The sequence below is a fragment of the Triturus cristatus genome, chromosome 8 (genome assembly GCF_964204655.1).
Source record: "Triturus cristatus chromosome 8, aTriCri1.1, whole genome shotgun sequence".
Classification (NCBI taxonomy): Eukaryota; Metazoa; Chordata; class Amphibia; order Caudata; family Salamandridae; genus Triturus; species Triturus cristatus.
The window spans coordinates 4,950,197-5,094,375 of record NC_140591.1 but is presented as its reverse complement, the minus strand read 5'-3'; the positions used below and the strand labels follow the sequence as shown (position 1 = coordinate 5,094,375).

The 144,179-nt window shown below is 48.5% G+C and overlaps 1 protein-coding gene across 1 annotated transcript; it reads right to left on the bottom strand.

Moving 5' to 3' along the window:
• Positions 1 to 38,920: 38,920 nt before the first annotated feature.
• Positions 38,921 to 101,266, bottom strand: TENT5C (terminal nucleotidyltransferase 5C). The gene is made up of 2 exons (XM_085620702.1): positions 101,149 to 101,266; positions 38,921 to 43,595 (listed from the first exon to the last, which is right to left on the bottom strand). Exon 2 carries the CDS (start codon positions 43,574 to 43,576, stop codon positions 42,407 to 42,409), a length of 1,170 nt encoding a protein of 389 aa, XP_085476828.1. The 5' UTR covers positions 43,577 to 43,595; positions 101,149 to 101,266; the 3' UTR covers positions 38,921 to 42,406.
• Between the last annotated feature and the right edge of the window lie 42,913 nt (positions 101,267 to 144,179).

The window sequence follows — 144,179 nt, the reverse complement described above, 5'->3', positions numbered from 1 at the left end:
TGCACACCAAAGGGCCCTGAAAGCCTGGGAAACGTTTTCAGCTCAATAGCACAGCAAGTGAACAGAATGGAGCTGAAAATTAACTCCCTTACTGCTGATTTCCTATACTTACAACAAGATCTTCTCAACAGGACCAAACCTCCGTGCTCCCTCTCCCCGGGTAGATTTCCTCCCACCCCACTCAATACCGCTCCCTTGGCCACACAGTGCACCCCTCCAGTCCGTCAGCAAGTCAGGCACTTCGACCCAACCGGGATCGCCAACCCTTTGATACCGAAACCTTATGAGATCAACGACCCTTACCTCGCTTTGAGCCAGAAGTCAGCCCCTTTCCCCATCCCTGTTATTAATCGGCACTAACAGAATCCCTAAAAACGTCCACTCACCTAGACCTCCTGCTCATTACTCCTCTAACCACCTTACCTCTCCCCCCCCCCCCCCCCCGCCCCATCAGAGGCTCCCCATCCTCTCTTGCATGCTCCTCAACTGCAGATCAGCAGTACAACACGCCACAGACATTGCTGAAGCTCTACTTGCTGAAGAAATTGACATCGCTTTCCTCACTGAATCCTGGCTCAATGTCCACTCCACCCCCATTCTTGACATTCTCACCCCTCCAGGGTACATCATCAGACAAGACTGACCGATCAAAACAGGGGGGACGACTAGCCATCATCCACAAGGCAGGAATACAGATTACCAAACTTAAAACCTGCAGAATACTTATCGTTTGAATACCTAGGTGTCGAACACACTGCCAAGGGCACCACACCCATCAAATTCTACACCATCTACCATCCCCCTGGAGAGCGTACCCTTTTCCCCGAAGAACTAACAGACCTAATATGGAGGTTCTCCATGACAGACACTAAAGACGTGTTCCTGGGTGACCTCAATATCCACTGGAATGACCCAGAAGACTCCACTGCCCAGAACCTATCCAACCTACTTGAAATATATAACCTCAAACAACTCTGCAACAAACCAACTCACATCAAAGGTGCAACACTGGATGCGATCATTACCAACAATGATCTGGTCTCTCAGAGCGATTTCTCCCATTGACTGGTCCGACCACCACCTCATTCTGTTCAAGATTGATGCACTTGTCTTCCACCAACCTATTCGTGATGACAAACCCTAACACTGGACCAGAAATATCAAAGCATTCCCTTTATCCGAACTTGAATCCAGGATTCATGCCCATCTTCAACTCCAACCCTCATCATCGACGGCCGATGACCTCACTACACACTTTAACTCAAAAATGACAGAGGTTCTAGACCAAGTAGCTCCCTTCAAACTCAAACAATTGAGACAAACCAAATCTAAACCTGGTTTAACGTGGATCCGAATGAGGAAAGGCGTCAACTCAGACAAACGGAAAGGTCTTGGAGACTAAACCCCTCGACCTTACACCTAGCGCAACTTAGATTTGCTCGGCAAGCATACAAAAAACACATTTTCAGTGAAAAGGCGTCTTTCTTCCGCAGCCAACTAGATCTGGCGAAAAACAGACCGAGAGAACTTGTCAACATTGTCAAAAGCCAAACTAACTGCACTCCTTCTCAAGAAATCAAAGCCACCAATGAGCGTTGTGAAGAAATTGCCACCTTCCTCACTAATAAAGTCTTGAAAATTGATCAATCCTTCATCCAAACCTCTAACCCTCCTTCCCTCTTAACCTGCCACCCCACTATAACCACCCCTGATCATTCAGAAAGAGTTCTTAACAAGGACAATCAGGTCTGCCTCCAGCTAAAAAAACCATGCGCATTGGTCCGACTTTGAGCTAATGTCAGAAAATTAGGTTTTTAGTATAATTTCTAACCTAAAACCTTCCTCCCACACTATGGACCCCATCCCATCCACAATCATAAAAGAACTTAACACCATTTCCCCTTTCTGGACAAAAATCATCAACGCCTCTCACCTCAGGCTGTGTCCCAGACTCCCTTCAACTTGGACAAATCACACCCATTCTCAAAAAAAACAGGGGCCAACCCTAATGATCTCAACAACCTCAGACCTATCTCCAACCTCCCATTCCTTGCAAATCCATTGGAGAAATGCGTTCGCCACCAACTCAAACACATTGATGAGTTCAACCTCCGACACCTTTCAATCAGGATTCAGGAAAGGCTGTATCACAGAAACAGCTATTCTCAATGTCGGACGATATTCAAAAGGCTTTAGATGAAGGTGATGCCTGCCTACTCATTCTTATTGACCTATCTGCGGCATTCGACGCAGTAAATCATCCAGCGCATCTGGAGACCTTGTCGAAGCGCTCCGGCATCAATGGCACAGTACTAAAATGGTTCACCTCCTTCCTTCAACACCACTCGCAACAAATTAAAATCAACTCCCGTCTCTCAAAGCCAACAAAAGTCACACTTGGGGTCCCACAAGGCTCGATAATCTTTTCATGGAGCCCCTCACAATCATCTTGAAAAAAGCTGGAGAGAATTACCACCTTCACGCTGATGACACCCAAAGCTATTTCAAAATCAAGTCTCCCAGTGACATCCAACACCTCAATGCCACTCTAACCGAGATCCAAACTTGGTTCAACGCTAACCACTTAAAGCTCAACCCAGATAAAACAGAACTAATCCTATTATCTCCAAAAAGCAACCATCGTCCAATCCAAGAGTGGCTCAAGAATCTGGTCGGCCTAATCTGCCCCATCGTCCCATCCGATTCTATACAAACTCGATGCCCAGACTTTAAGGCACGTAGCGGCCTGGCTTTTTGATACTGTATTGATCCCAATGGAGCAAGGAGGCTTTAGGTTGAAGCATTGCACAATGGACCACCTGCTTCACGCTGTGAGCAGCTGCAAGGGAGTCAATGGAGTCGGTAGGTGGCGGCTGCTGCCACCGCTTCATTGACTTCCGAAAGCCTTTCAACAGGGTGTAGAGATGCACTTTGGTGCAAACTACAGCAGTGGAGGATCTCTGGGGCATTGTTGGGCTTGGTGATGGAGCTCCATAGTGGTACCTGGGTTCAGATTGATCTTGATGGACCTGGAAGCCTGACTAGGAGAACACCGGTTAAGAAAGGCTTGCGGCAGTGGGTGCGTTTCAGCACCCCTGCCGTTTAGTCGGTTCCTTTCAGACACTGTGTGCAACACAGTTTTCCACCAAAAGTTGGCGGGAGGCAAATTAGTTGCCTCCTGCACATAGAGGACCTGTTGGTGATGGCTCTTACAACCAGGGGGCTGCAACAGGAGTTAAATACTCTTAATGCTTATGGCCTAGAAAATAAATTGATAAATGTCGATAAGACAAAAACAATGAGGGGGAAGGAAATGTGCATGGTTCCTAGGTTATGTGAGAGTAGAAGTATTGGGGGCTTACCCTTTCAAATGATTTAAGGTGGGACAAGCAAATGGCTAGAGGCTGCCCTGTCTGCAGGAGTGAATGGGGTGAAAAGGTTTGACCGTAAATTTGGTAGTCAAACCTTTGAGCCTTTAAGCAGTTATATAGGGTAAGTTAACCTCACAGGCCCTATATGGAGCAGAGGTGATGGCTTTATACAGGAGTCTCGCATGGGAAGGTCTAGAAAGTAATTCCCTAAAACTGCTTCTTGATCTCCCTAAAATTGCTACAATCCAAGCTGTAAGGAGGAGTGGAGAACTGCGGCCTGGAGTGTGCTGGCCGATGCCAGAGCCCTGCACTTATGTCTCTTAACCCCTTGTGCGCTCATGACGGAACCACGCCGTCATGAGCCACGGGCGGCATGTGCTCATGACTGCGTGCTTCCATCATGCTGCAGCCGTTGGCAGCCGCTCCTCCCATGCGGCTCTAATTCCCCGCCTGTGCGGGCGAAATAGAGAGTGGGCGGAGTCGTGACGGAACCACGCCGTCATGAGCACAGCTCGCCCGTGACTCATGACGGCGTGGTTCCGTCATGAGCATGGCGGCGCCGCGCTCACCCCTCACCCCCCCCAGCGCTGCGGCGGAATTTGCACCGCAGCGAAGGGGTTAAAGATGGAAGACCCAGCAATAAATTGTCAGAGCAACTAACCAGAGATAAGGTCACCTTTCACTAGTAGTAGGAACCCGGGGACCGTGTCAAAGTGATTGAACGTCCAAGAGACATGCATGGAAGGAGAGGAAGTGGTTTTGGTTAACCAGATAAAGAGTATACTTAGGCAATGCACCACAAAGTAGCCGGAGAGAGGATTTCTTCTACTTTAAAACTAACAGTTCAGTTTGTAATTTCCTAGCATCACAGGGGAGCATGATTCAATAATCATTAAACAAGCCGACAAAGGCGGAGCAACTGTCATACAGTCAATTGTTGATTATGATGGGGAATGTAAACGACAACTGAATAACAACCGTTACTATGCCCCCATCGCCACTGATCCCACCCCTCGCCTCTCCAACACCATCTCCATGTTAGTCAACGAGGCTTTAACAAATGGATGGATTAACAAAAAAGAGGCAGATTTTCTGATTGCCACAGAGCCAAGGACACCTTATTTTTACACTCTACCTAAGATACACAAAGGCACGACACCGGTCCCTGGACGCCCTATAGTGTCGGGGATTGGCTCGATTCTGGAACCACTTTCCAAATTCGTAGACCATTTCCTACAGCCTTTAGTGAGAGATATCCCGTCCTTCATCAGGGATACTACTGATGTCCTAAGAATCATAGACTCTATAGAAGATTCATCCGGTATCGACCTCCTCATCACACTTGACGTTGAGGCGTTATATACTAACATCCCTCAAGGAGATACATTGACAGTTGTTGAAACAGCGTTGAACGCATTAGAGTGGAATTCACCTACACCAGTCACATTCATCATGGAGTGTGCGTCCCTAGCCCTAACTGAGAACTTCTTTGAGTATAATGGGCAACTATACCATCAATGCCAAGGCACATCGATGGGCAGCACCTTTGCGCCGAGCCTAGCCTGCCTCTATATGGCTACATTTGAGCAAGAAGTCATCAACACTGCACACAACCCGTTCCAACAACACCTTATTTTTTGGAAAAGGTTTATTGATGATATTTTGATTTTTTGGCATGGTCCAATCGACACTTGCAATAGATTTGTTCAGTGGATTAATCAACAAAATCCATTTCTGAAATTCTCTCACACCATTTCAGACACACACATCGCCTTCCTCGATCTAAACATCAGACTATCAGGCGAACAACTGTCTACTAGCCTCTATAAAAAATCCACAGATCGGAATAGCCTTCTCCTGTACCAGAGCCATCACCCCAAAGCGCTTAAAGATAACCTTCCCGTGGGACAATTCCTACGTATCAGGCGCAATTGTACCTCCACGAATGACTACAAACTAGAAGCCTCCTCTTTAGCTCACAACCTTAAGACTAGAGGCTACCCACAGAAGGTAATAACAAACTCAATGAAGAGAGCCTTAAATTGTCCAAGGGAGGCACTTTTAGAAGTACATCATAAACAACCTGAGGACATCATTACGTGTGTAACTTCGTTTACACCCAATTCCACGTCCACTAAAAAGATCATCCTGAAACACTGGGGTATTTTAAACACTGGCGACCTGCAGATACCCACACCCAGGTTTGCCTATACTAGAACCAGTAACCTGAGAGACATTCTGATTCAAACAAGACCAAGGAAGCACACTACCCCATCACAAACCACCTTGTGGGGCCTCCCACCGGTCAAAGGACATTTTCCCTGCGGCACGTGTACAGTGTGTAGATTCACAACAGCCACTAAAGAAATTACGTTAAGACCTAATTTCAAATGGAACATACTAAAACATACGAACTGTAACACTAAACAGTGTATTTATCTGATTACTTGCCCATGTGAGTTACAGTACATAGGGATGACCATGCGTCCTGTGAAAACTCGCATAACTGAACACAGGAGCAACATACGTTGCCAAAGGACAACGACAAAACTGTACAGACATTTCATGGAGACACAACACACTTCTGACTCACTACATTGGGTCATATTGGAATCCCATGCCCAGATATCCAAATCATCTCTATTCAGACTTGAACAAAGATGGGTATATAGACTTTCCAGTCATATTGATGGCCTCAATGATGAGATACCTTGGAGCACTGTTTCGTAACTGGGAAATGTACACTCTTCCTGCCTGGACCCAGTCCAGTGTGAACTCTGGCCCACTAGCCAAGTGATAACCTCATATCATGAGCGACCACCGTCATGATCGATATACAACTGTCATGATTCTAATATAGTACAATTTGAGTTTCACTTCTGACGCCATTCGGGAGTGATGCATTTATCGGTGGCAACTCCATAGTGCTTGATTATCACCGTTGAGACGTACCTTCCCGTATATGTGCACTCCCACCACATACATTACTCTGGTCTCTTGTCCTCTTAGCTGCTGAGCCAGTCGCGTTATATAACACTAGACGCATGGCCACGCCATCATCGAGAGACACCATTAGTTCAAGAAACTACGTCATGTAGTCACTTAGTTAAAACTACGCATCACTATACCTATGAATAGACTTTTGCTCTTTTAATTAACACGTCACACCTAGTGGGCAGCATACTTTATGTTTTACGCCTCACAACCCGTTATCGAGGCACTTCCATTGGCCCATAAATACGTCACCGGGTTACCTAGCAACGACAACGCTCCCGTTTACCTGGGACCAATCATTTTATTGCATTTCCCCTTACGCGTACCGTCATGACGCGTCACTCACGCGATGACGTACCCGGAACTGATGCATATCTCCTCACACTCCCCGTCGGAACCTACCACCCCGGTTCCTGGCGGTTTGGGTAGGTCACTTTTCCTGAACGTGCATACACGTCGGTGAGTACAGAATTTATTTCCTACATTGTTTAGCCGTGCTCTTTGTATGAGTCACTTCTGACCTATGTCTACCGGAACCTTCCGGTCTACCCCTACGGACCCGTTGTACCGCGGCCAGTGCCACTTTACTTGACTTTGGATTCAATCTTGATGTATCAGTCCGGGGCCTGGTTACTGAGGCCCGGCCTGGTTGCCTTTTTTAATTTAAACTTCTCAATTGGTGGCTCTCTTCTGTTTAATACAGATGTTGTGTTTTTCATTATTTTCACATTTTTTATGTTTATTCCTTCCAAAACTTAGACACTAATATAATGGTGTTCTGGCAACTTCTTGTCCCCTCCTTTAGGACCCAACTGGGTTCCTTTTAACCGCCAGCACCGTTGCTAACATGAGTAGCAACTTTTGTAGGTGAGTCCCGTTCTCCTTCCATAGTTATTTCTTTCAACCCTTGGATATTAATTTATCCCCCCTACCTCGCACTCCCGAATGGCGTTCGAAACACCACCAGACATTGATACTGCGTGTTGCACGACAGAGCACGGTGATCACTCTAGACACTATATCAATAGCGTTGTACAGTGTGAATATCCTATTTTATTTGTTATAAAAATTTCTTTTTTCTCCTAACAGGAAGAAACCCTAAGTAGTGGTATGTAGTAATCACCTTACCACAATTTTGTAGACAGCAGTATTTTGATCCTGAAGAATTGCCCTGATCCTCCTGACTCCAGCGGCAAGAAACATGTCGATCACATAGAGTAGAGCTCTTGCCTAGATACCTTAATCCTAGCTATTAGCCACTCTACACATTTTTATTAGGGTAGTTGACCTTTGGAATAAAATTTAAATAGGACCAACTGACCCTTTTTAAATTCCACTTTTCTGCTACATCTTCTTTCACTAGGCCCCTCACCCCCAAGCACCCTCGGCAGGAACAAAAGATCCCCGACAAAGAGCCCCGATTTCGGGAGCCCGTCAAGGATTGCAGCGCCGACTTGACGAGGGGCAGTGCTCATATGATGAAGCATGACACCTAGCTTGCTGGGTGTGTGAGAGCACTAGTTCAAATTAAAGAATTTTCCCTGCTTTCATCTGGTTGATCCTCTTAGTATTGACCACTTGTGATATTCACCTACCTGCTCTTCTCCGTCACTGTACATGAGGAACTTTGTACCCTTCTTTTGTAACTAGTCGCATGGGGTATGTACACTGGACCTCTCTAAATAACACCCCTAGTCCCTACCTTTGATACAAGATTGTGCACGGGTCTTCCCGTGGGGCTTCGATAAAGGATACCAGCGGTCTAGCAATTTCTAGCCAGACTGGACCATACCGGGGTCAACTATAGACTCCTGCTATCCCCCTCCCCAACCCCCCTCTCCCCTATGGATAACCAAGGACTCAGCTTCGGGGACGAAGTAGTGTCTGACATACTGGAAAGAACACCCTCACTTCTAGGCCACGATGGTAATGCTGCATCAGGTTCTCAGTCAGATGACTGGACCTCACTAACACAATTAAAAAGGGAGTGGTTGAAGATCACACTCCATGGCGCCCTTATGACGGAATACTTACGTGCCAACATCGCCCCTGCAGGGCTGATTGTGAATAATTTTCCAAGATTATTCTTGGACGATGCCACCTTTAAAAAGGAATGGTCGCTCATCGCATGGAAATGCACCAGAGACCTGCTGGTCCTTATCATTAATACAGCGAAACGCCTAGCAGATGCTCTCCTCATTAGGATACAGATTGCGGAAGGCGCTTTGAAATCCACCATTCAGATCACAGCTTACAAGAACAAACTTGCTGAGATCAACGCTGAGATTACCGATAACAAGGAATATCTCATGAAACAAAAGATCACGAAACTGCAAAGAGATATCGATAAATTCGATAAAGAAAAGGTATATCCCTATTTAAAGGCTGACTACACATCGGTTAAGAACAGTTACTCTTCTGATGAAAGTTCCGACAGAAGAAGTTCTGCCGACAGTAATTCTAGCACGGGGAGTTGGGGTAGTTTTAGCGGTCGCCGCAACCCACGTGCAAATTATAACTACAATGCACCAACCTTTCACGGTCCTCCCATGTTTCAAGGACCGCCTCAGCCACCCCCCTATTGGCAATACCAACCATTTCCCCAGGGACCTCCTCAGTTCTTCAACAACGGTCCTCCGCCTACTTTTTTAGACAGAGGTTGGGGCAGAGGAAGAGGTCGAAACAGAAGGAACGCACGGAAACAGGTTCATTGGCAAGACCAACCCCCCACGGGGATGGACACGAGGAGCAAAACAGTGAACAAAAGAAATTAGTTGTAAATTTATCATCACGTGTCCTCACGGACCCTGAAATATCAATATTACAAAAAGGACTAGGTTTCGTACCCACACCTAAAGTGGATAAATTCAGGGATGTCTGCGAGGTCCAGAAACTTTTTCGCAAGATAAGACTACGGTCTTACTTTATGAATGAACCACCTACACCTATGGATGGTTCCGGACTCAGCAAACCATCTACCTTCACTCCTCATAACGGGATGACCCCGGTTGAGGTTCTAACCTTTGAGAAGGCAGTTCTTAAAGATTTGGCAGCATTACCGTCCCCTAGACCGTTTTACAATCTGTCTAAATCTGAAACAGAAACAGCTAATGCTCTCGCGAGAGATGATTCAATAATCATTAAACAAGCCGACAAAGGCGGAGCAACTGTCATACAGTCAATTGTTGATTATGATGGGGAATGTAAACGACAACTGAATAACAACCGTTACTATGCCCCCATCGCCACTGATCCCACCCCTCGCCTCTCCAACACCATCTCCATGTTAGTCAACGAGGCTTTAACAAATGGATGGATTAACAAAAAAGAGGCAGATTTTCTGATTGCCACAGAGCCAAGGACACCTTATTTTTACACTCTACCTAAGATACACAAAGGCACGACACCGGTCCCTGGACGCCCTATAGTGTCGGGGATTGGCTCGATTCTGGAACCACTTTCCAAATTCGTAGACCATTTCCTACAGCCTTTAGTGAGAGATATCCCGTCCTTCATCAGGGATACTACTGATGTCCTAAGAATCATAGACTCTATAGAAGATTCATCCGGTATCGACCTCCTCATCACACTTGACGTTGAGGCGTTATATACTAACATCCCTCAAGGAGATACATTGACAGTTGTTGAAACAGCGTTGAACGCATTAGAGTGGAATTCACCTACACCAGTCACATTCATCATGGAGTGTGCGTCCCTAGCCCTAACTGAGAACTTCTTTGAGTATAATGGGCAACTATACCATCAATGCCAAGGCACATCGATGGGCAGCACCTTTGCGCCGAGCCTAGCCTGCCTCTATATGGCTACATTTGAGCAAGAAGTCATCAACACTGCACACAACCCGTTCCAACAACACCTTATTTTTTGGAAAAGGTTTATTGATGATATTTTGATTTTTTGGCATGGTCCAATCGACACTTGCAATAGATTTGTTCAGTGGATTAATCAACAAAATCCATTTCTGAAATTCTCTCACACCATTTCAGACACACACATCGCCTTCCTCGATCTAAACATCAGACTATCAGGCGAACAACTGTCTACTGGCCTCTATAAAAAATCCACAGATCGGAATAGCCTTCTCCTGTACCAGAGCCATCACCCCAAAGCGCTTAAAGATAACCTTCCCGTGGGACAATTCCTACGTATCAGGCGCAATTGTACCTCCACGAATGACTACAAACTAGAAGCCTCCTCTTTAGCTCACAACCTTAAGACTAGAGGCTACCCACAGAAGGTAATAACAAACTCAATGAAGAGAGCCTTAAATTGTCCAAGGGAGGCACTTTTAGAAGTACATCATAAACAACCTGAGGACATCATTACGTGTGTAACTTCGTTTACACCCAATTCCACGTCCACTAAAAAGATCATCCTGAAACACTGGGGTATTTTAAACACTGGCGACCTGCAGATACCCACACCCAGGTTTGCCTATACTAGAACCAGTAACCTGAGAGACATTCTGATTCAAACAAGACCAAGGAAGCACACTACCCCATCACAAACCACCTTGTGGGGCCTCCCACCGGTCAAAGGACATTTTCCCTGCGGCACGTGTACAGTGTGTAGATTCACAACAGCCACTAAAGAAATTACGTTAAGACCTAATTTCAAATGGAACATACTAAAACATACGAACTGTAACACTAAACAGTGTATTTATCTGATTACTTGCCCATGTGAGTTACAGTACATAGGGATGACCATGCGTCCTGTGAAAACTCGCATAACTGAACACAGGAGCAACATACGTTGCCAAAGGACAACGACAAAACTGTACAGACATTTCATGGAGACACAACACACTTCTGACTCACTACATTGGGTCATATTGGAATCCCATGCCCAGATATCCAAATCATCTCTATTCAGACTTGAACAAAGATGGGTATATAGACTTTCCAGTCATATTGATGGCCTCAATGATGAGATACCTTGGAGCACTGTTTCGTAACTGGGAAATGTACACTCTTCCTGCCTGGACCCAGTCCAGTGTGAACTCTGGCCCACTAGCCAAGTGATAACCTCATATCATGAGCGACCACCGTCATGATCGATATACAACTGTCATGATTCTAATATAGTACAATTTGAGTTTCACTTCTGACGCCATTCGGGAGTGATGCATTTATCGGTGGCAACTCCATAGTGCTTGATTATCACCGTTGAGACGTACCTTCCCGTATATGTGCACTCCCACCACATACATTACTCTGGTCTCTTGTCCTCTTAGCTGCTGAGCCAGTCGCGTTATATAACACTAGACGCATGGCCACGCCATCATCGAGAGACACCATTAGTTCAAGAAACTACGTCATGTAGTCACTTAGTTAAAACTACGCATCACTATACCTATGAATAGACTTTTGCTCTTTTAATTAACACGTCACACCTAGTGGGCAGCATACTTTATGTTTTACGCCTCACAACCCGTTATCGAGGCACTTCCATTGGCCCATAAATACGTCACCGGGTTACCTAGCAACGACAACGCTCCCGTTTACCTGGGACCAATCATTTTATTGCATTTCCCCTTACGCGTACCGTCATGACGCGTCACTCACGCGATGACGTACCCGGAACTGATGCATATCTCCTCACACTCCCCGTCGGAACCTACCACCCCGGTTCCTGGCGGTTTGGGTAGGTCACTTTTCCTGAACGTGCATACACGTCGGTGAGTACAGAATTTATTTCCTACATTGTTTAGCCGTGCTCTTTGTATGAGTCACTTCTGACCTATGTCTACCGGAACCTTCCGGTCTACCCCTACGGACCCGTTGTACCGCGGCCAGTGCCACTTTACTTGACTTTGGATTCAATCTTGATGTATCAGTCCGGGGCCTGGTTACTGAGGCCCGGCCTGGTTGCCTTTTTTAATTTAAACTTCTCAATTGGTGGCTCTCTTCTGTTTAATACAGATGTTGTGTTTTTCATTATTTTCACATTTTTTATGTTTATTCCTTCCAAAACTTAGACACTAATATAATGGTGTTCTGGCAACTTCTTGTCCCCTCCTTTAGGACCCAACTGGGTTCCTTTTAACCGCCAGCACCGTTGCTAACATGAGTAGCAACTTTTGTAGGTGAGTCCCGTTCTCCTTCCATAGTTATTTCTTTCAACCCTTGGATATTAATTTATCCCCCCTACCTCGCACTCCCGAATGGCGTTCGAAACACCACCAGACATTGATACTGCGTGTTGCACGACAGAGCACGGTGATCACTCTAGACACTATATCAATAGCGTTGTACAGTGTGAATATCCTATTTTATTTGTTATAAAAATTTCTTTTTTCTCCTAACAGGAAGAAACCCTAAGTAGTGGTATGTAGTAATCACCTTACCACAATTTTGTAGACAGCAGTATTTTGATCCTGAAGAATTGCCCTGATCCTCCTGACTCCAGCGGCAAGAAACATGTCGATCACATAGAGTAGAGCTCTTGCCTAGATACCTTAATCCTAGCTATTAGCCACTCTACACATTTTTATTAGGGTAGTTGACCTTTGGAATAAAACTTAAATAGGACCAACTGACCCTTTTTAAATTCCACTTTTCTGCTACATCTTCTTTCACTAGGCCCCTCACCCCCAAGCACCCTCGGCAGGAACAAAAGATCCCCGACAAAGAGCCCCGATTTCGGGAGCCCGTCAAGGATTGCAGCGCCGACTTGACGAGGGGCAGTGCTCATATGATGAAGCATGACACCTAGCTTGCTGGGTGAGAGCACTAGTTCAAATTAAAGAATTTTCCCTGCTTTCATCTGGTTGATCCTCTTAGTATTGACCACTTGTGATATTCACCTACCTGCTCTTCTCCGTCACTGTACATGAGGAACTTTGTACCCTTCTTTTGTAACTAGTCGCATGGGGTATGTACACTGGACCTCTCTAAATAACAACACCCCTAGTCCCTACCTTTGATACAAGCATGGATTTACTCCCATTTTTTTTTAATATCCCGTATAAGCGCTTGCAGGATGAAGTTCTGCACTTGAGGGTGGTATTTGCCCCTTTATGGCACATTAAGGGATTAAAAACAGCAGTTGCCAAGAACAGTGACCTCGTAAAAGAGGTAGGAAATATTCAGCGAGTCACTTATTGTTGGACTGTGCACATTTCTTTTAAGGAGACAAGGAAAATGGTACTTCGACCTGGGTTTTAAAAATACAGCATTCTAACTAGGGAAAGGGGACTAGAGCAGATTCATGGTCTTAGATTCCCCACAGGGGAGCATGAATCGCTCAGAAGCTATTCTCCGAGCCCTACCCTGTTCAACCTTTGTTCTCATCCTGTCCCCTCTTTCCTCCTCCCCCTCCCCCCCCCAGCTAAAGTTATCAGGCAGTTTGGCTTCTCAGTTCTCTCCTACGCAAAATGATAACCAGTGCACGGTGTCTATCTCAAATACTGTGGTACTGTAAATTTCGGAACCATGTTGGTAGCATGGTCCTACCCTGCCGATTTTGGTATCAGCGAACCGCAAATGACTAATGCGGTATGTATGAGTGTTTTCGTCATGTTTCACCGATGAATTCACCGCGTACACGATACTACATGCCGAACACTCGGGTTCCATTTTAAAAGGGTAACCATTTTGTGGTTGCCCTCACATAGGCTGCGCATTGAGGCCATGCCTAGGCCTAAAGGACACGCAATCTTTCCTGGACTTCTGTGTGACCTATGCAAACTGACTCCGCTGCCCGGGGTCAGTCCTGCCCGGCCGGCTCCTTTTACTGCGGCCTTATGGGATTAGCATCAGGGCCCAACACATCATAAAGTCGTGTATCCCACGCGACTCCTGACTAATCCCTTTCACACCTGACTCTTTTTCCTACTTTATGGCTTGTTTTACGAGTAGGAGGTGTCCGTTTTATTGGGGTCTGCTGATATCTGATGAGGGTTCTGAGCCTCGCTGGGTAAATAATTATGTGCCGACCGAGCTGAAATGTGGGATTATCATCATGACTGTGCTCTTTCTTTGAAGCGAAAATATGTGAACGACCACTTGTAAAATAGGGGCGGTGTTGCCCAGGGCATAATCTGTATATAAGAAAAGACTGGTTTTTGGTTAGAGGCAGTCTCCTGAGAACATACATCGTGTTGTACTTCTCGGATACCTGTGATTGGTCTGCAGCCAATAAATACGATCTTTGACTTCACCTAGAAGACTGTGTTTCTGTGGTCTGAAACAGGAAGAACTCGAAGTCTTCGGGTGTGTCCCCTGGCACCGCTGGGTTGGTTCTGAAAAACCCAGTACTTCAGTTGGCGCCCAACTCGGGGCGATTTCAGCGGTATCGGTCCAAGCCAGAGGTTCGTGAGGAGCTTCGTGTGAAAATTCTGGAGGAAGGCTGCCACCTCATCGAGCCCTGCATGTCGACGTGGTCCGAAAGTCTTTACTGCGAGGTTCTCCGCGTCCCGACGGCTACAAAGGACTGCTGCCCTGACTATCGCCCTGTTTTGGACCCTTGATGATTTGGTAGAGCGAAACGAATTAACGAGTCTTCTGGTGACGTCAGATACCTCAGTTAAGTAAAAGTGGAGCGTCTCCCAGTCCTTAGTTTGGTTTGGTATCCCTTCGGGATCGCTTTGATTTGGAACTTGCAAGTGCCAAAGCCGAAGGACTTGTGTATTCACGAGACTATCGTATTCAATAATCCTTTGAAGTTTGAAACTAGACTAGTGAGCGAAGATGCCTGGTTCTAGTATATTTGGAAATTTGTTTTGTTTGGGTTGTAATAGGGACTCCCGATTAGAGGATTCGTGTCCGGTTCCTCCAATTGGAACTCCAACGTATGAGCTTTATGTGAAACATGGCGTGGGCCCCATTGCGTATAATGAAGTATGGATCCGATACACCAGGGAGGATGGTGTTTTAAAATGGCCCCAAAATGGTAGTTTCGACACAGAAATCCTGGATAACCTAGAAGTTAAATTATTTAAAAAGAAAAGCCCGGCCGGCGATGTTTGATTCTTTCCGCCTATGGCGAAAGGAAGCCTTTCCGCCTATGGCGAAAGGAAGCCAAACAGAAAGAAATTAAACTAGCGAAGAAAAATAAAAGAGACAAAGGTATGTCGATAATGCAAGCAGCCTTACAGTTTAAAGATAATGAAGAACAAATGAATGAGCAGCTGCACAGGCAACGTAAACTAGTCATTGATAAATGCTACCCAGCTTTGCCGCCCCTTCAGCAAGATGCGTCAAAAGAAAAGGAGAAAGATCCCCTATGTCACATTTGCTGAGTTCACCACCCCCGTATGTGCAGAGTGCTACAGCACCTCCGCAACCTTTAAATGTACAGCCTCTAGTTAATTTGCCACAAGCCTTCCCGCAGCCGCCAGCTCCCCCTCAGCCGGCTCCTATGCCTACGACTCAGCCCTCTCAAGGGCCGCCGGTTTCGCTGCCCATCTCTCCTGCACTCCCTGCGACTTTACCTAGTACATCAGCTGCCTCCCTCGGTGCTCTTCCCGATACGACCCCTGTACCTGTATCTGCACCCGTTTTTCTTCCCTCTGTCTTTCCCCCTGTTCTTGCCTCAACTTCTCCTTCTACACAACAACGAATAGCTAGTGCGGTCACTAGTTTTAGGTCACCTCTCTTCGGGTCCTCTAGTACGACCCCTGGTTCACAACGTACGCAGTTGCGTAGTCAGCTGCCAGGTTCTGAAGAGAAAGAAGTATTAGACCGCATGGCACATAAATGGGTTGTTTTTCCTTCAAGATATGATGTGGAATCTGTTGTAAATGTTTTTCATCAATGGGAAGCACCAAAACAGAGATTCGTTTGAGAAAATGTGTGAATTCCTCTGTGAGGAATTGGAAGATCATGGTCTAGATTCAAGGCCGCAGGAGTTGTGTCATGTACGGTTCGATTTTGAGAAAGGCACGATTGTGGGACGCAATGTTGATAGAGCAGTTGCGACATTGTTGTCCTTCAGGAATGGGGATTGTCATCAGTCGTCGTTCGAACAGGAGTTCCCTGTAGGGAAAAAGGTAAAAGCGCGCCAATATCCGAAGCGTGAGGTTCCTCCAGTTTGGAGACCTGGTGATGCAAATGCTAACCCACCTGTTCTGCCACATTTTCAGCGTGTTTGGGTACACGTGCCATGGAAGCGAGGTGAAGTGATAACGCTTAAGCAGACATTGCCTGACCCCCGTAAAAACCCTGCAGGATATTATAAGGAGTTATCACAAACCGCAGAATCGTGTGTCATGAATTTAGCAGACATTGATGTGTTGTTCCGCAGCCTTTGTGGGGATTGATTCGTAATACAAATCATGCTGCAGAACTAGGGGGCACATGGGCTAATATCATTGCTACAGGCACTAGACAAGTTGGCGGTGCGAAACCTGAGCCCTTAATAGCAGAGCTCCCTGGTAGAATTATTACCTACATGAAGACTTTAATGCCGGCGATGCGTGTGAATTGGGATAAATTATCCGCATGCAAACAAAAGAAAGACGAAACAGTGTCTGATTTCTTCACCAGGTTTGAAGAAACATTTATCGACCACAGTGGTCAAGACATGAGTACGGAAGGTGGTCAACGGTTATTTGTTGATAAATTTGTGCATAATTTGCTCCCCGAGTTGTGTAAGAAATTAAAAGATTCAGAGAGTTCTTGGGCTATTTCTTCATCAGCGCAAATACTGGCTACTGCACAGTATTACGAAAACAGGGATAAAGATGAGAAGGATAGAGCAGACAAGAAAACAAAAGAATTAAAGACGGAGGTTCTTTTACAGCAGGCTTACCCGCCACGTGGAGATCAGAATAACTATAAGCAAGGTCAGAGTAACTATCAACAACCCCAACAGTTTCAGAGTAACTCGCAAAGGTTCGGGTATTCCCAACCGCGTGTTCCTGTGGGTCCCAATCAGTGTTCGTATTGCAAACAAGAAGGTCATTTTAAGTATAGTTGTCCTATATTGTTGCAGCGCACGAATAAAGCTTATGGCGCGAGAGGTAGAGGTGGTCAGCAAGCTCCTAGGGGTAGAGGGCGTGGGAATGTTCCCCAGAACACGCGTCCTCTTCCACCTCAAAATACGATGAACAGTTTTGATCAGCAGGCCAATGTAACTGGTGGGACAGCTCAGTACTATAATAACGACTATTATGCAGAAGATGGAAATGCGGAAGGTAATGATTACTAGGACAGCCGTAGACAAAGAGAGGGAGTTGTTTCAGTGCTAGTGGATCAGAGTGGACCGTATGTTAAGGTGACTACAGCGGGTGTGTCAGAGCCTTTTCTGTTGGATACTGGTGCTGCAAAGAGTTCAATTATGCACTCAAAATTCCCTGGCGCGCCTTTGTCTGGCGAAATGAATGTTTCAGTAGGTTTTTCTGGCGCCCCGGTTAGGAACCCGATCTCTAGTCCTATGCCCCTTTCTGTTGGACCTTGTGAGCTGAAAGCACCCCTTATCCTAACGACAGGATGTGGTGAAAACCTGTTAGGATTGGATTTCTTAAAGAGATTACATGCGACATTATATTGTTCCCCCTCGGGAGTACAACTTACACTGGGTAGGGAAGTGACTTCTCCAATGTATTTGTCGAAAAATAAACTGCCAGCTGAATTGTCGTCTCTTCCGGATGTCCTTTGGGCTACTGGTCCTAACGATGTGGGTCTCTTGGAAATACCGCCATATGTGGTCACTCTGAAAGCCAATGTTAAATTGCCACACATTCCCCAGTACAAGATCTCTAATGAAGGTGAGAAAGCGTTGTTAGCGATCATCTATGACTTGATTGAAAAGGATGTAATCGAAGAGACAAGAGGCAACGTTTGCAATAGTCCGGTTCTGCCTGTTTTAAAACGTACTGACCCTTCTCAGCCACCTGTTTACAGATTTGTGATCGATCTTAGAGAGGTCAATAAGATAGTTGTGCCACAGTTTCCAGTTGTCCCCGATATAACTGCCTTGTTAACTATGATCCCAGCTTCCGCTGCCTGGTTCTCAGTGATTGATTTAAAGAATGCTTTCTTTAGCATTCCGATTGCAGAGGAAAGCAGGGATATTTTTGGTTTTAGTTTAGGAGGTCGCAGCTTCCGCTTTAAACGCGCTCCGCAGGGCTACTGTGAAAGTCCATAAATATACAGTCAGGCTTTAAAGGCGCAGCTTGATACAATTGTCTTACCTAGTGGTGCTACCCTTATTCAGTATGTTGACGATTTACTAATCGCCGCGGATATGGAGGACATTTGTAAAGAAGCTACATTGTCATTGATGCGTCATTTGTTTGCCTTTCATCACAAAGTGTCTCTCTCAAAACTACAATATTGTCGACAAGAAGTAACCTACTTAGGTCATCTCTTGTCGAAAGAGGGAAGGAAACTGACCCCAGAAAGAATTCAGGCCATTGCACAATTGAGCGTGCCAAGAACACAGAGAAGTGCGTGCTTTCTTGGGTATTACTTCCTACTGTAGGCAGTGGATCCAGAGTTTTTCTTCGCTGGCAAAACCTTTGATAGCATTAACATGCAAAGATACACCGAATCCCGTCCCATGGTCTGAAGAGTGCCAGGAAAGTTTTTCAGAATTGCGTAATGCATTATGTTCAGCTCCTGTGTTGGGTACCCCCGACTACAGTAAACCTTTTACATTGTATGTTCACGAGAAAGAAGGTTGTGCGTTGTCGCTGCTGACACAGTCTTTTGAAGACAGACAGCGTCCATGCGTGTATTTTTCGTCAACTTTGGATCCAGTAGCTAAGGCATTGCCAAGTTGCTTGAGAGCCACAGCGGCAGCAGCTGTGTCTATTCAACAGTCTGCTGGGTTAGTAATGAATAACACGTTGATTGTAATGGTTCCGCATGCAGTGGACACGTTGTTGAACAGGACCAAGACACAGCACTTAACTAGTGCTCGATTGTCAGGTTATGAATTAACACTGTTAGCGAGTCATGTGCACATAAAAAGGTGCAACACGTTGAATCCAGCTACATTATTACCGATTCCAGCAGACACAGATGAGATTGAACAGCATGATTGTCTGTTCAGAACAGAAGAAGAAACAAAAGGGAGAGTGGATCTTAAAGATACTCCCCTGGTTGAGTGCGATGGTACTTTATGGGTGGATGGTTCGTGCTTCAAGCTTCCGAATGGTGATACGACTGCTGCATATGCTGTCACGACTTTGCACACGATTGTTGAAACTGCACGTATACCACATAATTCGGCTCAAGCAGCAGAAATAATTGCACTTACAAGAGCATGCGTGTTGTCTAAAGGAATGAAAGTGAACATATATACCGACAGTCAGTATGCCTTTGGCGTGGCCGATAGTTTTGGGCGCTTGTGGAAAGAAAGTGGGTTCCTGACTTCGCATGGAACTAAGATTCAGAATGGTCAGTTGGTGAATGATCTCCTTGAATCACTGACCTTACCGTTACAAGTCGCGATTGTGAAATGCAGTGCACACAAGAAGATTGTTGATGATATTGGTCGTGGTAATGAGTTTGCTGACGAAATCGCGAAAGAAACAGCAAAAGATGTGACGAATCGAATGTATGTTGCAGGCCCTGCAAGATGGGTTGGTGATGTTGGAATGTGTGAAGACACGATAATGAGCGTGAAGTCCCTTCAAGCTGAAGCCACAGAGAAAGAATTGAGCATGTGGAGAGAAAGTAAGGGAAAATTGGATGAAAATGGTTGTTGGATTGATTTGTCAGAGCACCGGCGATGGTTGTTACCTGATGCATATGTGCTTCCAGTGGTCACGATGGCACATGGAATGGCGCATATCAGTGTGAAAGGGATTTGTAAGTTGTTGGCTCCAGTATGACAGAATGCTGGAATTCCCAAGTGTGCAGAGAATGTGGTCAAAAATTGCATGGTATGTTTGAAATACAATCCTGGTAGGGGAACCCCAACTCCAGCTGGTCATTTTGCGCCTCCAACGTATCCGTTTGAGGTTTTGCAACTAGATTTCATCCACATGGAAAGGTGCAATAATTTGAAATATGTACTTGTTGTTGTCTGCGCTTTTTCAAGGTGGATAGAAGCATATCCCCTAAAAGACAATACTGCCTTATCGACAGCTAAAGCGCTTGTCAAGGAATTTTTCCCTAGGTTTGGAATGCCAAGAATGGTATGGAGTGATAATGGGAGTGAATTTGTGGGACGAGTGATGAAGAATGTATGTGAGGGACTGGGTATAAGGTAGAAATTCCACGCTGCAAATCACCCCCAATCAGCTGGACTAGTAGAATGCTATAATGGCACATTGAAGCTCAAATTAGCCAAGATCCAAGCGAGTTCTGGTCTTAAATGGCCTGACGCTCTGCCCTTAGCACTCCTATCAACAAGAATGACTGTGCATTCACGAGTGGGACTTAGCCCCTACGAAATCGTGTTTGGCCGACCGACAAAATTCAGTGAGATCGAACATCCAGTACTGCTTGATTATTTGTATGAATGGACGGCTAAATTGCGTGTTTTACACCAACAGGTGCATGATACCCTGCCTCAGGTTTCTGAAGCTCCGGGATACCCCATCAATCCTGGATCATGGGTGCTGGTCAAGAATTTTCAGCGGACGACAAATGAGCACCGATGGACCGGCCCCCATCTCGTCCTTCTCTCGACGAGATCAGCTGTTCGAGTGAAGGGGAAAAAGAACTGGATACACGGCATCCACTGCAAGAGGGTCCCTTTGCCTTACGACCATTGGGTCCAGGAAGGGATCGCTGACTCAGACTGAGAATGTGCCCCGTTTTCTGCCGTTTAGTGATGCACGAGTAAAAGGAACGCTTTCTGAGAAGGAAAGCGACGACATCTTGCAAGAAACTGTGCCACCGTCAATTCAATTGGACACTACAGAGCCTGAACTCTTGTTTCAAGACCAAACAGTACCTAGAAGAAGTCGGTACAATCTGAGGCCGAGAACTATGGACAAATACAATTTTTTTTTTTTTTCTCTTTGATAATTTTTGAGTAGTGCAACTCTCTTCCATCTGAGAAACTCTTATTTTTGCTTTTTCGAACCGCCATCCGGGTTCAGCTGTAGGGTCGCGGTGCCAAGACTTTGGGGTACAAGCCAGAGACGTTAGGTCAACGGTCTGGTTGGTCTAGGGCGTTCCCTGGACTGACAGGTGTACTCCTTAGCAGAAGACACTCATCCGCCGCGGACAGCACGATTAGAGGATGGAGTTTTTCCAGATGAAGAGACCCGCTGAGGAAATCAATTTTAAGAACAGAATATGTAAAGTAATGAATAGCAAACGTTTTGTAATATTGTCTGTTTGTCCTATTTAGCATGATGATGTTTTCTGTAGGTTATGTATTATTATCTTTTCAAGTACCGTTTACACACACTACACAGCCCATACCTCCTCTTACTGTTTCCTCACACTCTTTCCACCCTCTGCCTGAACACGAACAAGCTAGACGTGCTGAGTTCGTAAACAATTTGTTTATTCAACTCCTGCACCAGCACCAACTAGTTATGAATACGACAAATTGCTGGGTGTGTGGTTTGATGCCACATACCATTAATAAGGGTATCCCATATCTAGTGCTGCCGTTTAGCTAGAATGGGTCATCATGGGCATTCCAGACTATGTTTCTTTTTGCACTTGAGACCTATTCCCCACGACCACCGCGTTCCATTAGACCTAGCACGAACAATAAGGCCTTGATGAAAGGAGTTGCTGATATGAGCAGAGATATCGATGCATATTCATCTATTCCCAAGGATGAGTTGCGAGCTTATGTGGGTTGGAACGCGACGGGGTATAGCATTAGTCTGGGCGAGAAACAGCATAAAAGTTCATCCCCGATTTGGGTCGTACCCCACATAGGTCGGTTCTGTTTACAAGGTAATGGTCAGAATCCAAGAGCTCAATTAGGGAAGAGTGACTGTGCTGAAACGTACACTTTCCCATCACAGTTTTCCCCTGCGTTTTTGGCTGCCAAGGGTACATACTTTGTAATGATCGAGCATATACATGGTTGCCCCCTGATTTCTCGGGCACGTGTTGTTGCAAATTTGCTACCGCCGACATTTACTGCCGCCTCTGATTATCACAAGACCAGAGTTGTGAGAGGCGTTGTTAGTAAGGAGGATACTGCCGGTCAGGAAGCGGGAGACTTTTTCCTGGGTTTCCTGCCGTTTTGGGGACCAATGGTCAATAGTAGGAACCTGAGACAACTGACTCGTGTAGTTGAAACCACTGTTAATGTAACGGCTGGTGCCCTTGGTAACTTGACAGCTGAGCTCCAAGCAGATCGCCTCATGACGTTGCAGAACCGTATGGTTCTAGACGTCATACTTTCAGACCGTGGTGGGGTATGCAAGGTTGTCCAATCAAGCTGTTGTATTTTCATACCAGATAGCGCTCCGACAGTCTATCAAGCCATCTCCAAACTGCATAAGATTTCCGAATCCATTCATGTGGATAAAGGAGACTGGTCGATGACGGGGTGGTTCTGGGGACTGATATCAGCTTGGGGATGGAAGATTCTAATAGTCACTGGGACAATCTTAGCCATTCTTTTCCTGTTCTGTCTATGTATACAGTGTGCTCCTGTAATGTGTAGCCTCTGTGTTACATCATGTGTAAGGAAACCTGTATCAAGGGTAGAACTAAGCAATAGGATGATGCTACAGCAGCATCTTCATGACCTTATGAATCTAGACCTGGACTCAGATTAGTACGAGTATAGTTATTGCCTATGTAAGGGCAAAAGGAGGGTCTGTGGTACTGTAAATTTCAGAACCATGTTGGTAGCATGGTCCTACCCTGTCAATTTTGGTATCAGTGAACCGCAAATGACTAATGCGGTATGTATGAGTGTTTTCGTCATGTTTCACCGATGAATTCACCGCGTACACGATACTACATGTCGAACCCTCGGGTTCCATTTTAAAAGGGTAACCATTTTGTGGATGCCCTCACATAGGCTGCGCATTGAGGCCATGCCTAGGCCTAAAGGACACGCAATCTTTCCTTGACTTGTGTGACCTATGCAAACTGACTCCGCTGCCCGGGGTCAGTCCTGCCCAGCCGGTTCCTTTTACTGCGGCCTTATGGGATTAGCATCAGGGCCCAACACAAAGTCGTGTATCCCACGCGACTCCTGACTAATCCCTTTCACACCTGACTTTTTCCTACTTTATGGCTTGTTTTACGAGTAGGAGGTGTCCGTTTTATTGGGGTCTGCTGATATCAGATGAGGGTTCTGAGCCTCGCTGGGTAAATAATTATGTGCCGACCAAGCTGAAATGTGGTATCATCATGACTGTGCTCTTTCTTTGAAGCAAAAATATGTGAACGACCACTTGTAAAATAGGGGCGATGTTGCCCAGGGCATAATATTCTGTATATAAGAAAAGACTGGTTTTTGGTTAGAGGCAGTCTCCTGAGAACATACATCGTGTTGTACTTCTCAGATACCTGCGATTGATCTGCAGCTAATAAATACGATGTTTGACTTCACCTAGAAGACTCTGTGTTTCTGTGGTCTGAAACAGGAAGTACTCGAAGTCTTCGGGTGTGTCCCCTGGCACCGCTGGGTTGGTTCTGAAAAACCCAGTACTTCAATACTGTGGATGAGAGATCAATTCAACTGCTGTAAGACCCGGGTGAACCAATGTATGTCGTCTAACTGCCTGAAGTTGACCAGCAGAAAGACGGTGGTCCTCCTGCTGGGTACGGACACCTCTTATTGGTCACCTAGTTGGTGGCCTGCTAGTCTGGGAGATCTTCCAGTCCCACTTAAGGTGAAGAACCCTGGTCTCATATTTGATGATAATCTGACCTTTATCACCAGATCAATAAACTCTAATCTTCTTCATCTTAAAGATAATCAGGAAACGTTGTGCTTTTATGCCGCCGAATAGTTTGAAAACACTTGTGACCGCTTTAGCCCTGGCCAGACTGGACTACGGTAATTCCCTTTCTGCGGGCATTCAAATGCAGCACTTAAGCTGCAGCGTCTCCAAAATGCAGCAGCCAGAGCGCTGCAGGATATTCCTAAATTCCAACCAGTTTCCAACAGACTGAAAGCCCCGCACTGGTTCCTAGTGGGACAAAGGAACCAACTTAAATCCTAGTGCGTCGCATTCAGGGCGTTGCAGGGCGTCGGTCCCCAAGACCTGAAGCAACACCGGACTTGGTACGTACCCTCCAGAACCTTAAGATTGTCGGAGCAAACAGTTGTTCAAAATCACTTGGTTCCATCTTCCCGATCATGTAGGCCAGTAGGGGTGTGTTTATAATTAGTAAGGAGATGCCAAGTAAAGGGGAGAATGGCCCAATAGTAAGGCTATGATAAGCTATCATGCCCTTTAGACTCCTGATTGGGGTAAAATGCATGGTTTGATTGGTCAAACGTATATTGCATTGAAAATGCGATAGAGGCAGCACAAATTGTTCCTCCATTTGTAAAATTCGTAATATTGTTGGCGAAACATTTTAAATACAAGTGAGGTAGATTTTATTGGGTCTGGATAGAGAACCATTTTCATGTTTATTTAGCTGCAACTGTATAATTTATGAAGTAAGCGTGCCTGAATAATGCAACCATGCATTGTTCTAGGGTATTCAAATTGTCAATTTTAGGAATTTGAAATGTGTAATATTGCTATAATTTTTGGGAAAGTATTTTTGAATTATTTAATCAGTCTCTTTTCTAAAGATGGTTTTGAACAAACAACGGCATAACCAACCAGTCTCACCTTGGGGGCCTTATAAGTGTTTCGCCATGCAGCACATGATCCTGGGGGCTGCGCCGCCAGGGATTGAAGAGCTGTACAATTACCACACACTGGGCCATGCAGCACATGATCCTGGGGGCTGCGCCGCCAGGGATTGAAGAGCTGTACAATTACCACACTGGGCCATGCAGCACATGATCCTGGGGGCTGCGCCGCCAGGGATTGAAGAGCTGTACAATTACCACACACTGGGCCATGCAGCACATGATCCTGGGGGCTGCGCCGCCAGGGACTGAAGAGCTGTACAATTACCACACTGGGCCATGCAGCACATGATCCTGGGGGCTGCGCCGCCAGGGATTGAAGAGCTGTACAATTACCACACACTGGGCCATGCAGCACATGATCCTGGGGGCTGTGCCGCCAGGGACTGAAGAGCTGTACAATTACCACACTGGGCCATGCAGCACATGATCCTGGGGGCTGCGCCGCCAGGGATTGAAGAGCTGTACAATTACCACACACTGGGCCATGCAGCACATGATCCTGGGGGCTGCGCCGCCAGGGATCGAAGAGCTGTACAATTACCACACACTGGGCCATGCAGCACATGATCCCGGGGGCTGCGCCGCCAGGGATTGAAGAGCTGTACAATTACCACACACTGGGGCATGCAGCACATGATCCCAGGGGCCGCGCCACCAGGGATTGAAGAGCTGTACAATTACCACACACTGGGGCATGCAGCACATTATCCCGGGGGCTGCGCCGCCAGGGATTGAAGAGCTGTACAATTACCACACACTGGGCCATGCAGCACATTAACCTGGGGGCTGCGCCGCCAGGGATTGAAGAGCTATGCAATTACCACACACTGTGGCATGCAGCACATTATCCTGGGGGCTGCGCCGCCAGGTATTGAAGAGCTGTACAATTACCACACACTGGGCCATGCAGCACATTATCCCGGAGGCTGCGCCGCCAGGGATTGAAGAGCTGTAAAATTACCACACACTGGGCCATGCAGCACATTATCCTGGGGGCTGCGCCGCCAGGGATTGAAGAGCTGTACAATTACCACACACTGGGCCATGCAGCACATTATCCCGGAGGCTGCGCCGCCAGGGATTGAAGAACTGTACAATTACCACACACTGGGGCATGCAGCACATTATCCTGGGGGCTGCGCCGCCAGGGATTGAAGAGCTACGCAATTACCACACACTGGGGCATGCGGTCTGATCCAGGAATACAAGCTCACCTTAGGAAACATTTATGGACACATTCCAAGGCTTTTAAACGCACAGAGATTTGCCTCAATGAAAGTTAACAGCACTAGAACATTCTGTGTGACTGCATCACTAGAGCCCATTTTAAAAGCAATGGAGTCCTGTCCAATGGTGGAGACATCACATCCCTCCTCCTGCAGGATCCTGACACTAGATGGGTCATTGTAAGTCTCCAGATCAGGGAACATATTATTCATATAGGTGGCCATTACGGCTCTATAGGAGGACTGCGGTGGAGGAAAAAGTAAGAAATTAAGTAATGTACTAACTCCACTGCCAGGGCAGGAGTCAAAGGAGGACATTTTAAGAAGAGCTAGACACTTCTCATAAAAAAAAAATATATATATATATATATAAATTATAAAAAAATGAAATAAAAAGACAAACCCCCAGCGTCCGCACAGAAAACACGGCCCTCGAAAAGATCAACACCGCATGAAGATTTTATTTTTTTAGTTTCCCACCGATGTGAGAAGGAAAATCATGGATTATTCCCACCCCATTGTCTGATCAGGTCTCTGTGACTGAAATTAAAATAAAGACAAATGTAGGGGGGGGGGGGGGGGGAACATTCAAGGTGAACATGGGAGGAGGGGGCACATTAACCTGGATTCAAAAGGCTCAGACCCTGCAGCCTATTTCAGATATGGAAGTTCAGGAAACCATTAAAAACACCCCAGCGAAGAGCTTGTGGTAGCCATGAATACATAGATTCTATTGCTAGTCCACGCCGCAAACAACAAAACTGCTGGTATTTAATGCAATTCTAGAGGGATGCCAGACTTGCTCAACTTCATCCGTAGCAGTTAGTTTTTTTAAAGGGGAAGAAGTCAGATAATGCGGGATCAGATCGGCCAATTAGTTTACTGAATAACGACCAAATTCTTTACCAAAACAATGCGGCTGCCCTGGCGCCCGCAGGGTGCCCACTAGGCACCAGCCCACCCCCCTTCTGCTAGGGGACCCCTCAGGGATGAGTCCCCCCACTCTCCAACCAGTGGCTGTGGCGCGCATGTCGCGTCATGTCCGGGGCGTGAGGAACAGGGGGGGGGGGGGGGGGGGGGTATATAGGCCTCCCCCTCCCTCGGACCTTCCTCTTTTCACCCAGTATTCCACAATGCCTCACTTTGCACTGAAATTAGTGGACCACGGGCAGGTGACCTGTCTGGCTGTTGCGAAGTTGATTAGTGGGTTGGTCCCATTTGCTACTGCGCTCGCTATTCATAGAAGCGAGACATTTGATGAATGTTCAACACGTTAGGTGACGGTCCCACCAAGTCAGAAGGGAAGCATCCTCAATACGCTAAGCAGGGAAGCCAGAATTTCGGCTTACGCTATCTTATACAACAAGCATTGTTTAAGCCAAGGGTACTGGCATGTAGTGAGGTACGGTGGTTGTGGCATATACCCGGAGGCAATGACCGGAGTTGCTAAATAACAGCCTGCCTTGCCACCTCTTAGCAGCCCTATGATGGGAAAGTATAATTTTACACTTACTCAAGTAATTTCAGCGCATAGTGAGGCATTGAGGAATACTGGGACTGCATTGCGCAATTGGCTACGAGGGCCTTCATGGGGATGGAGGGGGGGGGGGGGAACACCTGCAGGCACCATACAGAATCAGGTACCATGTACACTGGGTGGGCAGTCCCCTGCAGCCAAGGGCTGGTAGCTCCAGTAAGACATTCACCCACATGCCAACCAGGGCAGCAGGCGGGTGGTGGTAGTTGTCAGCTAACAAGTGTGCTGTGGCGGGGAAAGGTTTGGTAAACTCTGTGTTAGTGCCAAGTGGCAACAGGGTATTTCCGACCTTTAGGCGTCCCAAAATTCAGGAAAGGGCAGGTATTTGCACTCACCTTTCCCCCTGGGTTCCACAGACTTGTCTGCCTCCCCACCTCCCCCCCCTGGGTTTTCCTTCTACAGGCTAGTACCAGACGACAGAAGGGACATCTCTTGGGATTGGGGTCCCTATCACATTGATAGCCGAGCGCTGGGGTAGATGCACCATGTGGGGTAGGGTCACCACTGGGGTTGTCCCCAGGTTCTGAGGTCATAGTGGGTGGGAGCATTAAGTCTTCCGCCCTGGGATAGCATCCAGCATCTCCTCAATCCAAGTAAGGGCAGTTAGGATAGATAAGGATCAGCGAGTGGGTACATACACTGGCTAGCAGCGTCAGCGTGCCCCAGGGGCATGCGCGCTTTACTAATACAAAAGCTGAAACCAGAAGGGTGCCAAGTGCCTAACAAGTAAAGATGTTTAAGAGGTGTGTCTCTGGCGTTACAGCTGGGTGGAGCCAGTCCCACTTTGAGGTACGCCCAGGGGGATAATGGGGTGCTCCTTTAGATCCCCTTGACCTAGGCAGGGGGTGGCATCTACCGCATCTAAGGTTAGGCACCAGATTACAGACAGTGCGCCCTGTATCGAGGCAGCAGAGTCTAAGCAGGTATGCCTAGGGGACTTCCCAAAGAGCTGAGCGGTCGAAATTCCTATTAAAAACAGGGGGATCAGGGCTGCGCTGGGGTGCAGCTGTGCACAATGTTCATACGCTATTATGAACATCCATGTGCACATTCATTTAGCAAGTAAAGGGACGGTGCCAAGGTCAAGTATAACCCTTCCCGTCCTAATAGCCTAGCTGGCTAGCAGGGGTAGGAACGGTCTCCCAATGTGAGAGTGCTGTCCCAGACATCAGAGACAGGTGTCCAGTCACATGGTGCCAGTAGGGCAGCATCCAGTTGATCAGCAGATGGGTGGGGCATCGTGAGTCACGGTGTCTGAAACGGTCCCGCTCGGTTTGGGACTCAGCTGAGTCATGTGATGCAGTGGAACTTGGCGGGGATTAGTGCTTGGCACAGGGAGTTTGTTTCTTGGGACTCTGGCTGTTCCAAGCGAATGTCCAGGGCATTGGGGATATAGATGGGGCATAGATAACCAGTAGGGATGTTCCTTCATCTAGATTTGCTGGAGGCTCTAGACAGAAGATCTAGCGGGCAAGCCTATAGCTATTTAGGTGGGGGGCTCTGGCGGCGACGGTAGCCGCCTCCAGAGCTGTGGCAGAGTTACAGGGCGATCTGGAAGCAAACTGTACTGAAGGGTACCTCTGCGCGGCACCATAGGGGGTGCCAGAGCCCCATGGGAGGTTCCTGAAAAACCGTGTCGGCGCCCCGTCAGTCCTTCGGGCGGTTGTAGGCCTGAACAACTGGGGGCTTGCCTTGCTACGCTACGCCCTGAAAGGGGTGTGAATAATAAGGGACCGTGATCCGGAAAGAGGATCACTGAAGGGGCAGCACAGATGGGGTTCGCCCCATTTCTGCTTGGCTCATCAGCCAGGCGGCCCAGTTGTTGCCTGCCCTTGGATCGCCCGAAAGATAACCCACCATATTACATAACGGTGTATGTATTAAACCGGCAGCAGTTTCTTACCCAAACAAAAAACGGTCGGTTTTATTTATGTGTAATAACAGGCATGCTACTCCGGGGGGGGGGGGGGGCTTGACTGTTGCCTCCTGCTGGCGCTATGGCGGCTCGAGGAGCCCCACAGGCGCAGGAGCTCGTGAAGGGGGACCAGGGGGGGCTTTGAGCCAGGGAGGCCCCTCGCCAACACGGACTCAACTCAGACTATTGACTATTGTTCAAACAACAAAAGCAGCAGCAGTTAGGATTTACGTGGAAAAAATGTAGATTTAGTTCATGGAGATATTTTGTTGCCACTTTATTTAAATGTAAGTGTCCTCCAGGCTTTGCTGCTATAGAAGCGATGACAAAGCCAAGGCTAGAGTTGTAATCAATGCGCACCGCCAGGAGAGGCGGCATCACAGGGGCACTCGCCCAGGGCGCCAGCGCCTGGTTGTATTTGCATCAGTCATCCAGCTGCTAGCCTTGCAGGACACTCGCCCAGGGGGCCAGCGCCTGGTTGTATTTGCATCAGTCATGGCACCGCTAGCCTTGCAGGACATTCGCCCAGGGGGCCAGCGCCTGGTTGTATTTGCATCAATCATCCAGCCGCTAGCCTTGCAGGACACTCGCCCAGGGGGCCAGCGCCTGGTTGTATTTGCATCAGTCATGGAGCCGCTAGCCTTGCGGGACACTCGCCTAGGGGGGACCAGCGCCTGGTTGTATTTGCATCAGTCATCTAGCCGCTAGCCTTGCAGGACACTCGCCCAGGGGGCCAGCGCCTGGTTGTATTTGCATCAGTCATGGAACCGCTAGCCTTGCAGGACACTCGCCCAGGGGGCCAGCGCCTGGTTGTATTTGCATCAGTCATCCAGCCGCTAGCCTTGCGGGACACTCGCCCAGGGGGCCAGCGCTTGGTTGTTTTTGCATCAGTCATGGAGCCGCTAGCCTTGCGGGTAAACCCGAATCCGATCATGAAGGCCCCAGTCACAGGGCACCGAAGCTCAAAGTTTGCGGATTACAATGCTGCAAGTGGCGGCAGACTCAAAGATGAAGCAAACTCGACACAATGACAACTCCGGCCTCGGAGGGGCGGGGGCGCTGCAGGAGCAATCAGAAAAAGTCTGACACTTTACTGTTTCATTGTTCTAATCCGACTTTACTCCGTAACTTGAAGGCAGGCTTCTAAAATGACCCCAGGCTTCTAAAATGACCCCAATCCGTTACCTGGGATTTTTCACATTTCACTTTATTGTGGACCGACATTACACAAAGTTAACAACATCTTAAATTGTCAATCTGTACCCCTCTTATTGGGAGAGCCGCTCTGATGAGGGACACTCCGCTATTCTATTGTCTTAACGTTCCTCAGACACTTTTTGGAAATAGAACAAATGTTTGACAAAATCATACGGGGGAGGTACTATTTCTCTGGTTTCCCCCCCCCCCCACTAAATTAGAAACCTTGCAGGGTTCAGAAGAGGGCGGGGCTGAATTAGCACAGATTAAAAACACTTTCAAGTGGCATCGGGGACTGGTGGGGATGGGTCGCCACGTCACAAGACTGGGGAGATCATCTGTCTCCAGCCAATGCTATTGGGGAACATCATCCAATTTGTTCTGTATTAGGATCCCCAGACTCCCCTAAAGCAATAGATGCAACATTCTGCAGATCATGTTTTACAGACTCCCGCAAAGAACAAGAGATCAAGTCACTTCTTTACATCCGGATATTAAGATACGACAGTGCGAGGCTCTAGGACTCCGGCCGGGCTCCAGACCATGAGGAGTTCAAATAAAAGCTCAATAGAGGGACTCTGAACACCTGGAACCAATTCAAGAGGAGTAACTAAAACAACCCCCCCCCCCCCTCTTTGCTGTCCTTCCAGCTATGTACCTTAGTAAGACCGCTACAACCCCAAAACGGATCCCTCCCCGTGGCAGGCAGGAATTATGGGAGGGAATGTTGGGAATTGGCATCGAATCCTTCAGCGACAACTTCACCATCAGATCGTCCCCATCATCCTGCTAAAAATACACAGGAGTCCATGGGGTGTTGGCAAGAAGCTTCTATGGAAAGCATACAATGAATGGTCCCAAAAGGCCATACAAGGGGCCAAATACACGTATGGCGTTCTTTTGTAACCAGCAGCTAGATTTCTCCCCCCCCCCCCCAATGAAGCCACAAAGGTCCAGTGGTATCAGAACCATGCTTTAGATGTCGGCATTCAGTAGGAGACTGGTCCCGCGTCTGCTTCACTTGTCCAGTTTTGACAGACCATTGGAATCAGATTTCAGTGGGTTAATAGGAAACTGTCACAACGGAGTACTCCCAGATCCACCGGCAGCCCTAATTGGAATCATTAACACAAATTTTAACAACTCAGCAAGAGGAGTTTGATTTCCAAGTGGTTCTACCTTTTTTCAATTTTGTAGAATAAGATTGCCACTAAAGCAATAATCAATCAAAAAATTCTTTATTCGAATATTACATCATGAAAGAAACACTATGACGGTTTTAAAAAAGCTATAAAGCATAAAAGAATTGCAAAAAAAAAACCTCAGAATCTTAAAATCCTAAAAGAGCATTGCATAACTGGGTCCAGCCCGTTAAGGCTCTACAAAAATAAATAAAAAAATTAAATCACAGCAATCTTTCCTTCCATCAAAAAAAAGAAACTGGGTCAATTAAATGTCACAAATTAGGGATGCTAGAGAAGTTGCCTTCTTCACAATTGACCTGCGTATAGCCCAAGACCAGCTCAAAAATGTAGCCATAGCAATGACTAGATCCTCGAGAGTTTGTACTAAAGATACAAAATGCTTTCTTATATGATCTGGTTCCTAAATTAGAGCAAAATCGGCTTCGGCCATGTGGACCTGGGGCGGGCAAAGGCAAGGCATGCAAACAGGACATGGGTGATTGTCTCAATCTGAGTAGGACATGTGGGGCAAAACTTATCGTAGCCATCCTTCCATCTATTTCTAAAAGAAATAGATGGGAGGGTCCCCACTCTAAATTGATGGAATAGTTTACGGTCTTCAGGTCTAGAAATGAAATTCCAGTATGGCTCAAAGCTACTTATGGTCCATAAAGAGACCAGATAAGGAGCTGCTGCTTACCCCTGATCTAATTATTCCAAGCCTAGATTCCCAATATAGGGATTTGAAGTCCTGTTTGTTAGGGAATTGATTGCCCCTGGGATCTGTCCAAAGGTGGGCCAATCTCATAACATGTAACCCACCTTTAATATATTGAAGCCAGGCTATTCTCCTAGACTTATCTTGGTCTTTAATGTACCAAACTGCATTTGCATATGAAAGTAGTTCTGGGGTAGTCCACAATCTTCTCCAATAAGAAAGGGGTCTAAAACCGGCTTCATCATCAAACGCCCTACAACCCAACTCTAACAGAAGAGGTTTAATGGGTGTGGACTGAGGAAGACCAGTCAATGATCGCAGAAACTTATTTTGGGCTAGTACTAGTTGCGAAAGATTATCGTAGCCCCATAACTCTGCCCCGTAAATGGAGGCTCTTATTTTCCCCATTATACAATGCAATAGCAGGTCCCACCGGTTTCGTATGTGAGGCTTTATGTTCTTTCAATAGAGCGCCAGCTAATTGATTATGTTTTAGGGCAAATAAATCAATTTGTGGCTTCCAAGTCAGCCAGCGATCCATGGTGATCCCCAGATATGTAAACGTATCCGTTTGTTCCAGCGGAATAGTGTTCATTGACAGTTTACTCTTAATTATTTTGCTTTTGTGCATCACCATGTATCAACATTAAAGGCCAAATCATGGTCATTACAGAAATCCAAACCTCTATCGAGGGCCGTCTGCAGACCAGATTGTGTCAGACAGTATAAGCGTGTCGTCTGCAAACATGAGGAGTGGGACCCTATAACCATCCAGTAAGGGTGCATCAGTTGGATAGTTAGCAAAGTAAGAGGTGACCCGGTTGATGAACAAAGAAAACAATGTCGGGGCTAAAACACACCCCTGCCTTACGCCCCTGTTGACAGGAAATTTATCTGTGAGCTCACCCTGTTGTCCCCATCTAACTTGAGCATAGTTAGAGGTATGAAGTTTTACAATAAGCCATAAAAGCGCCAGCGGCATACCAATCTCCCCAAGTGAATCCCACAGCTTACGAGGGACCAGGTCAAACGCAGATCTAAGATCTATAAAAGCCGCAAACAGGGTTCCCCCGCTAGGATGACCGTTTTCCAATAAATCATAGAAAATCTAAAGACCTGGTCAATTGTACTAACGTGGGATCAAAACCCTGCTTGAAAAGTAGATAGAACCAGAGATTCGTCAATCCATTCATTGACCCTAGATAGAACAATCCTGGCCACAATTTTTTTGAACGATCCTGGCCACAATTTTTTTGAAGTGAATCGATTAAACTGATGGGTCTATAATTGGATGGACAAAAGCAGTCTCCCTTTTTAAAAACTGGTACAATTTCTGCACCTAACCAAGAAGTGGGCAAAGGAGCACCCCGTGCCAGGGCATTTATCAAGAAAAGAATATAAATGGCCCAGTTTGTCAGATTTAAAAAGATCCGTGGGGACAGTCCGGACCTGGCGCCCGACCTGCCGGCACTGCTTCGATGGCATTCTCAATCTCTATCAGACCGAAGGTTAAAACCTCTGATTCTACGGATTTTGTAACCACAAACACTGGAATTGAAGAGCAAGTGAACTGCTTGGTAGAGAGACCCACAGATCTGGGGGAACATTATTAAATGGGGTAGGCTGAAACACCCCGCTTCCCCATTTTATTAAATACCAACATTTCAACCAGTTCTCTTCTGAGGCTTTAGTTAATTCCTCCCATCTTTCCTTATCAAAACTCTTTAGCCTTAAATAATACTCTTTTATACGATGCCCTGGCTAGTTTAATGGCCTGGGTATCGTTAGTTTTAATTGCAAGAGAGCGATTTGAAAGCTACAGAGCAGTCTTTGTCATTTAGCTGATTTGGGTCGGATGGGATGATTTACCTTCCCTTTAAAGGTGAGCAATGATTTAAGTTGATCAAAGAGTGCCTCATGCTCTACCTCTAAACATTGAGGGGGTCTTCTAAGAAATTGTAAGCTGAAAGAGTCCGGAGCGAGTCCTCTAGGGTCTTACGAAGCTGGCTTTTAATACTTCCGTTATCAATTACTTTAGCCCACTTTAATCGACGGCAGTCATTTGACAACTCAATATCTCCGGCCCGCAGGTCACTATGAGGGCCCATACTCACCATAGGTGTAGTTACAAGCCTCAAAGAGGATCATGGTCGCTTTCTGGTCTAATAATCACGGCCATGTCCAGCACAGTAGACCAGAGGTCCAAGGAGACAAGGATGTAGTCAATCCTGCTACCACTCTTCCCGTTAAAAGTATTACTGCCTGATTGAGTTCTCCCGTTCACGGCTCTCAAGCCCCACCCCAAAGAAAAACTTTAGTTGAAGGGCAGCCTCAGTCCACCTTTTAATGGGAACCAAGGATAGAGAGGAACACCCCAATTACTATCCTCCTCTATACTAAGTTTGCCATCTTCCAACCCCAGGGGCTCAAATGTGCAGTTAAAATCTCCCATAATAATCAGCGATTAAAACTTGCCAACCCATTAATGAAATTGTCCAAATTCTGGATGGGTGAAGATCTACCCCCTGGTTGACCTCTCAAATTAATGTTAATCAGATTAAATGCTAACACACTATCCTAATTAATTTTTAGAACCAGAATGTCATTATTCAAGGAAATTTCCTTGATATGAAGCGAAGAGTGCTGCCTAACCCAGATTAAAAGGCCCCCACTAGGTCGTCCTTTCCCTATAGTGGTGGCCACTTTCCCATAGGTCAGATAGCCCGGTCGGTGGATAATTGATAGTGACCACGTTTCTTGTAACACAAGAAAATCGTGGGTATCTACCAACATCGACCAGTCATTCGAAGGGAGTTTGGAAGACAGACCAGCGACGTTCCAAGACAGCATAGATAGGTTCCCACTAAGAATTCTTGGTGGGGGCCTGTAATATCACTGTAGAGGGGGGCGATTGAGTTCTTAATATAAGGGTACCTTGATTAGGTGATGGATCATCTGGGGGCGATAGCTGTAAATTAAGAGCAGTATTGGGCTCCTCGATAAAATCCAAAGTGGGCAAATCACGTTGTAGTTGTCAATCGCAGGCCTCTAGATCCGAAAGGGGGGGGGCAAACATATTGTGTACTGGGGCCTCCCAAATACTAGGAGCTGATCTTAAGTTTGCTCTCTGTGAGCCGAGTCCCACGGTGAGTTTCTGGCCAGGGGAGAGATGAGGGTCAACCCTATAGAAAAACCCAAGCAGCAGAACCACTATTAAGTTGTCCCTTAGCCGTACGAACCCGCCCAGAACGTCCGAAATCACTTTGGGAGACTGTGTTGTCAAAATTGACTATTACACAGTCACCCTTCATTTCCTTTTTTAGGGGTCCAACCCACATGGTTCTTCTGACCATTATCTTATGATTGAAGATATTTTCATCCCAAAATCCTACTCCCTTTAATTTGGTATTGAGCCAGTGTCTAGTTTTGCTAAACAGTTGCTCAGTGGTTTCGGGATTCCTACTTTGACAATGGGGGACATTAGACAGAACAACCAGGGGTGCTGCAGCGGGAGGGAGATGAAGGGGTACATTGTTCAGCCGAGGGCCTTGGGGTCTTCTGACACCATCCTTAAAGACTTGTTGGGAAGATTCAACTCTTGTTTGTGAAGGTCTATTTACCCCACTTCTACAATTATGAGAATAGTCATTACTACTGTTAGCTACAAGTGGCTTAGACTCCTTACAAGGGCATGAAGGAGTTGGTGCCAATTCGCCCGATGTATCGGACAGGGCAGCTGAAATTCCTGTGGGCAAGGAAGGCCTATGGTTCGAATTAGGTGATCGTTATATCCTTCTCCATATTACCTAGGTCCCTAGTTGATAGCATATGGGTATCTGTTATGGGCTGAATTGGAGGATTACAATCATGCCCAATGGTGGTGTGATTGGGTGGCAGTCCCAGTATAAGCTGTGTAGTATCTCTGGCACAAGCCTCCCTATTCCCAGTATTACTGGTCAAGGGGAGCTGCGATAGCTTTCTCTATTAAGCTTAATTTTTATGTAATTGGGGACAATAAAGTAGAGATAAGATTTTCAAGTCTGGACCACAGGTCTTCACTACCACGCGTGCCAAGATTGCTAAGAGAGGGAGCATTAGAGTCAGGAAGTATAGAAGTGTCCTGTCTATTGCCAATAATAGAGCTCGCATCTTTAGTTAGAATGTTAAGCCTCGGAGTTTTAGCGAGAGAGGGTCTGAGAGCCAGCACCCCTCTTTCTTTTAACATTAGGATCGGGGAGAACATTAGAGAGCTTGGATTTACTGGCAGAAGCGGCTCTAGCTAAAGCTCCTCTTAGTATTACGAGTCACAGGATGCTCGTGGATAGAGGGAGTAGAAATAATATCTGATGGCATACTTGGGTTTGAGATGGGACCCAAAAGGGGGAGGCCTCGGTTTGTGTAGGAGCTAGCGGGGCATGGGGTGGGGAGCGAGCAACGGCCAAAGGACCAAGGGAGGATCGTTTATTCGACAAAGGATCTAGCGAAAGTCGTCTCTCCATGTTAGCTATCTCTTTTTCCAACACTGAGGTCGCTCTGACAATAAGTTGATCAAGGGTGCCCGCAACCCCGCCCCCTGAAAACAGCAATCTTAGTAGCCCTCCTGTTCATTTCAGCAAACCAAGCCCCCATAGAGTAGCAAATCAGACGAACAAAAGAATAAGTTACAACCAGGTCGTGGTTACCAAATAGGAGAGTCCGCCAACAGTGGCACCAAACAGCGTTGGAGGGGTGGCCCAGCCCAACCTCAAACGGGCACGGGCGGTCCCGCACAGCGGAAGGCGTGTATTCTTTTTACTATTGCAGCGTGGCGCTCCTCGCGCTGAGGCCTCTGGGAGAGGTAGTTTATTACAGCAAGCCGTTCACCCCACGGCGCGATTAAAAGATGGCAGGACAGATTGCAGCTCGGCGTGGCAGATCAGCAGGTGAGGCAAGGCGACCAAAGAACCAGGGCAGCCGTTCCCCTCACGGGGAAAGTAACAGAAAGTTCCACGCAATAAACACAGATGAGCCAAGTCAAAAAAGAAAAACTTCAGGGATGGAGCGACGCACAAGTTTGCCAAGATTGGGGGGGGGGGGGGGGGGGGGGGGGGGAGAATAGACACTACAAGAATATGAGACAATGGGGACAGTAGGAAGATCCAAGGAGATAAGTGAGACATACCTTACCAAGGTTATGTGGACGAAAGATGGCGAGCTATAGTAAAGCAAGAGGTTCCATAGCAAAGATGGGTGGCAGGAGCCGGGACCGGAGTCTCGTACCCGGATGCAATATAGAGTTTACAAAGAAGAAGAAAGTTGCCCCTTTGTGTTTTGGGGTATTTGAGGAAATCAGGGACATTAAGAACAGGACTATTAAGTACACAATATGGCTTATCACTGTTTCAAATAGCCTCACACGGGTCACATCCTGGGGTCAGTTGACTGCTGAGCTCGAGCACCCCAACACTACCTCAATGAGCAACCTCTGACTGCTCGCACCTCTCTCTTCCCACCCCCCCCCCCAAAGAGTCAAGTGCAGGAAGGGTTGGTCTTGTGTTCTAAAAACTGGCCCAAACCACCACGGTGGAGGTCAGCAGTCCCGCCTGCCCTATGGCAGGTCTGAAGGTGGCCCCAAGACCCAATAACATAGGACAGCCACTGTATCCAGCTCAAGTCTGGCAGATATTTGCACTTTTATTGTGGTCTCAGAAAACACTGGCTCCAGATGGCAGGGGTAGTTATGCAAAGTATCCACAGGGCAGTTACTCAGAGCTTGTGGCCTGTGTAACTAGGCGTTACTAGAAGCAGAATCGCATGAACACAACACCCCTAGACTGGTTTATTAGGAGTCTTACACATGCCAGGTAAAGCCACTCACTGGATTGATACTGCAGGTCTTTTCAAAACTGAGTGTGGCCCAGGAGACAGCAGGGACAGGCCAGGGCTGCTGGTGACGAGCCATGCTGCAGGAGCTGCAACCCTGCGCCCTCCAAAGCCACACGCATGCATGTGCCTCCTGGAGGCGAAACAGGACTGCTGTACACACTTCAATAACTAACTCGGGACAAAGTTCTGTAAAAACACATTTTTATTAAATCTTGAAAGAAAAATGAACGTCAGCTTCTGCAAAAATAATTCCACAATTCAGCATTACTGGGTCATGAGGCAATATTAAATCAGATTAACGAGAAAACAAAAAGTCATCCTTTCCTTGCTCTGGCACTACAGCTGCCAATAAATCGAAGGTCACAGTAGAACATCGCGTGTGAAAGCATAGGTGGTTCTGACCAGACGGGCCAAGGCGGCCTCCAGGACACAGCACTGCCCATCGCAGAACACCATCAGTACAGTCCTGTACCTGTCACTTCAACCAGGAAGGGAAGTAGTGGTTTGCAGTGCTTGGTCCTACAGCATGCGGTTAGTAGATTAAATCAAACATCACTTAAACAGCAGCAAGCAAAGCCTCCACAGGGCGGCAAAGGTTGAGTAGCAACCAAAGGAAGGGTCAGCTCAGTTGACGCACAGACTAGGTTCATTCCCAAAGTGAGGCGCCCAACTCAATCTAGGATCAGGGAAACCAAGAGCACTCAGTGTAGGTTCAAAAGATGCGTGGTTTATTGGGAGTGCCTAAAAGGTAGCCACACACTGCATTGGGAATGTTTGGGGTAAGACCAGTTGAGCAAAGATCACCCCAACTCTGAGGGTGTTAGGGAGGGAGCCGGCTAGCAAGAAGAAAGGGGGGCCGGTACCACAGTAGATGGCCATTGGTCTTCAACATCCCACTGACAGCGCCGCTGACCTATAACCTGCTGTCCAGGGAAAAGCAGTCACATGTTAACAGCCATGGACAAGAGATGGCTCTCATGCATGACGGACTCCAAAGCAGCACTGAGCAGTTAAACCACAGATAAGAAAAACTGAAGCTCGATGGATTCAGTCCCAGAAGACAAGCGCTCCCTCACCTTAGGATTTGAAGATCACTCGAACACCTGAACCTTCCATGCTAGAGCTTGGGTAAGAAAACCACAAGCACAGGAGACATCACTGCAAGGACACCATTCCACAAAAGCACTTCCACTCCCCAAAGAGGAGGGCGCTACCCAATCTAGAGTAGATATCTGGACGCGATTGAACAAATAGGGACCCTTCAGAAGGAGAGCAGGACAAACAAATATATAAATAAAAACTGTCCAGCCACTGAAATGTGGAGCAAGGACACCAGGCCCCTCTGCTCCTAGACAAGGACTGCACAGAGATGTGTGAAAGGATCACCGTCTGGCCTCAACGACCCCAGAAACATGAACCACCAATCTGTAAGGCAGCAATAAAGGACTTTAATCTACAGCAAACAGACAAGGCCTCGTCTCAGTAGAAGAGCAAAAACACCAACTGCACAGCAGAATCAAGGACTGGAAAACTACACTACAAAAAACACCGACCGGAAGCAGCGTCCAAAACTGCTTCAATTAAGTGAAGTTACAGTAAATGTCCATCAGAGAAGCCAAGTGGAGGACAATCCATGAACCCATCCTCCGAGGAAGTGGCTTCTCCACAGGACACGAAAGGGAAGCACAGGAGCAAGACTACAACCTTAGTCCAGAGCTATCCTCATGGACTAGAAGAGTCGTCCCCTGGGACGCTTGACCATAAGGACACAGGGCTGAACCCCTCGAAGGGAACCTGGAGGCTTTCCTGTAGCACAGTGTGTGCAGAGTGCACATCCGACAGAAAAACGAGGACTTCAGGACTAGGGGAGCAAAATGCCTCGGGACACATCCCAAGTCAAAGCCAAACCACAGGTGTCTAAGGGAAGCCACAAACAGCAGTAATGTGCAGATTCAAGCAGAGAAGTGAGCAGGCCATCGACTGTCCTCTGAGAGGGCGCTCGAGATAGCAAACCAGACTGCCCCTAGTCAGATACATGTAAAGCAATCCAATAAGCGAGCCGGCATGGTCAGTACCCGGAAGGCAGTTAAAACTGAGGTGCACCAGTTAAACAAGCATCCCTCTAGGAGGTTAAGAGTGTGGAACAGATTCAATATTCATGATCTGGAGAAATCACCAACGAGAAACAGCCATTCTCTCTCCACCAGACTTGTGCCCTCTGCACCCAGGACCACACGCAATCACCCAACATCCAGCCCTTGCCAAGACCCTGCAGAAAACAAACACCTCCTCTACCTATTGAGCAGTCGGCTCCAGCGGGCAGGGGCAGGAGCCCCAACCATCAAGTACCTGGTGCTACCTAGGCAACTAGGAGAGCATTCACAGAGGGTCATTCGACAGCTCGATTCACCCAAGATGACCTCTTCGTTATAGGATTGGATACCCTGCAAACCACAGGTTGGGAGTCAGTCAAACCTCTTAAGTGGGTGTACTTTCCAGTGTTCAGCTCATATAGAGAAAGTCTCAAAGGCGCCAAGAGTGGCCAATCCACAGCTCAGATGATTAAATTCAACCCTGACCATACATAATCTGAAAGTTTTTCAAGCAAATAAAACTACAAATGCACCTGAAGACCTGTAAATGCACCTCCACACTACAAGGTTCACACAGGAGTAAAGTGCAGTATGTACCTCTCCGGCACACATGGGGTCACATCTATGCAGCAGACTCCATTAGGGCTAGCGGTTCCTCAGGAGAAGTCAAGTGGCACTCCGACACCTTGTTCACAGCATAGTACATGCCCAGTATTTACTTTAAGTGATTAGTTCAATTTTCTCCGAAATTAGGTAAGAAAAATAAAATATATAACTTTCAAAAAATCTCACTTGTTCACCTCTAGTGAACTTTTAGTAAACCAAACTGTTTTTACATTTTTTGTTTTCATTATTTTTTTTGTTTTTGTTCTTCGCTGCGCCCCTTTATCACACTAGGTTTAAACAGTGCTGTCCATTCCTAATCCACAGTAGTTGTTAGCCGGTGAAGGGCTCAGTGAACCCTTCACTCGCTGCATCAAGCACCCAGGTACCATTGCAGCCGTACTACAACGCTCTAGCGCAAATGCATGCCAAAAAGACGTTGGGCATTTTGTGGAACGGGAACACGCAGGAACTTAGTTATACCTTCTTTTCACTCAGACTGATGCTCAGTCAGCCCATAGGCATAAAGTGACCCCAACTGTACGCCAATGCCAACTCCCAGTGAAAATGTCCCGGGTTCAAAGTTTGTAGGGCAGAGGACATGCCATTGTATGGGGGAAGCCTCCAGGGTTGGCGGTCAGCCGTGCTCTGGTTCATGCTTGTTCCCAGAGGCCAGTGTGCCAGGGGTGGCATCCTTCTAGTGATAAGTGCCTGCACACATCACCCAAAACTCCAATCCATGTGCTCGTGAGATCACCACAAATGTGCACACTACTAGCCCCAGGAATATTACCTACAATTACACCGTGAACCACTGCAAGGGGAGGGGGGAGGGGGGGGGGGGTGTATTGTGGTCAGTCCTGCCGCTTGGTTTAAGACGGCCGGCCACAGAAGCAGACTCGAGCAGCAAGTCCAGTCCGCATCTCTTTCAGAAGCCCCCTTTACTGGGGGGCTTTAGAGAGCCACTGTCATGGCTAACTACAGGGCAGCCAGGTGGGATAGGTCTGGCTGGAAGACGAGTTGGCAATGTAGTAGTTGCTGAAGTTGGCATCACTAACATAAGGCGCTGGCTGGTAGTAGCATGTGACATTCGTGGCATTGGGGATGATGTTCTGCTCAGCTAGTACACGCAAAGCAAGCAGGGAGATGAGGTTGAGCGTCTGCCTCCGCTCGTGTCCCATAAGGCACACCGTGCTCTCGTTCACAACCCGACGCAAGATCATGAGGTAGTCGTACTTGCTCTTCTCCTCACCTATGAAGTGGTTCTGCAGGTAGGACTCCAGCTTGCGCTGCTGTTCCAAGATGTCTGAGAAGTCTATAAAGAACCTGGAACACATGTAGCGCTCCAGCATCTTGATTTTATCCTTGTCTGCTGGCTTAAAGTCCCTGACCAGAAGGTTGCTGTATTTCATGAGCCCTCCTCCCCGAATGGCCTCTGGATTTTTGGTGGCAATGAGTTTGTTCTGGAGGTGATCGAGTGCAGCTGCGAAGTCACCGTAAACACTTTCACCGATCACAGTAGGGTGGAAGTGTTCAGTCATAGGGTTTTCGGAGCAGCTATAGTATAAAAGCAGAGAATCCAGGAGGATCTGAAACGAGTCCACACTAAACTCAAACTGCCGTCGTATGGAGTCCACAAACTTCAGCTCAATGTTCCTGCCATCTTTGTTGGACAGAGAGATCAAACTCCAGCGGTCAGTCTCAGTACAGACCTTCACAAGCTTTTGGACGTAGGCCTCTTTCAGAGTCATGGGGCTGATCTTCTCCTTGTTCACACCCTCTGGCAAAAAGTTCAGAAGAGACCCCAAAACGACATCTCGGACCAGCTGGAACTCTGCCTCGGTGGGGAGCTCCACCTTGAAGATGAGATCCAAGTCCTTGTAGCCCAAGCCGTTGTCCTTCACCAAGACGTGGCTGGCTGCAGAGCCGTTGAGCCGCACGTCACGCACTTTAAGGCCCTTCTCCTCGAGTCGGCTACGTACCATCTGTACAATGTCTTTGAGGGGGATCTCCAGGGTTGGAAAGTTGCCTCTCCCATGGACGGGGACCATCTCTGTAAGGAAGTCATTCAAACGGCTGACTTGTTCCCAGCTGAGAACACTGCTGGACTTGGAGTCATCGCTACTGCCGCCTTGATCTGCCATCTTGCTGCTCAGTAGTGCCCTGTAGAGTGAAAAAGAGACACCATTAGACCATGGTAAGCCACAGTAGTCCAGTTAGCATCAAGTGTAGTAAGCACTACTATGAGGGTCACGTGACCAGCCACAAAGTCTTTATACCTGGGAAAATAGTCAAGATTTGGAAGACCCCTGAAGCTTGCATTACACAAAAATCTGGACCTTTTGGACAAGGCAATTTTTCAATGCTAGCGACTCAATGTGGCAGGAAGTGTCATGTGGCGAGAGATTGTGAGAACCAGTCTTTACTCCAAGCGACAAAACACAGGCAAGCCACAACTCCCTCTAATAGCAATTCTAAATGAATGCCATTTCACACTTCTGCAAAATACACTGCACCCTCTGCTACACCGCAATCTTAGCTTGAATTAAAGGGGCATAATTTATAGAGCCAATAGGGGGCCAGAGAAGAACATGCACTAAAAGGACAGATGATGCTGCCGCCGACACTCAGAAGCAGGACAGATGCTGCCGCTGCCGACACTCAGAAGCAGGACAGATGCTGCTGCTGCCGACACACAGAAGCAGGACAGATGCTGCTGCTGCCGACACACAGAAGCAGGACAGATGCTGCTGCTGCCGACACACAGAAGCAGGACAGATGCTGCTGCTGCCGACACACAGAAGCAGGACAGATGCTGCTGATGCCGCCACAGAAGCAGGACAGATGCTGCTGATGCCGCCACAGAAGCAGGACAGATGCTGCTGATGCCGCCACAGAAGCAGGACAGATGCTGCTGCTGCCGACACACAGAAGCAGGACAGATGCTGCTGCTGCCGACACACAGAAGCAGGACAGATGCTGCTGCTGCCGACACACAGAAGCAGGACAGATGCTGCTGCTGCCGACACAAGCAGGACAGATGCTGCTGCTGCCGACACACAGAAGCAGGACAGCTGCTGCTGCCACAGAAGCAGGACAGATGCTGCTGCCGCCACAGAAGCAGGACAGATGCTGCTGCTGCCGACACACAGAAGCAGGACAGATGCTGCTGCTGCCGACACACAGAAGCAGGACAGATGCTGCTGCTGCCGACACACAGAAGCAGGACAGATGCTGCTGCTGCCGACACACAGAAGCAGGACAGATGCTGCTGCTGCCGACACACAGAAGCAGGACAGATGCTGCTGCTGCCGCCACAGAAGCAGGACAGATGCTGCTGCTGCCGACACTCAGAAGCAGGACAGATGCTGCTGCTGCCGACACACAGAAGCAGGACAGATGCTGCTGCTGCCGACACACAGAAGCAGGACAGATGCTGCTGCTGCCGACACACAGAAGCAGGACAGCTGCTGCTGCCGCCGCCACAGAAGCAGGACAGATGCTGCTGCCGCCACAGAAGCAGGACAGATGCTGCTGCTGCCGACACACAGAAGCAGGACAGATGCTGCTGCTGCCGACACAGAAGCAGGACAGATGCTGCTGCTGCCGACACACAGAAGCAGGACAGATGCTGCTGCTGCCGCCACAGAAGCAGGACAGATGCTGCTGCTGCCGCCACTCAGAAGCAGGACAGATGCTGCTGCTGCCGACACACAGAAGCAGGACAGATGCTGCCGACACTCAGAAGCAGGACAGATGCTGCTGCTGCCGACACACAGAAGCAGGACAGATGCTGCTGCTGCCGCCACAGAAGCAGGACAGATGCTGCTGCTGCCGCCACAGAAGCAGGACAGATGCTGCTGCTGCCGACACACAGAAGCAGGACAGATGCTGCTGCTGCCGACACACAGAAGCAGGACAGATGCTGCTGCTGCCGACACACAGAAGCAGGACAGATGCTGCTGCTGCCGACACACAGAAGCAGGACAGATGCTGCTGCTGCCGACACACAGAAGCAGGACAGATGCTGCTGCTGCCGACACACAGAAGCAGGACAGATGCTGCTGCTGCCGACACTCAGAAGCAGGACAGATGCTGCTGCTGCCGACACTCAGAAGCAGGACAGATGCTGCTGCTGCCGACACACAGAAGCAGGACAGATGCTGCTGCTGCCGACACACAGAAGCAGGACAGATGCTGCTGCTGCCGACACACAGAAGCAGGACAGATGCTGCTGCTGCCGACACACAGAAGCAGGACAGATGCTGCTGCTGCCGACACACAGAAGCAGGACAGATGCTGCTGCTGCCGACACACAGAAGCAGGACAGATGCTGCTGCTGCCGACACACAGAAGCAGGACAGATGCTGCTGCTGCCGACACACAGAAGCAGGACAGATGCTGCTGCTGCCGACACACAGAAGCAGGACAGATGCTGCTGCTGCCACAGAAGCAGGACAGATGCTGCTGCTGCCGCCACTCAGAAGCAGGACAGATGCTGCTGCTGCCGACACTCAGAAGCAGGACAGATGCTGCTGCTGCCGACACTCAGAAGCAGGACAGATGCTGCTGCTGCGGACACTCAGAAGCAGGACAGATGCTGCTGCGGACACTCAGAAGCAGGACAGATGCTGCTGCGGACACTCAGTTGCCATAACTCGGAGCTGCTTCTGTAACACTGAAAACCCACAGGGCGCTCATGAACGGAATCTTTACTGCTTTGAGGTTTGTGTTTAAGGTTTCCAGAGCTCAAAACACCCAGCCCCCCCCCCCCCCCCCCAAACCCCATACCCGTGAACTCCAGGGTCATCATTTAAACCTTCGTTAACCCCTTCGCTGCCTTGCCGTTTTCAACGTGGTGCCAGGGCTCAAGTTGGTTTGTTCTAACTGTATTTACAAGCCGCTAGTTCTCGGGACAAAGAACCTCTGTCCCTGGTCCTCTGAGGCCCCAAGGTGACACGGATCGAAACGAAGAGGAGAGGCCACTGGAGCCGGGCGCGCACTCGTGAGCCCCAATAGTGGGGAGAGGAGCCCCGCGAGGCACCAGGACTCACTGGGACAGATCAATGGAGGGGAAAGAGTCCAGAGCAGGGTCCTGCTGGCTGAGCATCGAGTGCAGCTCACCTGAGACTCGCGACACCGGAGCCCAGAGCCCGGCACTGGCGCTTCCATGTCTGGTTCACAGTCAAATATTTAAACTAAATCTAAAACTCCTGTCACTGTGGGCACCCCATGCGGGGACGGTTGGGTAGAAAACTACCCCAGTAATGCAGACCAAGGAGAAGTTAAATAATAAAAATATAAGGTTTCAGAGAAAGGGGTGAGGCACATTAACAAGCGAAAGTCAGAGCCAGTTGGTAGAGCGTATTTTAGAAGAAAAAAAAATAAATAAAAAAAGTGGACCTGGCCAACAGGGTCGTTGGCGCGATAAATTAAACCCAGAGATGACCAACATTTTCCAAACCTTAAATACAGAACACTAAGATTCCCATGTAATTAAGAATCAACCACATATGTAGGGTGCAGTATTACTCATAAAAAAAACATCTACACAGGAGAAAGAAAAATCTGTTTAAGTGCCAAGGTTAGCTTTGGTTATAACATCTCAATGTGAAACTTCAAAAAATCCACACAAAAAAGTGAAAGTGCTGATATGCTGGAATTTAAACTGAAAAAGCTCTCAATTCCAAAGTTAAGGTGAGAACAACCCTTAACTTGTTCAGCCATGAAGCCGTACACACCAAATGCATTTCAACCACCCATATTGAAATAAATGTAGTGACCGACGTCTTCATCTCAAACTATATTGAATCTCATCTAAGATTAACACCCAATCAGACCATCCGGGATGCGTTCGATTACATTGGCTTGGAGGGGGTCGTTGGTGTAAGTATGGGGTATCAATCCTTCCTTCGGATTGAGTTATGGTTTCACATCTGTTGGAGGTTTAAATTGTAAGCGACTGCACTTGAACAGCTTTTTTTAAGCTACACTGAGGGGTTTAAACCAAAGACAACCACAACTTCCCTTTTAACTTGGTTTTTCTTCTGGAATGTTTGACCATGGCAGGTCCCAGAGTTCCCAGCGTCTAACCCTCGCCGGTGGCCAGGCCCTGCTGTCAGCCACCATTGGCTGCAGGGTCGGCCTTCAGCTGATCCTGGACACAAGTTTACAAGCGGCCTGGGGAGCGACCACCTGGTTCCTGCAAGCACTGGCACCCCGCTCCCCCAGACAGAGTCCACTCCTGGCAAAGCAGGGATCTGCGTCCTATTGCTGAACGCAAGAACATTACATCGGACACTGCTCAGCACACGGCGGCTCCTGAGGTAGAGTCTGGCTGCTCTTTCTGCAGCGCTGCACTGCTGGGAATCCTGCACTGCGAGAAGCTTATGTAGCCCCAAAGGGGTAGGTCTTCCCTCTGCTGAAGTCCTGAAAACCACCAGATGGGACTGAGAAGTCCAAGCCAAAAACGGGGGGACATCTGCTGGACGAGGTGAAGGGTGGGGGCTTAAAGTATATACAAGAGGTATTGAATGCTCGACTGAATAAAAATGAAAGTAGCCGTCCGATTGATCACCTAAGGTGCAATAAACAAAAAACTCCCTCTACAGGCTTTAAAAAGCAAAGCAGTTTCCTGAACGCCATTTGCACGTTGCCATAAATGCAAGAGGGTGGCCAGAGAATTAAAGTCCTGGATTCAGAAAAGGCCCATGACAGCAGCCACCAACCACCACCATCCACAGGTGCTGGCTGCGTGGCTCACAAGAGCACAATGCACTGCCCAGGTCAGCGCAGCGGCTGCCACTAGGCCCAAGAAGGAAGCAACAACATGGGAACGTCTGCAGCTAGGCAAAAAACATGAATGTGCAAAGACTCCAAGTCTCGTGCAATCAGGTGGTGCACAGAACCCAACCTGGGGAGTAGATGCCAAGCAGCAGGAGAAGGCCCCGCAAGCGAGGCATCCCCAACCAATCCATCGGGGAGCAGAGAGGACATCGGGGAGCAGAGAGGACATCGGGGAGCAGAGAGGACATCGGGGAGCAGAGGGAGTTGAAACACCAACAGCACCACAGGGCGGAGACAAACCTGCAGCGCTTGCGACATTAGAAACTACGCCCGAGCCCTAGATTCCGGGAAAACAAAAATTATACGTAATGGCTCAAAAAAAAAAAAAAGGTTATAACACAAATTCGCCAGAGGAAGAGCCAGAGTTGTTGCTCTTCTGCACACAACTAGTCTGTTTGGTGCTGGTTGAAAGGGGGGTGCGAATACAAGGCCTGTCGAGAGGCCAAAACGTGCACCAGCCCTGCGCATGCGGGCACGGGCCCTGCAGGGGGCTGCCTGAAGGTTCACATGACCAGTTTAGGATGATGAAAAACCCAAAAGTCAAGTGATTTTGGCAACACGAGTGTTTAACCACTTAACTCGCCCGCTAGTTTAGTCCACTATCTGTAAGGTGCCCCCCCCCCCCCAATTCACCGACTATGACCTCGTTACATCTCTCATAAGCCAAGTCCGTTCTATACACATTACTCAAACCTTTACATCATTAACACAATTACTGGATAGTAGTTGGCCTACAGTCACAGCTCAGATCTGGTGTCTTGAGGTTAGCTGCATAGAATGCAGACGTAGGCCCTGAGGACAGGGTTAAGCATGGTGAGAGTTACACAGCGCCTGGATACTAGTTGCAAAGACTCCGTATGTAGGCGAAGTTTCTTTATTAGGTTTAAGTATGGCAGGACGAGTCGGCACATCCGACTCAGGGAAACCCAACTCCAGCTGCCAACGGACTCCATATTCTATTCCCACTGCAACCCAAAGGTTCTGCAGTAGAAACCAACACTGGTGCAGCCCGAAATCTACACTAAGCCAGGTAAAAAATGTTCACCCCTGGTGTGGGTTGCAGACACGTTTCAAAGTAGGGATTGCATTAGGAGATGGGCAGTTGAAAAATCCTCAGGAAAGTGAAATCTACTCACATTAGATTGACCCGTGCGTGTCAGGGGACTTGCCTCTGCTAAATAGGTTGGACAGATTGAACGGAAACCGGAGGGTTAGAAGGCATGGACATGCATTTACAGAACTTTGAAAGTGAGCGAGGCATTGCACCGTGGGGTAGACCCCCCTCGAGATGGTGCAACCCACTACTGTGATCACCCCCACTAAAGCGCACAGAGGCATTCTGTGAAGGGGCTCTAAAAAGAGGGTGACATCCACGAACTGTGGTGGAGTTGAGGGATAGATGCAAAAAGAACAGTTGATGGATAGAGTGCAGAACAATGTCGTACATTCACCCCAGTACAGAGATCTGGGACTAAATCCATAGTTTTTTTTCTCACCATGCCATTCCAGTTTGAACCCAGCCATATGCAAATCAGTCTTGACCCTGCGCCCAATGGGAACAGTCCAGCCCGAACTGCCAGGCCAGGTCCTCCCTGGACTGGAAACGAGCATCCTAGGACCGGTTTTGGGGTTTCACCCCTCTTCAGCCAGGATAGCTTGATTCCAGTGGCATGGAGATTGGAGGGCACGCGGGACCCACGTCTGAGCTGTGTGTACATGTGGCTATGTATGTGTGCTGGATTCCAGTGGCCTGGAGAGCATGGGACTCACGTCTGAGCATACCCGTCCCACTCGGGAGAGGCCAAATGTAGGGTGACCAGGCGTCCGTTTAGCCAGGACAGTCCCAGTTTTTAACCAACTGCTCCAGCAAATTTAAAGAAATGTAGCTCATGTCCCGGTTTTTAAAGAGGGTCGGCTGAAGACGGTGGAAGGTGTCTATCAAAAGCAGGGATAGTTCGCAGTTGTTTCAAGAAAGCAATTTAATTAACATGCAAGCTGCTGGGTTTAAAAATGGCTTTATGCATGTTCTTACTGCCTGTTCTGTAATGCTCTGCTGAGGAGCGCTCACCGCTCCAAGTAGTATTGTAGTCCTATTTTTGTTAATGTCCCGGTTTTGGCTTTAATATTCCGGTCACCCTAGCATGTGTCGCTAGAGGTCATTTCCATCGTTTCTCGATGGGGCACAGCTGCGGCTCCTACATTACTCGCACCCATGGCACGGGCAGTCAATGGGCCACGGCATTTAACTCCAGGAGTGAAGTAAGAGAAGTTCATAAGTAGCACATGATGGGGAAACAAGTAACACGTAAAGTAAACTGATCACCAGTTCAGACATTACTTCTCATCACCCAACTGGGTCACTCAGCTCTCGGGTGCATTTCACGTTTAATGCGCAGGTTCTTTGCATCATACGGGACCCAGGTATACGAGACCGAAGTGATAATTCACAGGGTTTTCAACGGATGTTCGAAGAAGGGCCTTCGGGAAGTAAGCGCACTGAAAAGGACAGTGTGCACGGACAGTGTGCACAGAGGAGGTCAGTGTGGAGAACACGAGGGGCTGTACTACAGACAAGATCACAGCGGAGCGAGAACCCTGGTAAGGTCGGGCACTACTGTCCAGAAGGAGACTCCAGGCCACCACAAGGGCCGGGGGGCAGGAGACTCCCCAGCTCTGGGCACATCCGGGCCGTTTGAGACAAAGGGGTGCCCCTGTGCCAACTCACCCCCGCTTCACTGAAAGAAACTTCTCCCCGCTGATGGACTGACCCTCACTCTCATGCACCGCATCGCTACAGTCCCTCGGTGGCCTCCAATCAGAGCCCGTTTTAGAAGTGGCATCGCAGTTTCATCTCAGTGCGGAGCCATGACGCGATGCTCTGTTTAATGCCAACAATTAGAGGGTGATGCGAGGTGCCAGCTCCCGCCATAGTGGGAAGTTAGAGTTTGGGGTTGCGCCTCGTGACCGCCCGACGCCACTCAGGCGCTATTTGAAAGGGGAGCTTGTGTCCCTCCCCGCACTACACTTCATGCTTTAGTGGAGTCCCTTTAAAGGCCCCATTAGTTTTGTGGGAACGAGTCCTCCCGAGTGGAGTTCAGCGGACACATCTCATGTATCGGGGAGCCCAGAGCCCCCCCCCCCGCCCTCTCGGCAGATCCCCACCCCGGGGCTTGAAACAAAGCGCCTCACTCTTGCTGGGATGCCCCCATACCGACCTACCGCCCCCCTCGGCTGAGGGCAACGAGGGCTGAAAAAAACTCACCGGGTACGTCCTAGGAACGACTGTCGGACCTCCCCCCCTTCCGACCTTAAACAGGTGGGGGTGGAAGAGGGGGCCCCACTCACTGGTTCAGCACACATTACGAGTGGGTGGACTCCACGTCAAAGCAGACCAGGTCCATTGTATCCTGGGGGTGGGATGCAGAAAACAGAAGGAAGTTCGGTCTCTGCTGAGATCCAAGTACCCCGGACCATCCTTGGTCAGCAAGGGGCCAGAGAGATCTACCAGTGCAGACGCGGCCACTGTGGAAGGCCTGTTGGGGCCCAGCTCGGACGACCTGGTGAAATCGGTGACCACCTATGAAGGAGGAGGAGGGTAGCAGGCGGCTGAGGGCTGAGTCTCTTAAAGCTTCAGAGAAGATTTTACCCAGAGGCCAGGGAGGTTGGTGAGACTGGACCAGAGGAACCACCTCCTTCCCTTACAAAGTGCGAGGAGGCAGAGTCACTAAAGACCACGCGTCATCCTCAGGGTTCAACACTTGCTAGCCAACCGGCAAAGCAACCCCAGCTGTGGGGGGGGGTGGAACAGGAAAAACACTGGGGTTGCAAGTTGAAATTTCACCACACTCCAAGTCCATTCTTGGATATCATAAGCGTACAGGGAATCCATAGAGTACATGGGCTGAACAACCGCTAATACGATGGCTTTGCTCTACCCAGGGATGTTTGGTACCAAACATTTCCTCTTAATAAATCCACACCGATGCCAGTGTGATTGAATAATAAAGTGTACACAAAGGGCACCCAAGAGGGCTCCCTGAAAATCTAAGCACTAGTGTGGTCTAACTAGTCTTAGCCAGTCTGCCACCACCAGACATGTTCCTGTCCTCATGGGGTGAGAGCCAGGGCTCGGAGGCAGAGAACTAAGCCATCTCTGGGCAGAGGTGCTTCACACCTCCAGGACGGAAAACAAAGGCAATGCCACCTTTGAAATGCAACCCAGGCATCTCCAGAGTGGAAGATGCCGCCCCCCCCCCCGTTCTGCTCCACATCCGTCAGGACAGATAGGAAAATTAGTCATTAGGAGGTGGGTACACATTCAGCCAGCACCACCCCTAAGGTGGGACAGGGGATGAGGACCCCACTTCTCAGTTTCCATCATCTTGTTTGATGGGGAATTAGCCAAAGGATCAGGGTTTTGCCCATTATCCTAAAGGGAAGTGTCAGAGGGTGTAGGCACCTTAAAGGTAGGTAGCCCATTGGCTACTACCAGCCTCCTCCAATACTCCTGTATTTAGGTGGCACCCCTGGACTTTACATTTGACAGACTTAAGACAATGGACAAAGAAGAGTTGCCGACTCGAGAACAGTACCTGCGACAGAAAATTTGCGTGAAACACACCCTACTGCCTCACGGACTCAATCATGGTATGCTGTCTCGTCCTGCTGCTGTGAGGCCTTCAGGAACCCTGGAAAGCCTCCAGCCCTAAACCAATTGCCAAAGAACTCCCTTGGAGTAGAGGACGTACACTCCTGAAGTCAGGAGGCATTGAAATCCGAGAGTCTGGCTTACCAACTTGCTGCTTGCCGGCAGCTCAGACGCAGCACCCAAGCAAGAGGTACACCAGCTCTAGAGGGTCAGATCAGTTTCCCTCCCCCACACCCCACCATGTGAGAGGACACCAGGACCTACCAGAGCTGTGCTGTAGCAATTCCTGAGGTACTGGACCACTTGCACCAGACACCAAGATGAAGAGCCCAATCCAGACTTCAACTGCCTGGAAGCAAGCACCCATCGACAACCCTGAAACCCACTTCATGAAAGGTCCAGCGGTTTGGAAAAAGTCCATGCAAGCTGCCTGCCCCAGACCTTAGCGCACCATCTACGAGCAGCCTCGATGGGACGCTCCAGATGATCCGCTGGTATAACATTGGACCATGGCCTGCTACCCTAAACTCTGAAATTGAGCCCCTAGAGCAGACCGTACGATTACCTGCATTTTGGCTCTGTGCCTAATTGTGCACAACTGACTTATTTTCCTAACTTTGAAAATTCAACTGAAAAGTATTTACTTGTGAACAAAGCAGTTGGTGTGTATAATATATACAATACACACCAACTGCTTACCTGTGAACGAAGTAGTGTGTGTATATATAAAAGTGTTTTTTGCAAATTGGTCTCGTGTTTAGAGTGTCTCATTTAATGCCTCCAAGTACAACAAATGCTTAGCACTGCCCTCCGATCAGCCGAACTGTTCGCCCACACTACCACAGATCGAGTTAGTCTTATTTACTTTTGCTGTTTACCAATTTGGGACCCACTGGACTCTGCAGTGTACTTAGTTTTAGTGCACTAAAGAGAGCACCAGTTTCCTACACAATAATATTGTAGAGACAGTAAAAATGGAGGCTCTATACCTTCTCCAGGACTTTCTGGGAGAGCCAGATTCAACGGCATCTAGAGGTTAAAGACACCTCCTCAAGCCCCAGCTTTGCCGCGCAGACATTTACTACACTTGGCAATGACTGGTTATGAATTCAAAGTCCTTCCCTTCGAGCTGTCACCAGCACTGTGGGGTTTCACCAAGCTCCTGGGACCGGTGTAAGCCCTTAGTACGAGCTAAAGCTGATCTACTTTAAGGATCTGACCATCTTGCTGCAGAACCCATCACCAACCCTTCACCTCACTTGGACAAGACCAGCTTCAGGACCTGGGCGTGGGCATAAACAAAGGAAAATGTTTTGACTGTCAGGGCATCAAATTCCCAGGCGTCCAGGGAGACCCAAGGAAGGTACAACTGTGGATGCCGCCTTGGAAGGTGAACGCTTGAGATACAGACCAGGATTCACAGGGGAGAGGATGTAGCCTTACGGCTAGAGCGCTCGACCTCGCAGCTGGGAACTGGGTTAGAGTCTCAGCAACGACGCTCAACATCCTGTGATTCTGGGCAATCACTTAATCTCCCCGTGCCTAGCAAAAATGAATGTGTCCTCATGCAACAAAACTGGTGCTCATGTAAAGCGCTCCGATACCCGATGTCTCGGGTCTAGTTCGCACTATATAAAAAAAATGGACAGACCACAGAACTGGCAGAATTGCCATTTTCAAAAAATATTACAAGTGTAAAAAAACCACAAAACTTCTGATCAGATTGTGAAGTGTTGCTATTTATACTTTTCTTCACACCTGAACGTACATCTTCTGGGGTTCGGATCCATCACCCCCCCTGGGTATCCCAGTAAATGGGGCACTGCCCTCCATGACATAGACTCCCCATATTGTGTGCACTGCCAACTTCCCTACTTCGAGATATAATCTCCCTCTTGAGGATTAGAACAGGCAGACTTCGGCTCTTAGCGAAGAGCGAGGGATCCTCAACTTAGCACTTTCCGGACCCGATTTTTTTCTAATATAAAGGACCGGATAGACCCCTCCCACCCCCTTGAGCCCTGCTGGTCCAACCACTCTGCTGTTTAACATTAGGGCCTCTTCCCTACAGCACTGCCTGCTCTGAAATCTAGTCAGGAACTGGTCCAAACCTAACATCTCAGCACTAAATGAGCAACTTCTTAGCACGAAGCCCAATCTTTTACGACAGCCCGATTTAGACCAAACCTCTATACACCACTGGCTCAGTGTATCGAGCTCATCCTACCACCAAACACAGGTAGAACTTCTCCTCCGGCTCTTTGGCTCACTGATCTACTCAGATTAGAAAGGAAGCGATGAAACATTAGAAAGACACTGGAGGAAACTATGATGAGGTCAAGTCTGCCGCTGCCTGCGTCCCACGCAGGGGGACATCAACAGGGCAGCTCTCTAGTGGCCACCCGGAGGCCTTCGCCCCCCCCCCACCCTCCCCCTTGTTCCTCCTCTCTCGAGAGGCCGCGCCTGGGGAGGGGAGGCCCCAATGGGCATTGCTGGGGGAGGCGTGCTGCAGGGCTGGGCGGGGCCGACCCTATTTAAGCGGCTCGCCCCCGTAGATCGCCCTCTGCTTCCTGCGCACACTCGGTCGCTCAGGAGGGTCAATAGGTCCATGCAGAAATTCATGGAGCGCAGGGGCATGGGTTTCATCAGACATGGATTGATCCAAGAGAAGGTGGAGGGGTTCTATGAGGCTGATGGGGTACACCTGTCCAGGGTAGGGATGGACATGTTCTTGCTGGATGTGCAAGAGGCGCTTGCACGGGCAGGGCATCAGTAACAGCAAAGGAGGGAAGGGGGGGGGGGCGCTCTGGCAGCGACGGGAGCCTCCCCAGAGCTGTGGCCGAGTTACAGGGCGATCTGGAGGCAGAAGGGTACAGTAAGTGTACCTCTGCGACAGTCGGTACAGTAAGGGTGCCTGAGCCAAGGTCCGGGAAGACCGCGACGGCGCCCCGTTAGTCCTTCGGCCGGTTGGGGGGCCTGACCAACCGGGGGTGTGCCATAACACGCTCCGCCCCCGTTAAAAGGGGCGGGAGTATTAGACAGATCACGTGATCCAAAGGAGGATCTGAAAAGAATGTGCCGCACTGCCGGGCATCGACCCACCGTGCGTGCTGGCTCGCAAGGCGGGCGGAGCAGCGAGGGGCTGCTTGCCCTGGATCGGCCGTAAGATAACCCACTCTATCGTCATACTTATGTTGTATGAAATAAACCTGCAGCAGTTCTTCACCCATAACGAATGTGTCAGTGTAATCTTTGGGTGACGTCTGTGCATATGTGTTGAGTGGAGCGGATGACTGTGTGGTCACTATGAGTATGGGAGGCATTCAAGATCTCCTGCTCCACAAATCGGCTTGCGCGCAGCATTACAGAAAGAGTTAATACCCTACAATGTCAGAAGACATTAAGATAGTGAAAGAAATGAGCTTGATACGACTAACATGCCTTCGCCCCCTCTTTCACAAAGCCAGTGCAGTGAGTGAACTAGTGTTTTTTAAACACAAAGTGGACAAGATTCACCAACTGGCTGCAGAATCTGTGCACACAGATTCCAAGTCAAACATGGACACCTCCAATGGGTCCAACGAGGAATACTCACCTGCCAAACAAGTCAGAGCGTGGCACTAAAGTCAGCGCATGCTCTGCTATGGATCTCGCATCTTTCCTGACCGCCTTATATTCTATTGAGCATGGTTCTCCATTGGACCCTCTTCCCCAGCTATTGGATGCTCCCGTCTAACTGATTCTAGAGCTCCTTAATGCATCTTTGAGGGATGGATCGATCCTCAGGAGGTGGAAGCACGCTTTGGTTATTCCTCCTCTTCCGAAAATAAAGCCAATTTGGATGCCTATTGCTGGTTCAATTTTCACCCCATCTTCCTACTTCCAGTCTCTTCCAACATTTTGGAAAAGCAAGTTCATGCCAAACTCTGCATTCATGGAGACCCACTTGCTTCTTCATCCCTCGCAGTGTCTTCAGGGCTGCGCACAGGACTGAGTCAGCCCTTCTCAGCTTAACAGGTCTCAGACAGCATCTGGACTCGGGGGGCACTGCTGCACTCAACCAGCTTGGCTGGAGCACAGCTTTTGACACAGTGTCTCATACTATCCTGACTGGAAGACTAGAATCTTAAGGCCTCGTGATGGGTGGTCTTTCCTGAAGGACCATACTTTTCGGGTAATGGGAGATTGAAGCTTCTAGCCCAGACTTCTGGGGTCCCACAGGGTTCTATTCGGACTTCTGGGGTCCCACAGGGTTCTATTCGGAGTCCCTTGCTTTTTAACATCTACCCATTAGCAGACAGAATTGTGGGCTTACCCTTGAAAAAGGATTGGCTGGAATCCTTCGGGCATCTGCCCTCCCCGTCTACCAAGGCAAAAAAATATGGGTTTTATAAATGATAAACTTTCATTAAAGCCACAGGTGACTGAAGTCACTGCCACCCGCTTCAGTCCTCAAACGACTGAATTTTTTTTTGGCTAATTGCCTTAGCAGCTCAAAGGATTCTTATTCAGGCTCTGGTCATCCATATTGTATTATGGCAACGTGCTGGTCCTGGGCGCAGATAAGACTCCAATACACCGCTTGCAGATTGTTCAAAACGTGCTGCTAGACTGCTCGATGACCTAAATATGCTTCAGTCTCATCTGCTACAGGAACTGCATGGGCTCAAGTTCACTAAACGCACTCAATTGTGGAATTCTCTGCCAGACGACCTTAGAAATCACATTTTTGCAAAAGGCAAGTAATGAATTGTAGAGACATGGCTATTCTAAAGCCTTGTCCTGGGACACCACATCTACCTCTCATCTGTTGGGAATCGCTCGGGGTAGAGTTGCGCATTACAGATTTCCAAATAAAGACAAATCGAAGAAGGGGTGGAGGTCTACCTTGACCAGGCAGATCAGGTCATGGAGGTCAATAGCCATGTGTTCTCTTGGCAGTGTTCATTCAGGTGATCTTGTCAAGCCTATCACCATACAGTGCTCTCCAAAGATTGAGAATGTAACCTCTTCAGAAGGGCATCCGATGCGTGGCAGATGCCAAGGCTAGACGGTCTTGGCAGCTCAAATGAAATTATAGAACGGCAGAGCCATATCTGGCAATCTACAAGAGGTGGTTATTAGAGTCAGATGCCAGCAGGTGGGGCTAGGGTGTGATGTGAGCTGAACTTTACTGGGTGGTGGTCCAGGACTGAACTCAACATCCACAAATATTTCTTGGGGATCCTAGCTGGCTCCTTCACCATCATGAGTCTCTCCTGCAGCAGACAAACGGCGGCATCCTCTAGCACATGGAACGATGAAACCCCGAATTTTGCTGGAAAGCCAATTTCTGGAACTTTTCCGCAATAGAGATTTGTGGCAAAGCCCATTCCAGGCCAATTGAATATAGTGGCCAATTGGAACTAGACATCCAAGTGATTGGAAGTTGCATCTATGAGTATTTGAGACAATCCAGCTTTAGGCCACCCTTACATTGTGGATCTGTTTGCAACATGCTTGGATGCACAACTTTAGTTTTAGGCTGGCGTCTATCTTCTGGCGCAAGACAATGCCTTCCTCCACGACTGGTCACAGGGGCTGAACACTACACCAGCCCCCTGCCTCCCGCCACCAAGCCCCCAATCCGCATTTGTGATTATTCCAAATGTACTCACTTATACTCTGCTTCTTGCCTCACCCAACTAAGCACGACCTAGCAAGCGCAGCCAAGGTTCCCAGTTCTGGACACAAGCTACTTTAATGATCGTTGGTGATCTAGGATCTCAGATCCGGGAGAAAAATTAAACCAGTTGGTTAAGCGCACTCGTGGCCAGGTCGGTTTCAGGGAATGCTGGAATTTGCAGGCCTTTTGCAGCAAGCAAACCTATATAGCCAACATATCCAGGCCTCAGGCATAGAGGGGCGCATGGATCACTGGGCAGTCCTCACCCCGTCTCAAAACAAAAGCAGCTTTAACATTGTTCAAGCCGCCAGTGCCTTGTTCAGTCAGCAACTCTACACGGAAGCCTTGCAGAGAGGTGTTGTAACCTAGCCCCCCAAAAACAGAGGGTGGGAGATCCATTCAATGAAAGGAGTGGTGCAGTGGACTAGCTGTTTAGCCAAGGGCAATAGCAGAGCAAAGACAGCCCATGCCGTGAGGTGGGAACAGTGCTAGGATCCACCAAGGCACCCCGGGACACATTTGTCTAGGGGCTGCCAAGGAATCCCAGGGCACATTGGTCTAGCACAGGGACCAGAGTGTGTCAAACAGCAGCACAGGTACCTGCAGTAGAAGGTGTGGTAGCAGGTTCATGGCCACCAGCATGACAGTCACATTGAGGTAGAGACCACAAAAGTGACCAAGGCAGTCAAGGGGTGCCCCCAAGCATAGCAGCCCCCAAGCTAATGGGGCACAGCTGGATCCAGAGGTGTAGACCGGATCAAAACCCCACATTATCAAAGCCAATTGGTCTAGTCAGCACAGCTTTATTTCCCAAATTTCCCCTGTGCTGCTGTACAACTGGTAAAAAAACAAAAAAAAAAAACGACATTCCTTTACATATTTTGTAGGGTGGGTGTGTTAAAAAGCACATTTCAAATCAGCGAGCATGAAAGGAAACCAATCCAATGAAAAATACCCAAGTTAAACCAATCGACTGTGCCTACTGTCTGCAAAAATACTTCTCAATCACCCCCATTTGTGTAAATGCCGCTCTAGTGTTGGCTGGGCACCAGAGCCCCTCCCCGCCACCCCCCCCTCCCATGGGGGCAGAGACTGGTGAGTCCCCCCTCTTCCCTCCTGGGCGTTGTGATAGGAGTCAGTTCTGGGGGGCATCGTGGCTCAAGGGGAGGCCATATAGCCCTCCCCTGCCATGAGGTCACCCTCTTAGCCAAGCTCACCGAATCGCTCGCCTCATCCGAGGGATTGCCCGTCCGTCGCGCTGCAGTCCGTCTGGTTGCTTTGAAGTCCAAACAGCGAGTGCCGCTCGCTGTCTCTCCGGCCCTGTCCCCGGGCAGTACCAGGTCGTATGGGGCCCATTGGTTCAAGCAATGTTCGTGTGAGGGGGCGGCCGATCCGAGCAACGGGCTGGGGGGGGGGGGGGTTTAGATCTGCCCTGCTCTTGGCCAGGGGGTTGCCCTGCCCTAGGCCTGGCCGCCCTTGCCTGCGTGGGGGGTTGAGTAGGAGGTGCGTGGGGCCTTTAGGGGAGAAGCCGCAAGCCGGTGATCCAGCATGGGGGCACAGGCGCGCCTGAGTGCAGGCATTGGGGCAACTTGGGCAGTGTGCGGGCATTGAGGAGTTATAGGCTTTTAGGCACAGTGCATTTGAACAGTGCTCTCACGTCCTGTGCTTTTCTCCCATGTGGCGCGGTTCGAGGCAGGGGGGGCAGTCATGGAGGAAGGCCTTGGATGGATGTCTGGCCCCTGGGTACTAGCACCAGCCAGCAGGGAGGTGCTTCTGTTCAGAGCGACGCCAAATGGCGGGCGCTCTGGGCTGAGTGCCGGAAAGGGACACGTTTTCTTGTGAGGATGGGGTCCGCGGGCATTGCAGCCGATGATTGTGCTGGTAGACAGGGTGCGGGCCTCAGGGTTGCGAACGCAACTTGGGATTCCGGGCAAATCGGTCAAGCCCCCCCGCTGCTAGATGGAAAACAGCCAGAGCTCGGGTCGATGCGCTCAGACATTGGTCCAGTCGATTTCGACGCAGAGGCTGTGGCTTAGCGGCTAGGGCAGCCTACCCTAGAGACTGCGGTTCCAGCCTGCATGGAGGCTCAAATAGGCTGTGATCATTTAATCACCTTGTGCCTAAAGATGAATGTTTTACGCCATGTGGGGGGGGGGGGGGGGGGGGGCTGAAGATCAGTTGTGATAGGGGCGAATTAACCCATGTGGGAGGGGGGGGGCGGAAGATCAGTTGGGATAGGGGTGAACTAAACAGAGCTCAGGTTGATGGGCTCCGAGACTTTCTGGTAGAGTTCGTGCCATACAGAATTCAAAAGCGAAGGATCAGGGAGTTGACCTCATTGCTAGCTGACACTGTGGGACCTGGGGTCTCCAGGCCCTATGGGGCGGTAACGTGACATGAGCGGTCGGGCCACCAGAGGACTGCGTAAAGCAACCATACAACACGCACCTCACATGCGACGAGAAACATACAATAAGTGACGCCACACTGTAGGAGTTATGTAAATACTCAAGTTTATCCAAGTAGATCACGTTAGATGCAGTTCATGAGGTAGCAGTACATTTCATAAGCTGATAATACAATAGCTAGCGATGTACATATCAGTCAGGAGCGATAAAGGCTGTTCATACCACATATGCAATTCATGAAATAACAGTACTGCCTGGGGCACAACTACCACTCACGTAGCTGTACACGCGCGTTGGGAGCGCTTAACCGGTGACGACCTCAGAACAGGGCACCTAGCATGGAGAGCTACTCGTAATCTCTGGCACATAGCCCTGTAATAGGGAATATAAATAACAGAGCGCTACTCGTAATCAATAGCGTTCAACCCTTCAACCTGGCATATGAATCACAGAGCGCTATTCGGAATCAATCGCACGTAAGACTTTAAAGCAGGGCCTGTAAAAACAAAGCGCCACTCGTAATCAATGACTCAGTACTTTGGAGCGGAGCGTATAACACAAGGCGCCACTCGTACTCAATGACTCTCAGTACTTTGGGACGGAGCATATAACATAAAGCGCCACTTGCAATCAATGCCTCAGTACTTTGGAGCGGAGCATCCAGCGGGGAGCGCCACGGGACTGGAGGAGCAAGTCTCTGGGCTCTGGTGCAGTTAGTCGGGCACCGCGCTTCAGTACCGTTCGAGGGGTCACACGGAAAGGATCCCTCAGCAGGGTCTCTTCCGTCGCGAAGTCAGGGGGGGGAAAATCCCACGGAGAGGAAACCCGGCTAAGGGTGTGGTTCCCAACGCGCAGGGGGCGCACCGGGGGTGATCTCAGCCTCCGGGCTTACCTCGATCTCGGCGTCAGCAGGAGTCCGCTCCCACGATGATGGGGGAACTCGGCCCCGGCCTCACACACCTCCTCCCGCAGCTGCGACGGGGCCCCGGGCTTCTCGGCAGGCCTCGTGACACAGCAGGGCACCTCCAGGCCGAGCGCGCTGGCTTCGTCATCACCGGGGGGGGCTCAAATTAAGGATGTGGTTCTGTGCTCAGCGGAGCACGCTGCCGGGGGTCCCAGACCAGGGCAGGGAGCGCATGGGTCACAGCGCCAATACCTGGTCGATCCCCGTTGGTTCTCCAGTCAGCTTTGCATCTGGGGTCAGTCTGGACACGCAGTCTCAGTATTCTGTCTTGGTTCTCAGCTGTTAGATGAAGTCTTATTGGCGCAGATGTATCTGGCGCCCTTAAGGGGTTCTGTTACAGGGGGTTGGGAATGGAGAGGGCGACTAGATCCTTCCTAGTCAGGCTGGGCAGAGAGTCTCTGGGTCCTCCTACTGCTGGGCAAGATCAGTGGGTTTCACAGGGTCCCCTCACTCACTTAAGAGGCAGCACCTAGATCCTGTCACTCTCAGAGGCACAAGTCCCTGGCTAGGCCCTACCACCTACACTCCTGGTGGATTCTGCTTCACCCCAATGGCCAACTCACCACAAAAGTTTCCCTCCCTCTCTTAAGTAGCCCTAGGTCAGGTGACCTCTAGCCAAGGCTGCAAAAGAAAAACCACACCTCCCTTCTAGAAGCTTCCAGCACATTCCAGGAGCTTCCCCACTCTACCTATGGGACAAAAAGGCGGGCTGGTGTCACAACATTGTTGTGGGGTTCCAGCCAGCTCCTGGCAGCTAGGGTGCTACTATGAAAGACCACTGCAGTAGCAGCCATCTTGGGAGAAGGGAGCACCTGCACCTTAACACTAAAGGCGCCCGGAGACCTAGTCCAACATAAAAATGAGGGTGGAAAAAATGAGGCACGATCAAAAATAGACGGGGAGACCACCCTAGGGCTGACAGGTCCAACAGACACCATATGAGTTCAGGGGCGGGGATAGCTGTATCTGGTGTACACAATTAACCCCATCACACCCTGCACTGCCCCACCCCATTAGAGAGTCGCTGTGGTTACAGCAGTGACTGCAGGGAGCTCCCTCGAATGGCATCCACCAAGCAAGTTTGAGAGTTGCGCACACAGCCTGGAATTTTTTTGCAAATCATTTCAGCTCCCCGTGCCTGAATGCGCACGATCGGCGCACGCAATGCGCCAAGATACCTTTGGGTAGAGGTAGCACTACGAATTTAATAAAAAAAAAAAAAAAGAACTTGTTCAGAAGGGGATGTTACTGCCGTGTTAAAGAGGCACCATGCAAGCCTAGGGGGCATACTCAAACTGCGAGTAACCTGATCGCAAGGGAACACGTGCTTGTCAAGGACAAGCTCAGATGTACTTTCCACGTTGGATGAAATTGTGCAAGGCAGGGCACAAGGATGTGTAGGTTGGGGACTGGCATTGGCAATCCCCTGGGCCGTTCGGGGTGTCCCTCCGCTGACTACCAACCCTGCAGCCAACTCAGCCTTACCTCTGGCGGTGAATGCACCCAACACACCCATTGTGGTCTCACCGGCAGCGCCACCAACAGTGTCAGCCCTCGCTGTAGTGCCAAAGCCCTTGGTCACTATGGCATCGCAACTATCCAGCCGCAGCTCTTTGGGGTGGAAGTGCCCTTGGCAGCCAAAGAAGGTATCTGGAGGAGAGAGTTTGACATTTTCACCCTACTCCTGCACGGGGCCGACACTAGGAAGATGGGTGCCAAGGAGGATGATAAGTGCGCTTTCAAAGCTGGCTGGAAAAGAACATTGGCACATGGGGACAAGCCATCGCCATTTTGGCGACGGTAATAATGGAAGGTTCCTGGATCAAGGTCCAGGGCTATTTCAATATGCAAGTATTATCACTGAAGAGGCCGTGAATAGTGGGGGAATGGGCTGGTCCCGCTATGACTGACTTTAGGGGGAAAAAAAAAAGAGGGCCATCTGCCAGGAATTAGAGTGGGACCAACTAAAGGTAAGCCTTTGGGTCAAGCACATGGGTAAGCGCGCAGTGGAAGGGACAGCTAAGCCCAGCACCTCCAACAGTGACAAGAGCAAATACACAAAGCAGGAAGCAGAGGAACAGACAAGGAAACCCTTTCGGGGGGCCGGAAGGCAGGCAACAGATCACTGTTAAACGGGACCTGCAGGCTATTCAACACCGGCTCCTGTTCCATGGGGCAAAGCATGCAGGTTCACACACAACTGCAGTAAGTGTGGGGGACCCCCACCCTGCCTCCTCCTGTTCCAAGCGAAAGCTCGGGTCAGACACTGGCACGACAGGACAAACACCGCCCTGCCCAAGTCCCCACTACACCACCCAGCACCTTTTCTCCTCCCAACTGCAATACAGGGTGCCCAGCGCCCCATGGGGTGGACCCAGCCCCTCCCACTCTGGGTAAGGGTCCCTCCCCCATTAGCATTGCCAACCTCCTTCCCCTGATCCATGGGTACCCCAACAACAAAGATGGCACCCACCTCGGAGGGTTTTCGTATTCCATACATAGGCCCCCTAGTGAGCAGGGATGCAGAGAACCTCAAATTAGCGAGGGATCACCCCGATATTGTGATGGCTAAAATAAAGAAGGAAGTGGGCCTGGGGAGGGTGGCGGGCCCTTTCAGCATCCCACCCCTTCTGCATTTCGTGATCTCCCCTCTAGGGATAGGGCCCAAGAAAGAGCCCGGGTCCTTCAGGCCGATCCAGCACCTGTTGTACCCAGAGGGGAACTCAGTTAATTTTTGGTTGGAGGAAGGGAGGTGTCCTACTGCTCCCTAGACCTGGCGGTGGACATCAGGTGGTCAGGGAAGGGAGCGTGGTTGGCTAAATCGGACATAAAGTTGGCGTTCTGACTGTTGCCTGTCCACCCCGAAAGCCAACACCTCCTGGGCTTCAAGTGGCAGGGCAAAGTTTTCTATGACAGGTGCATGCCCATGGGCTGCTCAGAGTCTTGCGCGTACTTCGAGGCGTTCAGCTCTTTCCTTCAATGGGTCCTAATGAGTACGTTCGGGGTTGAGGGAGTGACTCACTACCTTGACGACTTCTTGTTTATTGGGGGTGCTGACACGCAGGAGTGCGCTAGAGCACTGCAGTGTTCAAGACTTGGCCAAACACCTGGGTGTGCTGCTAGCACCTGGCAAAACTGAGGGTCCGGCGCTAGTACTGATTTTTAGGCATCGAGTTGGACACAGTCAAGGGCGAGTCCAGACTCCCTGCGGACAAGGTACAGGCATCGCTGGGGAAAGACAAGGCTACCCTGAGTGACATCTAATGCCCAGGGCTCGACAAATCCACTCGCCCGCTCGCATTTGCGAGGGAGAATTGATGAGGACGAGCTATTTTTAGGTCCTACTCGCCCTTTCTGGCAAGTAGGAAGAGAAACCAACTTGTCTCGAAGCAAAAGTGACAAGATAAGATTTAAAGGCATTTTTATTGCTCACAAAGGGAATGAGTACTAAAGATGCCTTTAAATCTGGTTACCTTGTCACTTTTGCTCAGTTTTCGGAGACGGAGGTCAAGTAGGTTGAAGTGAGGTCGAGGGGATTTTCCAAGGCACTAGACCTGCAGGACTAGTACAGTTTTTCGGATTTTTCGAGTCCTGATTCCTTTTAGGAAAATTTAACTTTTGCAGCCAGGGTCATCCCCGTTGGGAGGGTTTTTGCTCGGAGACTAGCGAGGGCCATAGCAAGAGTTAAAAAGAAGCACCACTGGGTCAGACTAGGGACAGGTTTGAAGCAGGACCTCGCCATGTGGGATGACTTCCTCTCCCAGTTCAACAGGACAGTGATATTGCGGAAACCATGGTTGGACAGTCAGGAGCTATGCCTCGGGTAGGGAGGGCTTTGGGGCAATCCTGGGCGAGAACTGGTGTGCCCAGGAGTGGCCCCACGCAGGTGCAACTGGTGTGCCCAGGAGTGGCCCCATGCAGGTGCAAAATCTTCAAGAACACCACTGTACTTGAGCTGTTCCCCATTGTGATTGCTTTACACCTTTGGCCAGAGACCCTGTCGGACAGAAAGGTCCTATTCTGGTCTGACAACATAGCGGTAGTCCAGGCCATCAATGGGCAGACAGCTAGGTGCCATCTTGTCCTATGCCTGCTGAGGGCACTAGTTAGGATGTGCCTGCGCGCCAATGTGGAATTCAGGGCAAGACACATTGAAGGTGTGAAAAAATGTGTCAGCTGATGCTCTAGTTTACAGTGGCTCTGCTTCGGGGAGACCTGGCCGTGGGCGATAGCACAAATGACCCCATTCCCGGCGCACCTTTGGAGGATCCTGCAGTGGGCCAACAACTGAACCATGGGGGAGAGATCATTGGCCCCAGGTACCAGGAAGCGTTATGGTGCACACATGGCCACCTTCAGGACTGTCATTCACTGGGTATTTCTGCTGCACCAATTGAGGTTAGAGTCACAGCATTTGTGGTGTGGGCCAGGGAGCATGGGAAGAGCCACTCATGGGTGGGTAGCCACCTGGCGGCAGTAAGCCATGACGCCAAGCTGTCAGAGGGGGGGGGGGAGAGAAGAGACCCAACAAAATCTTTTGCCATAAGGGCTGCTCTCAAGGGGTGGGCTAGGGATGAGCCCAGGGTTCTGGACAACCGGGCCCCCATTGATTTCAACATCCTCATGGGCATGCTGGGCGCACTGGAGGGGGTTACCTATTCCAAGTAGGAGGCTACCCTCTTCGCGGCTGCTTTCCGTTTGGCTTTCTTCGGCACCATCCGAATTAGTGAGCTGGTGGCTAGGTCCAAGACCGACAGTTCAGGGGATGCCTTACGCATTTTAGATGTGTCCATCACAGACACCCTGTCGATCCGACTCGGAGGTCAAAGACTGACCAGGCAGGGCAAGGGATTGACATGGTCTTCAGGCCCCTTGGGAACCCTAGGTTTTGCCCGGTCCACTGGGTCAGGGAATATCTGGTGTGCCGTCCCCCTGCCCCAGGCTATCTGATGCATATGGACCAGGCCCCCATGACCAGCTATCAAATGGAAAGAATCAGGGTCAGTGTAGAGTTCTTCCTGGAATGGAATGTAGAACTTGTTATGGATTGGAATGTTGATCTTTGAAGGGAAGGTCAGTATTGTAATGCTAGAAGAATAGCTGGAGGTGCTTCCTTTACCTGCTACTAATAAAGATCATCATCATCACTACTCTGTGTTGGAAGTGGATCTTTACATTGGCGACGATGGACTCATGCTGCGCAGGGGGCAGACAGCAAGTACCTCCACCCCTGGATTAATTTGGGTTAAAGAAGAACCCACTGCTTCGGAAGCTGTGTTTCCTTGGATATGTGATCAAGATATCAGGTTTGGATATACCTGCATCTTGTTGGAATTCAAGAGTTTCTTCTACTTCATTACGTTTGGCATTTTGGTAATTTCTTACTTTACGTTCACCTGCTTATTTAACTTTAAATTTCTGTGGAGGAAGGAAATTAAGTTTTAGAAGTAAAACGTGCGTGTGTGCAGAACGCTGTGAATTGGGCAACCTTTTTGAGCCAGAACGCTGTGAATTGGACAACTCTTTGAGCCAGGAAGGTTGAACTTCTTATTTGACTTCAGAAAAAATGCTCGCGCTTACTAAATCAACTCTAACTTTCTAATTTTATCGATAGCGCGCTTGTTATTACCACCGTTTTCACTGGTAAATCATTGTCACTATTGTTACTGAGTGATCGCCAACTAACCGTCATTTTGCCAAGCGATCGTCATTTTTCAAAGCTGCATCTGCGTTCCAAGCGTCCGTGGGGAGATGATGATGATGATTTTCCTCGTTTACTGTGCCCAATTGCCAGTAGAAAACGACTCGCATCACGCATAGCACGTACAGCGGCCATTTTAGAGGGTTGGGAAGGTGCCCAACCGGGACTTCGTCTCGTTTTTCACTCCACAAGAGGATTACCAAAATTCCACAGCGTTTGAGCAGTATTTATGTATTGTTTATTTATTTATTTATTTATTACTAATTATTCCACAGGTTATTGGAGTTGGATTTTGACTAACAGTAATTTAAAGTACAGATTAATAAGAGTACGACTGGATTTATCAGCCATGGCAGACCAAGGGTTAGCGACCCCTCCTTCTTTTCTTCCCACTCCTGGAGATCCTCCCATTCTTTGGAAAGAATGGAAAAAATTATTTTTAACGTATATTCTGGCAACTGGAGCAGACAAGTATGGTCCAGTTCGCAAACAGGCTATCCTACTTCATCACCTGGGTGTTGAAGGGCGACGCGTGTATGAAGATCTGCCTGAAATTTCTCTAGGGATGGGTGATGGTCAACCATCTAATGTCTATGAAATGAGTATGCAGATGCTAGAAGTGAGGTTTGTCGCTAAGATCAATGTGGTACTTGAAAGGCATAAATTTTTTTGTCGTATACAAAAACCAGATGAAGATATAGCGACATATGTGGGTGCTTTGAGAGGGCTTTCTTTGACCTGTCGCTTTGAAACATTAGCAGATATCACTCATTCGTGACCAAATTGTGAGATGTACAAATAATAAGAGGGTACGCGAGAAACTTCTTATCAAAGATTGTACCTTAGAAGAAGCCATACAGATAGCTAAAGGGCTTGAGCACACAGATCTTTGGATAAAAGAGATGGAGAAATGTAGTGGCTCAGTTGTATCAAAAGAAGTGATATTGAAAGATTTAAATTCTAAGGGATCGGAAATACATGCATATGTTGATGAAACTAAAAATGTAAAAAGTTTGGGGAAGCCGGAAACTAGACCAGTAGGTAAACAAGAAGATAAGTTTCATGAAAATAAGGGAATACCTGTGTACACACGCCCAAGAAGTATGGTAACTACAGCATTCACTCGTAATGTTAAATGTTATAGATGTGGGGCTCCTGGCCATATAGCTTCAAGTACTAGGTGCATGGCTAGGAATAGTATTTGTAGAGCATGTGGGAGAAGAGGTCATCTTGCTAAAGTGTGTAATGCCAAAACCCAATATGTACAGGAGGTTGACGATACCTGTGAAAGTGTCCAAGAGCTAATGTTATGTGTAGATGGTTTGTCCTTTCCTGTGGAAGGAGATTGCAATGTTGTCAACAATATGGGGATTCCCATGGAGAGCACGGATAAGTTAGAAAAGCCTCATTCTATTATTTGTCTAGACATGAACAATGTGAAAATGTTAATTGATTCTGGAAGCCTATACACGCTTTTATCTAGAGACATGTACCTTGAAGTGTGGGGTGAAAAGAGTAATGTAGAAGAGTGGGGTAGTCCAGACATCAAAGCTGTAGGTTATGGAGGAAGGACAATAGAAATATTGGGTTTCAAGTGGATGTTAATAAGCTTTGAAGATAAGAAAATTTATGGGCGTGTTTATTTGACAAAACAGGGTTCAAATTTGCTTGGTTGGCGTCACCAAAAAGATCTGGGGATAATGTTAAATCCTAATGCCAATGAACCAGTTATATCCACCTTTGTTCACGATGTGGGTAATTATGGAATGAATTTGATGGATAGATTCCCAGGTGTTTTCACTGACAAATTAGGGAAGCTAGTGGATTTTTCTCATAAGATCATCTTGAAAAAGAACGCCATACCAATTGTCCATAAAGTTAGAAATGTTCCTCACTTGATGAGAGGGCCTCTCCAAGATGAATTAGACAAGTTGTTGAGACAAGGGATTATTGAGCCCATTGAGGCCTCGGAATGGTTGGCGCCCATTGTGGTCGCTCCTAAGGAAGGAAATAAAATTCGTTTGTGTGTGGATTTGCGCGACTTGAATCGTAACATTTGGGTAGATAGACAGCCGCTACCCAATATATCTGAGATGTTGACTGCAATGGGGGGGTGGAGCTGTTTTTAGTGTGATAGACATGTCATCAGCGTATCACCAAATTGATCTTTGCAAGGAATCAAGGCATCTCACGTCATTTGTGACACCATTGGGAGCCTTTCGCTATTGCAGGATGCCATTTGGTTTGGCATCCGCTGCGGCGGTATTTCAGAGGGTTATGCAGCAAGTGTTTTCTGGGTTGGACAACGTACTATTCTTCCAAGACGATGTGTTAGTTGTAGGGAAAAATGATGAGCATCACGATATGGTAATCGAAGAGGTTTTGAGAAGAATGGAAAAACATGGGCTTACAATTAAAAAGGAAAAATGTCAACTTAAGAGGAAAATGGTGACATATTTAGGTCATGAAATATCTGAGGCAGGGATTAGACCTAAAAAGAGTATTGTTTCAGCCATTAGTGAGGCCCCCATTCCACTTAGTAAGGAACAATTGAAATCTTTTTTGGGGTTGGCAGAATATTGTTCCAAGTTTGTGAAAGGATTCACAGAGATAGTAGAACCTCTCAGACTGTTGATGAAAAGTGGTGTTGTGTTTAGTTGGGATGAAAAGTGCGATGAAGCTTTTAAATTGGTAAAGTGCTGTATACTCCATGCTCCTACGCTTGGTCATTTCAATGTTAATGCGAAAACAATTACGACTGATGCGAGTGCAGTTGGAGGTGGAGCTGTTCTAGCTCAAGTGTACAATGGAGAGGAAAGAATTATTGGGTTTGCATCCAGGAGGTTGCAGGGTGCTGAAGCCTCATACTCTGTGATCGAGAAAGAAGCATTAGCTTGCTGTTGGGGAATTAAGCATTTCCGCTACTTTGTTTGGGGTTTACCCTTCAAAGTTCGTACTGATCACAAACCTTTGATACATCTGTTTAAAGGAGGGAGAGGTTTAGAAGGTAATGTCACACCAAGGATCTCAAGGTGGATTTTGTCGGTTATAGAATATAATTTTGAGATGGAATATGTGAAGGGATTGAAAAATGTGGTAGCAGATTGCTTGTCCAGATTACCAGCTGATGTTGTAGATGCAGATTCAGAAGATAGTGTAGAAGTAATTAAGTGTAGTGTTGAGCAAGCGTTTGATAAGGAAGAATGGGAGTCTGGTATGTTGAATGATGTGACTTTACAAGCTGTTATGGATTGTGTGTCAACAGGATGGAAAGATGGTCATGCACAAGATATTCGTTTCAAGGGTTATTGGAATGTTGCATCAGAATTGAGTTTGAGCGAAGGGAAGTTATGGAGGAGAAGCCAGTTGGTACCACCAGTTAGTCTAAGAGGTAAGATTGTGAACATAGCTCATGAGGGACATCTGGGCAGGAACATGGCCAAGAGACGAGTTCGACAGTCATTTTGGTGGCCAGGTATGGACAATGATATTGAAAGTGTGGTCAGAGATTGTTATGCCTGTGCAAGTAGTGACAAGACGAAAGTCATAAGGCAACCGCCATTAGCGTGTCCTGAGTTTCCTACACGTCCGTGGGAGAAGGTAGCGATTGACTTTTTAGGACCCATTGGTAAACTGGGGTCACGTAACAAATTCTTGATGGTTTTGGTAGATTATCACTCTAAATGGTTTGTGGTTGAGAGTACTGAGTGCATTGAAACTGAAAAAGTAATTGGATTCATGGAAAGGATATTTATAAATGAGGGGATTCCTAAGACACTTGTGTCGGACAATGGGGTTCAGTTGGTTTCCAAAAGGATGCAAGAATTCCTCTGTGGAATGGGTATCAACCATGAGAGGGTTGCGTTATTCAGACCTCAGGCCAATGGGTTAGTTGAACGAATTAATCGTTTGATCATGGATAATATTCAACTCTCTATTTCTAATGGATTAATGTGGTCAGAGGAACTCAAGAAATTAGTTTGGTCATACAGGGTTACACCACATTCGGTGACAGGGGTGTCACCTTTTGTCTCTCTTAAGGGACGGGAACCTGGTATGAAGGAGGTTCCAGGTTGGCTTAAGAATAGAGAGTGTGTGTGGGTAGATCGTGAGGCAGTGAAGAGTGATGTGAAGGAACAACAACTTGCTGCTGCAAGGTATTATAATATCAAGAAGAGTGTCAAGAATCATCATTTTGTCGTTGGTGATTGGGTGGTCATAAAACGTGGGGGAATTGTTACTAAGGGTGAAAGCAAATTCTCACAACCAATACAAATCAAAATGGTGAAAAAGGACATTCTCATTATGACTGATGGTTCTGCTTGGAGCGTAGGAAATGTTTCCAAATGTAATGCCCCAAATGTGAATGTGGGGGATTAATGTTCTTCTTTTATTTTATTTATTTATTCATTTATTCATTTATTTATTTATAAGGAAAAATGTAAGGAGGGAGATGTGTAGAGTTCTTCCTGGAATGGAATGTAGAACTTGTTATGGATTGGAATGTTGATCTTTGAAGGGAAGGTCAGTATTGTAATGCTGGAAGAATAGCTGGAGGTGCTTCCTTTACCTGCTACTAATAAAGATCATCATCATCACTACTCTGTGTTGGAAGTGGATCTTTACAGTCAGTTTGGCCAGGGCAGGTTTGGCTCAGCCCGAGAAGAGATATTCCAGCCATTCATTCAGGATCGGGGCTGCCACGGCTGCTTTCATGGCAGGCTTGGAGCCCGGGAGTGTGAAGGGGGGGCAGTGGGAGTCAGACTGCTATAAACGATACGTTCGCCCGCGAGGTATCTTGCCAATTGTGTGCAGCGAGTTGTAGTGGTTTTATTGTGTGTGTATTTTACAGAGTAAATGATTAGGAATGTAAACCGGGTCTCTTGTTTTACTAGGGCTACTGGTTTGGGTGATCGGACATTCATTTATATCCAGGGTGGCTCAATGGGAGTCGCACCGGAACTGGATGAGGTGCTTCCCACAGACAGTGAGTGGATGGTTTCCCTGGCATGAGATGGAGCGGGCTCCAGAACAGACTGGAGCAGAGACTGGTTGCACAGGGGGCTCCCCCCAAAATCTTAATGATTCACCCGGGTGGGAATGACCTCATTGCTCTGGGTAGAAGGCCATGAAAAGGGACCTAGGCGAGCTCTGCAAGCGCTAGGGCAGTGCAATGTTCTCTGGTCGGAGAGGATTCCACGCAGAACGTGGCGAGGGGCCAAAACAGTTGAGGAAGTGGAGCATTCCCGGAGGCGTCTCAATGGGGCAATGCGCAAGTTTGCTGGCCAGAGGGGCCTACGTTCATAACATATGAGATGATCAAAGAGAATGTGAAGGGGTACTTTGACAAAGATGGAGTTCACTGGTCACCAGTTGGCATGGACCTTTCTTTTAGACCCGAGTGAGGTGCTAGAGAGGAGGTTGCAGCTAGGCTACAGCTGTGGGGGGCCCTGGCGGTGACAGGGGCCACCTCCAGAGCTGTGGCGGAGTTACAGGGTGATCTGGAAGCAGGCCAGTACAAAGGGTACCTCTGCACAGCACCATAGGGGGTGCCTGAGCCAAATCTGCGGAGCCTCATGGGAGGGTCCTGGATGCAGTGTCGGCGCCCGCTAGTCCTTAGGGCAGTTGTGGGCCTGAGCAACCAGGGGGTTGCTATGAGACACTCCACCCTGGAAGGGGCGTGAGTAAGAAGTTACCAACGGTCACATGATCCTATAAGAGAATCATCGGTAGGGCAGCAGAGGCTGGGTTCGCTCCAATGCTGCCCGGCTCATCAGGTGGCCCAGTTGGTTACCTGCCCTTGGATTGCCCGCAAGATAACCCACCATTACATAACTGTATGTAATAAACCTGCGGCATTTGTACCCAATCTAACTAACTGTTGTGTGCTTATTATTGGGAAATATATATACAATTTGGGAGGGGCGTACAGTGGATGCCAATGACACTAAGCCTCAGCCAGACTAGTATGAAGCTCACAACTGCCTGCCACTATCTTGGGGTGCTGGACCTCAAATTGAGCCTTGGAACGCTAGGCACACCCAGCCAATGCAAGGGACAGAGGGTACTTTATGGCCGTTACCTCAAGTTAGAGCAAGTGTTCTGACACCCTGCACTGATATTAGTGGTGCAGCAAGTTGATACTTGTCATTTTTACACATGCTAACAGTCTCTGCAAAGATTTTTCCTTATTAGTACCAGTGAAACGTACAACTGCAGCAGTGAGAAAGGTGATCCGTCAACCTTTCCAAAGGGCCCTCCACTTCACAGCAGCACTAGTCACATGTTTTATGAACTTGATTCTTTTGAGCTACAAACAATTTACTAGTTACAATCGCCAGATTATGCAGCAGATTTATTATGTGGCAAATATTGCAAAGCCATAATTAATGTGGGAAACATTTGCAGACAATATTTTGACATTCATGTTTGAACTGCTCTTGTGGAAAAAGGGAGGAGAAGTGCTGAAGACAGAAACTCCATGGCTGGATGACAAATGGCTTGCAATTCCACTTAAGGATATTTGGGACATTGTGATTGGAAATGTATCCCACTTTATTTTAATGTCAATAACTCATATTAAACCTTAAACAAACAAGAGTATCCATTGGTTAAATTAAATAACTTAATAAGCTGTAACCGGTTAGTAAAATGGGAAACATATTAAAGATTGGGATATTTTGCTCTTTTGGCCACACCCGACTCCACCCACTGACCCAATCTACGGGTTATTCAAGCCCTCCGATTCTCCACCCACAGTTCCCCTACAGGGTGTGCACCTTGGAATGGAGGGTTAATTTTAAACAATTTAGACATTCTCCTGCCCCCACCAGCATGCAGTCTGTTACAAATTCCCAAGCCCGTGTGCACACCAGACCAGAGGGGCTATCAGAGCTCAGCATCAGACACCGGCCCAAAAACGCACAGTCAGCTGGAGTCGTATCACGTGGGTGCACAAAGGCGGCACAGGGGGCCTGGTCAAACATTACTACCCTATCTCCAGCCCGGGGACACCTGCAAGCTGCTTCTTTACCATCCCTACTCCAGCCTCAGAACACGTGAAAGGGGCAAGAGGCTTCTTTACTACCCTAATTCCAGCCCAGAACACGTGAATGGTGCAAGGTGCTTCTTTACTACCCCCAACACTAGCCCAAGACATGTAAAAGGAGCTTCTTTACTACCCTAACTCCAGCCCAGAACATGTGAAGGTGCAAGGAGCTTCTTTACTACCCTAACTCCAGCCCCAGAACACGTGAATGGTGCAAGGTGCTTCTTTACTACCCCCAACTCTAGCCCAAGACTAGTAAAAGGGGTTGCTTTACGACCCCAACACCAGCCCAGAACACACGAATGGTGCAAGGTGCTTCTTTACTACCCTAACTCCAGCCCAGAACATGTGAAGGTGCAAGGAGCTTCTTTACTACCCTAACTCCAGCCCCAGAACACGCGAATGGTGCAAGGTGCTTCTTTACTACCCTAACTCCAGCCCCAGAACACGTGAATGGTGCAAGGTGCTTCTTTACTACGCCCAACACTAGCCCAAGCCATGTAAAAGGAGCTTCTTTACTACCCTAACTCCAGCCCAGAACATGTGAAGGTGCAAGGAGCTTCTTTACTACCCTAACTCCAGCCCAGAACACGTGAAAGGTGCAAGGAGCTTCTTTACTACCCTAACTCCAGCCCCAGAACACGTGAATGGTGCAAGGTGCTTCTTTACTACCCCCAACACTAGCCCAAGACATGTAAAAGGAGCTTCTTTACTACCCTAACTCCAGCCCAGAACATGTGAAGGTGCAAGGAGGTTCTTTACTACCCTAACTCCAGCCCCAGAACACGTGAATGGTGCAAGGTGCTCCTTTACTACCCCCAACACTAGCCCAAGACATGTAAAAGGAGCTTCTTTACTACCCTAACTCCAGCCCAGAACATGTGAAGGTGCAAGGAGCTTCTTTACTACCCTAACTCCAGCCCCAGAACACGTGAATGGTGCAAGGTGCTCCTTTACTACCCCCAACACTAGCCCAAGACATGTAAAAGGAGCTTCTTTACTACCCTAACTCCAGCCCAGAACATGTGAAGGTGCAAGGTGCTTCTTTACTACCCCCAACTCTAGCCCAAGACTAGTAAAAGGGGTTGCTTTACGACCCCAACACCAGCCCAGAACACACGAATGGTGCAAGGTGCTTCTTTACTACCCTAACTCCAGCCCAGAACATGTGAAGGTGCAAGGTGCTTCTTCACTACCCCTAACTCTAGCCCAAGACATGTAAAAGGGGCTGCTTTACGACCCTAACTCCAGCCCCAGAACACGCGAATGGTGCAAGGTGCTTCTTTACTACCCTAACTCCAGCCCAGAACACGTGAATGGTGCAAGGTTCTTCTTCACTACCCCTAACTCTAGCCCAAGACATGTAAAAGGGGCTGCTTTACGACCCTAACTCCAGCCCCAGAACACGCGAATGGTGCAAGGTGCTTCTTTACTACCCTAACTCCAGCCCAGAACACGTGAATGGTGCAAGGTTCTTCTTCACTACCCCTAACTCTAGCCCAAGACATGTAAAAGGGGCTGCTTTACGACCCCAACACCAGCCCAGAACACACGAATGGTGCAAGGAGCTTCTTTACTATCCCTACTCCAGCCCAGAACATGCGAAGGTGCAAGGTGCTTCTTTACTACCGCTACTCCACAACCTTGAAAGGGCTTCAAAGGTTACAACGTCACCTCACGGGAAGGTGCTCCGAGGGCACCCACTAGGAATGGCACAGGAGGGGCAGGGGCGGTGTCACGGTTAGTGCAGCAGGTGCTGTGACACCAGGGCCCAAGAACACCCTGCATCCCAAATACACTGATCTTTAGTACACAGGACAATCCCTCACCTTCTACACCACAGGCAGGAAGCAGTGGTAGGAGCATCCAGGAAGGCTTAAATGAGATGTCAAGTTATCTACTAGCACCCAGGTCAAAGGTCACCAGAAGAATCTTACCCCCAACACCCTTTACACAAATAACATCGGAGTCAAAGACTGAGCTTTCCCCTGCCTCAGCTCGGGGTGAAGGCAAGACCACTCAGACCCCGCTCCCCCACCAAACACTGCGCCCCCCCTACAGGATACAAGCAGACAAACCCAGGCTCCGCTACAAGATAGCATGTCTGATGCATAGAGCTACACACTTCCAATACCCCACCCCGTGTACCAGGCTAAAAAAATAAACACTCTGGCTCTAGTCAGAACTCACGAAGCTCTAATACTCTACTACTGAAACCTCCTACACTCAAGAAAAGAACTTACAGCTGTGCCTTCCCCAGGCTTGCTCAAAGAATTGGGACTGCCCTTCCAGCCGAGATCAGATCCAACCCGTAGACTGCTTTATTAAACAAGCATTGGAAATGCAATAGATCTTGCATTTGCTTAATTTAGAGCTACTGGCGTAGTAAATGGCATTGTAAATGACAATGTCTTTCACCCCACTGTTGACCCCCGCAAAGCTCATCAGCATGCCAGTCATAAAAAGAACATCTGACAATTGCATCTTAAACATTTTGCAACAATTCCATAGTTTCACCAAGATTCTAAATTAAATTGTAAAATAAAGTTTATATTCTCATATTAGCACTTCGAATGCATTCAAATAAGAGGTTAATCTTATATTTCAGATTGCATTGAATATTTGTCCAGTCCACCATTTTCCTCAGAGATATAACCCCGAAAATATCTGCACTAAACACCTCAGTGGTAGTAGGCGCTATATAAATACCCATGCGAAGATCTTCTCCCACGGGGCAGAAACACCACCCCGGCTCGGTTCCAGTGTATTTTAACTGTCCTAAATGTCAGGAGACTATGACCTGAATCTAAATACCACAAAATCCACACCTTACGGCATGTGCTTAAAAAAAAAAAAAAAAAAAAAAAAAAAAAAACGTCTTCTGGAAATTAAATGACTATTTGCACTGGTGAAACGTCCCCAAAATGTTGGCTGGTCATAACAAACAAAGGACGGCGAGAAAACACTTGGTACTCACACCGCCGGAACTCACGCTCTTCAAACCAAGCACGCCCGCTGCTGGGAGTAGTAAAATAAAGCAATTATCACATCAGGGTGCAATAGCGCCCCCCTCAGCAGCCTGAGCACCGGCGCATTCACCAATGCGGCACCAACGGGGATGGCAGCTTCCAGATCCCCTGCACAGCCACCGAAAGAGAAGTGCACTCGAGCTAGGCTGGTGGCCAGAACTTTTGCCAATGCTTTTTCTTTCCATGCATTAGCCTTCGTTTCAAATTTTTATAATCATCCTTTTTGTTTAAACCGGGTCCTCACATTAGAGGAAGTCAGAGCCAGCGTCATTGAATTGTTCCAATAACGATCCCAAGGAATTGTAAGTGAAAAGGACGGCTACGACTGCTCTAAATACATCCGTCTACTTGGCACCACACTGCTTTATTAAGATATGTAACAATCCTTTCTAACTAAGGTTTTTATTGCAAGAACTTAGTTACCACATTTAGGATGTGGGAAATGTTTTGTGACATATGCTTATAATAAGCATTGGCAAAGCCAATCTCGCTTCTGGGACTTGGCTTGGACATTGCCTTTTTGTTAACACTTTACAGCAGCAGGATTCTGCGCAGTATGAGCAATAGTAAAAACAAAATCGTGGAAAAAAAAATATACAAAGATTAAAAAGGTGCAACGATGCAGCCAGCCACATCAGTGCAAGCCTTACCAGACATACAAGACTACGAAATGACGTGAACCCATTTTTTATTTAACAATCCGAGGTGGACTAAAAAATAAATAAATCATAATTTACATTGAAGTAGCATTAAAGTGCTTTTGTACTGTGGAAGGCTGTCACCAACTTAATGCCTGGACCTCCAAAATTAAAATATATATTAAAAAGAAAGACCAAGCAGGTGGGGGTAATGGGAAGCAACATGGAGCGGATGGGTGGGAAGTACAACGAAGCCGGTCTAGGGAGAGGAAAAACAGCACATGCGGGAAAAGTAAGACAGGATGAGGAAGAAGCATATGAGGGGGGGGGGGGGGGAGAAGAGAGCAACATGGAGCATGAGTGGGAGTTTCACAGGGAGAAACACATTAAACCGTGCATGCAGCACACGAGAAGAGCACAGAGGGGTGGGTATTTAGGGCAGTGGTGCTGCTCACAGGGGACAGATGGGGTCTGTGTCCAGCTCAATTTGTCATGAACGCCCTTGGGCCTCACCACCATAGCGGTCGAATGTGCCAAGTGGCAACACAGAAAAAACAGATACTGCACCTTGCCTCACATTTTTTGGCCATCTCCCTTTCATTGCAAAGCTGTATTTGAGGAAATATACAAGCATATAGGTTTCCTTAAATATGTGGCTTGGAGAGCAGAGAAGATGGCGGCGTGAGCCTTAAGCTCCCCCCCTTACGGAACAAAGACTAGAATAAAATCCACATTTAAGGAGTCGATGTCCAACTCACCGGGACCGTGAATGTGAATATCCAGGCAGTCCTCTACAAAGATGGCTCAGCTCCAACTTATATCCCTGGGGTGCAATACAAGCGGAGCATCTGACCACATGGCACAGTGAACCCACGATAGTGACTTACGAGCTGCAGGAGCTGATCTGCGCTAACTCCATGAACACTAAGGGCAGACAGCCCAATATCACACTATCTGCGGAAGGAATGCGGAAAGCAATATGCGACAAATGCGGACCTTTTGAAGGCGCGAGCATAACAGGGGAACCTGACCCACCGGCGCCATCTTGTGAGGCCTTCACCAGTATCTGAACCATCGATATACTGCATTCCAGCTTACTGGCATTGCGGACTCCGACTCCTTACTCCCTGCTTCCAGACCGGACCACCTCTACAACAGTACGGACAACAGATTGTGTGACTCCAGATGTGTATGGCTGAGCATGACTGTACGTGCCAATTTCAGGTACACTTGGGTTTGCGGCAGCCCTCCAGCCAGATGTATGACAGCCTGCCTGAGTTGGCCTACTGAGTCCACACTCTCCACCCGGCGGGAGGTCGGGGAGAAACTTACAGCCAGCCAGTCACGTGACCCGCAGAGCCACTTCAGGAGAAAGACAAGCTGCCGGAAACATGATCTGGTAGTACACCTCCTAAAGATAAGAAATTGCTTCACGAAAACCAGCCACTGAAAATGAGGGGCAGGGCTTCAAGCCCCTTTCTGAAATTTCATCCACAATAGGTCTCGCAGAGCGCATGCACGCTGCAACGCTAGGCGAGACCTATTAAAGAAAACAAAAAAAAAACCCCATGTCAAATGGCTACTCTTGAATTAACTTCATCAGCAATAGCCCTGATGCTATTTGCAATTCACTTCCCTCGACAATCTTTTTACGTGGTGTGTTGTCCTTTAGACATACTGCTCTGCGCCTACTAGTAGAGATCACTTTATTTAGTCTTCCCCCTTGCACCCCTCCGGCCCAGGCACACCCCCCCACATGTCTTTTTTTGCAGTGTTTTATATAGAGCGAACTTGACCCGAATCCAATCAGGTATCAGAGCGCTTTACATAGCACCAGTTACGTTACACGAGGACACCCATTCATTGTTAGGCACAGGGAGATTAAGTGATTTGCCCAGACTCACAGAAAGTTCAGCGTCATTAGAGAGACTCGAACCCAGTTCCCCCAGGTCTGAGGTCAAGTGCCCTAGCCATTAGGCCAACTCCTCTCCCCGATTTTATTTTTCAGGCACTTCTTATTCTTCCCTATTCTACTGTGACCATGCTGCTACCTCTTGCCAATGTTAGTTACTCTGTACAGCGCTCTGATACCCGTTTGGGTCATGTTTGCGCTTTATAAAACCTTTAAGGGAAAGCCCTTCAGACCTCCCCCCTCATCCCCCAACCTAGCACTGCACCCCCCTCCTACAGGAGGAGAGCAGACAGATCCACACCACATCAGGGACAAACCCTCTGTCCCTCAAGGTTCGCAAAGCAACGCTCCACAACCAGAGGTCTGCGCGAGAAGAAAAAAAAACTCCTTTTGGCCCTGCAAATGAATCACTGACAAGGATTTGGAGGTCGGTAAGTCGTGGGTGGGGAGCAGCCAACCATGGACATCTAGGAAGGAGGCCCCTCCATGTGGAACTCTACAAAGGCCATAATACCGTGAGTCTTAACGGCTTGCTCAGACCAGCCAGCTCACCGAAGATGCAAGAGCACAGGACATGGCCCACTCGTGAACACTGGTCACTGCACTAGAATGGTGAAGTGCCTCACTCGTGCACAAGTGCTAATTTGACTGGAGTGGTACTGCGGCCCAGTTGTGTAAGAAAGCCATTTCACTACTGGCATCAGCCCAGAGGCACAACAGGGTGTAAGTGGGCCCCTTCACTAGTGCAGCTATGCCGTTTGACCCACTGGAGAGACTTGGGTGAGGTTGCAGGCCACATACCTGGGGCAGAGGCAGGTTGCAGTCATGCGAGGAGCAGCAGATGACCCACCCCCCAGCAGCAGTCACCATGCGAGGACCAGCAGATGCCCCACCCCCCAGCAGCAGTCGTGCAAGGGCCAGTAGATGCCCCACCCCTGCAGCAGTCATGAGAGGGCCAGTAGATGCCCCACCCCTGCAGCAGTCATGAGGGCCAGTAGATGCCCCACCCCTGCAGCAGTCATGAGAGGGCCAGTAGATGCCCCACCCCTGCAGCAGTCATGAGAGGGCCAGTAGATGCCCCACCCCTGCAGCAGTCATGAGAGGGCCAGTAGATGCCCCACCCCTGCAGCAGTCATGAGAGGGCCAGTAGATGCCCCACCCCTGCAGCAGTCATGAGAGGGCCAGTAGATGCCCCACCCCTGCAGCGGTCGAGAGGACCAGTAGATGCCCCACCCCTGCAGCAGTCGTGCAAGGGCCAGTAGATGCCCCACCCCTGCAGCGGTCGAGAGGACCAGTAGATGCCCCCCTACAGCAGTCACTGTGCGAGAACCAGCAGATGCCCCCCCGCAGCAGTCACCATGAGAGGTGAAGAGACCCGAGGGACCCCCGGAGGGTGTGCAGGATGGACAAACAGGGCACCTCTGGTCTCAGGAGTCAAAGCAGTGCCAAACACAGGACCCGTGGCCCTAGTGAACAGGGCACTGCGCTCCCGGTGAACCACGGCTTCAGGGTTTTTGAGCAGACATTCAACTCTCCTAGAAATGTGCTGTCCTGCAGCAGAGAAAACTTCGCTAGGAAATAAAACAAGCATTGGCATAGCCAATAGGTCTCCGTTGGGTCCAGGTATGTTTTAGCTATGCAGGACATTATCCTGGGTGCAGTGCCGCCAGGGATTGAAGAGCTGTACAACAAACATGCATGCACACACGGACATGCACTATTCAGAGCAAACCACAGATGGCCAACAGCACACGTAGGTAGGCACACATGCCTGCACAGTCCCACACCCCCAGGCAGAAAGAACACAAACATACCCACGGATATGCGCCTCTCCACTCCTACAAGTTGGAGTTTCAAGCTCCAGATCCTCCCGTCTCTAAAGAAAGAAGCATATTCTATTTTTAAGATGGCCCAGCAGAGGCAAAATGGGAAACCTGGAAACTGGACCAGTTCCAGGCCTCTTATGGGCTATGAGGCAAGGGAAGCTCTGAGACAGCCCTGTTGGCTCTCCCTGAGAGTGGCCGACTCCAACCCAACCAGCCTTTCTTCTGCATTGATCTTTTGCAAACTCTCCACTTTTCCCTCGAGGAGTCTTTTACCAACATGCAACAGAACCAGCGTCAGCCTGGATGCTAGAAGCACTAGAGCGCAAAATTACTAGGTTATCGTGCCAGACATTCTCCCATCAAACATGTGACTGACCCAGCACCAGCCGTACCACCCTGTCACAGGAACCATGTTGCAAAAAAATTAGGCTACTGATGTACAAGTGGCGGCTGCAGCACGGGCCAATTGTGCCAGCCCTGGCGAAGCAACAGTTGCATCCAAAGTTTGAGTGATTTGAAGACCACGCAGACCCCAGACGGACGCAAGTAAAATATGGACTGCACACTTTGTCAAATAACCGAAGATGCCCTGCCTGGTGCTCAGTGCCACAAAGGTCGTCCAGTAGAAAGGAGTGTTATCACCTGCAGGTTCTAGAGGTTGTGCTTGCAGTCGCTTCCAGTCTGGTGTCAGTGCCTTCCAATCCTTCGTGTAAATTCAGTTCCAGCTGACCAGGCCAAGCGATCCGTTGGACACTGCCCTGGTGAGCAGGCGGCTCAAATCCCCCTTAACCCTATGTACGCCGCAGATGGGATACCTCCCCCCCTCCCCCCCCCAGAGGTCCATGGCGGTTTATTCCCCCAAACATCCCCCCCACCACCGAGTACCCACCTGCTTCGACCTTCCTCGCTTCCAACACTTGGCCAGGTCCTACCAGGTGATTCGCAGTCTGCACCAGGCTACCAGCTGCACTGTTCCTGCCAGCCCATGCTGCCCTGGTGCACATGGACCACCCACACTCGGGCAGGAAATCACAATGAGCTGTAGGGTGCACCAACCACCCACACAACCCAGCTGTGCACCAACCACCCACACTTATGTCCCAAATCAATCAGTGGCATACAAGGTCAACCACTAAGGGATCCGCCCAGTGGTTGGAGGGGGGGGGGGGGGGGGGGAAGTAGGGGCACTGTAGGCAGAGAATCAGGGGGCTGGAATAACCTGTGGTTTGGGTCACTGGGAGGAGCCAGGTGTGGCAGAAAGCAATATTCCAATTTAGTATTGGTTTCCCATTTCACTTACTGGTTACAGGTGAGAGAACTTCTCCATCTCACTTCAACTCCTACCTTCTCAGGTATCCTTGTACACCGCCCCCCCTGGTCCCCTTAGACAACTGTTTAAAATTCTGACAGAAGCTGTCGCCAACTTGGCAAGCTCCCCATCTAACTTTACTATACGGGGGGGGGGGGGGGGGGGGGGGGAGGGGGAGGGGAGGGCTCAATTTGCATTTTGATAACTACTTCCTGGTCCCCTACTCTTCAAAATCCAATAACCCTCCCCCCCCTTAATACTGGCACAACCAGTAGCTGGAAATGCTCCTGATCCAACCTCTGGGACTCCTGGAATGCAGCACTACCCTACAGCCACCCTGCTCAAGGGTCCTGTGACCTCAGTGAGAGTCACCGTCACTCTGGTGTGCTGCTTCATAGGCCTGCAAGACTGGAGGTGAACTTTAGAATGAATTGTGGCGGACACGCCTTCAAGGTTAACCCACACTTTCCACTGCTAGGGTCCACCTCTGGTGCTAAGACACCAAGGCTTCTAAGGTCTTGCGGGCCTTGTAAGGTCTAGCATGGGAATGTGCTCCCTCAGGGGGAGAGGTCTGGTGAACTGGTCATGAAGGCTGAACCTGGTTCTCCAGAAACTGAAAAATGTCAGAAAGACGACGTTTCCAGCAAAAGTGTTTTTGGATCAATTTCACAGGGGAGCAAATAAACTAAAGGAGCAAATAGCAGGTAATACCAGTTTCTTGAAGTCTCGGTTTTCACTAAATGAGGGGGAGCGAGGAAGGAGGAGGGGCGGCTGCCAGCAGCAGGAGAACTGGACACTGTCCTAGTCTTCTCTGGGCACAAAGGAAAAGAGTCCTTTCTCTGCCAGTTCCACCCGTCCCCAAAAGCCGAGCCTTAACTATCAGCCTTGGCGATTTCGCAGGAGGCATGTTTAAAATATAGTACGGGCACAGACTATGAAATTTAAGTAGGGGCACGCTGTGCCCTGCCTTTCCCGCCCACTTTGACCACTGGATCTAACCTGCAACAGCTGGACCCCAGGGCTTTAAGTGTGCCGGGTCCTGCCAGTGCTCAGCACCGGCAGTTCTAAAAAGCAGGAGCTGCGACGGGACCCCATCGGGCTCTCCCATTTCTGCCTTCAACCTCAGGGTGGGAGAAAAAAAAATAAAACACAAAAAAACAAAAAAGAAACTCTGCAGCAGCACAACCCTTCACTGGCTAGGAGGTAACTTCAAAGAGACTCGGTATAGTTCTTTACAGAGCCTCATTTCTGAACTGAAGCATCTTCAATTATATACACGAAATCTATACTTGCTGCTTATTTATCTTATGCAGTTAACTATTGACAAATCCAGTAGTCCTGGCTTGTTGGTGTAACTTTACTTGTATTATATAGCTGGATGCAATGACAAACAGCAAAACAGTAGTCAGGCAGCACACTATGCAAGGCACAGATAGGTCTCGCCTAATGTTGCAGCACATGCGCTGCTCGCTCCGCGAGATCCATTGTAATCGAGGCGATTTCGGAAGTGGAGTGGAAGCTCTGCCCTTGCTTTTTATTGGCACGCATCACTTTATGCTAAACACTCGCTTTCTATTTGAAGAGACAGGTTTCCTCCCTGTCCCCTTTTTGGCTCGCCCATCCGGACTGGATTTTGTGCTCACAGCGTAACATGGTGGGCTTTATCTGGTGGGTGAGCACTATTTTTCATCACAATGGACACCGATGGGGACAATGGCGGATGCGCAGCTATGCGCTCAAAATTGTATGTTCTTACTTTTAATGAGAGCGGCCTCTAGGGACACCACCCTCACTTTTTTGTATTTTCAGCGCGGTCCGCTTCGGCTGCGCTTGTTTAATTATATATTCGCAACAGGTCTGTACGAGTGGGATTACAGGGTGTTTTTCACATCAGACGAGTCAGGTGATCCGCTCCACTGTTCTGGTGTCGCCATTGCCTCTGGTGTACTTCGCCACTCGGGGGTGCTACCTCACAGGAGGTTGGTTGTTGCAAGTTAGCAGAGTTTGGAAAACAGCTACTGAGGAAGTTAACTGCGGAAGCAAAACATAAGCTGCATATTTTCGGGCAGAGATTTGGTTACTGGTTTCTACAAAGGATTTTTTATTTATTTTTTTTATTTTTTTTTAGTCCAGGCTCTAGCGAAGTGCGAGGATGCAATATATGCAAAACTGGATAAAGGTATGAGTTTCTGTAAACTCAAGCTGTGTCACTGAGTGCGTTTGCTGCCATTATAGCATATATAGTTTGATTCACGTATTCCCATTTCTGACTATTTGCATGTTATGCACGGCGTGTCCTTGACATTTTTTCGGACGCACCCCTTTCAAAGGGTGTCGTGACCTGGACATGCTTCTGGAGGGGCAGGAAGTCCTAGTGTGCGGCTCCACTGGTCGATACTCAGGTTGACTGACTGTAGGGGGAAGTTCTAGCCAATAAGACTGTACAATTTGAATAAGGGAGATACAAAAAAAAAAAAAAGCGCCTTTTTCTAGATTGCGTACTTGTGCATTGTTTGTGATCTCCAGTGGTTATTTAATTATTCATGTTTTTCAAAGCCAAGTGCAGTCGACAGTTCATTTCTAAGACGGTGTGTTCGATAGGGTCATAAAACACACGTGTGAGTGGCATCCACACTTTTATATAAAAGATTTGGAAGTAGTCGGTGTCTTTGTTTTAAAGAGATTGGTGCCTTAGCAATTTGGAATGTGCCTACATCTCCACGTCCCGCTTTGCACTATAATACAGACTATTGTTAAATGAACACAGTTGTGTCAAGTATTTGTAATGATACATGGGACTTTGCTGGGCCTTCTCTGTGAAAAGCAGGCGTTTGTAAATGCCCATTGAACGCCAGGTTATGCACCCAAAATGGTTTTGGTGGGGATTTTGGCGCACAGAGGGCATTAGTAGAATCACACAGAATGTTTGTACCTCAAGAAAACCCAAATGCCAGACTAGATATTACCATGGTATATTGTATAGGGCTCAATTCCTTTTCATTCTCACTTGAATCCTGGCAAATTATTAAGATTCACCCACACCAAAGCCGCCGGAACACAAGGTGTGGCAAGGATGGTCTTATAGAAGAGGTTGGGGAGTGTACAGGGCATTGCCAAATTGCTTGATTGCAACTTCTGCTGCTCTACCCGTCCTTGATGCTGCCCGAGGTGTTTGAAACTTGCGCATGTCTGCGTGGAGTTACTCACTCCTTGCAAACCTAAAGGAACGTATTCCCCAATGTGAAGAAACAAACCCATTGCCAGATTGGCATGTCAGGAGCATAATTAACCTGCTGCTCTTCAGTGATTGCAATGCTATAGGTCTCACATTTGAGAGAGAGTTTACGCTATTGGCATTGTAAATGGCAAAGCCTTTTATTTAGGTTTTAAAAACCAACACGTAAATCGAAGGCAGTCATTTACAATGCCAACAGCTCAATCTCTCGCAAATGTGAGACCTATTGCATTGAAAATGCTTGTTAGCAAAGGTGTTTAAGCCACACAGTTAATTACATTGGCTAAGATCCCCCAGTTCTCATCTCACACGAAGCCCTCGCTATTCCCGATAAATCATTCAACAAGTACATTGTACACAGCTAGGGCCAATCGCTACTAGGCAGTCTTTTTGTCCTGTTTCTCGATCTTGAAGTCTATTCCCAGCAGACTCGCTACCCCGGTCTGACAGGGAGACCGAGGTCTGTCAGTCTGGGCTGACTGCCAGGCAAGTACCCATCACCCCAGCCAGCCCCATATCACAGTAGCCCCACAGCCTGCTTCTCTTCAAATCTGACCAGCCCTTTAAATCCCACACTAACTGCTGGACACTGCCGCCTTCAGTCATCAGCTGCCTGTGATGGAGGGCAGCCGCTCACACGATTTGCAGAAACCGAAGGCTGCGCCTCCTAGAGACCATTGGAGGGGGAAGAAACAGTCCCAAAGAGGAACAAGCATTGAAAATGAAATTGGTCTCGCCTTTGATTAAGTTAAAGCCACTAGCTTTGCTAATGGTATTTTATTCTAGCTTTGCATTTAGTGTACATTTGTGATATGTTGTAGTTGTATGTAGTTAGAACAGTTTTGTTAGCTGTGTAATAGCTTAAAGCAGAGCGTTAGTAGGAAAAGCAGTGTTTCAGATTTGAGAGGTGAATTCATAGTCTGTGTGAATTTCATATAGTGAGGATTACAATAGCATGAGGCAGACGAAAGGGGCGAGCAGAGAGCAAACATATGCACATATCACAAATATACACTAAATAATGCTAATCTAGAATACAATACCATTAGCAAAGCAAATGGATTTAACTTGAAGGCAAGACTTATTGCATTTTGAATGCTTAGTTTGCGAGTGGCCACTGGGGCTCCTGACACATGGGCCGGCACTCTGGGCAGGTGTCCTCAAGCAGAATTTACAAGATGGCAGCTGGTGAAACCTCCCAGGCACACCTCCCCAGGACCCTAATCCAGTGAATCTGAAGCCTCCGGGAGAATCAGGACACCCGGTTTTGCATAATTGGTGACGCAAAATGATGCGTACCAATGGAAAATACACGCGGAGCAGAAAGCTTCTGCAATTGTATGGATTCCAAGAAGCCCTCACATGGCGAGAAGTGTTACAGCAAATAAAATGGATGGAATGCTGACAATGCAAACATTCTCCCCCAGTCAAAAGATCTGGGTTAAATCCATCGTACTTCTGCCCACTACGCCACCCCAGTTTGGAACTAGCCATATGCAAATCAGTCTTGACCCTGTGCACCATGGGAACAGTCCAGACCGAACTGCCAGGCCAGGTCCTTCCTGGACTGGAACCAAGCATCCTGGGACTGGTTCCAGGGTATGTTACCCTTCTTCAGACAGGCTAGCACGTAGAATCGCTGGGACCCCAAGGAACCACCCAAGGTATTGACACAGGAGACCCACAGGGGACACGTGCAGTGAGAACACAGGCGCAAGCCCCGTACTATTCTATGGGAAAGTTGCAGTTGGAATTTTAGAAGTTAAGTACACTTAGGAGAGGACTTTGAGCAAGCCCCTTTAGACTTAAAGGGTTCTAGGGCCAGCACCCATGGGAGCACTGGAGTACTTGACAGACCTCACTCAGGGAAGCTGGGTGCAGAGGTGTCAGATGGTCGTGAATAGTCGTCGATTTCAATGGCAATCTGCTGCTGGTAAGAGAAAGTGTCCGGTGTGATCCAAGCCTGGATCGAAGATAAGACCCTGAAAGCAGAGGGGACAGAGTCTGGGTCACTTACCAGTGGCCGGGGGGGGGGGGGGGGAACAATGGACAAATGCCCACCGATGTCAGGTGTTTCAGGTGCGTAGAGGTGAAGCTTGACTCTGCAGCCACAAGGACCAGGAGGCGTCGAATACCAGGATGCGAGCTCTCCCACAAAGGATGTAGAGTGCTGCGGTGTCGGTGCTTGGATTGACCACAACAAGCCTTGGCATCAGTAACCCACCCAGAAGAGATGCTTCGGTGCGGACCAGCAAGGTCCTGGGGTCTCCCCAGGCGGTGGAGAGTCAGGTCACGTCTGGAGCAACCAGGTAAGCCCAATTAGAGTTGAGTGGCCTTCACTGGGACATGTGTGTTGCTTACGCCAGGCGAGATCTAAACAAATAAAAGCCTCCATGGGAGGACAAAGTTGCTGTGAATGAGTCACGTGCACACATCTTCTCAAAAGCGACCAGGGAAATAGACAAGCTTTTCACTGGTGAAAAAAAAAAAAAAAAAAAAAAACACGATTAAAGCAAGATGAACAAAGTTGCTTCCGTTTTCATATGTGCAATATACTGGGAATGGCGTCAAATCAAAACGTTCCAATGCTTGTTGCACACGGATTCCACCACTAAGTCTATTTTTACATAAAAATGAGCACCTTAGACTTAATCGAAAGAGGGGGCTCGGAGGCAAAATCAGTTGGGCAGCAAAAGAACGCAAACCCAGAATGGACCCTTATTCATAGACTGGAAAGTCTTGAATGGTTATTGCTCGTGGGCGAGCAGCTGAGTAAGCGAAGAACGAGCTGTGGGTATGTAAAGAGGCTTCATGGTCGGCGTTTCACATTTGTGCAATTGTCGTTTCTGTATTGCAACGTGGAGCAATCCTGGCCTGTTCTATCCCGTTGCACAAGTAACAAAACATTGGACACAGGGTTAAGGGGGCCGGGTTGCTCCGTGTCTCAGACGCGATAGTATTTTAAAAACACATTGAAACGGGTCTTTCTGGCACTGTATTCATGTCCTCAACTCTTCGTGCAAACTCGGATCTATTTTTGAACAATGGACGTCAAAGATGTTCAAGCGTTCCATGTCGCCCCTTGCTTACATTTCACGCGCTTTGCCTAACCTTGCAAAGAAGGTTTGCTTTTCCAAGATGCTGTATTGGGCGTTTTAATTTCTGACCACATATTACTCTTGCATAATTCGAACCGAGTGCCATCCAGGTGTTTACAACAGTGTGCATGCGTGTTTCTCTCAGTGCCTGTCGGGGGCTAAGGGATGCTCAGAAAGAATAGGTGCTCATTCAATCCATGGCCTTTAGAAAGCGCACAGAGCAAGGATTACCTATGCAAGTCACATGTGTGATTCTATGCAAATGTGTTGGTACAGTGACACTGGGAATTTAAATGCAAGTTTAAACTAAGTCCTTAATTTTATAGCACAGCCCGTTTCAAGGACCCCCACTTAAACCCCTGGCGACCTGGATTACCCCCGTTTGCACTAGTACCATGTGTGAGATGCAGCGGGCTCTAAGGAGGATAGGGCAGGAGGATGGTGGACTCTGGGCAGGAGGATGGTGGGCACGGAAGGGGCACATATTTACTCTGCGGCGCACTCCACAGTTAAACGTCCTCCGGCCCAGAATAGACCAGCCCCCCTGAACACTCCCCAAACAAACACGGATCGACAGGTCTGACCCCAATGTGTGCTGCTCAGGAGGTTTAAGTTAAATCTGAAAAACGCACAACGCAAACGAACCTGCATGCTCCACGCATGCACACACTTTATGCGGTCACTGCACCCGCCAGCAGAGCTCCCGAACTGTCCTGGGCAGCCACCCTCCTGCATTACTGAGGCACTCGCGAAGAGCACAACTACAATTACCACAATGCAAAGCAAAAACATTAAAACATGCTTGAACTAGGACAGCCTGGCGCGCGTGCTTGCGGACATTACATCAGAATGACGCGCGCTGTCATCTTGGTTGTTATGTGCATCTTGGGAATATGAGCCCCGCCACACATTTAAACAGTTTATGTACTTGCAAGTGAGAAATACTACAACTCCCAAACTGCACTGCTTCATTAAATCAAAGCCTATGACTGGAAAGAACGAGCTCAGCGTGAATGACTGAGTCCTTCCTCCTTAGGCGTAACTGTCACCAAGCCTTGGATTTTCCATTTGCATTCTGACACTTGCGATCCTGCGTTTAAAATTACGTTATTAAAGTAAGTGCCAACAGCAGTGTTATGTGCAGCACCGGACCATCACACCAGGCGTGGGAGACCTTTGCTAATGTAGCGCCTCGAAGCTTTTCACTTACCTAGTGCCGCCCTTTAAATTCCCAGAAGGGAAGTCAGGGCGCTTCTAGTGCTGGGAACGAGGGGGCTGGCCACATTTAACAAAGATCCCAATGGGCATGCAATGGTCTCCAACTCCAACAGCCCCACCCCCAACCACGGGTCCCTTCCGACTTCACCATAGCCTCAACGGCCCTATATAAAGTGGTCTAGCATGTCACTGATCCCTTCCAGGACTCTCTGCCCCAGCCCTCTCGGCATAGAAGTCTTGAGTCCGTGTAGGCATATATACATTAAGGCGCCACGCATCCCTGCACATGAGATCCATACATCCAACCACTGACTCATTCAGTGCAAGTAAAATTAAACAAGCTGTCGACATTGCGCAAAGGCAACTGCTTATTTACAATTGCATTGAGCTTTCACTTTAAGTGAAAGAGCGATGCAAAAAACAAACAAGCTGTCGCCATTGCAGAAAGGCTCTCCTTTGTTGGACTAGGCCTGTTTAGCAGGGTCATCCCTAAACTTTTTGCCTTCCTCCCGTATTTCATCTGACCTGTTGGCTGTTTTATGACTCTGGGCACCTTACCACTGCTGACCAGTGCTAAGGTGCATATGCTCTCCCTTTTGTAAAATTTATACATTGATTGGTTTACCCGATTGGCCTATTTGGTTTACTATCAGCCCCTAGTAAAGTGCACCAGGAGTGCCAGGGCTTGTAAATACAAATGCTGCTGGTGGGCTTGCAGCACTGGTTGTGCCACCCACAGAAGCGGCCTAGTAAAATGTGTCTAGGGTCTGCCATTGCAGAACCTGCGTGCAGTCTGGTACTGACATGCTGACTGGGCAAGTGCACACACTTGCCAGTCCCCAAACCTTCACTTAGCTACATATTAGTCACCCCTCTGGTAGGCCCAAGGGCAGGGTGCATTGTAGGTATAAGGTAGGACATGCCCTGATGTGTGTGGCATGTCCATAGTGAATTACAGCCATTTTAGTTTCACTAATGAAGGCTACCTGCTCTTCATAGGCCAGAATGGGCTGCTGGAATTACTACACGCTATAATCCCAGCGGACTCAGAGCATGGTAGAAAGTCAAGTTTAGTATGCCTGAACTCAGAATAATAAAATACTTCTTTTAGTAAAGTTTACTTTAATATCCTGTGTTTGTAAATACTACTTTTAGAAAGTTAGTATTTACTGACCTGGCCATTTCAGTCCGCCTCTGCTGAGTGTGTGTTCTGCCTAGTAACAGTAAGGAGCAGGGCTGGGGAATTCCAGGAGACAGGCTGGCTGCCAGGTGGTGGGAAGAGAGATTACACCAGGATGGGTGTATACACCTTGACTCTGAATAGACCTGTGCTCTGCCACCACAATGCCGGCTCTGCCCCCTGTGGAGCGGCGGATGTCTCTGCCCTACTGCTGAAAGGAAAGAGCAGAGTCACCACAACAAAGTGCTCCAAAACCGGACTGAGCCAGGCCCCCTGGCGACAAAGAACAAAAGAATTGCTGTATAAAAGAAGGACGTTACAACAAACAAATGGACGGAATGCTGACAATGCAGTAGGGCAGAGACATCCAAGTCAAGACATCTGGGTTAAATCCATCGTTCTTTGCCCACTACGCCACCCCAGTTCAGACATGGCCATATGCAAATCAGTCTTGACCCTGTGCCTCATGGGAACAGTCCAGCCCAGACTGATTTGCATATGGCTATGTCTAAACTGGGGTGGTGTAGTGGGCAAAAGAACGATGGATTTAACCCAGATCTCTTGACTGGGGGAGAATGTCTACATTGTCAGCATTCCGTCCATCATTTGTTTGTTGTAACGTATAAAAGAAGGAGCCCTGCTCCCAAGAAATTAGATCAGATCCTGCTGAAACAAGAAGAACCTCTGCCAGAAGTGAAGAACTGGGAAAGCTGTAGGAGGAGTAACTGTCCCCGACATGTTGGATTGGCCTGCAGTGGTTGCCTTGCTGCTGGAGGAGAGGAGAAGAGACTACAAAGACTTTTATTTCAACTTGTGCTTAAAGATCTCCAAGGGCTTGAACTGAGCTTGCCCCCTGAACGAAGTCCCAGGACCAGTGGACTTCATCCCCAGCTCCCCAAAGTCTTTTGGAAGTGCCTGCTGCTGTTGTTGGGCCTTCTGAGGGACTGCGTGTCGCAAGGAACTGGAAGCACGACGCAAGGGAGAGAAGCGTGCCGCCGGAGCTGTTGCATCTCGCTGAGTGTCACCGCGGCAGCATCGCATTGAGCGGAAGCGTCTCGCATCATTCCGGAAGTGTCTCGCAACGCCGAAGAAGCGTGTCGCCATCGCAGCTGTCGCATTGCACCGCATCCAGAAAAGCGCCTCGCATCCACGGAGAAGCGTGCCGCCGGAGCCGCTGCATCTCGCAGAAGGGGTGTCACTGCTGTAGCATCGCATCGAGTGGAAGCGTCTTGCAACATCGGAGAAGAGTGTCGCTGCATCTTGCCAAAGGTGACGCCGCTGTAGCGGACGCATCGAGGCGAGTCTTCTCGCAACATCGGAGAAGCGCAACGCATCTGGAAGATCCCGTCTTCATTTCTTTTGCACCAAGAACTGCAACGCAACTGCATTGCTGCAACACTTTCGTTGCCCTGCGTGTCGCATCTAAGGTACATTGACTTAAAGTGTCGCATTTAAGAACAAGAGAAACTAAGCAATCTTCTACCAACTAAGCAACCGTATTGTGTATTTTTAATTGTTTAATGGTCTTGTGATATTCCTATATAAAGAATCCTTATTTTTAATATAAATACCTGTGTGGTGTCCATATGTTGTGTTGCCACTTAGTTACTGTATGTGTTCACAAATGCTTAACCTATAACGCTCTGAGAAAAGCCTTGTCTGCTCGCGCCAAGCTACCTAGAGGGTGAGCAGGGGTTGTTTTAGTAGTGTAGCCCATTACCCTGACTAGGGTAGAGGTTCCCTGCTTGTCACAAGTACCTACTTGTGCCAACCAGAGAACCCGGATTCTAACATCCTTAATGAACAAAAAAGTGCCTACAACAAATAATGGAGAGAGTGTAACGCCGCCAGAAAAAGATCCAATCCACCTGGGCAGGGTAAAAAGTGGACAGGGTGGTAACCAGGAGGGACTAAAAAGCCTCGGGACAATCATGACACCTGGTTTTGCGTAATTGGTGATGCAAAATGACATGCACCAATGGAAAATACACGCGGAGCAGAAAGCAAGCTTCTGAAATCGTTTCAATCGATTTCAAGAAGCCCTTGCATGGCGAGAGCAGCGCATGCACGCTGCTAACGCCAGGCGAGACCTAAAAACCAGACGTTTTTCCAGGAGTATACGTGTATCAAATAAACAGGTGTTATGGCTATCTAATATTAGCGACAACAGTAGATGGCACTTTACATCCATGGAAGCAGGAAAGCCTTAAAAACAAGGCGGTAAAAGCAAAAAGTGCCGGACGTCGACGTGTCTGAGACTTTGGTGATGCTGTATAGAATCAGCAAGATGTTGTGCAGCAGGACCAAGAAAGAAAAAAGTGTGGTGGCGCGGCTGCGTCATTCTGTAGGCACCCAGGCATCCTTAAACATGCACACATTCAGAGGGATGCGGTGCAGTTTTATTTACAGCTTCTAGATCAGTAAATAAAGTTGCAAAAATTTCTCTTTAGCAGCAAGGAGATGGCAGCAGTTTGCTGCCTGGAAGGGGGACTGTAACAGAGCACGGAGGAGAAGCGCAAGAGAGCTGGAAAACATGCATTAAGAGTGGTGAAGCAAAATAAAAAATAAAAAGTTATCCAAGTGTGAGCAGCGGAGGGCTAGACGCAAGCCAATTAGATGATAGCGAATATGCTCCAGGAGGAGACAAAGAGACCAGGAAGTCACCAAGTAAGAGAAAATATTGCCAACCAATAGTAAGCAGTAGGCGGGCTCTAAGCCCCTGTAAGTTCTTGGTTAGCCACCATTAGGACTTTGGCTTGCGTTTTCCGATTGATTAGAAATCAAAAACCTCCTCAAAACACTCTGGTCCGAAAGCCCTTCGGTGCAGGGGCCCCTGGCAGGAGACATTAAACTGGTGCCTGCCCACACACACAGCGGGGCCCCAGCAGAGCAAAGCAATATACAGCAGGTCCTGGCAGGGCACAGCCAGTGGGGCCCTGGCAGGGAACATAACTACAGCCTGCAGGGCAAAGGAATGTACAGTGGGTCCTGGAAGGGCACACAGTGGGGCCCTAGCAGAGCAATGTACAGCGGGTCCTGGCAAGGAACACTTGGTTCAGAAGTGAGAGCCAAAAGGTTTCCAAGAGCCGTCCACGAATGCCACCTGAAGAGCTAGGCGTGCTGTGACGCAGGCGGAGACACTGGAACACGCTGTAAAGAGCTCAGAACAGCATGCAAGTCACTGGCTGTGCTCCAGGCCAGGAGCACCTAGCACAAAGCGACGGAAACACTCTGGTGCAGCCAGATCCGGGGTGCAACGGAAGAGACCCAGAACAAGCAACTTCAAAGTGGAAAACTAAATATAGTAGACAGCGGAGCCTTACTCCGGGGTGGAGAGTTGAGAGGCAGTAGTAACGGCACACCAGCTAGGAATAGACTGCGCGCCATCCAGTCTGGGAGCAGGCAGATCAGGTGTATCCTAAAGGGAATTTACTTATAACCTGAATATATTATATATACATACACACACTACAAAGCTAATATAACATTCATAAAACAAAAGATCACAAGCAAATTTTTAAAATCTTTTACACGTCTACTTCAATAGTAGACAGCATTTCTTTAATAAAATCACAAAAAAAGACCATACAATTGATCCAATGAAAAAAAAAAAAAAGGGAGGGTTTTACATTAAAACATTCCATACAATCTCTACAACATATACCGTATCGTTATACAGACATAAATATGTACAAGAGAAAACAGTTCCAGTCTCCTAAATTAGTCTTTTATACGGACATATCTGAATCAGTGAGGATCTGGTCCGGTTCAACTTTTACTCGAAAAATACTACATTCCCTTAGAGATTATGCCATCCAAAAACGCGTTGCGATGGTTTTACTCAAAATTCTCCCATCTTTTTCAAGACATAATATCATAAGGTTTTCTCTACCTCTTGTGTCCTCATTATTAGAGATCCTTGTAAACTAAACTTCAATTAATATTAAAAGTCAAGAAGAAATCCTCTATTGGTATCCAGTAGACCCCCCAATCTTAAAAAGCAGACAATCCGCCTTTTAGGATCCCTCATATGCAGCCTCCGGTATGGAGCGCCATCATTGAATTTGGCTCCGCTTATGAAGGATCTGCTGTTCGCCTTTTGTTGCTGTGAAATTCAAGAAGCACTAAAGGAGTGCAGTTGTGTGTGGTCACCAGGGTACGAACGCAATCACCCGACAGCGGTTACCGAGTCAAATGAAGACTTTGCGTTAGGAGATCAGAAGACGTGAAGAACCACACGCTCCTACCCTGGTGGCAACACAAACCCGCGCATCCTTTAGTGCTTCTTGAAGAGTTATATTAGCTTTGAATGGGGCTATAGTGTATATTAGCTTTGTATGGGGCTATAGTGTATATATATTGTTCAGGTGCATTCTAAAGGGAATTTACTTATAACTTGTTAAGAGTACCTCATCCCTTTGGTTGATACAGAGAGAGACCCCTTTATAATACATATAACAGGCAGCTCAGTTAGCCAACACTGCATGTTGCAAGATACCATGAAGGGTCTGACTGCACATCCTATGCATGGTACCCAGAGTGCCAGCCCACGGTGCATCCAGGACCTCGACCACCCCTCCCCCCCACCCCAAACTCCGCCAGCCACAGGGCCAGGGCACATCCAGGAACTCTGCCAGCCACAGGGCGCAACCAGAACCTGCCACCCCCTCCCCAAACACTGCCAGCCACAAGGCCAGGGCGCAACCAGAACCTTTACCCCCCCCCAAACACTGCCAGGCACAAGGCCAGGGCACAAAAAGACTCGCCCCCCCCCCCCCCCCCCAACACTGCCACCCACAGAGCATAGGGAGCATCCAGGAACTTTGCCTGCCACCCCCCCCCCCCCAAACACTGCCAGCCAAAAGCCAGGGCGCAACCAGAACCTCCCACCCCAACACTGCCAGCCACAAGGTCAGGGCGCAACCAGAACCTTTACCCCCTCCCCCCCCCCCAAACACTGCCAGCCACAAGGCCAGGGGCCAACCAGAAACTTTAACACCCCCCCCTCCCCAAACACTGCCAGCCACATGGCCAAACCAGAACCTTTACCCCCACCCAAGAACACTGCCAGTTACAAGGCCAGGGTGCAACCAGGACAACCCCTCCCCAACACTGGTCCAGTGTCAGCAGCATGCCCACTAGCCAGCACCTCTAGCAGCGTGTACCAAGTCTGTTCACCAATGCCCGCTGCAAACCCAATGACGGAAACGCAACTGGGCATGCAGAGGTGAGCAGCTGGCATCCCTCCCCCAAGGTACCCTTTGCCACCACACAGCACACTATGTTGCTTACACACCAGGGCCCAGCTGTGGCCCCCACACAAGAAAGGGTCAAGACCCCAAACTCGTCTGGGCAGCCTTAATTAGGGCGCATGGGCCAGGGCCACTACACCTGCGGCTCTGGACGGTTCCTACTCTGCAGGGCAAACTCCAGCAGGTGACTGCGGCGAAAACCCTAGAACTCGTAGGGTCGAGTCGAGAACCACAGCTAGAAAGCCTTACTAAAAATAGACTCACAAGTCATCATGTGGACCAGTGCACCCACAGGAGAGGCGGCCACCAACTTAAGAACCCCTGCCCGGCACGACCCCCCCCCCGTGCCCAGGACCCGCAACCTCAGCTTCTTTACACAGCAGTGAGGTGACAGGGGCTCTAGACAGACCACACCTCGTCCTGCGGATAGGACTATAAGGGGGGGGGGGGGTTGCCCCACCCCTGCATGGTCAGCACCTGTGACCCTAGGTGCCTTCCCCTACTGTGCATCCCTGCATAGACCGGTAACCTCCCTGTGCGTCCCACCCACCCCCCCCCCCTCTTCGGGGTCCTTCTGTGCACACACTGTACGCCCCGTGTACCACAGGGCGGGCTCCTCATGTGCCCTCCGAGTACCGCTTGTGTGCCCACAGAGCGCCTCCTGTGCCAGTCTGCTTGTGCCCTCCCCATGTCCCCTTGTGTACCAAGGGAGCGCCTCCTGTGCCAGTCTGCCTGTGCCCTCCCTGTGTACCCACAGAACGCCTCCTGTGCCAGTCTGCCTGTGTACCCGCAGAGGGGCTCCTGTGCCAGTCTGCCTGTGCCCTCCCTGTGTACCCCCAGAGCGCCTCCTGTGCCAGTCTGCCTGTGCCCTCCCTGTGTACCCGCAGAGGGGCTCCTGTGCCAGTCTGGCTGTGCCCTCCCTGTGTACCCCCAGAGCGCCTCCTGCGCCAGGCTGCCTGTGCCCTCCGTGTACTCGCAGAACGCCTCCTGTGCCAGCCTCCTCCGAGGCCAGAACCCTGTGCCATCCACCCATCACGTGGAGCAGCAGTGCAGTGACACTTGGGGCAGCACCAGCACCCCTCCCCCCCGTGGCCCCCCCACGCCCTCGCACTTTGCAAAGGGCCCTAGAAGCCAAGTCAGCGGTCCGCATTCACCCGAGCCAGAGCTGCACAAGGCCGGCCCTGCTGGAAGCTGCGACCCAGCCCGGGGGGCACCGGGGGCGGCGTGGAGCCTTCCTCATTGTGCGCTGCACTATAGGCAGTAGGGGGGAGGGGGGGGTGACTGGTCCCAGGCACCGGGGCAGACACTGCCAGGGTAGGAGGGGTAACTAGAACCAGGTACTGCGGGCACTAGGAGAGCACCACAGGCAGACTGCCAGGGAAGTGGCGTTTAAGGGTGACTAGAACCAGGCACTGGGGCACCCCAGGCACAGAGTGCCAGGGAAGGGGGGGGGGGGTAACCCTAGTACAAGGCACCGCGGGCACTCCGAGTGTACCAGCTGCAGAGACTGCCAGGGAAGAGCTGGGGTAGGGGATAACTCTAGAACCAGGCACTTGGGGCACCAGCGAGCGCCACAAGCAGCCTGCCAGGGAAGTGAGGGATAGGGGGTGACTGGGGCCAGGCACGGGGGCACCAGGAGAGCAGCATGGGGGAGCGGGGAAGGAGTCTAGAAACAGGAGCACTCGGGGCGGGCACCACAGGGAAGACTGCCAGAAGTGAGGGGTGGGGGTAGGACTCTAGATCTACACACTGGGGGTACCAGGAGAGCACCGCAGGCAGAGACTGCCAATGGAGTGGGGGGGGGGGAGGGAGATAGGCGGAGAGTCTAGAACCAGACACTAGGGACACAAGGAAGGAATCAACGGAAGGGGGGGGGGGGGATTCTATAACCGAGCACCAGGGAGACCAGGAGGGCACCAGACGGTGACCTCCAGTAAGGGTGGGGGGTGCCTTTAGAACCAAGCACCAGGAAGCGCATCAGAGGGGATAGTAACTAGCAGCAGGGAGGGTGACATCAGTGCCAAAAGGTTCGAGAATACCAGGGGGCATCAGAGGCCCTGAATGGGCATGGCTGCCAGCAGGGATGGGGCGGTGACTCTAGAACCAAGCACAGGGGACTCTAGAGGGGAGCAGTGACCGTTAGTGAGGGTGGGGTGCGAGTCTAGACCCAGGAAGAACTGGAGGACATGAGAGGTAGAAACTGCCAGCAATGGGGGGGCAGTGACTAGAATCAAGCCATGGGAGACCAGGAGGGCATGAGAGGCAGTGAGGGGTAGAATCTGCCAGCAGGGGGGGGGGCGGGACAGTGACTAGAATCAAGCCATGGGAGACCAGGAGGGCATGAGAGGCAGTGAGGGGTAGAAACTGCCAGCAGGGGGGGGGGGGGGGGGGGGCGGGACAGTGACTAGAATCAAGCCATGGGAGACCAGGAGGGCATGAGAAGCAGTGAGGGGTAGAAACTGCCAGCAGAGTGGGGGGGGGGGGGGCGGGACAGTGACTAGAATCAAGCCAAGGGAGACCAGGAGGGCATGAGAGGCAGAGAGGGGTAGAAACTGCCAGCAGAGTGGGGGGGCAGCGACTAGAATCAAGCCATGGGAGACCAGGAGGGCATGAGAGGCAGTGAGGGGTAGAAACTGCCAGCAGTGGGGGGGGGGGGCAGTGCCTAGAATCAAGCCATGGGAGACCAGGAGGGCATGAGAGGCAGTGAGGGGTAGAAACTGCCAGCAGTGGGGGGGGGGGGGGGCAGTGACTAGAATCAAGCCATGGGAGATCAGGAGGGCATGAGAGGCAGTGAGGGGTAGAAACTGCCAGCAGTGGGGGGGGGGGGGGGGGCAGTGACTAGAATCAAGCCATGGGAGATCAGGAGGGCATGACATGCAGTGAGTGGTGCAGCGGGGGGGGGGGGGCAGACAGAGGAGCCACGAACGCGTGAAGCGTTAGAGATGTGCGTAAAGTGTAGTCAGTCAGTCCGGGGGGGGGGGGGGGGGCGCCCCTAGAGGGCTAGAAGATACGACCCATATACTAGCGCCCAGCGCTGCCTCGGCCTCAAGGCGCAGACCTTCACAAAATCATCAAGTTATAATGGGACCCACAAAACTACAAATATCAGAATGCGGGGGGGGAGGGGGGGGACCTGACCTCGGCCAAGTCTTACCCGCACAGACATTTCGCACCTTGTAAATCGTCATTCCCAAAATAACTAGGAATTTAAAGTTTAAAAATTAAAAAGAATCAATCAGCATCACGGGAAAGCGGACCTTATGCACAACATTCAATGAGCGGGAGGAGAGTGCACAGCGGGACCCGACCTCCCGCTGGAGCAGCAGAGACAGACAGAGAGAGGGGGAGAGGATGAACGGGGAAAGGGGAAGAGAGCGTTAAAGACAGGGCAGGGGATTCTTACTGAAGCCCGGGGGGTAGAAAAAAAAAAAAAAGAGAGAGAGAAAGAAAGATCTTCAGTGAATCTAAAGACGACAGAAAGATGAAAAAGCCCCCCCCCCCCCGCACCACTCTGGGCACAAGTGCCCTCTGATTTAAAGGTGCGCACCCTTTATTCCCACCGTCACGAGGAGCCGGGGGGAGAAGACCCCCAAGAACCTGGAACTTCACAAAGATTATCAGCAACGAGGGGCCATGGACAGGAGGGTCAACAGGAGGCCGGGCGGCACCGGCAGGTTAAGAGTCCCTGAAGTGAGACCGTTACACTAAGACAATGAAGACCAGGGGGCGGGGGCTTTACCTAGGCCGAGTCTGAGCCTCTCGCGGCCGGGTCGGGTGCACGTGGCTCCTCTGAGGACGGGACCGTAGAGGGAGCTTCGGCGCCGGCAGCGGATCCGCACTGACAGCGGATACCAGAGGCCGCGCCTCCCTTAAGTACGACTGCGTCACCCGTGACGTACGCGCAGCTGAGCGGCGTGCGCCGCGGGACGCAGGGAGCGCGAGGGCCCACCAGAGGCACGAGCAGACTCACCTGAGGCACGCACGGCTCAGCGCCGCCGCTGGACGCAGGGAGCGCGCGAGTCTGAGGTACGCAAGGCTGAACCTCTGGACGCAGGGAGCGCGAGGACTCACCTGAGGCACGCACAGCTCAGTGCCGCCGCTGGACGCAGGGAGCGCGAGGACTCACCTGAGCGTCGACCCCGCGGGGCGCGTGCGCCCCTCAACCCAAGGAGCACGAGAGCTCACCGCAGGCACGCGCGGATGAACGCAGGGAGCGCGAGGGCCCACCAGAGGCACGCGCGGATGAACGTCGGGAGCGCGAGAGCCCACCGCAGTCACGCACAGCCAGTGCTGTAAATGGGCCGTTACTACCCGGTACTGAGTGTTATGTTTAAGGGGAACACCCCCCTGCCCAGGGAGAGGGTGGTCTAGCCTGTGACCCGGAAGAGGTCAGGTGAATAAATGGGGGCTGAACCGGATGATCCGGGTCAGTGCACCGAAGCACAATCCCTGCGTAGGTGTGTGTTATTTTCTTCTCCCCGAGTCTGGAGATCTTGCTGCCTGCCTACCTTGGTTGCTGTACTCGCCGGGCCCCCTAGCACACAACAACTGGCGACGAGGGGGTTTGATGACCTCCTGACCCACGCGGGCTGGTTCCTCGCTGCCTGCTTCCTCCCTGGGCACGGGTGTGCTCCTGAGCGCCGAAGCGCTGCCTGACCCGCTCTGGTGGTGGCTGCCTCCCGGAGTGATCTTCGCACGTGCGTGCGCCTCCGCGGCCTGTGCCTGCCGCCTCTCTGCACCCGCTCTTCCTCCACGGCCCGGATCGGGGCCGATGTCGTCACGGTGACGGCGCACGCGCACGTGCCTGGCGCCGCGCAAACAGCGCGTGTGGGGGAGCTCTCTTCGACTGGCCTGCTGCATGCTGTCTCCTCGCAGGAGATCGGGTCCCGGTGGTGCTGATTGGCCGGAGAAACGGACGCCTGTTGCAGCCTGCTGCTTCCTGGTCAGGTTCAGTGCGTGTGGCTGTCGTGGAGGCGGTGGTGTACCTTCTGGGCTGCTGGAGGACGGCGGGGTGTTCCTGACTGCTCCATCTCGCCTGCGGCCTCTGGTTGCCACGTGGGGCGTGCCGTCCCAAGCTGCCCGCCCGGACCCTGAGGCCTGATTGCTGAGTGCCTGGAGGCCGCGATCTCTCCACTGCCTGTGCCGGAGGTGAGGGGTTTGGTTCTTTTGGGACTGCGTCCGCCCCTGTAACACGTACTCTGTCCCGCCCCGGTCCGCCTGCGCCTGCTGCATCGGACCTCCCGCCCAGCCGGTGTGAGGATGACGACGGTGCCCCCGATTGAGGCGTTCATAGTGGACGGCCCGCCATCCGCCCAGGTGGCCATGTGGAAAGAGTGGCTGGAGCGCCTGGAGAACTATTATGCCGCAGTCGGCCTCAAGCCCGAACGACATCGGCCCATGCTACTGCATCTGGGTGGTTCGGCCATTCACCGGCTGGCCAAATCCGTGGTGGAAGTCGGCCCTCCCCACACCTATGCCACGCTCAAGGCAGCTCTGACCGCGCATTTTGAACCCCTAGCAAATCCAGATTACGAACGTTTCCTCCTACGTCAAGCTAGGCAACTACCGGAGGAATCGGTTGACACCTTCTATGCTCGGTTGAAGGAGCTGGCGAGCACCTGTACCCTCCCGGACGCAGACGACGAGCTGCGGGCCCAGTTTATCCAGGGCTGTTCGTCCGTCAAGTTGAGGGAAAGGGTCCTCGAAACGCCCGGCATCTCCATGGCCGACATTCTCACCATGGGCCGGTCTAAGGAGTTGTCCAAAGTGCGTGCCGCACATATGGAAACAGCCCTTCAACGTCAAGTGAAGACGGAGCCAGTGAACGCGGTGGTGGCGACGACCTCGAAGAAAGCAAATTCAAAGAGAGCGGAGCAAAGCAAACCACCACCCTCGTCTCGTTCCTGCTACATGTGTGGAGGACCGTACCCGCACCAAGGTCAATGCCCTGCACAGGGGAAAAGGTGTACGGCGTGTCGTCGTCTAAACCATCTGGCCAAGGTATGCCGCTCGGCGGGACGTCAACGACAACAAGGTCGGCAGATCAATGCGGTGGAGGCCCCTCTACAGGAGGCGGAGGAAGATGATATGGACGACGATGAGGACGAAGGCACGGTCCATGTCATTCACGCCCTGCAACCGGATGGATGTCCGAGGCGGAGGGCCCCAAAGTGTCACGTCAAGATTGCAGGACATCTGACGCCGGTGCTGATTGACACAGGTGCGTCCATAAACATAATGGCCCAGTCCATGCTGAGATCTTTCCCGATACAGCCTGTCCTAAAGCCAACGTCCATACAGGTGTTTGCCTATGGCTCCGGCACACCACTCACGGTGCTAGGCGTCTTCACCACCGACATCGCCCATGAGGCTCACTCCGTTCGCACAAAAGTGTACGTCACCAAGGAGGGTGCGGGAATGCTGCTGGGCTGTCGTACGGCGGAACATTTGCAACTGGTGGTGTTTGCCTTCGCTGTGCACCTGGAAGACGTTGAGTCACTGGTGGACGAGTTTCGAAACCTGTTTGACGGAATCGGATGTTTAAAGAACCACCTGGTACGGCTACACGTAGACCAATCAGTGCAACCGGTGGCTCTCAAGCACCGGAGAGTAGCGTTCCATCTGCGGCCGAAGGTCGAGGAAGAACTAAGAAAGTTGGAGGCCGCTGACATCATTGAGCGAGTGGAAGGACCGACACCATGGGTCTCCCCCATTGTGATAGCCCGAAAACCGAAGCAACCAGGTGAAGTCAGAATATGTGTGGACATGCGTTTGCCGAATCGTGCCATCAAGCGGGAACGCCATCTGACACCCACGGTCGACGACATCGTTGCGGAGGTCAGCGGATCGCACTGGTTCTCGAAGATGGACCTCCGGGCAGGTTACCATCAACTCCTGCTGGATCCCGAGTCAAGGGCCATAACCACTTTCTCCACCCATGTGGGACTGCGCCGCTACAAGCGCCTCAGTTTTGGGGTGTCCAGCGCGGCGGAAGTGTTTCAGGACACCATCAGAAGTGTATTGGCTGGCCTCAGTGGGGTTATAAACGTCAGCGATGACATCCTGGTACATGCACCGACTCTGGAGGAACACATGACCCGTCTACGATGCGTATTCCGGAGGCTCCAGGACAGTGGCCTGACGCTACATCGTGAAAAGTGCGAATTCCTAAAAAAGGAGATAGCGTTCTTTGGATATCACTTCTCACAACAGGGGGTGTCGCCCGACCCCGCGAAAGTCCGTGACATCCAGACGGCTCCTGCCCCGACCACAGTTACCGGAGTGAGAAGCTTCCTGGGCATGGTCACCTACTGTGGTCGGTTCATCCGGAATCTCACGAACCTAACGGCACCCCTACGGGACCTCACAAAGAACGCTGCCACATGGGAATGGGGTCCCGCTCAAGAGGATGCTTTTCAGGCCACCAAACACGCTTTGTCTGCCGAAACCACCTTAGCGTATTTTGACCCCGCCCGGGAGTCTGAACTATCGGTGGATGCCAGTCCCATTGGTTTGGGTGCCGTTTTGTCCCAGAAGCAACTGGACGGTGAGTGGGCCCCGGTAGCCTACGCGAGCCGGGCTCTAACGGAAACAGAGCAAAGGTACTCACACATCGAAAAAGAGGCGATTGCAATACACTGGGGGTGTCGCCATTTCCACCTCTATTTGTATGGACAGCCATTCACAGTTCACACTGACCACAAACCGCTGATTCCTCTCTTCATGGGCGTGTCGTCGAAACCACCTCCAAGAATTGAAAAGTGGATCCTGCAGCTGCAAGAGTACCAATTCACCGTCATCTACCGCCCCGGGACACAAAACCCGGCGGACTTCCTGTCCAGACATGCCCGGCCGGTTACCCGAGAAGAGGAGTCTGAAGCTCAAGAGACGGAGGAGTACGTCAGGTTGGTGGTGGAACGCTCTCGCCCTCTGCCCATCAGGCTAGAGGACATCCTGGAGGCGACCAAACGAGATGACTGCTGGGAGATGGTGATCTCAGCGATTGGATCAGGAAGGTGGCATTCCCTGCTGGAGAACCTGGCACACCGTACAGTTGATGCACAAGTGGCGTTGAAAGCCCTTCACAACGTCCGGTCCGAATTGGCTGTGTCCCCCGAGGGATGCCTGATGAGAGGCACGCGCCTAGTTATCCCCAGGTCACTACAGCAGCGAGTGGTGGATTTAGCTCACAACGCGCACCAAGGGGTGGTTAAGACCAAATCACGCCTGAGGAGCAAGGTGTGGTTCCCGGACTTGGACAGTGTGGTGGAGAGAACAGTCCGGTCCTGTGCGCTCTGCCAAGCGGCGGGGCCCGCTGATCCGCCTGCCCCAATCCTGACGGAGGACATACCTCCTCACCCGTGGAACCGGGTGAGTGCAGATTTTGGGAGCCTACCGGATGGCCGACACATGCTTGTCGTCATTGATGATTTTTCAAAATACCCCGAGGTTGAGATAATGGATTCCATTACTGCAAGCCACACCATACCTCGGTTCGAGAAAATCATGGCCAGCCATGGGTTAATCAAGGAGCTACGCACGGACAATGGTCCAACATTCGCCAGCCACGAGTTCTCTGAATACCTCAGGTCAAGAGGTGTCCGACATGTGAAAATCACACCCCGGTGGCCACAGGCGAATGGTGAAGCGGAGCGCTTCATGCGCACCCTGAACAAAGTACTCCAGATAGCAATGTCTCGAGAACAGAACATGGAGTGTGCCCTGTACAACTTCGTGAAAGAATACCGACTGACACCTCACTCGACCACCATGGCCAGCCCTGGGTCTTTGTGTAACCAACGGGTGCTGAATGATGTGTTTCCTCAGGTGACACCATCCTCGCCTGCGTATCGTCAAGTATCCAAGCGCCTCCGACAGAGGCGGGCCAAGAATGACCGAATGTCCCAGAGGCGCCATGCCCGAAGCAGCGCGTTGGTGGCCGGTGATTTGGTGCTGGTGAAGAATCGACATCCCCGAGGGAAGTTCTCCCTTCCTTTTGAACCCGAGCCCTGGGTGATCCAGACAGTAAAGGGCACGATGGTCACTGCCCAGAGGGGTCGCGAGACAGTTACCAGGAACGTCTCCCAGTTCAAAAAGTACCAGTGCCCGGCACAACCAAGAGAGGTGGGGCCAGAGTCTGAGGATGGCGAAACAATGGGTGACGTCGTCAACGAGGAGAATGCCTCACCTGGGTCAGCCCCCCCAATGCCCGAGGCAGCTGTGGAACATTCGCCGGGGGCAGCTGGAGCTGAAGGCAGTAGAGCTGGGAGCGAAGGTCGAGGTGGTCACAGATATCATCTCCGAGCCAACCCGGCGGTGTCGTCTCGACTGAAAGGTTTTGTGATGGACTGAGGAAAAGAAATGCAGTGGGTTTTTCTTTCTTTTTCCTCGTTCTTCTTTTCTCTCTCTCTCTCTCTCTCTCTCTCTCTCTCTCTCTCTCTCTCTCTCTCTCTCTCTCTCTCTCTCTCTCTTTCCCTCTCTCTCTCTCTCCCTCCATCTCTCTCGTCTTCCATACTGGAAGGGTTTTCTCTACCCGGTGTTGGTGTTTGTTTTTTGTTTGCCATGATAAAGGAGGAATGTTATGTTTAAGGGGAACACCCCCCTGCCCAGGGAGAGGGTGGTCTAGCCTGTGACCCGGAAGAGGTCAGGTGAATAAATGGGGGCTGAACCGGATGATCCGGGTCAGTGCACCGAAGCACAATCCCTGCGTAGGTGTGTGTTATTTTCTTCTCCCCGAGTCTGGAGATCTTGCTGCCTGCCTACCTTGGTTGCTGTACTCGCCGGGCCCCCTAGCACACAACACTGAGTACCGGCACTTACTTATTTTAAGTAGGAAAATACCTGCACGCCCAAGAAAAACGTCGTACTTTTAATTGGAGACTACCTGCACTTTTAATTCTCCATTTCAAGAGCGCCAGAGGCCACCTGAGGCACGCACGGCTCAGCTTCGCCGCAGGACGCAGGGGGCGCCAGAGGCCACCTGAGGCACGCACGGCTCAGCTTCGCCGCAGGACACAGGGAGCGCCAGAGGCCACCTGAGGCACACACGGCTCAGCGCCGCCGCAGGACGCAGGGAGCGCCAGAGCCCACCTGAGGCACACACGGCTCAGCGCCGCCGCAGGACGCAGGGAGCGCCAGAGGCCACCTGAGGCACACACAGCTCAGCGCCGCCGCAGGACGCAGGGAGCGCTAGAGGCCACCTGAGGCACACACGGCTCAGCGCCGCCGCAGGGAGCACCAGAGGCCACCTGAGGCACACACGGCTCAGCGCCGCCGCAGGACGTGCCAGAGGCCACCTGAGGCACACACGGCTCAGCGCTGCCGCAGGACGCAGGGAGTGCCAAAGCCCACCTGAGGCACACACGGCTCAGCTTCGACGCAGGGAGCGCCAGAGCCCACCTGAGGCACACACGGCTCAGCTTCGACGCAGGGAGCGCCAGAGGCCACCTGAGGCACACATGGCTCAGTGCCGACGCAGGGAGCGCCAGAGGCCACCTGAGGCACACACGGCTCAGCTTCGACGCAGGGAGCGCCAGAGGCCACCTGAGGCACACATGACTCAGCTTCGACGCAGGATGCAGGGAGCGCCAGAGCCCACCTGAGGCACACACGGCTCAGCTTCGACGCAGGGAGCGCCCGAGGCCACCTGAGGCACACACGGCTCAGTGCCGACGCAGGGAGCGCCAGAGGCCACCTGAGGCACACACGGCTTAGCTTCGCCGCAGGGAGCACCAGAGCCCACCTGAGGCACACAGGGCTCAGCTTTGACGCAGGACGCAGGGAGCGCCAGAGGCCACCTGAGGCACACATGGCTCAGCGCCGCCGCAGGGAGCGCCAGAGCCCACCTGAGGCACACACAGCTCAGCTTCGACGCAGGGAGCGCCAGAGGCCACCTGAGGCACACACGGCTCAGTGCCGACGCAGGGAGCGCCAGAGGCCACCTGAGGCACACACGGCTCAGCTTCGCCGCAGGGAGCGCCAGAGCCCACCTGAGGCACACAGGGCTCAGCTTCGCCACAGGACGCAGGGAGCGCCAGAGGCCACCTGAGGCACACATGGCTCAGCGCCGTCGCAGGGAGCGCCAGAGCCCACCTGAGGCACACACGGCTCAGCTTTGCTGCAGGGCGCAGGGAGTGCGAGGGCCTGAGGCACACACGGCTGAACGGAGTCCCCACGCCAGGCGCGTGTGCCAGGCTGGAGTCCACCCCTGTTTGAGGGATGCACAACGGTGTGATTCGAGGCCGTACCAGCCGCTCCTCTTAGACCCCCTCCTCTGCAGGTGTTTTTTGGGGGTGACTAGAGCAGCGCGAGCTCCTTCAGCCCTTGGTCTGCTTTCCGCATGCCTACTTCTATTTAAAGAGGTGATGTCAGCTGGGGGCCCCACAGCAGGGAAGCAGCAAAGACGGTTACATGCAGCAGGGCCCCAGCAGGACTCGCAACCGGTTCCCTCATGCGATGTTTGGAGCTGTGACAGGACCAGGGAGCCTTAAAAGACCTACTGTGGAGCTCTTTAGCCGCAGACCTGGAGTCACTCATTGTGACTGAGACTCACACATCTTGAGTTTGAATGGAGCGCTGACTGACAAGGGCATAAACGTCAATCCTGCAGACGAGGACTACGTTCAAAACTTTATATGTAACTCTAGTCAGGACACTAATGTATGCAAAGTAGCTCATGGGAGCTGTCAGCAGGCCTCAGCAAGTAATCCCACCACAGGTGGTGGTTCTCAAGGTTTGAACAGGTGCAGCACTGATGCTAGATTTCACTGTATGTACATTAATTTTTTTTTAATGAGGCTGGTATGGGTCGTACCTAGAGCATAGTTATGTTGTGGCTGGACTGCTCTGAGTTGCAATGATCTAGTAGGTAAGCCCTTCTCTATATCTGGAACTTCAGAGAAGCAACACAAACGGCAGATCTCTGAGTGACTGCAGCAAGACTTTCAGGATATTGACGTGGAACGCTACCACCTATGTGAGCATAGTGTCACAACTTGTATATCAATTCATTAATGTATACTGTAGTGTCTTGTGAGTTTTATGACAGAATTCTTTTGGTTCATAGTGGACTCCGTAGAGCTGTTACGTCAGACTTAAAGCGGAATGCAATTAAAGCTTGCTTAAAATATTGAGTTTGCAGTTACACGCAGCAAAATAAAGATATGTAATATGAACCTCTGTGTATAGCATAGTCATTGGCAGGTACCCAGGCTGGGGTAGACGCTACAACTGGTGTCAAGATATCCAGAAGAACAGCTGTGCTCTCTCAGAGAGTCTCACGTGGTCCAGGCAGAATGGTTGTGCTTGCCACGTGTCGCTGTCGAAGCACAGAATCGACGCTTCATACAAGTGGAGTCAAATCGTAGCCCAAACCACTGTAAAGCAGTTGAATATTACAAAAACAGTGTTAAAGACTCTACAAGTCTTTGGCCGAGAACCTGTTGGTCAGGCTATATAAATAAAGGTAACACCCAGCTACGCAAGATAAAATTGTACATTATACAAAGTTTAATGCTGAAGGCAGATTCAGCTAGGTGGAAGAAATACAAACTGATGTTCCAAAGAAAAGAAGCAAGTGACTTCCCTGAGTCATCATGCCACAGCAAGCCATGAAGTGGCGTAAGGTTAAGTGCCTGGGGTTGTGCTTACAGAGCTATCTATACCTAAAGCGGGTGTTCACAAAAGTGCTGAGTGGGTGTCCAAACAAATTTATAGGTCTTAAAGAAATGAAGAGCCTAGAGCGCCTTTCGGAATAGTGCCATTTTTCTGAAGGCTGTGAAGAAAGTCACATTTCCCGCTACCATTAAAGATGAGTTAGAGGCCAGCATGTCACACGGTTTCACTGATGAATTACCCACACCATGTCCCAGTAATCCACCAGTGGTGTCGATAAATTCTACACCGGTGTACAATGCTGCCGCCTTCCTCAAACCACCACCACCTTTCGATACTGCCAAAAAGCAAAATATTGGTGATAGATGGACTGCTTGCTTAGAGACATTTGATGATTTCACTCATGCACTTCAAGAGGATGATAAAAAGATAATCAAGTATCTAAAAAATCTTGCAGGTGATGCTGTGAAAGAAGTTATAACGTCATTTTGCAATGGTTTTAAGTAATCAGGCAAATAAAAAAAAATAAAGCAAACCGATTGAAGAAATCCCATACTGTCAGGTTAGAGTAATGTTGAATCTCAAATTTAATCTAGTACAAAATGTTAGCTACGAAAGATGTATTTTCAGTCAAGACTGACAAAGTTGGAGAAACCATTGCCTTTGTAGAGAGACTCATGACACTCTTCAAACACTGTAAGTTCAATAAATAAGCTATGCATCTTAGACTTATAGATGGATGCTTGTCAGATTCATTCTGACGACGAATGCTGAGAGAAACTCTTTGTCTGGAGCGAGTGTTGATGTCTGTCAGAGCTGAAAGCATGCTGAACGACAAGCTACTGACATGGAGGCTGGAGGTGCCACAAGTGCATCAGTCATGAGTGTAAAAAGTAACCATAAGCTAAAGACAGAAGGACAAACTGATATCTACACATAAAAAGAAGTTGTGTTTTAGATGTGGATTTGCGTTTCCTCACAAAGGTTAATGTCCTGCCATTAGACAGATATGTAAATGCTGAGTTTTGTGACAGTTTACAAAGTGAAGGAAAAAACAAGTGTGTCAGGACGCGAAGACAAAATGGCTGCCAGAACCTTCCAGAAGCAATGCTTGATGCTCGCCCGCAAGGCCAAGCGGTGACATTAGTTGAGGCAAATTGACACTGAACAAAGTCGATCATCATCTAAATCATTGATTCAAAAGTTGGTCGCACTCTGCTCGTCACACCAGCAAGTTGCCCCAAGGAACTGTGGTAGATGTAGTGGCGACGGCGAGTACGCCTATGCCACGATGTATGTAGAAAAGTATGTGTATGCATTAGCCATCCCTGGACACGTGTTTCGAGGTAGTTGCCTCTCGTCAGCAGGGAGCAGGTCAGTGTAAAGGGGTGCCGCGTGGACTGCCAAAATGTAATTAAAACAGGTGAAGTACCTCTCATGGCGCGCAGGTGCAGGTCCAAGGCTCGTCAGCCCGTTGGCTCAAGGGAGCCGTAATAAATGATTCAAAAGTTGGTCGCACTCTGCTCGTCACACCAGCAAGTTGCCCCAAGGAACTGTGGTAGATGTAGTGGCGACGGCGAGTACGCCTATGCCACGATGTATGTAGAAAAGTATGTGTATGCATTAGCCATCCCTGGACACGTGTTTCGAGGTAGTTGCCTCTCGTCAGCAGGGAGCAGGTCAGTGTAAAGGGGTGCCGCGTGGACTGCCAAAATGTAATTAAAACAGGTGAAGTACCTCTCATGGCGCGCAGGTGCAGGTCCAAGGCTCGTCAGCCCGTTGGCTCAAGGGAGCCGTAATAAATTATTCAAAAGTTGGTCGCACTCTGCTCGTCACACCAGCAAGTTGCCCCAAGGAACTGTGGTAGATGTAGTGGCGACGGCGAGTACGCCTATGCCACGATGTATGTAGAAAAGTATGTGTATGCATTAGCCATCCCTGGACACGTGTTTCGAGGTAGTTGCCTCTCGTCAGCAGGGAGCAGGTCAGTGTAAAGGGGTGCCGCGTGGACTGCCAAAATGTAATTGAAACAGGTGAAGTACCTCTCATGGCGCGCAGGTGCAGGTCCAAGGCTCGTCAGCCCGTTGGCTCAAGGGAGCCGTAATAAATGATTCAAAAGTTGGTCGCACTCTGCTCGTCACACCAGCAAGTTGCCCCAAGGAACTGTGGTAGATGTAGTGGCGACGGCGAGTACGCCTATGCCACGATGTATGTAGAAAAGTATGTGTATGCATTAGCCATCCCTGGACACGTGTTTCGAGGTAGTTGCCTCTCGTCAGCAGGGAGCAGGTTAGTGTAAAGGGGTGCCGCGTGGACTGCCAAAATGTAATTAAAACAGGTGAAGTACCTCTCATGGCGCGCAGGTGCAGGTCCAAGGCTCGTCAGCCCGTTGGCTCAAGGGAGCCGTAATAAATTATTCAAAAGTTGGTCGCACTCTGCTCGTCACACCAGCAAGTTGCCCCAAGGAACTGTGGTAGATGTAGTGGCGACGGCGAGTACGCCTATGCCACGATGTATGTAGAAAAGTATGTGTATGCATTAGCCATCCCTGGACACGTGTTTCGAGGTAGTGGCCTCTCGTCAGCAGGGAGCAGGTCAGTGTAAAGGGGTGCCGCGTGGACTGCCAAAATGTAATGAAAACAGGTGAAGTACCTCTCATGGCGCGCAGGTGCAGGTCCAAGGCTCGTCAGCCCGTTGGCTCAAGGGAGCCGTAATAAATGATTCAAAAGTTGGTCGCACTCTGCTCGTCACACCAGCAAGTTGCCCCAAGGAACTGTGGTAGATGTAGTGGCGACGGCGAGTACGCCTATGCCACGATGTATGTAGAAAAGTATGTGTATGCATTAGCCATCCCTGGACACGTGTTTCGAGGTAGTTGCCTCTCATCAGCAGGGAGCAGGTCAGTGTAAAGGGGTGCCGCGTGGACTGCCAAAATGTAATGAAAACAGGTGAAGTACCTCTCATGGCGCGCAGGTGCAGGTCCAAGGCTCGTCAGCCCGTTGGCTCAAGGGAGCCGTAATAAATGATTCAAAAGTTGGTCGCACTCTGCTCGTCACACCAGCAAGTTGCCCCAAGGAACTGTGGTAGATGTAGTGGCGACGGCGAGTACGCCTATGCCACGATGTATGTAGAAAAGTATGTGTATGCATTAGCCATCCCTGGACACGTGTTTCGAGGTAGTTGCCTCTCGTCAGCAGGGAGCAGGTCAGTGTAAAGGGGTGCCGCGTGGACTGCCAAAATGTAATTGAAACAGGTGAAGTACCTCTCATGGCGCGCAGGTGCAGGTCCAAGGCTCGTCAGTCCGTTGGCTCAAGGGAGCCGTAATAAATGATTCAAAAGTTGGTCGCACTCTGCTCGTCACACCAGCAAGTTGCCCCAAGGAACTGTGGTAGATGTAGTGGCGACGGCGAGTACGCCTATGCCACGATGTATGTAGAAAAGTATGTGTATGCATTAGCCATCCCTGGACACGTGTTTCGAGGTAGTTGCCTCTCGTCAGCAGGGAGCAGGTCAGTGTAAAGGGGTGCCGCGTGGACTGCCAAAATGTAATTAAAACAGGTGAAGTACCTCTCATGGCGCGCAGGTGCAGGTCCAAGGCTCGTCAGCCCGTTGGCTCAAGGGAGCCGTAATAAATGATTCAAAAGTTGGTCGCACTCTGCTCGTCACACCAGCAAGTTGCCCCAAGGAACTGTGGTAGATGTAGTGGCGACGGCGAGTACGCCTATGCCACGATGTATGTAGAAAAGTATGTGTATGCATTAGCCATCCCTGGACACGTGTTTCGAGGTAGTTGCCTCTCGTAAGCAGGGAGCAGGTCAGTGTAAAGGGGTGCCGCGTGGACTGCCAAAATGTAATTAAAACAGGTGAAGTACCTCTCATGGCGCGCAGGTGCAGGTCCAAGGCTCGTCAGCCCGTTGGCTCAAGGGAGCCGTAATAAATGATTCAAAAGTTGGTCGCACTCTGCTCGTCACACCAGCAAGTTGCCCCAAGGAACTGTGGTAGATGTAGTGGCGACGGCGAGTACGCCTATGCCACGATGTATGTAGAAAAGTATGTGTATGCATTAGCCATCCCTGGACACGTGTTTCGAGGTAGTTGCCTCTCGTCAGCAGGGAGCAGGTCAGTGTAAAGGGGTGCCGCGTGGACTGCCAAAATGTAATTAAAACAGGTGAAGTACCTCTCATGGCGCGCAGGTGCAGGTCCAAGGCTCGTCAGCCCGTTGGCTCAAGGGAGCCGTAATAAATGATTCAAAAGTTGGTCGCACTCTGCTCGTCACACCAGCAAGTTGCCCCAAGGAACTGTGGTAGATGTAGTGGCGACGGCGAGTACGCCTATGCCACGATGTATGTAGAAAAGTATGTGTATGCATTAGCCATCCCTGGACACGTGTTTCGAGATAGTTGCCTCTCGTCAGCAGGGAGCAGGTCAGTGTAAAGGGGTGCCGCGTGGACTGCCAAAATGTAATTAAAACAGGTGAAGTACCTCTCATGGCGCGCAGGTGCAGGTCCAAGGCTCGTCAGCCCGTTGGCTCAAGGGAGCCGTAATAAATGATTCAAAAGTTGGTCGCACTCTGCTCGTCACACCAGCAAGTTGCCCCAAGGAACTGTGGTAGATGTAGTGGCGACGGCGAGTACGCCTATGCCACGATGTATGTAGAAAAGTATGTGTATGCATTAGCCATCCCTGGACACGTGTTTCGAGGTAGTTGCCTCTCGTCAGCAGGGAGCAGGTCAGTGTAAAGGGGTGCCGCGTGGACTGCCAAAATGTAATTAAAACAGGTAAAGTACCTCTCATGGTGCGCAGGTGCAGGTCCAAGGCTCGTCAGCCCGTTGGCTCAAGGGAGCCGTAGTAAATGATTCAAAAGTTGGTGGCACTCTGCTCGTCACACCAGCAAGTTGCCCCAAGGAACTGTGGTAGATGTAGTGGCGACGGCGAGTACGCCTATGCCACGATGTATGTAGAAAAGTATGTGTATGCATTAGCCATCCCTGGACACGTGTTTCGAGGTAGTTGCCTCTCGTCAGCAGGGAGCAGGTCAGTGTAAAGGGGTGCCGCGTGGACTGCCAAAATGTAATTAAAACAGGTGAAGTACCTCTTATGGCGTGCAGGTCCAAGGCTCGTCAGCCCGTTGGCTCAAGGGAGCCGTAATAAATGATTTAAAAGTTGGTCGCACTCTGCTCGTCACACCAGCAAGTTGCCCCAAGGAACTGTGGTAGATGTAGTGGCGACGGCGAGTACGCCTATGCCACGATGTATGTAGAAAAGTATGTGTATGCATTAGCCATCCCTGGACACGTGTTTCGAGGTAGTTGCCTCTCGTCAGCAGGGAGCAGGTCAGTGTAAAGGGGTGCCGCGTGGACTGCCAAAATGTAATGAAAACAGGTGAAGTACCTCTCATGGCGCGCAGGTGCAGGTCCAAGGCTCGTCAGCCCGTCGCCACTACATTGACCACAGTTCCTTGGGGCAACTTGCTGGTGTGACGAGCAGAGTGCGACCAATTGTATTTGATTTATTTACGGCTCCCTTGAGCCAACGGGCTGACGAGCCTTGGACCTGCACCTGCGCGCCATGAGAGGTACTCTACCTGTTTTAATTACTTTTTGGCAGTCCACGCGGCACCCCTATACACTTACCTGCTCCCTGCTGACGAGAGGCAACTACCTCGAAACACGTGTCCAGGGATGGCTAATGCGACACATACTTTTCTATACACACCGTGGCATAGGCGTACTCGCCGTCGCCACTACATTGACCACAGTTCCTTGGGGCAACTTGCTGGTGTGACGAGCAGAGTGCGACCAATTTTATTTGATTTATTTACGGCTCCCTTGAGCCAACGGGCTGACGAGCCTTGGACCTGCACCTGCGCGCCATGAGAGGTACTCTACCTGTTTTAATTACTTTTTGGCAGTCCACGCGGCACCCCTATACACTTACCTGCTCCCTGCTGACGAGAGGCAACTACCTCGAAACACGTGTCCAGGGATGGCTAATGCGACACATACTTTTCTATACACACCGGGGCATAGGCGTACTCGCCGTCGCCACTACATTGACCACAGTTCCTTGGGGCAACTTGCTGGTGTGACGAGCAGAGTGCGACCAATTGTATTTGATTTATTTACGGCTCCCTTGAGCCAACGGGCTGACGAGCCTTGGACCTGCACCTGCACGCCATGAGATGTACTCTACCTGTTTTAATTACTTTTTGGCAGTCCACGCGGCACCCCTATACACTTACCTGCTCCCTGCTGACGAGAGGCAACTACCTCGAAACACGTGTCCAGGGATGGCTAATGCGACACATACTTTTCTATACACACCGTGGCATAGGCGTACTCGCTGTCGCCACTACATTGACCACAGTTCCTTGGGGCAACTTGCTGGTGTGACGAGCAGAGTGCGACCAATTGTATTTGATTTATTTATGGCTCCCTTGAGCCAACGGGCTGACGAGCCTTGGACCTGCACCTGCGCGCCATGAGAGGTACTCTACCTGTTTTAATTACTTTTTGGCAGTCCACGCGGCACCCCTATACACTTACCTGCTCCCTGCTGACGAGAGGCAACTACCTCGAAACACGTGTCCAGGGATGGCTAATGCGACACATACTTTTCTATACACACCGTGGCATAGGCGTACTCGCCGTCGCCACTACATTGACCACAGTTCCTTGGGGCAACTTGCTGGTGTGACGAGCAGAGTGCGACCAATTGTATTTGATTTATTTACGGCTCCCTTGAGCCAACGGGCTGACGAGCCTTGGACCTGCACCTGCACGCCATGAGAGGTACTCGACCTGTTTTAATTACTTTTTGGCAGTCCACGCGGCACCCCTATACACTTACCTGCTCCCTGCTGACGAGAGGCAACTACCTCGAAACACGTGTCCAGGGATGGCTAATGCGACACATACTTTTCTATACACACCGTGGCATAGGCGTACTCGCCGTCGCCACTACATTGACCACAGTTCCTTGGGGCAACTTGCTGGTGTGACGAGCAGAGTGCGACCAATTGTATTTGATTTATTTACGGCTCCCTTGAGCCAACGGGCTGACGAGCCTTGGACCTGCACCTGCGCGCCATGAGAGGTACTCTACCTGTTTTAATTACTTTTTGGCAGTCCACGCGGCACCCCTATACACTTACCTGCTCCCTGCTGACGAGAGGCAACTACCTCGAAACACGTGTCCAGGGATGGCTAATGCGACACATACTTTTCTATACACACCGTGGCATAGGCGTACTCGCCGTCGCCACTACATTGACCACAGTTCCTTGGGGCAACTTGCTGGTGTGACGAGCAGAGTGCGACCAACTTTTGAATCATTTATTACGGCTCCCTTGAGCCAACGGGCTGACGAGCCTTGGACCTGCACCTGCGCACCATGAGAGGTACTCTACCTGTTTTAATTACTTTTTGGCAGTCCACGCGGCACCCCTATACACTTACCTGCTCCCTGCTGACGAGAGGCAACTACCTCGAAACACGTGTCCAGGGATGGCTAATGCAACACATACTTTTCTATACCCACCGTGGCATAGGCGTACTCGCCGTCGCCACTACATTGACCACAGTTCCTTGGGGCAACTTGCTGGTGTGACGAGCAGAGTGCGACCAATTGTATTTGAATCATCTAAATCATTGTTAAACTGTTCATCTGCCTCGACATCGAGTGAAAGTGAAGAAGACGGTTGTGCCATGTTGATGTTTACCTCAGAGAAACGTCCGCATGTTGGACTAGCCGCATGTGGAAAAAAAGGTCCGTTACATACAAGTCGCCATGTTAAAGCACCAAAGTCATACCAACATTGTCCGAAGATTGCATAGAAAATAAATGGATGTTCGATACCTTTTTTCATCGACAACGATGCCTCAATAAACATAATGCTTGAATAGGAATATACTGACACATGCATCAAGCTAGGATTTTGCGAGTCCTTAATTGCGAATATTAAGGATTCGCAATTAAGGACTCGCAAAATCCTATGCATGTAGGAATCGCTATAATAATAGCGATTCCTACACATTCCTTATTTGCGACTTGCAAATTGCGAGTCGCAAATAAGCAATAGCTTTCCATTCATTCCTATGCGCCTACAGGCCCTTAGGAATGAATGGGAAATTGCAAGCTCAATTTGCAAGTACCAATAGGTACTCGCAAATTGTGCATGCAATTTCAGGGTGCAAGGGTGTCAAAAGGACACCCTGTTGCACCCCTGGAATTGACCTGTACACATATGTTGCGCACACACATGCCCTAGGGGCATGTGTGTGCGCAACATGAAACTTTGAAAAATGCACAAAAATGCTTTTTTCAAAGGTTTTGCAAATTACCATGAAGTTCAACTTCATGGTAATTTGCGCACCCTATTAGCGAAATCACTAATTTTTTTACTTTAATGCATTGCATTTAAGGAATCTCAATTTGGGATTCCTTAAATGCAATTGCAATTTAAGTAATCGCAATTTAGAGATTACTTAAATTGTGATTTTTGCATTTGGGATGATGCATCCCAAATGCAAACATACAGGTCGCAAAGTGGCATATTCTGAGAATCTGCCCGTTTGCGACTGGTTTTTCTTTTGATGAATGTGCCTGATAATGAGCTGTCTCCATTACTGCGACTCACACCGTCAAAAAACAAAAGTATGTTCATAGGCCAGATCGATGCCCATAAAATGTCAAGGTTCGTTTGTCACAACGATGAAACACAAGAAAATGAAGGTGCAGGCACCCATCCATGTGCTTCCAGGTCCAGCGTCAAGTGCCTGTCTACTCGGCTTCAGCCCAGCTGCTGATATGAGACCGATCTCCGTGAATCACAATATGAATGCTCATCACAAAATAGTGAGTCAATTCTCTTCGATGTTTTATGGGTTGCGGAAGCTTAGACTATGAAGGTGAAATTGCATATTAATGAAGATATCTGTCCTGTTGCTCAGAGACATAGATGAATTGCTTTCCACTTACAAGAAGCTGTTGAAAAAGAACTTGAATCATTAGTAAAACATCACATTATTAACTGTTCCACTGGTCCGACGCCATGGGATTCTCCCATAGTGGTAGTGCCCAAAAAGGACAGTGAAGGAGCTATATGCATACGTTGTCATGCGTCATGCAAACAAGGCCATTGAAGGAGAAGGCCATCCAGATCCACATATTGCTGACATGGTAACAGTTAAATGGTGCAAAAATGTTCTCTTGCCTTGATTTAAACAAAGGTTATCAGTTGGAATTAAAGAGAGTTGCCAGTATGTTACGGCATTTTCTACACAAGTTGGTTTGTTTAGTTAGAAGAGACTCTCTTTTGGTGTGTCATCAGTTGCACAACTTTTCCAAGACTTCATTCGACGCATCATACACCCTGTTGTAAATGCATTCAATTCTAGCAATGACATTAATTTTTGGAGCTACACAGAAGGAGCATGATGAAGCTCTCATACAAGTGTGTCGTTTACTTACAGATGCAGGTTTGATATTAAATGCAGACAAATATGAGTTCCACAAAACAAAGGTGAATTTCATTGGCCATATCTTTTCAGATGGGGGAATGACACCTAATAACATTGTTAAATGCTGATTCCCCCTCAAGATGTTTCTATGCTGCGTTCATTTCTTGGCATGGCCAGTTATTGTTCACACTAAAAAAGAGACCACACTAAATAAGAGACTTTGCTACCGTAAGTGCTCCATTACGAGAGTTGATGAAGAAAATTGTTTCATTTTCATTTGAATGGTCGCAAGAATGCGTTAAAATTTTAAGGAAATCAAACAAGCAATTGGAAGTGCTATTAAAATGGCTTTCTTCAATCCAAAACTTCACATAGACGTTATTGATGCTAGCCCTGCTGAGTTAGACGCTATCCTTGCACGGCATATTGTGGCATATGTATACAAAAAGAAACTGTGAGTCAAAAGAGGTTGAGTGACCGTAACAAAACCACTAAGTAAGTACTGATCAGGATTTAATTACTGTTTATGAAGTGCCAACTATATCAATAGGTATGTGTATGTATATATGAATATATGAAAAAGATTCCCATCACCCACAACAAGTGGCTCGCTTCATCATTTGGGAACCTGGGAACTTCACCAGAGAACCGTCTTCTACCAGATGGACGTAGATATCGGTTCAATAATGTGTCCCAAATGTATCTACTGATGTATTTATTAGATCGAAGGAACCATCAAATAACTAACAGGGGTTGATGTGTGCAGTGCTAGTGTTGAAGAATGTGCTAATTAAAATTGGTTAACCAGGCACAAAAGTGTTTTTAATGAAGTGCTACCTGGATACCAAAATAAAACAAGACAGTGCTGTAACAGTTTGAAAGGATAACTGTGTTGGAGAAAACTGGTCAACATGTTTCAGCTCTTGGATACATTGTATCCTAGCTTTCGTCAGGACCAGAACGCTACTGCAATTATTAATGTTGTGACTAAGATACAAAGAAAATTTTTTAAAACATACAACCTGGACCTTGTTTTTCGGTACAGGGAAATACCTACAAAAGAAACAGCATTAATCAAAAACAGACTAACAAAGTGGTTAAATATGGAAAATCGGTCAACAACTGCAAATTATTCTATAAAAGGTTTTTGCAAAAGTACCATTGAGTGTACAAGAACAACCATATAGCCATTATCAAAAATTGGAAAAACGATGATTAAGTTGTCACTCACCCGAATTAATCTGGGTATGTGCCTCACCCCGCCTGGCAACTGCTCAGGTTAGGAGGCACCGCTCTGGGGATTAATATGAATGTAGAACATAACGTTATAAGGCTGCACTTGTTGAAATGTTCAAACATCATATAGCGCTGGGTATGGCAACTAAGCGGTTAAAAACACGGAAGTCCGGTTGTCAAAAAACATGCCAAACAACATTATAAGCTATGTGATTTTAGACGTTCAGGGAGAGAGTTACAAGGACACAGGCCGGTGATTTATGCTGCTGTTTGACATTGTTGTCACTATGTCGAAAGTTTAGCACACGTATAATAAAGGTAAAATAAGTGTGCTCAAATCGCGATCCCGTTCAAAATGCAAGAGTATACCTATCTAGTCAAATCCTACGCTGAGGTAGCTGGGCTGTACTCAACGCAAATCGTGTAACAGGAAGACCAAAACTGACCTAGTCATACTCAAAGAGTCGTGAAATTGGAAACAAAGCAATATATAGAGAGTTTAGTCTTACCTCTCCGTCGGTACCTCTCGCAGTGTCTGAGCGAGAAGGGGAGGTGTACGCTTAAGGTAACGAATCCTATTTGAGGATTTCAGAAACGTCATGTCCGTTAGGCGCATAATCCAATACAGGAGAAAACGCCGGCTGAGGACGTAATCACGTTGTGGCATGACGTACATGTGATCCTGGGAAATGTAGTCTGACTAGAGTTTACGCTTGTACTAAACCCAACTTTATTGGGATCGAAAAGATGTTGACAGGCCCCACACAACGTAACCAGGTACATGAAAAGGACTGTGAATTGGCAGTCACAATTTATTTTTCTTGTGGAGTATAATCTACAATCAATTCCGATAAAGAATATAGAGTATAGAATCGGATTGACAGCTAGGTGATAGCGTAATAGTACTCGAGACTCAGATTAGGAAGACAGACTAAATGGATTGTAGTATAATGAATGACCGTTTTACTGTTTATCGAGGACAACGCTGGGCTGATATAGCCTATGTATGTATCTCAGAGCGAAGTCCACGGTATCTGGTCGTTCAGTCCCACGCCATCACTATGCAATTTATAAACCCACTTCTGCTCTTTTGTGAAAAGGAATTTATTAATGTCTGTGATGTGGGATGGAATGAATGGTTGTTCTAAAATAAGCCATGTCAAATCTTCTGGCTTGTGATTAAAAGCCAAGAAGTGAGTGGTAAGTCTTGTGGCTTGTTTCTTCCGCCTGATGGTGCTTTTGTGCTCACTGATACGGACCTTGATCTTGCGGGTCGTCATACCTATGTATCTGAGTGAGCACGGACACGTGATAAGGTAAATTACCTTTTCTGAGTTACAGTTGGTGTGTCGCCGTAAAATCCATGGTTTTTCCAACCCTAGGTCAACTGACTTAGTTGGCTGGGTTTGAGGACAGGCAGAGCATGAGCCACATGGGTAGTGGCCTTGTACGGGTGGTAAATCCCATAATGTGGAAGTAGTTTCTTTATCTTTCATCCTAGGTCTGGTATGCACGAGATTATCACGCAAGCTCGTTCCTCTTTTGAATGAGAAAAGTGGTAGTGGAATACTCTCCTTTGTTACATTCAAGATGCGCCAGTGTTTCCTTATTGATTTTTGGACACTATTGGATAGTGTACTAAAGGTAGTGACGCATGTCATGAATACGCAGGAACTGTCCCACTGGAAGATTGTGTCGGAGAGATTTAGGGTGATGACTCTGGAAGCTCAGAAGGGAGTTCTTTGTCTGAGGCTTCTTATACAGTTCACTTCCCAATACCCCTGCAGTAGGGTAGATCATAATGTCCAGAAACGGAAGCGTATTCGCAGGAACTGCTCCACCTTGGACAGTTTTCAGGTCCATGCACAGTCACTCTCTAAGCAACTTCAAGTAAGGAAATATCCAGCACATCTGGTGAGAAAAGCGCGAAAAAGGGCATGTAACAACAATAGAGACGCCCTGCTAGAACCACCGGTGGCTAAGGAACCCTTAACGAGAATGACATGCGTCACTACCTTTAGTACACTATCCAATAGTGTCCAAAAATCAATAAGGAAACACTGGCGCATCTTGAATGTAACAAAGGAGAGTATTCCACTACCACTTTTCTCATTCAAAAGAGGAACGAGCTTGCGTGATAATCTCGTGCATACCAGACCTAGGATGAAAGATAAAGAAACTACTTCCACATTATGGGATTTACCACCCGTACAAGGCCACTACCCATGTGGCTCATGCTCTGCCTGTCCTCAAACCCAGCCAACTAAGTCAGTTGACCTAGGGTTGGAAAAACCATGGATTTTACGGCGACACACCAACTGTAACTCAGAAAAGGTAATTTACCTTATCACGTGTCCGTGCTCACTCAGATACATAGGTATGACGACCCGCAAGATCAAGGTCCGTATCAGTGAGCACAAAAGCACCATCAGGCGGAAGAAACAAGCCACAAGACTTACCACTCACTTCTTGGCTTTTAATCACAAGCCAGAAGATTTGACATGGCTTATTTTAGAACAACCATTCATTCCATCCCACATCACAGACATTAATAAATTCCTTTTCACAAAAGAGCAGAAGTGGGTTTATAAATTGCATAGTGATGGCGTGGGACTGAACGACCAGATACCGTGGACTTCGCTCTGAGATACATACATAGGCTATATCAGCCCAGCGTTGTCCTCGATAAACAGTAAAACGGTCATTCATTATACTACAATCCATTTAGTCTGTCTTCCTAATCTGAGTCTCGAGTACTATTACGCTATCACCTAGCTGTCAATCCGATTCTATACTCTATATTCTTTATCGGAATTGATTGTAGATTATACTCCACAAGAAAAATAAATCGTGACTGCCAATTCACAGTCCTTTTCATGTACCTGGTTACGTTGTGTGGGGCCTGTCAACATCTTTTCGATCCCAATAAAGTTGGGTTTAGTACAAGCGTAAACTCTAGTCAGACTACATTTCCCAGGATCACATGTACGTCATGCCACAACGTGATTACGTCCTCAGCCGGCGTTTTCTCCTGTATTGGATTATGCGCCTAACGGACATGACGTTTCTGAAATCCTCAAATAGGATTCGTTACCTTAAGCGTACACCTCCCCTTCTCGCTCAGACACTGCGAGAGGTACCGACGGAGAGGTAAGACTAAACTCTCTATATATTGCTTTGTTTCCAATTTCACGACTCTTTGAGTATGACTAGGTCAGTTTTGGTCTTCCTGTTACACGATTTGCGTTGAGTACAGCCCAGCTACCTCAGCGTAGGATTTGACTAGATAGGTATACTCTTGCATTTTGAACGGGATCGCGATTTGAGCACACTTATTTTACCTTTATTATACGTGTGCTAAACTTTCGACATAGTGACAACAATGTCAAACAGCAGCATAAATCACCGGCCTGTGTCCTTGTAACTCTCTCCCTGAACGTCTAAAATCACATAGCTTATAATGTTGTTTGGCATGTTTTTTGACAACCGGACTTCCGTGTTTTTAACCGCTTAGTTGCCATACCCAGCGCTATATGATGTTTGAACATTTCAACAAGTGCAGCCTTATAACGTTATGTTCTACATTCATATTATTCCCCAGAGCGGTGCCTCCTAACCTGAGCAGTTGCCAGGCGGGGTGAGGCACATACCCAGATTAATTCGGGTGAGTGACAACTTAATCATCGTTTTTCCAATTTTTGATTATGGCTATATGGTTGTTCTTGTACACTCAATGGTACTTTTGCAAAAACCTTTTATAGAATAATTTGCAGTTGTTGACCGATTTTCCATATTTAACCACTTTGTTAGTCTGTTTTTGATTAATGCTGTTTCTTTTGTAGGTATTTCCCTGTACCGAAAAACAAGGTCCAGGTTGTATGTTTTAAAAAAATTTCTTTGTATCTTAGTCACAACATTAATAATTGCAGTAGCGTTCTGGTCCTGACGAAAGCTAGGATACAATGTATCCAAGAGCTGAAACATGTTGACCAGTTTTCTCCAACACAGTTATCCTTTCAAACTGTTACAGCACTGTCTTGTTTTATTTTGGTATCCAGGTAGCACTTCATTAAAAACACTTTTGTGCCTGGTTAACCAATTTTAATTAGCACATTCTTCAACACTAGCACTGCACACATCAACCCCTGTTAGTTATTTGATGGTTCCTTCGATCTAATAAATACATCAGTAGATACATTTGGGACACATTATTGAACCGATATCTACGTCCATCTGGTAGAAGACGGTTCTCTGGTGAAGTTCCCAGGTTCCCAAATGATGAAGCGAGCCACTTGTTGTGGGTGATGGGAATCTTTTTCATATATTCATATATACATACACATACCTATTGATATAGTTGGCACTTCATAAACAGTAATTAAATCCTGATCAGTACTTACTTAGTGGTTTTGTTACGGTCACTCAACCTCTTTTGACTCACAGTTTCTTTTTGTATACATATGTTGATTTGGGGATTACAAACTGTCTGAGTCGGTAAACCTATCCCTTAGACCCTTACTCCTTGTGAGATAATTTTTATAGTATATTGTGGCATATGCCAGGAGATGTTTCTCCCAGACAGAATGTGCTTACTCACAACTTTGAGAAAGAGAACACCTTTCATATTGGTAACTGACCATCAAGCTTTGCTGACTATATTTTGCAATCCAAAAGTCAAGGTGCCTCACCTTGAAACATGGGGATTACAAGAATACAATTAAACCATTGTGCATTGTCCAAGAAAGGATCAGAATCCTTTTTCCAGTGTGTCTATACAAGGACAAGGTACTTCATCTAAGACAGCTGTGGCATATGTCAATTTCATTGTTAAAAAAAATACACCAGCTGCCATATGGTTAGTCCAGATTGTCACTGCCACAAGTTATGATAGTGATATCCTGAGATTCAAAGAGATAATTACACATCAGTCATGGTACCAACACGTGTGACCTCTCACCAATGAGGTTGAATATCAAAAATACAAGAGCGTTAAAGATGAACTGTCCATAACTCAGGAAGGAGTCATTGTATTACAGTTGATAATCCTAATTCTGAAGTCTGAGACAGAGAATGATTGAAGTGGCTCACGAAGGACATCATGGTGTAGTTGTGACAAAGAGAGCTCCTTGAGATCGAGTTTAGTTCCCATACCTAAACGATCAATTTGGAAAAAAAACTCAAGGCTTGTCATCTGTCAACTGCCTATCTACAAATGTGACTCCACATATGTTGAATACGTCTGAACTCCCTAAACATGCTTGAAGAGAATAGCTATCAATTTCTTTGGTCCACTTGATAATAGACTTCATTTGGTAGTAATCGTGGATGAATATTCTCATATTCCACTCATGGAAGATTTTTCATCCACTACTCATGAACAAGTCATTGAGAAACTGGATAACATCTTTGCGACTTGGGGCATTCCAGCTATTGTGAAGTCTGATGATGGCCCGCCATTTAATAGTCAGGACTTTGAAGAACCAGAACCTTATGGGCCTGGCGGCGCAGGGAACGCCCTAGTCTCCGGAGTTCTCCTGCTCAGCTGCACAGAGACACGGGACACTCTGTCGGCGTTAGAAGATCAGATTTATTTAGCTGCAGCTAGTACAGTTATCCCAGAAGTACACAAAGTAGGTTCTCAGGAGACTGCCACTTCACTCTGTGGCGCACAGGTTTATATACTATATAGGGTACATATACATTAACCAAATGCACTCCCAGAACACACAAGAAAGAGCCAATAAGGAAAGTTGGAAAACAGGATAGAACCAATAGGAGAAATTGGAAAACAAAAGTGTCAGATGACTCGAAGAAACCTCTCCTCCAACTATGTTTGTCACCCCTCCCTCAAGCTAATTCATTAACAGATTCGTAACTAACTTGCAGGTGGCGAGACACTTTTGTATGTGTTAGAGGACAGTTGTGAAACGAGAGAATGCTAGCAGAAGACAGTGAAGGCCAGATGATAAGATAAAGTCAGGCAAAAATAGTGTGAATCAACAGATAGTTGAGACGGGGATTAGGAAAGCCAGACAGGGATTAGTGTGCTCGGCCAGTCCTAACACCAGCTTTGCAAATAGAGGCAGAAAGCGTATTTCGACACCAGGCTGCAGAAAAAGCAGAATAGACTTTGTTCGCCGTGCTGCCTGAGTGATGGCAACACAAAATGGCGGCGGAGCACAAAATGGCGGGTCGATTCGATCGCGATCAGAAATCGAAGTTCCTCAGACCCTCCTTTTGCTAGAACTCAGGCAAAATAGACTCATGCTAATGTGAGTCAATGTCGATAGTCATGAGGTCATCGAGCTGTTGCTGTAACATCATTTTTATGTCTTCTGTTACTTGTGGTTTGGGTTTTGGGATGCACATAGTAGCACAAAGGTCACAGATAGCGGGACCACAGTGCATACAAAGGCAAGAGGAGAAAATAATGGTCAGAATTATACCAAGAAATGTCAATGCTTTCCAACCCCATTTGGACAGTAGTCCCCAAAACCACTCCGTAAAAGACCAATCTCCTTCGTCCTGGTGAATAGACTCAGAGATTATGTGCAACTTGGAGATAGCTTGGTATACTGTCGGAGCGTCATTAGGTATGAAAATACAGCAACTTGACCCGATCAGTTTGCACACTCCACCACGATCGGCAAGAACAAAATCTAAGGCAACTCAATTTTGTAATGTCATAAGACGGTCCGCCTGTAGTTCTGCCGTGATGTTACTTAAGGCTCCTACAGTGATGTCTATTGTAGTCTCTACGACACGGACCAGTTGCCTTATATTTCTGCTGTTGGCCATGGGACCCCAGAAGGGAAGAAATCCTTTGAGGAAATCTCCTCCCACTTGTCCTGCTGTGTCCTTCGAATCAATAATCCCTCTGCCGTATCTGGTTCGATGATGATTTGCGGAAGTGGTGTAAGTAGGGGGAAGAAGAAAAGCTATATAACAAGTACCGGAGAAACCCGTTGGTAACCATGTATAAGCTCTATTATAGCAAATGAAATAGGTGCCTTGAGACGGCACTAGAGGAGGCGAGTTCTGAGAGGAATAAACGTATGTGTAGGAGCAGTTATTCCTTTATATGGTGTCAGAAGAGCGATCGTTTATCTGTAAGCAGAAGTTGCCTTGATGTGGTATAGTCCAAATTGGTGAAGACTTTCCTTTCTTAACTTTATCATTAAGACTATACATATATTGGGTGACGTTCCAGTTAGTGTATGCTTTTCTTTCGTCAATGGAGATTTTACTATTTTCCATGATTTTAGCCATAGCTACCATTCCCTTAATCAAAGAACTATGACTAAAATCCGGATCACTAACATGTGAACTAACGGATCGTCTGAATTTGCTTTGATAAGCATTGGAGAAGATGACGAAATAAGCCCAAGCAGAACCCTCATAAGAAAACGGGAGAACTAAATATGGCATTCCTTTCTCTGTGGTGTGTGGCATAAGTCCACACACCCAACAGTTAGATGTATTGACCACTAACTGATGCTGATGTAATAACTGAATAAAGGAATTGTTATAATATTCAGTTCTTCTAATGAGTTCATGTTGAGGAAGAGTATGAAAGAGATGTGGAGAGACAGTTAAAGAAGACGAAGAAGGAGAAGGAGAGACAACTTTTTGCTGCAGAGCATAAATAATCCAACCTATAAATGCCAAAACAATACACAATAATATAATAACACATAAAGTTATACTGAAACGACTGTACATTATTTTACAGGATTCTTTCTTTATTTCTTCTTTTCTCTCTCTTTTGCCTAGTGTAGTTTCCATCTTGCTAATGGATGCTCACGGCAATCTTCCTCGATCACTCAATCACGATTGTCTGCCGTCCTATCACACCGCAAGTCCTGCAGGCCTATTGCCACTACTCAGGTCGCAATTCAGACTCCTACCGTGACCCTGCAACCGGGACAGAATACTACACAAGAGAGAAATTTTAAGAGTTCTTTGTTCTAGGTCTTAAATTATAGTGTTCCTTGTTCTGTACAGTCTGGTCGTGGAACAATGTTCTCGGATTTGTCGTATCCAAGCGACGATGTGATGGTATTGCTTCCTGAAGAATGTCGTCGTCCTCTTTCTCAGACAGTGTCCCATTCAGGTGTGCATCACTAAAGGGCACGAATCGTGGAACCTTTTCACTTTCACAGTCACCAATACCCCTGCGTACCCATTGATCGTAGGGCAAAGGCAAAGGCACTTTCTTACAATGCACACCGTGAATACAATTTTTCTTTCCTTCAACTTTAACTGCTGTTCTCGTAGTTAACAAAACCATCCGGGGCTTTCTCCATCTGGGTTCCAAATTCCTCGTCCTCTGGAAGTTTTTAGTACAGACCCAGTCACCTGGTCGGATGGAAAGACCTGGGTCTGTGGAGGCCTTCGGCAGAGCACTCTGAACCTGTTGACGGAGAACACGCAATTTAGTCGTAAGATCATGCAGGTAGTCAATCAGCATTGGATATGGCAAGTCTGAGTATTTCTTAGAGCGAGGGACTCCCCATACATTAGCTGGGCATCCAAAAACCACTTCGTAAGGGCTAAGTCCCAAACGAGAGTGTACTGCAGTTCTGGTGGATAGCAAGGCTAATGGCAAAGCATCAGGCCAATTGAGTCCTGTACTCGCTTGAACCTTTGCTAGTTTTAACTTCAAGGTTCCGTTGTAACATTCCACTAAACCCGTTGACTGTGGATGATTTGCCGCATGGAACTTTTGCTTGATACCAAGACCTGCACAAACTTTCTGCATGACTTGGCCAACAAATTCGCTCCCATTGTCACTCCAGACAATGCGCGGCAAACCAAACCTGGGGAAAAATTCTTTTAGTAGAACTTTAGCTGTGGAAAAGGCTGTGTTATCCTTTAGGGGGTATGCTTCTATCCATCTTGAAAAGGCGCATACTACCACCAGAACGTATTTGAGGTTGTTGCATCGCTCCATATGAATATAATCGATTTGCAACACCTCAAATGGATATGTCGGAGGAGCAAAATGACCTGTTGGAGTTGGGGTTCCCTTTCCTGGATTGTACATTAAACAAACAATACAATGTTTCACTACATTGTCTGCGCATTTTGGGATTTGTTCGTTTTTCCAAACTGGGGCCAGAAGTTTGCATATACCTTTTGCACTTAAGTGGGCTGGACCATGTGCCATAGTAACTACTGGGAGTACATAGGCATCTGGTAACAGCCAACGTTGATGTTCAGATAATTCCACCCAACAACCCATCTCATCCAATATTCCTGTACTTTCTTTCCACTTGCTTAACTCCCTCTCTGAAGCCTCTCTCTGAATCGCTTTTATACTTTCTACTGTATCCTCATACATCCCTCTCTCTCTGACCCAATTCGCAGGACCCACCACATACATTCGACTTGTTGAATCTCTCGCTGTCTTTTTCGCTATTTCATCTGCAAATGCATTTCCTCGACCAATATCATCTGTAATCTTTTTGTGTGCACTACACTTTACGATTGCTATTTGGGTGGGTAAGGCAAGTGATTCGAGGAGATCAGTCACTAACTGACCATGTTGTATTTTGGTGCCGTGTGAAGTGAGAAAACCCCTTTCCTTCCAGAGGCGCCCGAAGTTGAACGCTACACCAAAAGCATATTGGCTGTCAGTGTACATGTTCACTCTCTTCCCTTTCGACAATACACATGCTCTCGTTAAAGCTATCAATTCTCCTGTTTGCGCTGAATTATGTCTAATGCATGCAGTTTCCACAACTGTATGTAAAGTAGTTACAGCATAGGCTGAAACTGTATCTCCATTAGGCATTTTAAAACAAGAACCGTCTACCCATAGAGTTCCATCCGGTTTCTCTAGCGGTGTGTCTTTCAAATCAATTCTTCCTTTTGTCTCTTCCTCGGTACGGAAGAAACAATCATGCTGTTCCTGAACACTTTCCTCATCTAGAAGGGGCAACAGAGTAGCTGGATTCCGGGTATTACATCGTTTGATGTGTACGTGACTAGACAAAAGTGTCAGCTCGTATCCAGTTAGTCGAGCACTCGTACGATGCTGCGTTTTTGTCCTGTTTAATAAGGTATCCACTGCATGTGGTACCATGACAATGAGAGTGTTATCCAACACCACTCCAGCAGACTGTCGAATAGAAATTGCTGCTGCTGCTGTCGCTTTCAGACAACTGGGCAATGCTTTAGCTAAAGGATCTAACGTAGCCGAAAAATAGGCACATGGCCGCCGTTTGTCTCCAAATTGCTGTGTTAAAACTGACAATGCACAACCTTCTCTCTCATGAACATACAGCGAAAAAGACTTAGTGTAATCAGGGGTGCCTAGTACAGGAGCAGAACACAGAGCAGTACGTAAATCAGTGAAACTCTTTTGGCACTCATCAGTCCAAGGAAGGGGCTGAGGCGTATCTTTTAAAGTGAGTGCCAACAAAGGTTTGGCTATTAGAGAGAAGTTAGGGATCCACTGTCTCCAATAAGAAGTAATACCCAGAAAGGCACGTACTTCCCTTTGTGTGGATGGTACAGACATTTGCGTAATCGCCTGAATTCGTTCTGGTATCAATCGTCGTCCCTCCTTTGATAGGAGATGACTCAAGTAGGTAACCTCTCGACAAACATATTGTAGTTTGGAAGGTGAAACCTTGTGATTCAGATTAAACAAATGGCGTAACAGTGCAACAGTGACATCTTTGCTGATATCTTTTGAATCAGCGGCGACTAACAAGTAGGCCTGGGCGTAGTTCGCGAAGTAGCACTTCGCGAAGCTACGCAAAGTGAAGTTCGCACTACGCGAGCTACGCGTAGCACTTCGCGAACTGCGTAGTACCTTGTTCGCACTGTGCCAGATGTCGTTTTCAATGATTGCACAGTGCGGACAAGCAACCGGCACTGTGCAATCATTGAAAATGGCATCTTGCACAGTGCGAGCTGTAGTTTTCTGCTGCTCGAGTAGATTTTTACTCGAGCGGCAGCTTTCTCAACGCGAACTGGTAGTTTCTCATCGCGAGCGGTCGCGAGCATACGCGACCCCTCGCAATGAGAAACCTGACCTCCTCGCGTTGGGAATCTCACCGGGAGGTTTATTTTCCATGCTCGCGATCGCGAACAAGGAAAAAGTCTCGCCAGGATGTCATTTTGCTTGCTCGCGGTCGCCAACTTGACGTTGAGGACCGCAAGCAAGCAAAAAATGACCGCAGCACTACGCAACACTACGCTACGCGTGTTCGCACTGTGCTACGTGCAGTTCGCGTAGTGCGAAGTAGCGCGAACTTCGCAAACTACGCGAGCGTAGCGTAGTGCTTCGCCCAGGCCTACTAAAAAGTCATCCATATACTGGATAAGAGCTGCACCAGACGGTAAATGAAAAGTATCAAGATGACATTTTAAAGCTTGGCTGTAAATAGAGGGACTTTCACAATAGCCTTGAGGTGCGCGCTTAAACCGGAAGCTTCGGCCTCCAAGAGAGAAACCAAAAATGTCCCTACTCTCTTCTGCAATGGGAATACTAAAGAAGGCATTCTTTAGATCAATAACAGAGAACCAAGTCGCTGTGGAAGGTATCATTGTCAACAGAGCAGTGATATCTGGAACAACAGGAAATTGTGGGACAACAATTTTGTTTACCTCCCGCAGACCAATTACGAAACGATATACAGGTGGTTGAGAAGGATCAGTGCGTTTAAGAACAGGAAGAATAGGACTATTGCATGTGTTACCTCTTGTTTCTTCAACCACACCCTTCTGAATCAAGTCATGAATGATTTCCAAAAGCGCTTTTTCACCTTCAGTAGAAATTCTATACTGCGGGATACGTGGTAATTCAACATTGGGCTTGAGAGTGACAACATAAGGTGGAATCTCAAGACAACCCACATCGTTTGGACCCGTGGCCCAAAGCGCTGCTGGAAGAGAAAGTAATTCAGGTGGAAACTGATCTTTGGACAAATACATTGGGGAGATCAATTTCTGTCCTAAAGTAAGATGTACACCAGAAGGAGAGCAATATATCGTAGCATGCATTCTTTTCAATAGGTCTAGACCCAACAGATTCTCACCGCAACCATTCGTCAACAGAAGTGGAGCTTCCAAATCATAAGGGCCAACTGAAATAGGCAAAGGGCAAGAAACTGGGTTGCGAACAGGGGCGCCAGAAAATCCTACAGAAACATTCGTTAAGCCAGACAAAGGTGCCCCAGGGAGTTTAGAATGAATGATAGAACTTCTCATTGTCCCAGTATCTAGAAGAAATGGCTCTGAAACACCCATTGTAGTGACGTTAACATAAGGTCCATTCTGATCTACTGGAATCGACACAACTCCCTTACTTTGTCCATGGCTGTCCTAGTTAGCATGAAGACTTTCATTCTCGCCTTCAATATAATGGTCTTCGCTGTAATACTGAGTAGACCTGACATTTTGCTGATCGAAGTAATTCATGGAATTGGGAGAAGGAAAGGCACGCTGTTCTTGAGTCAACATCCCCCCCCCGACCTCTACCTCTGTTTGTTGACTGGAGGCCAGCACGACCTCGTGGAGCAGATAATGCTCCATTGCGCTGTAATAAAACCGGACAATTATTCTTAAAATGACCTTCCTCTCTACAATAGGCACATTGATTAGGACCTAACAAAGGTCGCGGAATGTATGGCTCAGGTTTTTGATACAACCTCTGGAACTGCGGAGGCTGTTGAAATTGAGGCTGAGCATAACGTGGGGGATAGGCTTGTTGCAAGAGAACCTTCGTTTTTAATTCTTTCGTCTTTTTCTCTTGTTTTTCTTTTTCCTCCTTATCTCTGTTTTCATAATATTGCTCAGTAGCCAATATCTGGGCAGAAGAAGAAACTGCCCATGAACTTTCAGAATCTTTTAATTTGTGTGACAGCTCGGGAAGCAAATTGAATACGAATTTGTCCACAAATAATCGCTGTCCACCCTCTGTAGCCATATCTTGACCACTGTGGTCGATAAATGGCTCCTCAAAGCGAGTAAAGAAATCAGAGACACTTTCATCTTTCTTTTGTTTGCATGCTGCTAGTTTATCCCAATTAACTCTCAATGCAGGCATCATAGTTTTCATTAAGGTAATAATCCTACCAGGAAGTTCCGAGATCAAAGCGTCAGGCTTTGCGCCACCCACATGGTCTCTATCTGTAGTAGTTATAACATCCCAAGCAGCACCTAGTTCCTGAGCGTGATCCTCTCTACGAATCTCAGCCCATATTGTCTGTGGGACTACATTTCCCATTAGCATGTCAATATCTGCTAGGTTCATGATGCAAGCATCAACTGTCTGTGATAATTCTTTATAATAACCTGCAGGGTTTTTACGAGGATCCGGTAGAGTCTGCTTAAGGGCCAAGACTTCAGATCTCTTCCAAGGGACATGTACCCATATACGCTGGAAATGAGCAGGGATAGGTGGATTAGCACCTACTCCCACAACCTCTTCCTTCCATACTGGAGGAACCTCTCTCATAGGATAATTTTCAGTGTCAGTTTAACTGACGGATCAGAATCAAGGAAAGCCTGAGAGAACAATAAGGATCTATAAGAAATAAGTGTCCTTACAGCTTTCTCAACCTTAGAACCCACAATAAGTCCTTCATCAAAATCGGTCTGAACCTCTAACAGATCTTGTGGGATCGGACTCGAACTCACATCTTCCCATTCTTTAATGAGTGTGTCGCACATTGTATTAAAAACATATCTTTGCGTAGGCGCATTCCATTGTGAGAAAGTAGGCATGATATCAAGCACACTGTATTGAGGACCCTTTTTGATCCATTTACGTGCAAGAGAGTCCAACTTCTCTCGTTCTTCAAAATCTGGGAACTGACTACGAGACTGTCTTCGAGCAAAAGCCGGAGACACATTTAAAGCTCCGAAGAAAGGAGATAGAATACCAGTGACTGTGTCTGTGAGACGCTTACGCACAGACGGAGAATTAGACATAAGAATTGGAGACAAAGTATTAGGGGAACTGACAGGTGGAGAACCGATAATTGCAGGAGGAGCAGAAGGCAAAGGAGATCTAAGATCAGGAGATGAGGGCAAAGAAGTCGAAGTTAACGGTAAAACCGGCAAGGGCGGTAATACTGGAGGAGGCAAATGCGGAAGAGCCGGAACAGGCGGAGGTACCGCTGGCGGCTGAACAGGCTGTAACGGCTGAGGTGCATTGGCACTTTGTGCATAGGGCGGAGGCAACCTTAATAAGTGGGACATTAGGGGATCTTCTTCTATATCTTTCTTATTATCAGAAGGGGAAACAGGCAACACCGGATAGCATTTATCTATCGCCATATGATGCCGCCTTTCTGAAATTTCAGTCGCATTATCAATTTCATTGTCTTTAAACTGTTGGGCAGCCTGTATATTTGTCATACCCTGGCAATGGGCCTAATACCATCTTTTGAAAAGTGCTCATATGTGGGAGTTCCAACCGAAGGAATCGGACAAGAGTCCTCAAGTCGGGAATCCCTATTACAACCAAAGCAACAAATTCTTCCAAACTTAGTCAGACCAGGCATCTCGTGATATCACCGGACTGTTCACAAACTTCAAGGGGGTAAAACTCAGTTTACGCAGCACAAATGCACTTACCCTCGGCTTCAACTATTGCAACAGTTGAATCTAAGGACTAAAAATACCCAAGAAAACAAAGAACAAATTGTGGGCGCGACCCACGAAGATACTTAACTAAGGACGTCTTCTTACACCAACAGAGGCCCGTCTATCGTCTCGCCTTACCATACATCATCAAAGGAAGGGCCAAGGCAGGGCGGCAGTCAGGGCAGCGGTCATCAGTAGCCGTCAGGAAGGAGTAACCGCGCTGCAAAAGACCTTCGGACCACTTTCGACATACAGGGGTCGCTTAATGTGGCTCGCGAACCCTCCGGAATTTTCTTGCGGGGTTCCTCACGACCTTCAGGCAGAACCGGTATCACTGAAGCTGCCCCACGTTGGGCGCCAGTTGAAGAACCAGAACCTTATGGGCCTGGCGGCGCAGGGTACGCCCTAGTCTCCGGAGTTCTCCTGCTCAGCTGCACAGAGACACGGGACACTCTGTCAGCGTTAGAAGATCAGATTTATTTAGCTGCATATAGTACAGTTATCCCAGAAGTACACAAAGTAGGTTCTCAGGAGACTGCCACTTCACTCTGTGGCGCACAGGTTTATATACTATATAGGGTACATATACTTTAACCAAATGCACTCCCAGAACACACAAGAAAGAGCCAATAAGGAAAGTTGGAAAACAGGATAGAACCAATAGGAGAAATTGGAAAACAAAAGTGTCAGATGACTCGAAGAAACCTCTCCTCCAACTATGTTTGTCACCCCTCCCTCAAGCTAATTCATTAACAGATTCGTAACTAACTTGCAGGTGGCGAGACACGTTTGTATGTGTTAGAGGACAGTTGTGAAACGAGAGAATGCTAGCAGAAGACAGTGAAGGCCAGATGATAAGATAAAGTCAGGAAAGAATAGTGTGAATCAACAGATAGTTGAGACGGGGATTAGGAAAGCCAGACAGGGATTAGTGTGCTCGGCCAGTCCTAACACCAGCTTTGCAAATAGAGGCAGAAAGCGTATTTCGACACCAGGCTGCAGAAAAAGCAGAATAGACTTTGTTCGCCGTGCTGCCTGAGTGATGGCAACACAAAATGGCGGTGGAGCACAAAATGGCGGGTCGATTCGATCGCGATCAGAAATCGAAGTTCCTCAGACCCTCCTTTTGCCAGAACTCAGGCAAAATAGACTCATGCTAATGTGAGTCAATGTCGATAGTCATGAGGTCATCGAGCTGTTGCTGTAACATCATTCTTATGTCTTCTGTTACTTGTGGTTTGGGTTTTGGGATGCACATAGTAGCACAAAGGTCACAGATAGCGGGACCACAGTGCATACAAAGGCAAGAGGAGAAAATAATGGTCAGAATTATACCAAGAAATGTCAATGCTTTCCAACCCCATTTGGACAGTAGTCCCCAAAACCACTCCGTAAAAGACCAATCTCCTTCGTCCTGGTGATTAGACTCAGAGATTATGTGCAACTTGGAGATAGCTTGGTATACTGTCGGAGCGTCATTAGGTATGAAAATACAGCAACTTGACCCAATCAGTTTGCACACTCCACCACGATCGGCAAGAACAAAATCTAAGGCAACTCGATTGTGTAATGTCATAAGACGGTCCGCCTGTAGTTCTGCCGTGATGTTACTTAAGGCTCCTACAGTGATGTCTATTGTAGTCTCTACGACACGGACCAGTTGCCTTCTATTTCTGCTGTTGGCCATAGGACCCCAGAAGGGAAGAAATCCTTTGAGGAAATCTCCTCCCTCTTGTCCTGCTGTGTCCTTCGAATCAATAATCCCTCTGCCGTATCTGGTTCGATGATGATTTGCGGAAGTGGTGTAAGTAGGGGGAAGAAGAAAAGCTATATAACAAGTACCGGAGAAACCCGTTGGTAACCATGTATAAGCTCTATTATAGCAAATGAAATAGGTGCCTTGAGACGGCACTAGAGGAGGCGAGTTCTGAGAGGAATATACATATGTGTAGGAGCAGTTATTCCTTTGTATGGTGTCAGAAGAGCGATCGTTTATCTGTAAGCAGAAGTTGCCTTGATGTGGTATAGTCCAAATTGGTGAAGACTTTCCTTTCTTAACTTTATCATTAAGACTAGACATATATTGGGTGACGTTCCAGTTAGTGTATGCTTTTCTTTCGTCAATGGAGATTTTACTATTTTCCATGATTTTAGCCATAGCTACCATTCCCTTAATCAAAGAACTATGACTAAAATCCGGATCACTAACATGTGAACTAACGGATCGTCTGAATTTGCTTTGATAAGCATTGGAAAAGATGACGAAATAAGCCCAAGCAGAACCCTCATAAGAAAACGGGAGAACTAAATATGGCATTCCTTTCTCTGTAGTGTGTGGCATAAGTCCACACACCCAACAGTTAGATGTATTGACCACTAACTGATGCTGATGTAATAACTGAATAAAGGAATTGTTATAATATTCAGTTCTTCTAATGAGTTCATGTTGAGGAAGAGTATGAAAGAGATGTGGAGAGACAGTTAAAGAAGACGAAGAAGGAGAAGGAGAGACAACTTTTTGCTGCAGAGCATAAATAATCCAACCTATAAATGCCAAAACAATACACAATAATATAATAACACATAAAGTTATACTGAAACGACTGTACATTATTTTACAGGATTCTTTCTTTATTTCTTCTTTTCTCTCTCTTTTGCCTAGTGTAGTTTCCATCTTGCTAATGGATGCTCACGGCAATCTTCCTCGATCACTCAATCACGATTGTCTGCCGTCCTATGACACCGCAAGTCCTGCAGGCCTATTGCCACTACTCAGGTCGTAATTCAGACTCCTAACGTGACCCTGCAACCGGGACAGAATACTACACAAGAGAGAAATTTTAAGAGTTCTTTGTTCTAGGTCTTAAATTATAGTGTTCCTTGTTCTGTACAGTCTGATCGTGGAACAATGTTCTCGGATTTGTCGTATCCAAGCGACGATGTGATGGTATTGCTTCCTGAAGAATGTCGTCGTCCTCTTTCTCAGACAGTGTCCCATTCAGGTGTGCATCACTAAAGGGCATGAATCGTGGAACCTTTTCACTTTTACAGTCACCAATACCCCTGCGTACCCATTGATCGTAGGGCAAAGGCAAAGGCACTTTCTTACAATGCACACAGTGAATACAATTTTTCTTTCCTTCGACTTTAACTGCTGTTCTCGTAGTTAACAAAACCATCCGGGGCTTTCTCCATCTGGGTTCCAAATTCCTCGTCCTCTGGAAGTTTTTAGTACAGACCCAGTCACCTGGTCGGATGGAATGACCTGGTCTGTGGAGGCCTTCGGCAGAGCACTCTGAACCTGTTGATGGAGAACACGCAATTTAGTCGTAAGATCATGCAGGTAGTCAATCAGCATTGGATATGGCAAGTCTGAGTATTTCTTAGAACGAGGGACTCCCCATACATTAGCTGGGCATCCAAAAACCACTTCGTAAGGGCTAAGTCCCAAACGAGAGTGTACTGCAGTTCTGGTGGATAGCAAGGCTAATGGCAAAGCATCGGGCCAATTGAGTCCTGTACTCGCTTGAACCTTTGCTAGTTTTAACTTCAAGGTTCCGTTGTAACATTCCACTAAACCCGCTGACTGTGGATGATTTGCCGCATGGAACTTTTGCTTGATACCAAGACCTGCACAAACTTTCTGCATGACTTGGCCAACAAATTCGCTCCCATTGTCACTCCAGACAATGCGCGGCAAACCAAACCTGGGGAAAAATTATTTTAGTAGAACTTTAGCTGTGGATAAGGCTGTGTTATCCTTTAGGGGGTATGCTTCTATCCATCTTGAAAAGGTGCTTACTACCACCAGAACGTATTTGAGGTTGTTGCATCGCTCCATATGAATATAATCGACCTGTTGGAGTTGGGGTTCCCTTTCCTGGATTGTACATTAAACAAACAATACAATGTTTCACTACATTGTCTGTGCATTTTGGGATTTGTTTGTTTTTCCAAACTGCGGCCAGAAGTTTGCATATACCTTTTGCACTTAAGTGGGCTGGACCATGTGCCATAGTAACTACTGGGAGTACATAGGCATCTGGTAACAGCCAACGTTGATGTTCAGATAATTCCACCCAACAACCCATCTCATCCAACATTCCTGTACTTTCTTTCCACTTGCTTAACTCCCTCTCTGAAGCCTCTTTCTGAATCGCTTTTATACTTTCTACTGTATCCTCATACATCCCTCTCTCTCTGACCCAATTCGCAGGACCCGCCACATACATTCGACTTGTTGAATCTCTCGCTGTCTTTTTCGCTATTTCATCTGCAAATGCATTTCCTTGACCAACATCATCTGTAATCTTTTTGTGTGCACTACACTTTACGATTGCTATTTGGGTGGGTAAGGCAAGTGATTCGAGGAGATCAGTCACTAACTGACCATGTTGTATTTTGGTGCCGTGTGAAGTGAGAAAACCCCTTTCCTTCCAGAGGCGCCCTAAGTTGAACGCTACACCAAAAGCATATTGGCTGTCAGTGTACACGTTCACTCTCTTCCCTTTCGACAATACACAGGCTCTCGTTAAAGCTATCAATTCTGCTCTTTGCGCTGAATTATGTCTAATGCGTGCAGTTTCCACAACTGTATGTAAAGTAGTTACAGCATAGGCTGAAACTGTATCTCCATCAGGCATTTTAAAACAAGAACCGTCTACCCATAGAGTTCCATCCGGTTTCTCTAGCGGTGTGGCTTTCAAATCAATTCTTCCTTTTGTCTCTTCCTCGGTACGGAAGAAACAATCATGCTGTTCCTGAACACTTTCCTCATCTAGAAGGGGCAACAGAGTAGCTGGATTCAGGGTATTACATCGTTTGATGTGTACGTGACTAGACAAAAGTGTCAGCTCGTATCCAGTTAGACGAGCACTCTTAAGATGCTGCATTTTTTTATGTTTAATAAGGTATCCACTGCATGTGGTACCATGACAATGAGAGTGTTATCCACCACCACTCCAGCAGACTGTCGAATAGAAATTGCTGCTGCTGCTGTCGCTTTGAGACAACTGGGCAATGCTTTAGCTACAGGATCTAACGTAGCCGAAAAATAGGCACATGGCCGCTGTTTGTCTCCAAATTGCTGTGTTAAAACTGACAATGCACAACCTTCTCTCTCATGAACATACAGCGAAAAAGACTTAGTGTAATCAGGGGTGCCTAGTACTGGAGCAGAACACAGAGCAGTACGTAAATCAGTGAAACTCTTTTGGCACTCATCTGTCCAAGGAAGGGGCTGAGGCGTATCTTTTAAAGTGAGTGCCAACAAAGGTTTGGCTATTAGAGAGAAGTTAGGGATCCACTGTCTCCAATAAGAAGTAATACCCAGAAAGGCACATACTTCCCTTTGTGTGGATGGTACAGACATTTGCGTAATCGCCTGAATTCGTTCTGGTATCAATCGTCGTCCCTCCTTTGATAGGAGATGACCCAAGTAGGTAACCTCTCGACAAACATATTGTAGTTTGGAAGGTGAAACCTTGTGATTCAGATTAAACAAATGGCGTAACAGTGCAACAGTGACATCTTTGCAGATATCTTTTGAATCAGCGGCGACTAACAAGTCATCCATATACTGGATAAGAGCTGCACCAGACAGTAAATGAAAAGTATCAAGATGACATTTTAAAGCTTGGCTGTAAATAGAGGGACTTTCACAATAGCCTTGAGGTGCGCGCTTAAACCGGAAGCTTCGGCCTCCAAGAGAGAAACCAAAAATGTCCCTACTCTCTTCTGCAATGGGAATACTAAAGAAGGCCTTCTTTAGATCGATAACAGAGAACCAAGTCGCTGTGGAAGGTATCATTGTCAACAGAGCAGTGATATCTGGAATAACAGGAAATTGTGGGACAACAATTTTGTTTACCTCCCGCAGATCAATTACACATCGATATACAGGTGGTTGAGAAGGATCAGTGCGTTTAAGAACAGGAAGAATAGGACTATTGCATGTGTTACCTCTTGTTTCTTTAACCACACCCTTCTGAATCAAGTCATGAATGATTTCCAAAAGCGCTTTTTCACCTTCAGTAGAAATTCTATACTGCGGGATACGTGGTAATTCAACATTGGGCTTGAGAGTGACAACATAAGGTGGAATCTCAAGACAACCCACATCGTTCGGACCCGTGGCCCAAAGCGCTGCTGGAAGAGAAAGTAATTGAGGTGGAAACTGATCTTTGGACAAATACATTGGGGAGATCAATTTCTGTCCTAAAGTAAGATGTACACCAGAAGGAGAGCAATATATCGTAGCATGCATTCTTTTCAATAGGTCTAGACCCAACAGATTCTCACCGCAACCATTCGTCAACAGAAGTGGAGCTTCCAAATCATAAGGGCCAACTGAAATAGGCAAAGGGCAAGAAACTGGGTTGCGAACAGGGGCGCCAGAAAATCCTACAGAAACATTTGTTAAGCCAGACAAAGGTGCCCCAGGGAGTTTAGAATGAATGATAGAACTTCTCATTGCCCCAGTATCTAGAAGAAATGGCTCTGAAACACCCATTGTAGTGACGTTAACATAAGGTCCATTCTGATCTACTGGAATCGACACAACTCCCTTACTTTGTCCATGGCTGTCCTAGTTAGCATGAAGACTTTCATTCTCGCCTTCAATATAATGGTCTTCGTTGTAATACTGAGTAGACCTGACATTTTGCTGATCGAAGTAATTCATGGAATTGGGAGAAGGAAGGGCACGCTGTTCTTGAGTCAACACACCCCAACCTCTACCTCTGTTTGCTGTCTGGAGGCCAGCACGACCTCGTGGAGCAGATAATGCTTCATTGCGCTGTGATAAAACCGGACAATTATTCTTAAAATGACCTTCCTCTCTAAAATAGGCACATTGATTAGGACCTAACATAGGTCGCGGAAAGTATGGCTCAGGTTTTTGATACAACCTCTGGAACTGCGGAGGCTGTTGAAATTGAGGCTGAGCATAACGTGGAGGATAGGCTTGTTGCAAGAGAACCTTCGTTTTTAATTATTTCGTCTTTTTCTCTTGTTTTTCTTTTTCCTCTTTATCTCTGTTTTCATAATATTGCTCAGTAGCCAATATCTGGGCAGAAGAAGAAACTGCCCATGAACTTTCAGAATCTTTTAATTTGTGTGACAGCTCGGGAAGCAAATTGAATACGAATTTGTCCACAAATAATCGCTGTCCGCCCTCTGTAGCCATATCTTGACCACTGTGGTCGATAAATGTCGCCTCGAAACGAGTAAAGAAATCAGAGACACTTTCATCTTTCTTTTGTTTGCATGCTGCTAGTTTATCCCAATTAACTCTCAATGCAGGCATCATAGTTTTCATTAAGGTAATAACCCTACCAGGAAGTTCCGAGATCAAAGCGTCAGGCTTTGCGCCACCCACTTGGTCTCTATCTGTAGTAGTTATAACATCCCAAGTAGCACCTAGTTCCTGAGCGTGATCCTCTCTACGAATCTTAGCCCATATTGTCTGTGGGACTACATTTCCCATTAGCATGTCAATATCTGCTAGGTTCATGATGCAAGCATCAACTGTCTGTGATAATTCTTTATAATAACCTGCAGGGTTTTTACGAGGATCCGGTAGAGTCTGCTTAAGGGCCAAGACTTCAGATCTCTTCCAAGGGACATGTACCCATATACGCTGGAAATGAGCAGGGATAGGTGGATTAGCACCTACTGCCGCAACCTCTTCCTTTCATACTGGAGGAACCTCTCTCATAGGATAATTTTTCAGTGTCAGTTTAACTGACGGATCAGAATCAAGGAAAGCCTGAGAGAACAATAAGGATCTATAAGAAATAAGTGTCCTTACAGCTTTCTCAACCTTAGAACCCACAATAAGTCCTTTATCAAAGTCGGTCTGAACCTCTAACAGATCTTGTGGGATCGGACTCAAACTCACATCTTACCCTTCTTTAATGAGTGTGTCGCACATTGTATTAAAAACATATCTTTGCGTAGGCGCATTCCATTGTGAGAAAGTAGGCATGATATCAAGCACACTGTATTGAGGACCCTTTTTGATCCATTTACGTGCAAGAGAGTCCAACGTCTCTCGTTCTTCAAAATCTGGGAACTGACTACGAGACTATCTTCGAGCAAAAGCCGGAGACACATTTAAAGCTCCGAAGAAAGGAGATAGAATACCAGTGACTGTGTCTGTGAGACGCTTACGCACAGACGGAGAATTAGACATAAGAATTGGAGACAAAGTATTAGGGGAACTGACAGGTGGAGAACCGATAATTGCAGGAGGAGCAGAAGGCAAAGGAGATCTAAGATCAGGAGATGAGGGCAAAGAAGTCGAAGTTAACGGTAAAACCGGCAAGGGCGGTAATATTGAATGAGGCAAATGCGGAAGATCCGGAACAGGCGGAGGTACCGCTGGTGGCTGAACAGGCTGTAACGGCTGAGGCACATTAGCATTTTGCGCAGAGGGCGGAGGCAACCTTAATAAGTGGGACATTAGGGGATCTTCTTCTATATCTTTCTTATTATCAGAAGGGGAAACAGGCAACACCGGATAGCATTTATCTATCGCCATATGATGCCGCCTTTCTGAAATTTCAGTCGCATTATCAATTTCATCGTCTTTAAACTGTTGGGCAGCCTGTATAATTGTCATACCCTGTGCTTTTCTATCTCGTTTTGCTTGCTTAATTTCTTTCTGTTTGGCTTCCTTACGCCAAAGGCGGAAAGAGTCAAACATTGCCGGCCGGGCTTTTCTTTTAAATAAAACTGCTTCTAAATTGTCTAGCACATCAGGATCAAAACTACCATTTTCTGGCCATTTTAGAACACCATCTTTCTTCGTGTATCGGGTCCATGTCTCGTTAAAGGCAATGGGCCAATACCATGT

Coding starts and splice junctions, on each gene's coding strand:
- TENT5C (XM_085620702.1), bottom strand. CDS start 43,576: ATGGCAGATCAAGGCGGCAGTAGCGATGACTCCAAGTCCAGCAGTGTT.